The sequence below is a fragment of the Danio rerio genome, chromosome 10 (assembly GCF_052040795.2).
Source record: "Danio rerio strain M-AB ecotype USA chromosome 10, GRCz13ab, whole genome shotgun sequence".
Lineage (NCBI taxonomy): Eukaryota > Metazoa > Chordata > Actinopteri > Cypriniformes > Danionidae > Danio > Danio rerio.
This window is the reverse complement of record NC_141030.1, coordinates 29,261,392-29,405,570: the sequence shown is the minus strand read 5'-3', so window position 1 is coordinate 29,405,570 and position 144,179 is coordinate 29,261,392. Positions and strand designations below refer to the sequence as shown.

The 144,179-nt window shown below is 35.7% G+C and overlaps 3 protein-coding genes across 8 annotated transcripts; all 3 read left to right on the top strand.

The window, feature by feature from the left end:
* The first annotated feature begins 1,368 nt into the window (after positions 1-1,368).
* scaf4a (SR-related CTD-associated factor 4a) lies at positions 1,369-17,337 on the top strand. Of its 2 annotated transcripts, none has more exons than XM_087270582.1 (20): positions 1,369-1,513; positions 5,091-5,174; positions 5,330-5,374; positions 5,453-5,614; positions 5,709-5,838; positions 6,882-7,024; positions 7,142-7,318; positions 8,382-8,470; positions 8,562-8,655; positions 8,770-8,916; positions 9,004-9,080; positions 9,807-9,997; positions 11,738-11,838; positions 11,931-12,044; positions 13,147-13,303; positions 13,772-13,872; positions 13,957-14,110; positions 14,190-14,270; positions 14,394-14,480; positions 15,748-17,337. In XM_087270582.1, exons 1-20 carry the CDS (start codon positions 1,484-1,486, stop codon positions 16,800-16,802), a joined length of 3,219 nt encoding a protein of 1,072 aa, XP_087126708.1. In that variant the 5' UTR covers positions 1,369-1,483; the 3' UTR covers positions 16,803-17,337. The 2 variants fall into 2 exon arrangements, with proteins under 2 accessions (XP_087126708.1, XP_087126709.1); XM_087270583.1 differs by having other exon boundaries at positions 1,369-3,130.
* Positions 17,338-18,719: 1,382 nt separating this feature from the next.
* Positions 18,720-23,250, top strand: sod1 (superoxide dismutase 1, soluble). The gene is given in 5 exon segments (NM_131294.1): positions 18,720-18,859; positions 20,423-20,519; positions 21,056-21,125; positions 22,721-22,838; positions 22,928-23,250. Coding segments are annotated over 5 exon segments (465 nt in total). The 5' UTR covers positions 18,720-18,787; the 3' UTR covers positions 23,036-23,250.
* Positions 23,251-30,574: 7,324 nt separating this feature from the next.
* Positions 30,575-142,687, top strand: tiam1a (TIAM Rac1 associated GEF 1a). 5 transcript variants are annotated; one of them, XM_087270574.1, is made up of 29 exons: positions 30,575-30,795; positions 30,912-31,001; positions 33,673-33,720; positions 87,920-88,012; positions 90,664-91,603; positions 92,401-92,875; positions 94,822-94,994; positions 95,431-95,655; positions 97,816-98,001; positions 100,905-101,051; positions 101,212-101,286; positions 102,433-102,606; positions 106,829-106,933; positions 107,600-107,681; positions 107,771-107,857; positions 113,103-113,315; positions 114,206-114,333; positions 129,584-129,811; positions 131,917-131,985; positions 132,135-132,260; positions 132,401-132,509; positions 132,987-133,166; positions 134,682-134,800; positions 134,896-135,004; positions 135,382-135,440; positions 137,943-138,039; positions 138,367-138,454; positions 140,277-140,449; positions 140,744-142,687. In XM_087270574.1, the coding sequence occupies exons 5-29, from the start codon at positions 90,674-90,676 to the stop codon at positions 141,250-141,252; spliced, it is 4,866 nt and encodes a 1,621-aa protein (XP_087126700.1). In that variant the 5' UTR covers positions 30,575-30,795; positions 30,912-31,001; positions 33,673-33,720; positions 87,920-88,012; positions 90,664-90,673; the 3' UTR covers positions 141,253-142,687. The 5 variants fall into 5 exon arrangements, with proteins under 5 accessions (XP_087126700.1, XP_087126699.1, XP_087126698.1 ...); XM_087270573.1 differs by having other exon boundaries at positions 30,881-31,001; XM_087270572.1 differs by having other exon boundaries at positions 30,871-31,001.
* Positions 142,688-144,179: the final 1,492 nt, after the last annotated feature.

The window sequence follows — 144,179 nt, the reverse complement described above, 5'->3', positions numbered from 1 at the left end:
CCAAATATATTTCCATCTATATATATATATATATATATATATATATATATATATATATATATATATATATATATATATATATATATATATATATATAGGCTATTTATATATTACAATAATTTAAAATATATTTCCATAAGAAGAAGAGAGGGGAAATGATACGAGATTGTCATCTCAAATTTAATGTAACTTTTTGTTTTATTGTTAAAAACTAGCTGAAATTAAATGTGTTAGTTAAATGGTGTAAATTAATCAGATTTTGTTCCAATGTACATACTGTCACCCGACAATGCAGAGACTTTGGTGAGCAGATCAAGGCAAAGGCAGATTCTGCTTGACAAGTGTATTCAGCGTTGAACTCCACTGTGTTATAAATGTTTCTTTTTTTGCAATAAATTATCATTTTAAAAGTTATACTGTGTTAGTTAATACGATTTAAAGCATTTTTTTTCTATTTTGAAATTTTATAAAAACAAATTACAAATTGACTGATGGTAACTTTAATGCAATATAATTTAGCATATTTATCTTCAGCCCACTGCTCTCAATGATATTTGGTTTTTGGCCCTTCATATGAAAAACTTTGGGCACCCCTGACTTAAAGAAAATACATTAGCATACTTTTTCAAATATATTTTCCTCCATATTATTTTGTAAGGTTGAAAATACATTTTCTTGACCCTGCAACAGTGGCGCCCACAAAAAGTTTTCTTACGGGTGGCCAAGTAAGGCCACACCAAATCTTGGGGTGGCAAACAAAAGAATTATGAATTGTGTATATATTGTGAATAATGATGTTATATTTTTGTTTCTGGTAAATTAAATAATGAAGTTTTAATTAATTCTATTAAGTACTCTTGAAATGTTGCAATTTATATAATATAATAATAATTTAGTGGCTGCATTTTATTTATTAATTCATTTATTAAAATATTGTGAATTTACGTAAGTACATTTAAATTAATAATATCAACAACTAAATCATATTGGGGTGGCCACAGTTTACACAAGGGTGGCCGTATCCCACCCCTTGGGGGCGCCCCTGCCCTGCAATTCATTTTAAATATCATTTGGTACATGAAGGTAAAAATGATATGTATTTTAAAATTTTGCAGGCAATCCCACACCCCATAACAACATATATTTAGCATATATTTAAAATACATTTTAACCAGATCAACATATATGTTTACCGTATAAATTTGCGCGCGTAAATTTGCAAATATCTATATATTTTTATCACAAAAGGAATTTGATTTCGTTCTCGACTTTTCCTGCGTGCTCTCAGCGCCATCTAGTGCTCGTGCTTCGCCAAAGCAGCGTTTCAATCCCATCCTGCACCGCGAGCACCGCGCCGACTCCGAGTCCGAGCTGTCTGTCTGCTGCCAGGGGCGGACATGTTGGGGCGGCCTGCTGGAGGACAGTACCACACATATTTCTGAATTTACCCGAGAAAGCGACCGCGGAGCAGAGACGGGACGCCATGGACGCCGTCAACGCGTTTAATCACGAGGTGTGTGCGTGTTCGGGCAGATAAAACGGCTGCAAAATGGCGGTTTGGTGAACACAATCGTTCAATGTGTTGCAAAGGGCCAGAGCAGATGAAGGCCTCAGTGTTTAAATTGCGTAGCTGCATGCTGTGAGCTTGGGTATAGCTGACCACAACACCCCGTCCTTTTATAAATATTAGCCTGAATCATTAGATCTGTGTATTACGATAGGTTTGACGCCATAACAGCAGGCCTGGTTATCATAATAGAGAGCGTGATCTGCTGCTGGACATTTTGCATGATAGTTTCTGCTTTCGTACGTCTGATCTAGCATGTATGAATCACTCATGTGCTGAAGATGTAACGTTATGATCAGACACGGATTAGTTCTCATGTTGTTTACAGTCACCGAATGCTATCTGTGCAGCCACGAGTTTGCAGCTTTTAGTGCATTTGAGGAAACAGCCGTAATCTGTCACAGTTCATTCCTTCAGTAACTTCGTATTGTTCGTTTATGGTCGAGATAAACAATAATGGGCTCAAACGGCTAACGTTAATTATACAAAAATGTGTCCGCCGACGATAGAGATATCAAAATTGTTTCTTAGTTAGACTTGTTTGTCAAGTCCCATGGGGAATTTGCATAAAAATGCCGTCAAATTTAGTTTTGAGTATCTATTTTTGAGAGGATGTTTTTTACTGTATCTTTAAGAAATGCAAATGAGTTCTATTCTTTCTGCCTACTGGAGTTCAACGTTATCAAAGAAAGTAAACATTGAGTTTATGTTGATATGAACTGTTATTTGGTAAAGTTTTTACTTGTTATAAAAGGCATAATTCACCCTGAAATGAAAATTTACTCACCCTCAATAGGTTTTAAACTCTTATGAGTTTCTTTCTTTTCTTCTTCTGTTGAACACAAATGATATTTAGGAAAGACAAATAGTATGAATATTGATTGTTTTCAGCTTTCTTTAAAATACTGTCTTTTGTGTCCAACAGTAGAATGAAATGCAAACAGGTTTGAAACAAGTGAAGGTAGCGTAAATGATGACATTCAGTTTTGGGTGAACTGTCTCTTTTAGCAGATATCCCCCTATTAGTCAGCTAAATAATCAGTCATGGCCTCAACACAAACTCAATCACTGTGCTGTTATGTTAAAAACTTTTTACTGCAGCTCCTGGCCCTGAGCTGTAGTCTTCTATTGTTTTAGTTGACATATGTACAGTCTATACTGTAGCGTCTAGACTGAACATGTAAAATAAAGAGCCACAACATAATAATTTGCCTTTGCCTGTTTTTTTTTTTTATATGTACACCAATATTGATCTAAGCTGATCTAAGATCAAATCTGAGCTAAACATGACTTGATTCTTTAAAGGGTTTATTTGTTTACCCAAATATGAATATTCTATCAGTGCTTACTCTTCTTCCATTTGTCACAAACCTGTTTGAGTTTGTGTTTTTCTGTTGAACACAAAAGAAAAATGTTGGAAACTATTAGCCATTGACTTCCATAGTATTTGTTTTTCCTACCGTGGATGTCAGTGGGAATCGGTTTCCAACATTCTTCGAAATAACTTCTTGATTTGTGATCAACAGAAAAAAGAATTTCCTAAAGGTCTGGCATCACTTGAGGGTGAGTAAATGGTGAATACAATTTTATTTTGGGGTGAACTATCTTAAAAGTTTTGCTCTTTAATGTGAACAGACACATACTTATCAGAAAACATGAACTTTGAAGCGCTTGCATGTATTATACAAAATGTACATTTATATTAAGGTGCAAAATAAGAACGCTTGAGGGGGTGTATGTTTCTGAACACGATGTTTAAATGAATTCATTAAATGAAAACTCTCATTATAAATCCCTATGAGAAACTTTACGGGGAATAGAGCAAATTATTCTTTTAGGTTTTGACAGCGTACTTGCAAACCGATTTTTGTTTATGTGGTTGTCTTTGTCCACAAAAAATAGTTTTTTGTAGTTTATGCAGGGATGATATTGTAAAGTTTTCCAAAAAAATGCATTTTTAAATCGAGCTTCAAAAATCTGCATTTTCAGGTCCCTGTTTAGGTGCACCATTGTTAATAATAAGAATAATCATTCTTTACATTTATATAGCGCTTTTCTGGACACTCTAAGCGCTTTACACATTTTTGGAGGGAATTTCCTCATCCACCACCAGTGTGCAGCATCCACCTGGATGACTTGACGGCATTAATATTGCACCACACCGCACACCTGCTGATTGGTGGAGAGGAGACGGTGTGATGACGCCCATTGTGATATGGGGATGGTTATGAGGCCATGATGGACAGAGGCCAGGATGCCAGTGGTAAACCCCTACTCTCCTCTAGTTTTAGCGACATCTTATCCAAAAGACAGCTCTCTCTGAGCAGTATAGAGTCCGCGTCAATGTACTGGGGCATTAGGACCCGAACAGACCTCAGGTTGAGCACCCCCTGCTGGTCACACTAACACCACCTCTGTCAGCAACCTAGCTTTCCCATGTGGTCTCCCATCCGGGTGCAGACTGTGCACAGCCCTGCTTAGCTCTAGTGGGCGACCATGTGAGTTGCAGACAGCCAAAACTCTTTCAGTGTTTTTGTTGAAAACAAACTAAACACACGTTTGTTCAGCAACCATGTTTGAAAAGGTATTTCTTCCAAATGGATTTTAATGGAAGTTAATGTTGAAGATATATGCAACGTGAGGAAAGTCACAACATTACAGTCTTTGTTTTAAGAAAAAGGAAGTTTTTTTTACAGGGTTGTTCAGTTTGCTTCTCTGATTTGCAGATTTTCTTTCCTGGCAAAACCATGAATATTTTTCTCATTAGGAATTTTGCATTTCAACAGTTATTAAACTATGATGTAGTAATGCCGATTATTAACTTGATCAAAAAGCAAATAACACAGATTAACCACCCCATTGCTCACAGTAGATCTGTCTTTAATGCTGTTATCATTATAAGTTTTGTTTCTGTGAAGAAAATGATTGAATTTGACCTTGAGGGAACCAGACTGTTGCATTTCATTAACAAAACAAATCACAATGTTTATGTTTCCAGGAAAATCATCAGCATATGATAAACGGTTATTACAGTGGTCTCTGCATATTGAAGTAGAAAACGAGAAAGCATTTTAACAACAAGCTTTAGAATACCTCCTTTCTACTAGAAATCCAATAAAATCAACTTCAAGTGTGAATGTGGCATTCAATTTCGATCCAGCATGCTATGGTGCATCTGTATTTGTAAACAGTGCTATAAATTATGAAAGGCCTTCTGTTATTTTATAAAGTGTTTCTGTAAGCTAGATTTCACAGAATATGCCTTACAAAATCATAAATTCATTGGAAATAAAATGCTGCTTTAATGTGTACTGCTATATCTTTTGATATATTTGTAGCACAGAATAAGTATAATACTTTAGTATCTATAAAACAAAACACATCATCCTTTTGGTGTAAAATATTTTGAAGGCAGTGTTAAGTGTGATTATTCAGTAATGATGTTTGTATGCTTCCTGTAGGACCTCAAACCTCATTAGCACCTTATGCATTAACACTACTGTACATCTGGTTTTCATTGCAGTTGTTTTCCTTGATGGACACCAAGCCCCCCATCTCGAGGGCCAAGATGATCTCTATCACCAAATCTGCCATAAAAGCTATCAAAGTAAGTCTGTCTTGTTGTTGATTGCACGCATCTTCACATTGGATACTTAATATGGTTAGTTAGAATATGATTTAAATCTGTTTACTTGTCACCCATGAGGCTTGTAGTCAAAGACACTTGAACGCAGTGACATTTGAAAACATTTTGTCTTTCAGTTATACAAGCATGTTGTCCAGATAGTGGAAAAGTTCATAAAGAAGGTAGGTGCCTGTCGGAACTTGATTAAAGTTGAATGATTGTTGGCTGTATTTAGTTACTGAATGTTATTCCGTACACAGTGCAAACCGGAGTACAAAGTTCCCGGTCTCTATGTGGTGGATTCCATTGTGAGACAGTCACGGCATCAGTTTGGAGCAGATAAAGATGTGTTTGGACCCAGGTTTACTAAAAACATCACTGGGACATTTGAGAATCTATGCTTGTGTCCCACTGAAGATCGGGTGAGAGTATTTAAATATAAAGACTATAAAAGATTTATTTAGATGTGTCATTGTATGACTAATGATTTGAATATTTATGTGTTTTTTTTTTCAGAGTAAGATAGTACGAGTGCTCAACCTGTGGCAGAAGAATGGAGTGTTTAAGATCGAGGTCATTCAGCCTCTGTTGGACATGGCTGCTGGGTCCAGCAGCTCCTCAGGCTTGGACAATGGCCCAGATGCAGGTAAGATACAGTTTTCTTTCATTTGAGATTGGTAATACAATCTACTATCATTTTTTTGTGCGAGAAATGTGAAAATATGTCTTACATTTATGAAAAATGTGTTTTTTGCAAATAATTTATCAAGGAAACTTTAAATTGACTAAAAGCAACTTTAGAAACATTGCTAAAGTAGAAAAATATAATACAATTCTAGTATTGTATTTTGTAATATAGCCCAGTATGTTGTTCAAATTAATGCTGCCTTGAGTATGAAATGCTTTTTAAAACATTTAAATAGTTATTGACCTAAAGTGTAGGTGTATTAAAGCAATAGTTCACTGCAGTATGATTTTACCTCACAAATAATCATCATCATGTCTTTGTAAACTCTCAAGAATTTCATTCATCGTCTGAAGTTCTGAACACAAATGAAGATATTTTTAACCAAGTTTGAGAGATTTCATCTCTCCATTGAAGGTATATTTATGATAAACGTTTGAAGCTACAAATCATGTATAACAAGATTAAGAATAAATCAATTTAGTTTATTTCAAGTATACTGAATAAACTAAATCACTGTATGGGATGAAATAATATAATTTTGGTGGGCTTTTATTAAAAATATAGCACATTAATACATTCAGCCTGTTTTAACATGTTTTATTTTTTGATAAAGCCAACCAGAATTGTGACTTCAATTCAAGTTTCTTGTTGATCAACCAAACATCCTTAAGCTTCAGTGGCCGAATTTGATTTAGATATGAATAGGTGCATAATTAGATAATATTTAGATATGAATAAGAGCATCATTTTTTAAGTCAATTTTATGTTTTTTTCTGATTGAAGCTCTGGTTATTTAAAGTTTATTTGTGTGAATTAGCTAAAACTGTCCATTTCATTGAATCAAATCAGATTTGTGATTCTGTAATTTGTGCATCAATAATCAAAACTGTTTCCAGACTACCCTGCCGAAAGTTTTCCTATAATAAAATGTTTTAGCTTGTTACATGCAATTTAAAATATCTATTAAAATATACAAGCTTATTGTCAATGTGCTTCTGCAGCTTCTCCACAGTCTCCCGTGAGGGAACAGGAGGCTCATCCTGTGGTGACGACAAACTCAATTGTAGCAGCTGTGCCTCAGCTTCAGAACTCGGATGCCTTTGCTGCAGTTGCTCAGCTAATTCAGTCTTCTCAAGGACAGCAGGTTAGTCGGATTATTAGCATTGCACTGCATTTTCTGCAGAACTCTTTGCAAACATGTACCATACACCAAAAAAATAAAATCTGTTGAGATAGTCATAGTTACTCGTGCTTTCTGAAGCTTCAGCAGATGCTGCAGAACTTTCAGCCACCAGGGAAACCTCAGTCTCCGGTGGTGGACAATAACAGGAGTCATCTCCATCTACAAGCCCAGGCTATAGCACCCCCATCCACCATCCCACATCAGCACATCCATCACGCACCGCAGCCTGTGGAAAAGAAAGCCACCTTCGACAAGGTGATATATCAGATCAAATGTTTTTCAACTTACTTTGGTATTTAGAAGCACACAAGAACTGCTCATCTGAAAGCCATTGCAGGAATTAGTCAAATCAAATCACTTTTATTGTCACATCATCCGCAGCACGTGTGCTGTGATGAGTGAAAAGCTTAGATATAGAAACAGACAGTGCAAAAAACAGACAACATACAACAGCATACTCCCAAAAAACAGGACTATGTAAAATTGGCAGTGTTGACAGCGATGTGTACAATGAATTGGTGTACATATAGTTGTAGTCACTTTTGTTTTAAGTGTGGATTGGTTAAAGAGCAGTGCATGCTACATATTGATGGTGTGCAGTGAGGGTATGGAAGAGTTTGTGTGGAATGTGGTCAGTAGTCAAATACCATTCCTAAGTGTTTTTTTATTTTTATTCTTTAAGTTTAATTGCATATGACCCATTTCAGAATGACCAAAAGAGACAAAAATCTCTAACTTATGTATTTGGTTGTTTGTGGTTTTTAAATGTATATTTAATAAGGAAATGATTTTGCCATAGCCGTTATTGCTGGCATGGCATTAAGTAAAAATAGATGATGATGATCAAAATAGACATAAAATTGATTTAAAGTTACATACATGTTCATTACATACATGATTAAAATGATGCAGTCCAATCCTGTACCACTTTTTCCACAAAAATTATATGCAGAACATTGGTTTTTGAAATTTAAAATGACTAGATATCAGCATGTATGCATTATTTCTGAAGGATTGTGTGAAATTGAAAGATTGATGATTCTAAAAAATTCTGATTAGTTGGCGTAGAAATGTAATGTAATATTTCTATTGATGTTTATAAAATGACACAACAGTACTACTAATAATACCAATGTAGTATTATTTAGTATATTTTTAAATTTACATGCTCTTTCAAAAGTTTTTAAAAAATCTTAAGCGCTTAAACTTTTGAACAATATTTTCAATTGTTTGTAATTGTATTAGTTTATTAAAATCTTTATTAAAGATAATGGGAGTATGTTCTTTTGTGTCTTTCCTCCTCTTTTTTTTTTTTTAGACAATTCTTGACCGCTTTGACTATGACGATGAGCCAGATGCTGGAGAGGATGCCAAGAAGGAGGAAGCGCAGTCTGTCCAACCTGCTATGTATACAGCATCTCCTTTACTAAATGTTGAAGTGCACAACATGCTTACTTTTGAGCAAGTTTTATAATTTGGTTAATCTTTGTCTCCACAGGGGTTTTCCTGAGCAAACTGTCCCAGGATTTCCTCCAGCCAATCAGATGCAGCACTTTCAACAGCATATGATGGCTGTATCACAGCGCCAACAGGTAGATTATCACAGCCTCCTTTTTTGGAAGGCATTTTTTGCCTAATATTTAATCAGATGACATTTATCTGTGATTTATTATTCCCTAGTCATGTTTTGGTTTTGATGTGCTCAGGTTGTTCTACCTTCAAATGGACAGGTCCAAGGCTTTGGTCTCATGACCTCTCAGCCCTATCCAGGCATGATGCCTCCAATGGGGCAGCCGAACGCAGCTTTCCCTCCTCAAAATGAGGCCTTCAATCAACTTATGTCTGGACATGCGGTAAAAGGATTGTGAAAATTGACTGATATATAACAGGGAAAAACTGCCATTAAATCTTACACTAATCATTATTCGATTCTGTCACAGGAAAGTCTGATGAATTCAGATGCATCTGCGAGGTCTGCCCATGAAGACAAGAGGTCAAGATCACGCTCGGGGTCGAGGTGTGTACACAAAAATCCTTATGAACAACGATAACCATTCATCTAAAGCTCACAGTTTTTATTTTGAGTCCTTGCGGCAAGGTTAGAGGGTCATAAACCAGTACAATAACATTTTAGACTTTTATTTCACTTCGCCTGCCTTAAAGAGATAATTCACCCCAAAAGATAAATTCTTTCATAATTTAATCACCTTTTACTTGTTCAAATATACAGAATTTTTTTCCTACTATGGAGATCGATGGGTCCCAGCAATACTTTCTTTTGTGTTCCAACAGTAGAAAGAAACTCATAAAGGTTTAAAACCACATGAAAGAGAGTAAATGATAACATAAGTTTTCTTTTAGGTGAACTCTCTCTTTAAAAGCATGTTGGTTTCCTGCAAATATATGCTGCAATTGACCATTAAACACAACAAAACGTACTTCTATTCCACACACCTTCGTAAGCTCCCTGTATTTTACACAACACACATGCTCCTTGTCTGCTATGTTTAATTAACAAATAAATGCACACTTGTGTGTATTTTAACTCTGCATGAAAAAAAATAGTCTTTTTTTGCAAGGATAAACCAGAAGAATGGCTCATCAAGATGATATGAAATATTTAAATTTCTTCTGCAATTGTAAATCATTGTAATTGTATATCATTGGATTCTGTGATATGTTACAAAAACATGAAATCCTAGAAAAATATAGTAAATTGTAAATGGGGATGTTGTTTTTTCAGGTCTCCTAAAAGAAGAAGGTCTCGATCCAATTCCCGGTCTAGACGAATGAGGCATCGACGATCTCGGTCTCGGTCTCGAGAACGGCGGCGTCAGTCACCTCGCTCGCGCTCTCAGGAAAGGAGAGACAGAGAAAAGGAAAGAGAACGAAGACAGAAAGGCCTCCCTCCTGTTAAAAATAACACACTCAGTGGTAAGAAGGCCACTTTCACTTCTAAGTATTCATAACACAGTACTGAACCTTAGGTGTGGGTGATTCATCGAAATAAAATTGCAAACACATTTATGCAAAGCTGCGATTGTCATGCACATCCGGGAAGTATGGTTCTGTGAAATCTCAGATGATGGATAGAGGGCGCTCTTGTGTGGAAACTCCAAAAAAACAGCAAAGAAGAGACTAGGGTTTGGATGATTGATGCTGCTCTTCATTCAGAAGGGCTCATCCCTATGCTCTAATCACTTCAAAGTGTTAACCCTTTAAAGTGACTGCTTCAAAGGGATGAAGGGTGCAGTGGTCAAAAAATAATTTTTTGGAACGCACTTCTGCGTTGTCATAACGAGACAATCGAGGAGGTGTTTTTGTCGCACTTTTTGTCTGCTGGTTGACACCCACAAAACTGTAATATTATGAAATCTGGAAATATGAGTAGATTGTGCAGGCTGCGCCTTGTTTATTTATTTTTCATTATTTATGCATGTATGTTTTAACGTATATATCATTGTAATAGAATTTATTATCATTTTATTTATAACTTTATTTATAAATATCACAGTATTTGCCAAAAGTCAAACAGCTATCTGTCTGTGTGACATCTAACAATGAATACGTCATGGGTGCCTGAGGTGTCCATCAATTGTACCCTTCAAATCCTTCATTCCAAAAGGCCCTTCAAACAAGCCAGTTTTGCGCACTTTGGTTTGGAACAACACTTCAGTATGGCGGTCATGTTTCTTTTCATTTCAAAGTGCCCTTTGGAGGGCGATACATGTTGTTATTCATGGATCGATGCCTAGATTTTAGGGGTGCATAATGGTTATATCTTGAGTCAAACAACAAATGGGGCTCTAGGCTAGTTTTTAATCATATGCTTTTAGTGAGCAAGTGCTTTCGATCATTTACTGTAAGTCAGGGGTGTCCAAACTCGGTCCTGGAGGGCCGGTGTCCTGCAGATTTTAGCTCCAACTTGCTTCAACACACCTGCATAGATGTTTCTATACTGCCTAGTAAGAGCTTGATTAGCTGGGTCAGCTGTGTCTGATTGGGGTTGGAACTAAACTTTGCAGGACACCGGCCCTCCAGGACCAAGTCTGGACATCCCTGCTGTAAGTGGTCAATTGAACTTAATTTTCATTGAATCATTCTCTTTATTAATGATTCTTTTACATTCAAGTGGAATGTGTAGGGATTAGCAAAGTGTTGCTGTTTATAAAGCATACAGCGCCTCTGGTGTTAAAAACTGAACTCCAAATTGATTCAAGAGAATATCAGGAGACATTCAGAAAATCATTTCTCAATTTGCAACCGATTAAAAACCCTGCTGTAGGAAAAACCCAGGAAATCACCATAGTAATTTCCTAATAAGCTGAAGATTTCACTGCTTTCACTGATTTAATCGAGCGTGCTTAGAGTAAAAACATGTTGATGTGTTATTTTCACACGTTTTCAGATGGAGCAGCATTTACTACACAGAGCTGTTGTAAATTCAGACATTTGTCATTATCACAGAATGATCTTCATTTTATTATCAACCAGTTAGGGTGACTGACTTTGAATTTGCATAGCTTGTCAGTATACTACAAACCTGTGTAGTAAATGCTGCTCCATCTGAAAGCACATGCTGGAGATTTACTTGACAAAATGTGCATAGAAATCACCTTTGACCCTATTGAACCTTCTTCCTGTTTTCAATGAATAGTTGTTCCTCTCTTTCAGTGTGCAGCACAACTCTATGGGTGGGTCAGCTGGATAAGAGGACACAGCAGCAGGACGTGGCCTCTATACTAGAGGAGTTTGGCCAGATAGATTCAATTAATGTATGTACTGGATTATTATTGTACGTTCTGTTTAATGTGTAGCTCATAGCTTTCTAACCTAATGCCATGTGTTGTTTATTTGATTTTGATAGATGATTCCTCCACGAGGTTGTGCCTACATTGTCATGATTCATCGTCAAGATGCCTATCGAGCCCTGCAAAAACTAAGCAGAGGTCCATACAAAGTCAACCAGAAAGCCATTAAGGTATAAGATGATAACAGAAAACGGATCAATTAAAGTAAATAAAGTGAATGATAATTGTCAAATGCACATTTTTTCTTTGCTTTCCACTTTAAATTCCATTATTAAATAAAGTAGAAATTAAAATAGGAAATATAAATAGAACAAACATGTAAGATACAAGTAGTGCCAGAAATGTATTAGTGCATTTCATACACTGATCAAATAAAAGACTAAAATGCAGAAACACTAATAAATAATAATAATAAAAGTATTTTAAACGGGATTTTTTTATTTTATTTTTGTTTTAGCAAAGATGCAATACATTTATACAGGGTTTCCGCGGGGTCTTAAATCTCAAAAGCTAATTGTAGGCCTTAAAAAGTGTTAAATCTACTGAAATGTTGTGTTGTAGGTCTTTACATCTTATTAACAAGTCTTCATTTTTCTAAAACTTTCCTTGCAGTAACTTTTGCTTAAAAGTTCTTCATTTATTTACTGCTGAGGATACTGACCTGATCTAAATTTTTTTATTATTAAATTATTGTTATTGTAGACTGAAGTAATTTACAGCTATGTTTTGGTCTATTCTTGGTAAGGGTTATAAGGTTTGTGAATGGATATATTTGAAAATTATTTTTAAATATTTCAAACTAAATTATTAATATTGTTGTATTATTAAATGTATTACATTTGAATAGTTTTTTGATAGGGCAAGTAAAAATAGCATTTAGCTCTTTATGAGTCTAAAATTTTATTCATAATGGTTCTAAAATGTCTTAAAGGCTTAACTTTAACTTGGTGAAACCTGCAGAAACTCTGTTATAGCATTGATAGTTTTTATATGGAACTTTCAATTTATGAAAGAATCATTTAAGCTTATAACGGTTTGTATAAAATATTGAGCGTCATAAAATCAGCAAATTATAACAATTTCTGAAGGATCATAGACTGAAATGATGATACTGAAAATTCACTGTTTCATCACAGTAATAAATTATATTTTAGAACATTGAAATAATACAGAGAGTATATACAAGTTTTAATTATATTTCATATTATTATTTATTTGTAATATATTTTACATTTTATTCACAGTCATATATTCATCACTGTATTTCTCCAGATTGCCTGGGCTCTAAATAAGGGCATTAAGGCTGAATTCAAGCAGTATTGGGATGTGGAATTGGGTGTTACCTATGTTCCATGGTCCAAGGTAAAGATGGAGGACTTGGACGTATTCAGAGAAGGAGGGATGCTGGATTCTGACACTCTTGCGCCAGGTATTCAACTATTTGTCCAACCTGGGCTCTAGTTCCTGTCAGAAGCAAATACATTTTGTCTGGTTTTACAAAAATTGTTAAACACCAAAGCTTGCCTGGTAGCCTAATACCATTGTTTACTGCAATTTGAGTAGGTTTGATTTGAAAGAAATGCTTTAAAGCAGGGGTGTCCAAACTCGGTCTTGGAGAACCAGTGTCCTGCTGAGTTTAGCTCCAACTTGCTTCAACAAACCAGCCAGGAAGTTTATAGTTTATCTAGTAAGAGCTTGATTAACTTGTTCATGTGTGTTTGATTAGGGTTGGAGCTAAACTCTTTAGGACACCGGCCCTCTAGGACTGAGTTTGAACACCCCTGCTTTAAAGCATTGTTTTTTATTTGATACTCTTCTTCTGAAGACATAGAATATTAGTCTGCTTGATCTGTCAGCTTTGAGGACACACAGTGATATGTGATTTATCCTTATACAGAATGGCGAAACTCTCAGATTGAACAGAAGACTGATGAGTCTCAGAACGGCCGGCCAGAGGTGGGAAAAGTGGAAGAGACCCAAACTGTCATACCTATGCAGGTAAAGCAACATTGCCTGATTCATATGCATTCAAGTTTGGGTTTGTACTATTTATTTATTCTTTTTTTAATTATTCATCTTCAGGTTCCTCCTGTCCAGCCAATAGGAGCAGTTGGTGTCCCACCTCCGGGATTCCCAGCACACATGAACATCCCACCACCCTCATTCCCACCTGGTGTTCCTCCACCTCCAGGTCCCTTCATGCGGCCAGCCTTTAACCCCATGCAGATGCCACCAGGTATAGAAATAATACTCACACAGCATTAATTATAGATGTTTGTGTCCATTTTCCAACACGTATAGTTTTTTTCTTTCAGGATTTCTCCCACCGGGTGCCATGCCCCATATGGGTGCTGCTGGCCCTCCTCCACCTACAGCAGGCATCGGGATGCCTCCAGGTGGGCAGTCTTCAATTTATACACTTTAGCTTTAATTTAGTGGTATGGATTTCAGCAGTAATTCTTCCTGTGTAATATTGAGACAGTCATACTAATCTCATTTTGCCTTTTTAATCGCTGTAGTTGGCAGCTCTGTTGAAAACCTGTCGAATGATTCAGCAGGTCTGGGCCCAAAAATCAGCACTGATGGAGCAGATGTGTTCAACTCAGGTGGGTCTATGTATAGATTTATTTAACACTAGATATTTCTTTAAACTGTACATAATTTTTCCCCCCAAAATATTTGTTTTTTTAATACAAAATTCTATAGAATTAGCTTTAAAGGTTCAAGAGACCCTGCAGTACTTGTTTTGCTATTTTAACAGATTTGTGTGTGTTGAACATCAGTTAAGAGAACTTTAGCACCTGTTAGTTTAATTGTGGGAAAAACTGGATACTTTTGAGTTTTCGTCAGCTAATTTCATCTTCAGGGTTTAAAATAATTTTTGGGGCGGGATCAAAATTGATGACGTAGTGCCAATCTGCTAGTGGAGTAATGATGCGTCAGTTTCGCTTTATTATTCACAGCTGAGTTTTCTTATCGAAGTCCATCTTTCTTATTGGAGAATGTGGACTGTCTTTTATCAGTTGAGTTTGTTACCATTCAGACACATTGTCTATCTGTGCTGCTGTGTTCGCACATGTTTAAAATTCTCTAGATTAGCCGACAGGGCTATTGGTTGGAATATATATATATATATATATATATATATATATATATATATATATATATATATATATATATATATATATATATATATATATATATATATATTGGTTTATAGTGTTTATATGATTATCTTTATAATGATAGAACAAATTGTGGTTATGCGTTATGAAATAACAAATAACATATTTAGCAGGGCATTAAATTTCCGTTTATTTCTTTGCATTTTAACTTTGTAAATTATGAAATCATGGGTCTCCTCACGATTGGTCTCATTTTGTGAGCCAACTGACTACAGTTGTTTGCTACCTTCTTTCTCCCCTGCCACCAGTCAAGCCCACTCTTCCCGGTGCTCGCAGCGCTCCACATTCATCATGAAGCATTTTTTGAAAAAGAAATTCTGAGGTAGACTTGAACCGAAAGAGGGGGGTTTCATGACCCTTTAAAATATTTGAAAGGAATCATCAACAATTATGACCTTGTATCAAAAGAAACGACTCATTTTGTTTTCTGAAATCCATTTATTCATTCTTTTCTCAGATGTGCATTCATGTAAAACCAGAAACTCTTATGTCTAAATAAAATGTCTATGTCTAAATTTTACAATTACATCTGCATCATTGAAATCTCTCTCAGAAGTCTCTCTTAAAATGTCCACCACATAGAAACATCTTTGGCTTTAGCTTAATGTGAACAGGCAGAATTCATATTTTCTGAATAAACTGTAAGAATGATTTTCATTTAAGTAATTTGTCTTCATTAATGCTGCAGGAAACCAGGTGCCTCCTGGAGCTCCACCAGGGATGGGCATGCAGTCTCCTCCTGGTCTTCTTGGCACAAGGCCAGGTATGATGCCTCTTCAGCGGCCCCCGGGGATGCCACCTCCGCACATGCAGCGATTCCCCATTCCCCCACCTCGGGCAGGCATGCCACCCATGCCACCACAGATGATGCCACCCAGGGGTCCACCTCAGATGATGCACCGCGAACCTCCACCGGGTGGTTTCAGCATGCCTCCTCCACCTCATGGCATCCGGGGACCGTTCCCACCTCCCGGACCTCACTTTATGAGGCCGAGCTTACCAAGGCCTGAGGGGCCAAATGATCATGAGGCTCGACCTTTTAGAGGAGAACGTCCCGGATTAGGAAGAGGCCGAGAGCAGGACTGGTTTGGAGGACGACGGCCTTTTGGTGAGGGACGTGGTGGGGAAAGACCAGATGGACGTGAGCGGTTTGGAGGATGGCACGAGGAGCCAGAGAAACCAGGTGGGTGGGAAAGAGAACGCAGGGAGGAACGCTGGAGGAGAAGTCCAGATGGAGAACGAGGACGTGATGGTGGAGAGAGGGAACGAGGACGCGATGGTGGAGAGAGGGAAAGAGGACGCGATGGTGGAGAGAGGGAACGAGGACGTGATGGTGGAGAGAGGGAACGAGGACGCGATGGTGGAGAGCGGGAACGAGGACGCGATGGTGGAGAGCGGGAACGAGGACGCGAAGGTGGAGAGAGGGAACGAGGACGCGATACTGGAGAGCGGGAACGTGGCCGCGATGGTGAAGAACGGACCAAGCGGCCCGCAGGGAGCAGAGAGAGGAGCACACGCTGGGACCGCGACGATAGACTCGATCGATTGGGTCTGGCCGGTGAGGAACCCAATGAGAGACTCTCAGCAAATACCAACGAGCCCAGTGCAAACCCTACTAAAGAACTTGCTGAAGCCAAGCCAGATGTTCCAGCACCTTCTGCTGCAGCTACAGCAGACTCGGAAGCTTCAGAACCCATAGCAGAGAACAAATCTGAAGAACAAACACAAAAAGAGGAGTCGTAGAGGCTTCTTTACTCATTAAGACCACATGAGCTTCTTCTGTGTCAGTGCTAATCTTGAATACTGCTGGCTAAAAAGCAAAGTCCAACTGTTGTGGGACGCTTTATGCATATGAGGATTGCTTCGTCATCACAAACCAAGTTTTTCAAATTTGTGTTTTGGCAAACGTGGAGCGTTGCCTTGTGAATTTATTGTCCCACCTCAATGAAGCTTGAATGTTGTATTAAAACTGAAGATAAGGAAAAGAAACGATTAATTGTTTGCTGTACATATGCTAACATTACTCCAATAATGTTTGTAGATTTTGACTGGCTTTTTTTTTTTTTCAATGATATCCCTGTTGAGTTTAATATTTGGAAACGCTGACTAAAATATGATATTAAGACCCTTTTGCTGTAATGTTTTTAACTTAATGTTTACAACATTCAAAAAAAAAAAAAAACGACGTTTTTATCATTTTTAAGTTTTTGGAGATAGGAACTCCAAATATTTCAGCGACAGGAGGTGGTTTTAATAAAATATTTTCATACCAAATGAATGAACTGGTTTATGCAACTTGTTTTTAACATTTATTCTAGTCGTGCATTTAAAACTAATCATGAATAAAAAAACTGAGCTTTTTCTGAGCTTTTAACTATATTTAACCAGTTTTATTATGATTTGTGGTAGTTATCATGTGACACTGTACCAAAACCATTTGTAATGGTTTGAATAGGATGTCTACAGTATATGTATATGAATAGGGCATGACTGTAGAATTAGAGGATGCATGTGACCAAATGCCAAGGTCAAAGTGACAAACATGGTTTTGATATATTTCTTTTTTTAAAGAATAATACTATAGGACTGTGTAATTTGAGCCAAATAACTATATGTACTAACTATTCACTCAACTTCAAGTTGTTCAATCAATGTGTGAGCTTTTTGTCTGATGTAAAGCACATGAGTATAGATATTTTAAAGAATACTGGAAACTGGTAGCCTTATATATCCATAGTAGGGACCAATTACATAAAATTCAATGCCCACCGGTTTCTAACATTCTTCGAAGATCGTTAAACAGAAGAAATTCAAACAGGTTTGCAACAGGTGGAAGGTAAGTAAATGACAGAATCTTCATATTTGGGTGAACTGTACCTTTGAATGTACCACATAGGTAGCCAAAATAATACATGTGATGTACATTCTTATTGAAACCACTTTATGATCAGAAATATTTATACTGTAACAAATAATAAGAAAGATATTGTTATAACTTCTTTTATTGTCTGAACATCTAAGTTTAACTGGTTTAACTTTTACTCTTACTTTTTTTTTCAAAGTGACTTACATTGAGCAAGAAAAGGATGTTATTCAGAAACTCCATTCATTCATTTTTCTTCGGGGTAGTCCCTTTATTCATCAGGGGTGGCCACAATGGAACGAGACAGAAACTTATTCAGCATATTTTATTACTAAGCGGATGCTGTTTCAGTACTGGGAAACAACCAAACACACTCATTCACACATACACTATGGCCAATTTAGTTAATACAATTTACCTATAGTGCATGTCTTTGTCATGTAGGGGAAACCGAAGCAACCGGAGGAAAGCCACGCCAACACATGGAGTACATGCAAACTCTACATAGAAATGCCAACTAAGCTAGCTGTAACTCGAACCAGCAATCTTCATGCTGTGAGGCGACAGTGTTAACCATTAAGCCGCCGTGTCGTAATTGTAATTAAAATGGCAAGAAAAGTGACAAGAGTTTACTTTCAGTGTCAGTTTATATAACTAATAAAATAACTAAAGTAACTGGTTCCACAAGTTCATTCAAAACGATACCTTATGTCACCGTGACACGCCAGACTTTGAACCAATCAGCATCCACCGCTCTTTTCTGCCTCCTCATTGGTCGATTCCGCTCACGTGCCTCCTCTTATCAAACACAGTCGGTTTCTTTCACTCTCTCACAACTTCTCAGTTTGCCTAATCTACAGTCAGCATGGTGAACAAGGCCGTTTGTGTGCTTAAAGGCACCGGTGAAGTGACCGGCACCGTCTATTTCAATCAAGAGGTAAAAAATGTCTGTTTTGATCCATATTTGAAATGACGTTCATGTAGCAGGAGAGCAGCGCGCGCGTCGAGCTAGCATGAAACTACTACGCACTCCATGATCGAGATTGAAGACGTCTGTTGTCATATTTTTACGTATGCATGATGATAGAGTAGCATGCAATTGCACGGAATTTGCTGTGCGAATGCAATGCAAATATAAATGACCGAACATGTTTAAAAACACAATGTTGAGTTGTACATCCTATTACTAATATTTTGTGCAATGTCGCATCCCATAATAAACCGCTGAAAGCAGCTCAGAAATGACCTTTGATAAGATGGCAGGTCTACGCCCCCCATGCACGCGCAAACTAATTAACGCATATACTTCCTCAATAGCAGACGTTACATGCAAACCTTGAACCGCCATGCGTTTGAGTTTGATATTGAGACTTTGTAGCGTAGGTTGCCTGTAGGTTCTTGAGGTATTTACTTTATCGAAAGGCTTAAGAATTTACTACAAGGGGAAAGGTTTGCTGACTCATGCTCCTCTATCTCTGTTTGCAGTCATAATTTTGCCAAATAGGACAGAGATCACAGCACGCTTTAAATGCTGATAGAGCTTATTACTGTATTGGTGTGGCATCTGAATACACATTTACTTGCTGTTTAGCGCTATTTACTGTTTGTGTTGGTCCCAAATCTCGTTATATTATTTTAATTTGTCTTTAGCCTTCCCTATGATAATTTAATGTTTAAATTGTGAAGTTCTTCTGTATTTTATTCAGCAGTGCTTCAAGTATCTGTTGAGGTAAAGTTAGTTGTATATTTGCATATTCAGTCTTTCTCCTTAATAATATAATTTCACCAAAGAAAATCAATTCAAATTCTAAATAGTAAATCATATAATCACTTTCAAAGTACAACATTGTTCACAATCAAACTATTTGTGCTAATGTTGTTTTAAAGTTAAACTTGCGTTCATACCAAATATTGAAAGTAAAAAATATATAAAAATATAGGGGGCATTTCATAAGTTGTCACTGAATGAATGTGCGGATGTAAAACCAACTTTACCTCAATCAAGTATTCAATATGTCATTGAGGCATGTTTTGATTTTTTTGATTTATTTATTTTTATTCCCCTCAAATCTATTAAAACACGATTTGACGACCTTTTCTTCCATATTTGTATATTCCATAATGTATATCTGAGTAAAATGTCTGTAACGAGGACAAAGGTTGAAGAGTTATTTTTTTTTTTCCATGAATTGATTTGAATGTTGTGGTTTTTCTATTAGTTGAGCTTGGGTGATTTATGGCTTGTATTGATAAACCTCTCATAAAATAAGTGACATTGCAAAAAAGCAAAATAAGGATATTGTCACTTTTGATTCCGTGTTGAGATAAACATGCAGTGCATTCCAGGTGTACATTTGGAAACAAATTGTCTGTATGATGTGTTTTGCAGCCAAGCATAACTTGGTTAACTGCGCTTTTGTTTTGTGAAATGATATGAAACCTTGTTTTCTGAAGTGATGTGAAACCGTTGTTAACCACACAAGGGATCTGTATGTTTTAGGGTGAAAAGAAGCCAGTGAAGGTGACTGGTGAAATTACTGGCCTTACTCCAGGAAAACATGGTTTCCACGTCCATGCTTTTGGTGACAACACAAACGGTAAGGAGTGGTCAAACTGAACATTTAGCGATTATTATGGCCCACATGATGATTTATATCGCTTCATTTCTCCCCCCATTTTGTGCATTCACCACCCTATTAAATGAGATCCCAGGTGTAAACAACCTCCTTGTGAGCAAAATGCATCATAATTTCAGGTGTAAACGGGGTGTCAGGGTATGCCACTCCATTCATTAAAGCAGTGTTTTTCAACCACGTTCCAGGAGGATCATTAGTTCTGCATATTTTCCATGTCTCCTTAACCAAACACACCTGATTCAGATCATCAGCTCCAGGAACATGGTTGAGAAACACTGCATTAAAGTACAAGTTCATCCCATCAGGACCAATAACCTTGACCTAAAACCATTAGACATTTTTACCTGGTTCTGAATCCAAAGTGAAGGAGTAAACAGCTCTGAAAAGTTTTTAAATTCTCCACTTACATACTTTCATAGTGTAAGCACTTAATGTGTTTAAAGGGCCACAAATCACACTTGTGCTATTTTTATTTATTTTTTTGCTCTTGATCACAGGCTGCATCAGTGCAGGTCCGCACTTCAACCCTCATGACAAAACTCATGGTGGGCCAACCGATAGTGTGAGGTGAGTTTATCGGTGTGCTCTGATACATCTGTTTTGCATGATTTACAGTATCTATATATAGTAAAATGCTAATATTTATTGTCTGTACGGATTGTCACTGAAAGCAGAAACTATTCTTGCCCTTAAAGTTGTCCCATTTACTTAAATCCTGTTTGTTTAAAAGTTGATCTGCATTTGTCGCATGGGCCTGTATCTCAATTTAGGCATGTGTGGTGTCAGAAGACAGAACATCGAATACAGAGTTTCCGCAGGGTCTTAAAGTCTCAAACTTAAAAATCGAAATTTTAGGCCTTAAAAAAATCTTTAATTTGCTGTTCTAGGTCTTAAATATTTTTGCACCGGTCTTATTTTTCCCATGTCCATGTAACACTACATCTAATGCTCATTTAAAGTATTTTTTGTTGTTGCTTGGTTTTTGTGGTGTTGTAGTTGTTTATTTCAATAGTCCAAATGTGGTATAAAATGCGGTATAAAAACTACAAATGAGACCAACATGCAACAGCCATGAGCTCAATTATTATTGAACTCAATAACGAACTGTTATCACGCAGCGAATGTGATGTCATGGCATGCGTCATGCGTGCGACGTGATTTCAGCTGGTGGAGCCCACAGGATTATTTGAGACTCGGGTGAACAGTTCACACAGCATTTGATTTGAGTTGAATAAGAATCACTTTGTAGAGATTTTGTCTGAAACGAGTATACGACTGTACAGACACCATTATGATCTGTCCATGCGTGATAGTGGAGAACCAGATGACAAATAATTCTTAGCCAGTTTGCAACAGCTGTGGGAAAAGATGAAAGCTTTTGTTAAAGTTTGAAAAAAACATGAGGGATAAGTTTAAGCCAAAAGTGGTCATGGCAAAAGTGAACCAGGTACACAATTACAGAATATGTTTTTTGTAAGTGTACTTTTTTTTGCTTTTATACATTAATTGGCAGAACTGTTCGAGACATGAACAAAAGCAAGTGATGCATCAAAGTTTGATTTAAAAAATCTTGAATGGTTATAAAAATCTTTATAATCATTTTAATAAATCATAAAAAATAAGTTTAAAAATCTTGAATGATATTAATGATATGACGTAGTTCCTGAAACTTCCTATTTCTCTGTTTATGCGTCTGACTTTACGGTGGCTTTCTTTTCATTGCCCCTGTCGTTTTAAAGAGCCTCGTCCATTTGAGGTGCCCTCGCAGTCAGCGAAGGTGCGTGATGCAGCACCAGGCGACAGCATAAGATGTTTGTTTGTTTTTTTTTCCTATAGTTCAATGATACATCTAACCTGTCTTCAGTACTGTTCAATTTGAATACATTTGTTTTACCACTAATTTTGCGTTTTCTCTTTATGCGTATGCATGTTTTTGGTATTGTGATATAGGTCTTAAATGTAATACTTAATGGCCTTAAAGTCTTTAAAAGTCTTGAATTTGACACTATGATATCTGCAAAAATCCTGCAATAGCATTTTAAATAATGAAGTAATGAAAGATTTGTTGTTTTATTGCATGCACATTAGGAATACAGTATGTGTTCAGTGTGATGTCTTGGTTTAGTAGATGTTTTATTACTGTAATGTACTGTCTCTCTTAGACACGTCGGAGACCTGGGTAATGTGACCGCTGATGTCAGTGGTGTTGCAAAAATTGAAATCGAGGATGCAATGCTGACTTTGTCAGGCCAACATTCTATTATTGGGAGGACCATGGTGGTAAGGAAGACATCATTTATAAAAAGCGGCACATCAAATGGCAATAACTGTGCAATAACAGCCGACCTCTTGTGTATTTCCTGCTGTAGATTCATGAGAAGGAGGATGACTTGGGGAAGGGTGGCAATGAGGAAAGTCTTAAAACTGGCAACGCTGGTGGTCGTCTGGCCTGTGGAGTGATCGGCATCACTCAGTGAATCTGCTCTAATGGAAGAGCCGGTTGAAATATTGGTGACCAATGTGGATGCCTCTGAAAGCACTTAGCCCGCTGACAATTACATCTCTATTTTTGTTAGGTAACGTTGAAAGAATTGTACTTTAGCCTTGTTAAGCTGTTTTTCTGTGCATTTCTATGTGGGCAACCTTTTATTTGTTATCTGCTTAATTCATTAAACATTGAGCAGACTGGAAATGTGGATGTGTGTGTCTTTTATGAACTACATTTAATAAAATTGTGCAAGTCCATTATTAGAATGAATGCTATTCAGTGTTTATTTGTAATCTAAAATTACAATTTTATTGCTAAAATTACTAAAATTGTAGCATAAAAATATATAATAGCATAAAATAATATTAAAATAGCTTTTTTTTTCTGGGATAATTGATTAATTTGCAATCCAGCCACTTTATTAGGTAAACCTTGCTAGTACTAGACTTAATGACCTTTGGCGTTTGAAACTAGTACCTGACAGGGATATTCACCCAAAACTGAAAATTGTCATCATTTACTCGCTTTTAACAAGTTCCAAATCTGTCTTTTTTTCTGTTGACCACAAAAGAAGATATTTTGAAGAAAGCTGGAAACATTGACTTCCACAGTATTCAGGTTTTCCTTCATTCAAAATAACCTCTTTAGTGTTCAGCAGAAGAAAGACTCTTAAACATCTGTAACCACTTGAGGGGGAGTAAATGATTGCGTGAACTATCCCTTAATTCTTTGAGGCAGAGGTTTAACATGATGTTAGAAACATTCATTCAGGATTTTGGTCCATGTTGACATGATGGCATCATGTAGTTGGTATATATTTGTCAGCTGCACTTCCATGATGCAATCACCCATTCCACTGCATCCCAAAGGTGCTCTGGATTGAGATCTGTTTACTGCAGTGGCTAATTTGACTATATGAATTCACTGTCAAGAAACTTTAATTGTTTGATTTAAGCTTTTTGACATGCCTCGTTCACCTGCTAGAAGTCGCATCGCTAGGTACACTGTGCAAGGACAGCCAGAAAAAAGGCGCCAAAAACTATTCATCATATCTTTACAGCACCATCATGCAGCAGCCCAGTCTTCAATTACAAAGCAGGATTGATCTTTACGTGCATGTTTACACTAATTTCCATTCACATCCTGCAGCAGAAATGAAGACTCGTCAGACCAGGCAACCATTTCCCAATCTTCAACTGCTCGTTTAGTGAAGGCATGTGAACTGTAGCCTCAGTTTACTGTTTTTATGACAAGGTGTAAAGTTATTGTTTCTTTTTTTATTTTCTTTCTGTTGAACAAAATATATTTTGAAGAATGTTGGAAACCGGTAACCATTGACTTCTTTCTTACTATCAGGGCCGTTTATATCGAAGTTCATATTTAGCTCCACCATGTTGGTGTTTCATAACATCAAATTTTTACAAAGTCGGTTGTTAGCTCAATGCTCAATCCCCGACCCGGAAGATCAGGACACACCCAGCAAGCATTTTTTGTTTATAAAAGATGCCTAATAGATGTCTAAACATGGTAGTCTTGGCTAAAACAAGGCTTAATTTGGGCTATCAGTAAAAAATCTAATAGACGTCTAAAGAATAGGTCAAAACCAAATAAATCAAACAAACAGAAATGAATGACTACCCATATTAAATCTGTCGATTTGATTTTGAAATTTACCCTTGTTTTAGCCAGGCTGTCTACGTTTAGATGTCATTAAGACGTCTATTAAACACAAAATTGTTTGCTGGGTACACACATACACTATGACAATTTAGATTCCCCAATTCACCCATAGCGCATGTCTTTTGACTGGTGGGGGAAACTGGAGCAACCATTGACTTCTATAATAGGAAAAACAAATACTATTGAAGTAGATTCCAATATTTTCTTAACTTGTGTTCAACAGGGGAAAAAAGAATCTCAAATAGGTTTGTGAAGGGTGAGTAAACGATGGCAGAATTTCATTTTTGGGTGAACTTTCAATGTATTTAAGTAGCAACCTTGTTATTGGCTGACACACATGCTGTAACGAGAATTCCAAGTAAAGCAGCCATTTACGGTATTTTTGTGTCCCAAACACGTCCTAAAACATATATATATATATATATATATATATATATATATATATATATATATATATATATATATATATATATATATATATATATATATATATTTATGTAATAATAATAATACATAAATATATATATATATATATATATATATATATATATATATATATATATATATATATTTATGTAATAATAATAATACATAAATATATATATATATATATATATATATATATATATATATATATATATATATATTTATTTATTTATTTATTTATGTATTATTATTATTGTTATTATTTTTTTTTTTACAAATGTTTAATACTGTATAAACACGATTCAAAAAAGCTTGAAAGCTCCTTAAGTTGTTGAAACAATATCTGTTTTTGTTGTCATATTTAGTAAGGCGTGTTCACCATTTTTTTTATAAGACATGTTTAACTGGTTTAACTGGTCTGAAGCCGAGCGAGATGTCATTGCTAAAAACCCACCACTAGATGGCATACTTATTTTGCGTTTCATCAGACCACATTGTGCCCTTAAATTAACGTGTTTTTAAATACATAATGAGTGTGTATTTAATTATGAAGTTGCTTGAGCTGAACTGGTAATTGAAATTCAGATGCCACATCAGCTGGAAATAATCATTAACCATCTAAGACCACCCAACCTCAGTTTTTTTTTTTTTCATTTTACAGAAATAGATCAGTATAATCTCTTAGGTTTGAGACACTTGAGATTGAAGTCATTGTTATTCTATGAATATGATTTTAAAATGGGTGGTCGCTGTGCCATTGACATCTGACTCTATATTTGACACTGCTATTAAACAGCTGCGCCCAGTGCAGGCCAGCTTTCGCAGATGGCCAGCGGATTGCTGCTGAAATTACATGCTCTAAAACCTCTTTCTCTTTTAATGGGTGCAGCCTCCCATGTGAAGAAACTTGGCATTTCCACTTTCCTCTCCAGAGGCAATGAGATTCCCAAAAATCCCCAGAGACATGAAACCTGCAAACCGCAGATCAGTTTCACAGCTCAAATACCAAATTTACACTTAAAATACATCAAGTGTTACTTACACCAGAAATGTAACATTTTGACCTTTTCCTTTCTTTATTGTGGTTATTTTGTTGACTGCACTATAAAGGCCTTGAAGGGTTTTTGTTTTATAAAGATTTCTGTGCATTAAACATTCTTTTTTCTTCTTCTTCTTTCCCGTGGCAGCAACTCAATGCCTGTAGATATGGTCAAGACGATCTTCTGCAATTCAAATTGAGCATCAGAATGAGGAAGAAAGGTGATCTATTTGACTGAACATGGCATGGTTCTTTGTCCCTGACGTGCTGGTCTGAGTATTTCAGAAACTGCTGATCTACTGGGATTTTCACGCTTGACCATCTTTAGGGTTTACAGAGAATTGTCCAAAAAAGAGAAAATTTCCAGTGAGGGGCAGTTCTGTGGGCACAAATGCCTTGGTGATGCCAGAGGTCAGAGGAGAATGGCCAGACTGGTTTAAGCTAAAAGAAAGGTAACAGTTACTCAAATAAGCACTCGTTACAACCGAGGTATGCAGAAGATCATCACTGAACTGGGCATGTGCCGGTATAAGACTCTGACGGTATGATAACCTTGGACATAAATATCACGGTTTCAATGTATTATGGTATTGAAATTGCTGATCTAAAATATATTCTTTTTATCTGGGTAAAAACAAAACTTTTTTCCCCTTTGTACAAAATATATTTTAATTTGGGAAACATTTAAAATATTTTAGAGCAGTAAACATATCAGGCTAAATAATTAAAATAAATTATTGACCTCTGCTGTCCTCGTAGGTTTCAAAAACACAGATTTGTTTTACAATTTAAAATGGCATCTTTGGATATTTTTTTCTGCTGGAGAAAATGTTGTCCTTAAAAGCTAAACAAAAAATGTAAATAAATAGTCTTACTCATACTTTAGGAACGGAATCGCAGAAATTTTTGACTGTGTTAAAACCTTGACTCTTCCAAACCGCGGTATACCTTGAACACAGTTATCATCCCATGCCTACTCTGAACACACAACACGTCCAACTTTGAGGTGGATGGGCTACAGCAGCAGAAGAACACGCTGTGTACAGTATAAGTCCTGTCAGCTAAAAACTAGAAACTGAGGCTTCAATTCTCTCAGGCTCACCAAAATTGGACAATAGAAGATTTAATGAATGTTGCCAGGTCTGATGAGACTCGATTTCTGCTGTGACATTCGGATGATAGGGTCAGAATTTGGCATCACCAACATAAAAGCATGGATCCATCTTGCCTTGTATCATTGGTTCAGGCCAGTGGTGGTGGTGTAATAGTGGTGGGGATATTTTCTTGGCACACTTTGGGCCCATTAGTACCAATTAAGCATTGCGTCGACGCAGCAGCCTACCTGAGTATTGTTGCTGACCATGTCTATTCCTTTATGACCACAGTGTACCCATCTTCTGATGGCTACTTCCAGCAGGATAATGCATCATGTCATAAAGCGTGAATCATCACAGACTGGTTTCTGGAACATGAGAATGAGTTCACTGTACTCAAATGGCCTCCACAGTCACCAGGTCTCAATCCAATAGAGCACCTTTGGGATGTGATGGAACGGGAGATTTGCATCATGAATGTGCAGCCGACAAACATGCAGCAAATGCGTGATGCTATTATGTTAATTTGGACTAAAATCTCTGTGGAATATTTCCAGTACCTTGTTGAATCTACGCCACGAAGGATTAGGGCAGTTCTGAACGCAAAAGAGGGTCCAACATGGTACAAGTAAGGTGTACCTAATAAAGTGGCCGGTGAGTGTAGATGACCCACTAAAATGTTATAAAGTGTAACAATATTTGGAATTCCAAAAGAACCTTAGAATCATTGGTTGACACATTAAAATACTTTTCTATAGACTTAAAATAAAATTGCAGCTACCAAATACTAATTATTTGTCATTTTACTTCATACTTTACCACTATCTTTCAAATGGGTAGGTTTCACACATATAATTAATAACTTTTTATTGACAAATCAAACATAGAATTTTTTATTTTGTTAGTATCACTTATTCTTGTGTATTTTAAATTCATGTACAGGTCAGAATGTGCGTTGTTCAGTTTTTACATTAATATATTTGTTAGGGGTTAAGCTACATCATTATATCATTTCGATATTTAAGTTATTTAAAATATTAAAGTAGACGATTACATTTAACATTAATATAATATTAATTTATATAAAATATAAATTTGATGGTGTCTTTGACCTATGCACGTATAAATATTTTCATGGCGATGCATTCTTCCTAAACAGGGAATAGAGGAATTGCTGTGATAAATAATTTCTTCTATATTTTATTTCTGGTAATGAGTTTCTTCTGCCTTCTATTATTACACTTACAGCTGCACAAAGGCCTTAAAATGTATTTAGGAAGTACAATCATGGCCCTCACATGGACAAATTTCCAGAAGCAGACAGAATCACTGGAGCATGAGTCAAAACGCTGGTATAAATAGCATCAGCAAGGCGGATCATGAATAATGAAGAAACCGCTCGTCCCACCGGAGCAAAAAACGCACAAGTCATGGGCCTCACATAATGTCAACACACACTAACAAGGTCTTGTGTCTTATACAAAGCATTCACACTTCAATGGATGCTTTAAAAGCTTTCTTCATCTGAATAGTAAAGTTGGCCAGACTTTACAGATTGGCTTTGTATGTGAGACTTTACTCATGAATGGGTTGCTGTTTTTAGAGTATTGTGTATTTAAATGGGTGGTCACTGTACCATTGACATCTGATAAAGCTTGAAACATATTAGACGAACAATAAAAAAATAACTCTACTTTATAAAAGTGCAATTGCTTCAACAAAAATGCATAATATCCTACATAGCAAAATTTCTCTGACCCAGCTCTGGCCCAGACAATCAACTTTTTCTTGGCCCACATGCCACAGTAAATTCTGCTACATGACTGGACCAAGTCTGGCTTCCATATAAGAGCCAGACATGGACCATATCTGGGCCTAGTGTCAGCCAAGTTAATAACCCATAACTTGGAAATTTAATCTTCAAGAGATTAACTTTCCAATCAAGAAATTGATAAACCCATGAAGCATTGCGCTTCAGGTGTATCAGTAATGGCAATGGTTAGTAATGGTTAATTAATAATAATTTAATTTGTAAAATAATTACTTGGTTAATAAAATGTATGCAATGTAGGTTAAATTCAGTTATTTTGCAACATATATAGTTTAATAAATCTAATATATCTAATCTAATTGTTTCCTTAATTAAAATGAAGGCATTCGAAAATGCAAACAGAACAATAGAAATGACTTTGTGCATTAAAATATTTCTTTGCTCAAAATAATAAAATTATTGAAATGTATTTTAAATGTGGGGCAAGATAGGCCAAACTTAAATGGCCCACGTACCAGTTTTTAACATCTGGGTCAAATTCATTTGACATCTAGCCCATGTCTTGCATGCCACCTTAAAGATGGTGCCACCTCTGCCAAACCTGGGCCATAATTGACCCACATGCTGCATGTCAGTGCTGGATGAATGCCTGTGCCAGCTTTATGTCAAATATGGGCCAGAATTCTTTGCTACCTGGTCAAATACAAAAAAAAAGGGTCTTTCAAAAATCTAAACATTATAATGTAATACAACATAAATTTAGTTTCTTCAACCTCCTAGATTAGAAAGTGGTTACTAATTATTCTTTTAGATTTTTTTATCATAGGCTACATTTTGCTGATTTAGCATGCCCACTAAAATGCGATTCATGGTAGACTGACTATTTTTATTGACTGAATTGGATTGATTGAATCTGCCATATTAAGACAACATTTAAACAACTATGTTAAAATTGTCTTCAACAATAAAGATTTTGTTTATTGATGCTGTAATATCTGTGGGTTTTTAGTTGTCTGATCTTTAAATAGTTTTTAAACTAATTATGCTCACCTGAGCGGGTGTTCGGACCCCTGTTTCCTAGCAACGCATCCAGATGTCCTGCATCACCGCGGAGGCGAGTGTGAATCTGAGGGGAAGTTTCGGATTCAGTGTTATCTTCATAAGATCTTCTCTTGCTTTAAATAACTTTGGGTTATTTTACACACTTTTAAAATCTTGTTTTAACTTTACGTTTTTTCTTTTAACTTTTGAATGATCTTTTACTTGGCTTCTTCTCAGTTTGCAGGAGCAGAAAAGGAACACAATCGTTTCATTGTAAGTTACCTGCTGCTACTGTTATCCTGTCCATTTGCAAGCTTTTTTAATCCAATATCATATTCAATTTATTTCAAACGCGAAGGTAAACTGTTTTCGGCGCAAGTAATTTACGAGACGTTTCTTCAGTTCAATTTAGACGCTAACTATTACAAATAAGACGGTAAAATTATAGCTTAAATGTGTTCTCGCGATAACGGCAACATGTTACATGAAAGACGACGACAATTACCAGAGAAGGCAACAACACTAGCTGTATTTTCAGGTTTAAAAAAAAGTAAAAGGCAAATGACACCAAGACTCCAAAAATGACTAACGTTATAGACACGTCGTGCTATTTTAATCTCATAACGAAGGGTACAAGGTTTACATTTCGACAGGAAGTCAGAAGATTGTCAACAATTACTCGTCAAAAGATTTTAAAGGTAAGTTAGCCTTAGTTCATAAATGCTGGCATACAGTTTTCCAGTTCTACCAAATGTATCCTGTCCTTTTTACAGTATGCTTCAGTCTAAAGATATTTTTGGACCAATGCTAAAAGTCTATAGGTCAGATGCCATACATGGTCCCCATACTACAGGCCAGGGGTCTTTAGACTGCAGATACTCCTGACCAGACCTTTGCCCTCCAGGTATGTGTGTTATTCAGGCAGAACCTTGAAATAATCTGCGCCTGTGATGTCGGAGGATGAAGGACTGCTGTGTGGTCTGCTTTCACTGGCTTTCGGTCACTTTTTTAACTGCCTGGGAAAGTTTCTTCTCTGCTCAGCTATCAGGTTATGGCAGTAAAGTGGAGGACACATAAAACAGACTTCACCTCTGGGCTTTTATTGCTCCGCTTTGGAGTTCAATTAGTCTTTCAGGTCGCATTAATTTCATCCCACAAATCCACATGATCTTCTTTACTTTGACTCGTGAGTGTTTCTGAGCATCTGTGCCAGAGAGACTGTTTGAATGAACATGCTTTAAACCGTATATAAGTGTGTTTGACCTATTTGCTCCACAAATCAAGTGGAATTATGAACATCTGCTCTTAAGTTTATGACCTTGTTGGATCGATGTGCTTGAGTAATGGGAAATCTGAAACATGATACTAAAATGAATCCAAATGATTGAGGACTAAAGAAAATGTAAGAAAAACTGTATAATGAAACAGTGTGCATGTAAATAATTGTGTGTGTGTGTGTGTGTGTGTGTGTGTGTGTGTGTGTGTGTGTGTGTATGTATGCATGCATGTGTATATATGTACATATATAAAGCAGATCGTCTTTATATACTCACAGGCCACTTTATTAGGTACACCTGTCTAACTGCTCGTTACGCTAAATTTTAATCGGCCAATCATATGGCAGCAACTCAATGCATTTAGTCATGTAGATATGATCAAGATGATCTGGTGCAGTTCAAACTGAGCATCAGAATGAAAAAGAAAAATGATTTTAGTTATTTTAAACATGGCATGGTTCTTGGTGCCAGACGAGCTAGTCTGAGTATTTCAGAAACTGCTGATCTACTGGGATTTTCACGCACAACCCTGTTAAGGGTTTACAGAAAATATTTAGAAAAAGAGAAAATATCCAGTGAGCGGCAGTTCTGTGGGCACAAATGCCTTGTTGATGCCAGAAGTCAGAGGAGAATGGCCGGACCTGTTTGAGCTGATAGCAAGGCAACAGTAACTTAAATAACCACACGCTTCTACCAAGGTATGCAGAAGAGCATCTCCGATCAGACCACACGCCCAACCTTAAGGTGGTAAAGCAGTAGAAGACTACACTGTGTGCCACTTCTGTCGGGAAATTGTGGCAACAATTCGCACAGGCTCACCAAAGTTGGACAATAGAGGATTGAAAAAGCGTTGCCTGGTCTAATGAGTCTTGATTTCTGCTGCAACATTCGGATGGTGGGGTCAGAATTTGGCATCAACAACATGAAACCATGAATCCATCTTGCCTTGTATCATTGGTTCAGGCCGGTGGTGGTGGTGTAATGGTGTGGGGGATATTTTCTTGGCACACTTTGAGCCCATTAGTACCAACTGAGCATCGTGTCAACGCCACAGCCTAACTGAGTATTGTTGCTGACCATGTCCATCCCTTTATGACCACAGTGTATTCATCTTCTGATGGCTACTTCCAGCAGGACAATGCGTCATATCATAAAGCGTGAATCATCTCAGACTGGTTTCTTGAACATGAGAATGAGTTCACCGTACTCAAATGGCCTCCACATTCACCAGGTCTCAATCCAATAGAGCACATTTGGGATGTGATGGAATGGGAGATTTGCATCATGAATGTGCAGCCGACAAACATGCAGCAAATGCGTGATGCTATCATGTCAATATAGAGCAAAATCTCTGAGGAATATTTCCAGTACCTTGTTGAATCTATCCCACAAAAGATTAAGGCAGTTCTGAAGGCAAAAGGGGGTTCAACCTGGTACCAGTTAGGTGTACCTAATAAAGTGGCCATAAGTATATATATATATATATATATATATATATATATATATATATATATATATATATATATATATATATATATATATATATATAAACAGTTGCAGTAAGAATTATTAGCCCCCCCCCCCCCCCCTTTAAATTGAAGAATTATGTTTAACAGAGTAAGTATAGAAGTATCTTAAAAAATATCTAGTAAAATAATATGATATTCATGACTATCAAAACTTTAGTTTGTTTACTTTGGCACGCACTCAAAGCAGTACACTCATTTATGGCTCTGCTTATTATCTTATCAAGTTGCTTTAGGCCAGTTCATACAGCGGCAACAACAAAACCTGACCTTTGACCCTGTAGTCATGGGACAAATATGCAGACAGGAACTGATCCCTGATGTAAACTGACCTTAACCAATCAATCAATCAATACAATAGTCAAGACCGTCAATAGTCAAGTAAAGATCCTCAGGGTCTCAAATAACAGACTAAATAACTACAAAATACATTTTTTCCTCTCTGTGATAAAAACACACTCCGCTCTGCAGAGTCATAAACCGCAGCCACAATCCAAATGCCAAATTAGTATAACTGGAAGACTTTGGCTTTGTGGGACATTCCCAACATTTCATAAACAGAAAGAGGAATATAAAAAAGACCACTCTGAGTTTTAACTCAAGATTATAATAATAAGTTCAGAATGCACATGACCAAGCTTACGTACAAGTTACTTTCACTCTATTATTTGCTTTATTAGTGTCCTGTGGGCTTGTAGCATTAGCTCATTTAAATAGCAGTTATTAAAATGTCCAATTCAAAAGCTAACGTATATGCAAATGATCCTTACAGGTGTGTTTGCTGGAAGACAGAAGCATGCTTACACCAGGACGTGTCGAGGTGAGTTCAGCTCTTATTCTTTTTGTTTGACACTATTTAAGAGCATTATCAAATGATGTATGTAAAGATGTAGATCTGATTTGCTGTTTTATTTTGAAGTAAGATGTGGTATCCTGTGATGGGGTACATGTGTTTGTTTTTCCTGCTGTGCTGATGTGTGCGAGACCTAAATGTGAGATCTAAATTATTCAAATATGGAAATCAAATTTTTAAATGTAGGTATTGAAATTTTAATAAGTAAAATGTAGTACAACGGCACGTTTAGAAGTAAGAGCATCGCTTGGGATATCTGGTTTCGGCTGTTTAGATGTTAAATATCATACAATTTAATTTATCATACAATTTATATGATTCACAATAATATACTTATTATACATTATAATGCTTTTAATATGTTGTATGTTAATAATTTAAAACAGTTAATTTAATACATGTTTACTTTTTTTAATATAACTTTTTATACCAACATATTTACACACACACACACACACACATTTTAATGTTTGAACATTTATTTATATTGTCTGCACCATTTAAATTATTTATCACAATATATTTATATCACAAAAAGTCATCATAACATGTCAATGTGTTGTACTACATTTAATTAATATTAAAATTAATTTAGTAAAAATTCTAAAATACATCAATAACCACATAATCCACAAATTTTTACAATTATTTATTTATTTATTTGTTTATTTATTTAAATGTTTATCTACCTATTTATTTATCTATCTATTTATTTATTTATCTATTTATTTATCTAATTTATTTATTTTTATATTTATTTGTTCAACTACTTATTTATCTATTTATTTATTTATCTATTTATTTATTTATTTACTTATTTATTTATTTATCTATCTATCTATCTATCTATTTATTTATTTATTTATTTATTTATTTATCTATTTAATTGTTTATTCATCTATTTATTTATTATTTTATTTACTTACTTATTTATTTATTTAACTTTTATGTTTTCACTATAGTATGTGTATAACACCAAGAACTGAAATGAAATCTCATTTTTTCAATGTAATGCTAATGATAATGTGTTTATTTTTGGGGGAGGGGGAAATTATGTAAAGTGTTGCTGCACATGCATAATTTTTTGTTGTTGTTTTGTTTTGTTTTTTAGACCTTAATTGTTGACATGTTCTCGATAACCTGAGTTAGCTACATGAGCTCCTTGTCAGTATTGCTTAACCCAATCCATCACTGTCTTGTATCTTACCTCATGCAGTTGCTGTAGGCTTGCATGGTTTGTATGATCAGGTTGATGTTGTGAAGCGTCATGGTGGATGGCAGAGGCTTTATTCACTCCTGACCCCTGCTTCTGGGTTAAGGTTATTTCAGATTCAGTAAAAACACCAAAAACACTCCCTTTCTCTGAGCTCGTTAGACAAGGGATGCAATTAGAGGCATTAATTGGAATGGAGAGCGAACTGAGAAAGAAATGAACACCTGGAGGCAAATGCGATGGTGGGTGGGATTTATTTTGGAGAGTGTGTGTGTGTCTGTGTGTGTGTCTGCATCTGATAACTCTCAGAATCCTAATGAAGCCTGTAAATGCTGGTCGCTTTATGATGAGACACAGCAGGCACTGATTTTGGGGGTTTTGATTTGCTTTTTGGTCTGTGATTCAGTGTAAAGAAAACAATAAAAATACACTATTTAATGATTATTTTATTGCAGTTTATCAATTAGTGTATGTAGTGGATTCCAATTCCAACATTTTTTTAAAGATGCCATTTAATGCATTGATTCAATAAGTTAAATTGTTATCCAATGTCTACATAGTAAGTAAAAAATCTCCAGAAATGGTTTTATGTGTCAATGTATTACCCCATAAAATACCTCTATTATCAGAAAGTCCTTAATCACATTTGGAATGGTTATGGATATTAATAAGATCTGCTCTGATGTGCATCTCTCAGTGCTTGCTGTCTTTCTCACTTTCACACTCAGCATGATGTGTCAGGGAGTATGCTTTGTTAAATATATTTAACTTAAATGGTGGATGTTTATTTTACCTAACCTTCTAATATAAACCCCTCAAAGTAACCTGATTTGCTTCTGAGTTGTTTTGTCAATAAAATAAAACATATATTATGATTAAACTCAACAAAAGAGACAAATAGAGAGTATTTTAAAACTAATGAAAATACAGGGAAGAATTAATAAAAACCTCAAATAGGAATCCCAGGTGCTTTGTAAATTAAATATAAACTTACATAAACTTAAAAACAAGAAAGGAAATTGATCATAGTTGTTATCTCACTGGGAAACATTGTGGTCAATCAAATGCTGCCTGGGGTGTGCATATTAATAATCCCATGTGCAACACAATCAGTCTGTTTTGGTTGCCGAATCGAGTCATCACAAATCGAGTCTATGTATTTAATACTGATGAGGGTGGCACGGTGGCTCTGTGGTTAGCACTGTCGCCTCACAGCTAGAAGGTCGCTGGTTCATGTCTCGGCAGGGCCAGTTGCCATTTCTGTGTAGAGTTTGCTTGTTCTCCCTGTGTTACGTGAATTGGGTAAACAAAATTGGCCAAAGTATATGAATGCATGTGTGAATGTGAGAGTATATGGGTGCTTCCCATTAATGGGTTGTGGCTGGAGGGGCATCCGCTGTGTGAAACATTTGCCAGAATAGTTGGCAGTTCATTCTGTTGTGGCGACCCCTAATAAATAAAAGACTAAGCCAAAAGAAGATGAATGAATACACTGATCAATAACTACAGGCATGGTTTGTGGTCCATTGAATTGTGGAATCAAGCATTTCTCTTCCAAATTGTTGTTTTAGTTAGCCTACATGCTAGCGTAATGTACATTTACTAATTAGCATGCTAGGTTATCTTATACTTGTTTAAACTGGCGCTTCATGTAAGTACAGTACACAATGTACATAGTACATATAACTGTTAAATGTTTAGCTTTAAACAGTAAAGTACAGCTTTTAATCTGGCATTTACCTCAGGGTCCTAAGGAGACACAATTTGTCATCACATGTAGAACGTGACCTAGTCCATGCAAATGTTGAGAGTGTGCTAATTAATAATCCTGTGTGCAAAGCAACAGTTTGTATTGTGTTCTGATTGAGCTAGGTATACCTAGATTTTCTTTATAGACCATTTTTTTAAAAAATATTTTTGCTTCTGCACTGAGCCACACGTCTCCACTTCAGTAGGTCTTCAAACACCCAAAATTCACAGTTTTATTCATATATTCTGAAGGTTTTTACAGGGGGGTATGCTCATACATATTTTTCCTGAATATATAAAACCTTATATTCTACAAAGATATTTTTTCTGGCTGTTCACAGTATTTTATAAATTGTGAAATGATGAAAAGAGACTCTATAATACGTAAAAACCTTACCGTACCTAAGTGTTCAATGTTTTGTGCTAGAAATGTATCTTATTCATAGACTTTAAAAGATATGAATGCAGTATTCATGACATCACCCATAATTTTCTGAAGAGCGCAAATGTAGCTACAATTAGGTGTGACCAACCGTCACCGTTTTGTTCGCGTATCATCGCAGCCACAGGGCTTGACCAAATAAGGGCAAAGAGGCGGAGCGTAAGCGTGGACTGCTTAGACAGGCTTTTCTTTGGGAGAAACTCTTAATACTACATTACCTGCGACTCGTTTGTGTTCTGACCACATGTGCTTGGTTGTGTACTATAGCAATAAAGTGTTTATTCTTTTAAAAACACTAATGTAATACATTGAGCCACTGGGGTGCATTACAGGTCTAAAGAAAATTATACTTAATCTTACATAAAACAAATACATTTATAGAGATGGTATTTATAAGTATATCATTTCACTCACCTGGGAAATGGAGACAACTTGAATGGTTTGTGAGCCCAATTAAGTGCACGAAGCATGTCATATTATCTGATAATTGTGGGAAATAATTTCAAAATGCAATTGAATGTGTAAAGACACATAAAACAAAACAAAAATACGATGTATATGCTGAGTTTAGCGGCTAATCAGCCGGAATGACATGACGGCGACCAGCGAGACCTAGCTTTTATTCAGGTGGCCATGCACTTAATTACGCAGACTTAATAAAATTTAATAAAAACAAAACAAATGAGTTATAAAAAAAAAAAATCACCCCCTCACAGTTGTAATAAAGAGTATTATTAGCTATATGCACCAAAACCATCTTTTGTACCAGGCTGTAAACATATTTTTATCAGCTGTAAAATTGGGCAATTTAGCATAGCAGTCTGTGAACATCTGGAGTTTCTGGAGCCAGCCCCCAAAGGTGAGTCAATGAATTGCAGTTTCAGTTGTTTTCGTATTAGCTTCACGAGGGAGAGCAGGAGGTTGCAGCTCGATCCAAATAAACACATATTTATTTAAGTAATGCCTCATTTGCATATTTAAACTAAATTTTAGAAAACGTGTAATACAAAAAAAATTACATTCTTATTTTATTAGTGGGGGAAGTACAGTGTGAACTAGTTCAATTTTCCCCTCTCGTAACCTGCAGTGTCTTGCTTTAACTGTCTTTTTTTTTTTTGCTTTTTTTTTGGCTTTGTCCTCATGTGCCCTTGCGGACTGTCTGTTTGTGGATTTTGCACATGATTCGTGATCTTCTGCCGATTGTGAATTACTCAGGTCAGATCTCTGGAGGCACAGGTTGTTCTCCAGCATTTGTTTGCTGTATCACAAGGCCGTTTTTCGAAGCTATTCATGTCTCTGAAGTGCTCTCAGCTGACCTTTCAGCAATGTCTGATGTCTGAGGAGGGGAATTACTTCTTTTATAGCTCTGTGTGTGTGGGTGGGTGGGGGTGGAGGTAGTAGGGTGTTCTAGTGGTCAGGCTTTTGCTGTTTTTGAAGGACCAAATGTCCTCAAAAGGATAGCAGGAAATTAAATGATCAGATATGCTGTATGGAGATGATAGCTGAGTCGGGGCACTCTAACAAAAGAGCAAAATAACAAAACAAAATGAGTCAAAAAAAGATAAATGCTAATTAAAATAGTATACATTTAAATCAGTTAATATACAATTAAATTAAAAATGTATAAATCTAGCCTTTCTGCAACTCTCATGGTCGCCCACTGAAGCTAAGCTGGGCTGCGCTTGGTCAGTACCTGAATGGGAGACCACATGGAAAAAGCTAAGTTGCCGCCGGAAATGGTGCTGGTGAGACCAGCAGAGGTTGCTCAACCTGTGGTCTGTTTGAGTCCTAACGCCTCAGTATATTGATGAGGACTCTATACTGCTCAGTGAGTGCCATCTTTCGGATGAGACGTATAACTGGATTGACTATTTGTGGTCGTTAAAAATCCTTGGATGTCCTTCGAAAAGAGTAGGTGTTTAACCCCGACATCCTGGCCTAATTTGCCCACTGGCCTACTGATCATCATGGCCTCCTAACCATTCCCATATCATAATTGGCTTCATCACTCCTCTCCACTAATCAGCTGGTGTTTGCTGTGCAGTGTGGTGCAATATGCCTGCCATCATGTCATCCAGGTGGATGCTACACACTGGTGGTGGATGAGGAGATTCCCCCTAATAAATGTAAGGAATTATTATTATTATTATTATTAATAAAAACAAAACAAAAATAAAATTAATATAATTTAGTAGCTATTAATAGAAATGTGTTTATATATTTATACAAATATATTGTATACGTTTTAACCAAAATAGCACAAGCAAACAAATTAGACAATTACATAAAATAAAAAAGTTAATTATTTAAAATAAAGTTCAAGATGAAACAACAAACAATTAAATGCAAACAAAATAATAAAAGAAACAAAATAATAAAAGAAAATAAAAGAAGTTGATGTCAGATGCCCCCCTGAATTATTATCTCCCCTTTTTATTTTTTCCCTTACATATTTCTAAACATAATAGTTTTAATAACTTGTCTCTAATAACTGATTTTTTTTTTTTATCTTTGCCATGACGACAGTAAATAATATTTTCTAGATATTTTACAAGACTCTTCTATACAACTTAAAGTGACCTTTAAAGGCTTAATTAGGTTAACAGGTTAGGGTCATTATAGGCAAGTTATTGTATAAGGAATCTTTGTTCTGTAGACTATCAAAAAAATTAGCTTAAAGGGGCTAATAATTTTGACCTTAAAATGGTTTTTAAAAAATTAAAAACTGTTTTTATTCTAGCCGAAATTAATCAAATAAGACTTTCTCCAGAATAAAAAATATATAATCAGAAATACTGTGAAAATTCCCTTGCTCTGTTAAACATCATTTGGGAAATATTTAAAAAAGAAAGAAAAATCAAAGGGGTTTTAATAAGTCTGATTTCAACTGTACATGAGGAATTAAAACAAAATAAGATAAAATAAAGTAAAATAATTAAATTCACATCAAAAAGGGTAACAAAATAATACAAATTAAGATAGATCAGAATGTGTTTAACACAAACAAACATAAAACAATCAAACAAGATAACAATAAATAAATCAAGGTTTAAAAAATGCTCAATCAAACAAGGCTTAAAAAGAGATAAAATACAATAAATGAAAATGTAACAAATATTGTATGCAAATTAAAATAATGTAAAAAAATGAATGTAACTGAAAGCTAGATTAAATTAAATAAATACAAAAATGTAAACGATGTAACAAAAAAATTAAAGAGAGAAAATCAAGATATCACAAAATAAACTAAAAGGATTAATAATATATCTTGAATAAAACAAGAGCCATAAAAAATGCTAAATAAACAACAAAAAATAAATGCTAAATAAATTTCAAACAAATAAAAAAAAAACAGTAAGTTAAAAGGATATAAAAATAAACCTAAGTGTTGGTAAATTCCAATCTCAGTATAATGCGCTGCATGGCCTACCAAAAACTGTCATTCTGGCTGTATTTATTGAAGGCTGAGCCTGGATCAGCACCTTTGGGTTTCTTTTGGACAAGCAAACTGGTAAGAGCGGATACATTTGCCTACTCAGCGACTGTGTGTGTGTGTGTGTGTGTGTGTGTGTGTGTGTGTGTGTGTGTGTGTGTGTGTACGTGTGTGCATATGTGTGTGTCTTTCTCTGTGGGTGGTAAAAGTGCAGGCTGTCCATTTAAGGAAAGGATTATTCCCTTTTTTCCTTCTTTGAGACAGGACATCAGTCTGGGAGGAATTTTTACCTTCTGATGTTTTAATCCCCTGTTTCTCTCTATCTCTGCCTCCTCGTGCCACTCTTTTTTGCTGTCCTCATCAAAATGATGCTCAAGCATCTCTTCGGCTCTAAGAACTCTTGATAGGATTTCAGCCGTCTTCTATTATGTGGGTTTGGTGCCTCCAAGACTGTTTGTTTTTCATAGATAAAGCGTACCAAACTTAATTCACAGCTTTATATTAAATGAGAGTAGTTTATGCTTTTTTTCCTTTAATCAGCTGAATTAGAATACTTATTTAAATAATTTGGAAAATGAATGAATGAATGAATGAATGAATGAATGAATGAATGAATTAATGAATGAATGAATGAATGAATGAAAAAAATTCTAGCAGTATACTTTAACCAATTAAAATGTATCTTTCATTTCAGTTTCAGTAATATTATTTGTTTTATTTTTTAAGTAATACATTTTAAGTACAAAGCATAGTTAAATATAAATGTTTTGATTAAGAGCTCAACTAAGTAATATTTGTTTTGACCAATGTAAAGATTTAAGGTTACTCACACAGTAAAGACCTGGACCACATCACTATAGCCAGGTGCATCATGAGAAATGTTTTAGAGTTTGTTTATGTGTTATATCAGTAAATATGGGTTGTTTTGTTATAAACTTTATATGTGTGTTTATGTTTGAGTTGGCTTCTGTGATTTAAGCTCAATATTTCATTTATTTATAAAATATTGACCATCACCATCCATGAGAGTAGTGTGTTGTGTAAAGGAAGCATGCAGGTGGTATGGTCTAGTTAAGGTCTGTTTGTTCTCTGAGCTCAGAAAAAAAGGTTAACTGACAATGCTGCCTCCTACCTGTTTACCAGATTGCTGACAACAGAGACACTAGTTATGTGGTGTGTGGGGCACAAGTGTTCTCCTAGCTCCAGTTGCCCTTGTAAAGCAATCATTTTGAAATGCTCAGTACTTTCAAAATATTGTTTAAGGCAAATTATTTATTTTTCATTGGCTCAAATGAATCCAATACCCTATTTTTATTTTTTGATTAAAGTTATATCTTCTTGTTTAGAACACAGAATTCTGCAGATTTACACAGATTTTTGGCCCTTCATTAATTCTGTTAATTTACTTGAGTAAATGTGTGTAAATGAATATTCATTCAGTTTTTAAATTAATTACAGTAATATAATTGACTAATATGAAAATGTTCACCTGATTTATGTACAATGAAGTTTGTAAAGTAATATTTTCTGTCTTTTAGTAGATGTATTATATGAGGACTTGCTTTGTTTACCAAATAATGTGAATCTAATTGGATTTGCATTTTAAACATTAAATAAAAGGATATTATTTTCCACTTCACATATTAGGATTTTGGTTATAATACTCCCAAAATAATTCAGCAGAAATCCGCAGATTTTTACCAAGAAATAGCAAAACATCTTTGCAGATTCCGTCTGGCCCTAATTTAGGCAAGTTATTTTATAACGATGGTTTGTTCTGTAGGCTATCAAAAAATAGCTTAAATGGGTTAATCATTTCGACCTTAAAATGGTTTTTAAAAAATTAAAACTCTTTATTCTAGCTGAAATAAAACAAATAAGACTTTCTTCAGGTGAAAAATATTATCAAACATTCTGTGAAAATTTTCTTGCTCTGTTAAACATAATTTAGGAAATATTTTAAAAGAAGAAAAAAATCAAAGGGCGTTTAATAATTCTGATTTCATCTGTATATATGTACAATTTAAAAAATGAATTAATCACACATGAAATATGCAATGCAATTCTGCTGTCCTTAAACTTAAATGACAAAAATAAAATAACAAAATAACATTTGAAATAAAAAATTAAATGCAAACAAAATAAAGTAACATAAAAAATATATTATTAAAATAAAATGTATTACAGTATAAATATTAATAAAATAAAAAATACAAATATAGTAATGGAATATACAGTACAACTAGAATACAATACATCACAAAAATTCCACAAATAATATCCACGAAAATTCAGTATACGGCCTGATCACTCAAATCAACAATCACAATTAAAATGTATATTTACCTTATACTATTCATTTAAAGTCATTCATAATTTAATTCTGAATTTATAGTCCTGCACAGCCCTCAGAAGTATGTGTGTGTGTGTTCATATGTGCTTGGCTGAGAATTTAACACACATTTCATTTCCAGTTAGCTGATACACACAGACAAGCAGAAATATGAGAGGAGTTAGAGACAGATCACATCCTTTCTGCCTGACCTGGAAATAAGGGATTCAACATTATGAAGAGAAAGGGACAGTGGAGAAAGGAAAGTGAGAGAGACGCCGGCGGGGAACTGATCCAGTGCTGCTGCATCACTTTTGATTTGCATGCTCTATATCTCTGAGCGCTTGTGTTTGTGTTTTGAGTTGAACAGGCATGAAACTAGAGCAGAGCTATTGTGCTCTTTTTCCTGTAACAATGATGAAAGACCAGGAGAAAGATGCTTGGATAAACGTACAAGCTTTTGTAGGCTTTTAGAATTTTTGTTCAGCTCAACATTTGGAGTTAATTTATTCACTCTCAGGTCATCCATGATGTTGGTGGCTTTTTGTCTTTTGCAGAGGATTACAGATTTTAGCTGAAATTGTCAAATTGAGCTCATTGGAAACTACTTAAATATACATTTGACTGCAATTTCTAGGTAAAATGAACACTACGGGGCAGTATGATGCCAACAACTTTTGTTCCTTTTCACATAATGATTTTTTTACTGGGACATAGATGGTTAAATGATTATTTTTGAGCATTTCTAAATGAATACCACAACAATCCCCAAGTGTGTATGATTGGGAATCATATACATTTGCCTCACATATCTCCAAACAGACAACTTTTCTGACATGGTCAGTTTGCTCAGTAGCTCACTTTGTATGGTGTTGTTTGTTTGTGATGCAGAATGATGGGGTATGAAGTATGGTTCCACAAAAAGGACAAAAGCAAGGTAAAACTACATGATCACAGTGCACTTATCAAGTATGTTTACTTTTGAAAACACTAGTTGGGTTTAGGTTAGTGGTTTGCTAGCTAATTTATAGCAAAAGCCCTGCCTTCTCATGTCTGCAATGTATAACAAAACATACCCTAAGTACTCAATTCAATTCATCTTTATTTCTAGAGTGCTTTTTACAATGTAGATTGTGTCACAGCAGCTTATTTATATAAGTAATGTATTTCAGATTCGCAAACATTAAGACAGTGCCCTCTAGTGGGTTTTTTTTCTAGTGGATGATGTACAACGAAATGTACCCAGAGCAACATATTTTACGCTTTGCAAAAAATGTAGACTAAGACATATATCTAATGTGTTTTTAATATTTTTTATTGTGGTCATTGGTAATTCATAAAGTGTCTTAGTTTCGCCACCAGGGCTGTTTTTAAACATTAATCAGATCAAATCCACATTATGAAAACTTACAGAGCAAACAATTATTGTGTATTTGGGTACAATATGTGTTTTGTATGCAAGTTTAGATACTAGCTATTTTGCAGATAATATTGCTCACAAATTATTTGGTCACACTTTACAATAAGGTTCATTAGTTAATGTTAATAATGCATTTACTAACATGAACAAACAATGAACAATACATCTACTACTGTATTTGTTCATGTTAGTTAACGTTAGTTAATGAAAATACAGTAGTTCATTGTTAGTTCATGTTAACTCATGGTGCATTGACTAATGTTAACAAGCATGGACTTGGATGTTAATAATGCATTAGTAAATGTTCATTTATGATTAATAAATGCTGTACATGTGTTGTTCATGATAAGTTCATGTTAGTAAATGCATTAATTAATAAACCTTATTGTAAAGTGTTACCAATTATTTAGAATTATAAAATGGTTTCTGCCACATTAAGGCCTTTATTTAGTTCTTAAAACATGACTAGTTCCAATTATGTTTTTTAATATACTTATTATGTTAGTAACAATATTTAACAGTTTAATTCATTTATTTATTTAAACGTGGAAAACTTGTTTCAGGACAGGAGTGAAGCTGCATTCTTTTTGGACTGGAAGTTCAGATATGTGACTATTATTACTATAAGCGCTGATCTGAGAAACTTATTGATTCATTTGTATGTTGCCAGCCTTATAGACATTTGGAGATATTCTGATACTTCCAAGAAACATATGCTGTCTAGAAGATTTTTACATCTATTGTCTTAATTCAGACTTTATGACTCAATTTGTAAGATATGTGGTCTTTGTGTAAGAATGTTGATGTGAGATTAAATAGCATTGTGAATTTTATCTTACTCTATTTATTATATTTTATTTATTATTTTATATTGCTGTTCACATGTTTTAAAAGCCTAATGTTTTTATGCTAACCAAGGCTGCAATCATTTAATAAAAAAACAGCTATATTGTAAAATATTAATATGAATTAAAGTAACTGTTCTTTTTTTAATGTTTTTAAATATAATTTAATGATGTGATGGCAAATCTGATTTGTTTCACTAATCTTTAATATGACATAATTCTTACAAAAACAGTCAATACATTTTTATTATTATTATTATTATTATTATGTGAAAACATTTTACGTAGCATTGTAAGTCATTACTTTTTATTATTTCTGAATAAAACAAATCTCTTATAGACCCCAAAATTTTACAATATTGTTTTTGTTTATTCCAGTTTTCTCAGTTGTGTTGTTGCTTAGTGTATTCTGTATTTTTCATGACAGTAACATGTTTGTACATTTTCATACATACAGTCATACATTTAAATCATGCAGGGTTGACAACACAACCTTAGCATATACAAGTATGTCTCATCACCAGGCCCGTGCACAGACCCTCACAGTGCCACCCCCCTATGCACGGCCCTGCTCATCATATAAAACTAAATCATAAGACATAAAGCAGTTAAATTATAGTGATCTTAACACTTTGGCATATGTGACATTGACCACACAATGAGCACAGAAACATGAACATGTTGAAAAGACAGGAGAGGATATAAGTGCTGATTGGTGTAATATACAATTCAGCAAGTCTATTTACACTAATATGTCTTTGATGACATTTTAGAACGAAAATGATTCATGTCCACACTGGCGATTCATCTAGCATTCTGAAAAGATCTATCACTATACCGCTGAAAATGCACATCACGTGACCACACACACACGCTCTGGCATGCGCTGCAGCATATGCGCACGTCTGAGCTGCAGGCAGTCAGCAGGTGCTTTGAGCACAAAACCCCAGAAAGCAGTGCATGTCGGACAGTTTATCAAGGATGTACCGCTGGATCGTGTCTCACTATAGTTGGTAACGTGATGTTTAAATAATCTTGTCTCTATCTAATGACTCTTTGGTCTTCTTGAATTTATCAGGTAACGTGTCACAGCGTCAGTACACTGCTTCAATATTTCGTGTTCAAACGTGTACTTAGTCATTTTAGCGAAAACCTCAGATACTGTTGGTTGGTTACTGTTGGTTGTGCACCTGTTTTTTACCAACCAAGTTTGTCAATGCCGTTATAATGACACATCACTGCTTATTCATGCCAGAGTCCCACGAAAAAAAGTAATTGACAGGTGGTAATTTGAGTCTAACTTATCTTTATTTATTTATGATTTGGTTATGGGTAAAACAAAGACCATGTGGATCAGGTAGTTGAAATGGTAGGCTACAAATAATTAATTCGTTATGAACTAAATAATTATTCATAAATAATTAATTCACCGACGATGATGTTATTGTCCATTGCGATGTTTCACATTAGACATTGTATGATGCCAAATTGGTTGACATTACCCAACCCTAGTTACATCCATACTGTGAAAATCATAGGGTGGTACATAAATATTTGCATAACCCCAAAAAATACATATACAGTGACCAATAGGGATGACTTATTGAAAAAAAAAATACAAATTACAAAATATAGAGACACAAGGTTTCTGCTTACCAGCCACCATATAAAATTCCACATTCTGTCAGACCATAAGCTATCAGTTTTGAAATGACAAGACTTGTACATCAAGCAGATAGTAAACACACACACACACACACACACACACACACACACACACACACACACACACACACACACACACACATTATCCCACAGATTAACACACATCACATCGAAGACCTCAATCAAAGTCAACCCAGCCTCAGCTCTTTCACTCATATTCGTTTTCATTAGATTTGCATATTTCAATCTTAGAAGGGAAATTGCTCCGTAATGTTGTTTGGTCAAGTCCCAAAAGCCCGTATTGGCATGTATGCGTGTGTGTTCTCCTGAATTATTTTTTTCTCAACCCCAGTTGGCCAGACCTTTCTTTTTCTGCATCACTTGAACGTTTGACTCGATCCGGTGCTTGGTCTTGAGTCCCAGGGGCTTTCATGTAAATTGGAGGGAATCTCAGCACTTGGACAGTCCGTCTGGGCATCCAGCCTAATGAGTGTTTCGCGGGTCACCTCCGCACCTCACTCTCTTTTTTTTGTCCGTCTGCCCTTCCTGCCCTTCTTCACTATTATCCTCCTCTCTGTCCCTTCTGTCCCTGAATTTCATTTATCATCCTCCACACTCTTCTGTTTTGTCTTCTTCCACATCTAAACACACTCCATCCATCCTTTTGTTGGTTGTCATGCTCATCCCATTCATAATGCATCTCCCCTAGTAGAAAAACCAGTGGTTTCCTGCCCTCGATAGACTTGGCCCACATTTTAAGCTTACTGTCAGATGTAATAATGTAGCAGTGTTCTTGCATTAGCATGTCTGGTTAGAAGATGCCCATCAGCCTTACTGAGCTTAACTGGGGCTTGTGTAATTCATGAGCAACCAATCTGTGTAGAAAGCTGTATCTAATGTGCTGTGATGTGAGGGAAGAGCTGTTTGTTGCCGTTTTGAAATATTGTGCTTATATATGCACAACCCAAAATGTGCTTATATTTCTGATGTATTGTTATTTTAATCATTTCACTCTAGAAAATTCAGTTTTGTTCACTGTTGGAGAATATTGATAGAATTAACCTGAATTTGTGTTGACTGTGATTTGTCATGTATATGTCATTTATTCATTCATTCACCTTTGGTCTTTGATTTATCAGGAATCGCCACAGCGGAGTGAACCAACAACTACTTTGGCCATGTGTTTTACGCAGAGGATGCCCTTCCAGCCACATAATGCGAAACACTCATACATCACATATAGTGTAATATAAAATGTAAAATGAAATATTCCTGTTTTTTATATACAGTATATTCAGAGATGGATGGATGGATAGATAGATTCTGCCATTATCTACCCACCCTTTTCTTACTTATGGGTATCATCAGCAAAAGAATGAAAACCAATTCCAAGTATCTAACTCATACAGTGCTCAACTTATATAAGTACACCCTCACAAATCTTTTTTAAATAAATATTTTTAATAGAAAGCTTTACAATATTATATTTGTGCATATACATTAGATTAGTCAGTACTGAAGCCAAATCTGGAGCTTATCTAACAAAATAGCTTACGTTAACAGTCCAAAAACTAGCTTACGTACACCTACATCTATATGATGTTGAAAAATATTAAATACAAAAAAATAAATAAATAAATCAAGAGAAGCAAAGATGTTTTAAAAATGTAGTTGAAATTTTATAGGTTGTAATTGTTTTTTGTTTTTGTTTTATTTTGCAATATTTAGCTTGAATTTAATTGTATTATCTTTCAATTATATTATATTATTTCTAAATATGTTCAGTGACTAAAATATTATTTAAATAAATATATATTTTTAATAAATCTGTCTTGTTTAAATGCACTAAATATATATTACCTATATTTACTGATTAAAATTAATTAAAATGATCATTTTCAAAATGGGGAGTACTCATTTGTGCTGAGCCCTGTATTTTGAACCTTGCGTTACTCCGTAATGAAATTTGGTATTAATCCTTAAAATTCTGCTTCATTTACTGTTACAAATCAAATTGATAACGGTCTCACCGCATTCGCGTGGGTTTCCTCCGTGTGCTCCGGTTTCCTCCACACTCCAAAGACATGCGGTACAGGTGAATTGTGTAGGCTAAATTGTCTGTATAGTGTATGTGTGTGAATGAGTGTGTGTGGATGTTTCCCAGAGATAGGTTACAGCTGGAAGGGCATCCGCTGCGTAAAACATATGCTGGATAAGTTGACGGTTTATTCCGCTTTGGCAACCCCAGATTAATTAAGGGACTATAAGCCGAAAAGAAAATGAATGAATGAAATTGATAAAGGTCACATTAGTTTAATTTGAACCATGCCAATGCAATCTGTGTAACCATTGACTTCAATAGTATTTGTTTTTCCTACTAGGGATGTCAGTGGTTACTTGGTGGTTACATTTTTTAACATTATTCAAAATATCTCCTTTTTGTATTAAACAAAGTTTGGAACATGTCAAGAGAGAGCAAATGATGGCAGAATTTTCATTTTTGGGTGAACTATCCCTTTAAATCTTTCTATTAGGATTTTAAACCTAACAAAATGTCCATGTGTATATGTCACTGAGTATCTGCGTCATTTATAGGCACGATAACTAGACTTTATTCTTCTCGTTCTGTTCTTATATCATAGATTATTTGTCTAAATGTTCTGAGGGCTTCATAACACAAACATCTGCTAGATTAAATTTTATCTGTTGATAAGTCACATCCTCTGACGTTACACACTGCCTTTTATCAGAAACCTCCAGTTGCGTTTGTGTATATTTTTCTTCTCATCCTTACTATCTAGCAGGCAGTTGAAATTTACATTCTTTTTTCACTGGCCACTGAAAATAAAACCATCACAGTCCAGTGTTATGTAACACAAGAGCATCATACCAAAATGCCAAATGGCACATCTTCCTGTCAAGTTTCATATTGTCTGTGATGATAAACTCATTTTAATATGTTGTTTCTGTTTTTAGCAGTCATGCTGTGATTCAGACTCCCTGTAGCCTCTCTATGGCTGTGGTCACAGGTGTTCTTGAGGTGATTTATTCACTTGTTTATCCAGGTGGCCTCTGTAGCCTCAAGCTGACCGTGCCAACCTTGCTGCGGGCAGAGAAGGGGATGGAGTTTATCGCACAAATGACAGCGTGATCTGCCTTTGTGTGTGGTCCGTGGGATAGTAAAAAGCACACTGACAGGTTTGGAGGATCCGCAGGCAATTTAATCGAGAGGCTTAACCAGAAATAGCAGACTCCATTGGTCACCTGCGGCCATTGTGTGCAGATTTGTTGGCTTGTATTTGTATTTCTGTTTGTGTGAACTGGAGTTGGGCTGTGCTGTGGTGCTTGTTAAAGTATATGTACTATATTTAAGTGTGACCTTACTTTCACACTGTGAAGTCGGTTAGAGATAAGAGAGCTGATAATGTCAGCAGGTGTGTTTAGCTTGCTTGAATAAGTGAAAGAGGAACTAGATATACAGTTGAAGTCAAATTTATCAGCCCTCCTGAATTATTAGCCCCCCTGTATATTTTCCCCTAACTTCTGTGTAATGGAAAGAAGATTATTTCTAAACATAATAGTTTTGACAACTATATAATATTTGACAGTATGATGACAGTATATAATATTTCACTAGACATTTTTCAAGACACTAGTATTCAGCTTAAAGTGATATTTAATGGCTTAAGGTTATTTAGGCAAGTTAGAATAATTAGGCAAGTCACTGTATTACGACTGATTGTTCTGTAGACAGTAGGAAGAAAACGGCCCTGCTAACATAATTTGTGAAATATTTGAAAAAGAATAAAATAAAACAAATTACAGAAGGGCTTATTATTTTAACTATAAATCTAGGATTTTGTTTTGTGTAAATGTCTGTGCATTAATAAGACATGAAATTTTATATTTAATTTTACCCTATTTAATCTTAATTTAAATATATACACTTTCAGAAATAAAAGTGTGAAAGCTGTCATTGGGGTGGTACCTTTTCAAAAGTTACACATTTGTACTTAGTGTCCATATTGGTCCCTCAAAGGAGTATAATAGTACCTGAAATGTTCAAAAGGTTCGTATTTGTAATTTTTAGGCACTAATATGTACCCTCGAGGTATTAATAAGGACCCTTTAGTTACAAACTTGTACCTTTTAAAAAGGTGCTACCCCAGTGACAACTCTTGTTCCTTTATTTCTACTAGATTTTTAAATTATATGATTATTTATGATAAGTATTGTATTTACAAAACTATACAATAAGAAAGAAACCCAATGAATGAATGAATTTATATTTTTATTGATATACAATTGCAATCAGAATTATTAGCCCCCCTGTTTATTTATTCCCTAATTTCTGTTTAACAGAGATTTCTTTTCAATACATTTCTAAACATAATAGTTTTAATGACTAATTTCTTTAATTTTTTTTAAAACTGATTTCTTTTATATTTGCCAAGATGACAGCACATAATATTTGACTAGATACATTTCATGACACTTCTATACAGCTCAAAGTGACATTTAAAGGCTTATCTTGGTTAATTGGGTTAAATAGGCAGGTTAGGATTATTATTTATGTAGACTATCAAAAAATACATAGCTTAAAGGGGCTAATTACTTTGACCTTAAAATGTTTTTTAAAAGCTTAAAAACTGCTTTTATTCTAGCCGAAATGAAACAAATAAGACTTTCTCTTGAAGAAAAAATATCAGACATACTGTGAAAATTTCCTTGTTCTGTTAAACATTTGGGAAATGTTTAAAAAAGAAAACAAAAATCAAAGGGGGTTTAATAATTCTGATTGCAGCTGTATATAAAATATTTCTGCGCATCCACACTATAGGTATACATCAGATGCATATATAACAATAATCCACACCAACCAAAGTGCTTATTCTGTAAAAGATGAAAAAGGGACAGAGATGGGTATGTTCATTTTTTCATTCCCACTTCCCTTTTACCATTTTCTCTTTGACTCTCAATCTCCTCCCTTCATCTTAAACTGTTTGGTATTGTAGTTTTTATATCCCCTCAGCCAGATGCTCCCCCTCTCAGTCTCTTGCACCTCTTATCAGAGTCTCAGTCAGGGAAGATCAGAGAATGACAGTCGTACCTGCTCTATTGTGTGTGAGGCTCTTCCTATAGTAGACTCTTTTTATTCCGGTTGTGAATTCTGATTAAAACCATCTGACTAGAAGATGTCTGAGAATGTCTGAGAAAACAAAATTAGCTGTGTTATCAGGAAATGTGGAGTGCAATCAGTAGACTAGTCACAACACACGCCATTTTTAATGTGACAAGAACAAAAATTTGACTATGGGACCTGTACTGTAGTGTGTGCAGAATTTGTTGTTTGGATTTTAATCTTTTTTCTGATTTGAGTATCGTCAGCATAAAAATGAAAACTAATTCAAATTTTCTAAATCATATCTCTTAGGGATAGGATGTACTATATGAAAAATAATGGTCAGAGTACTGAACATTTCATAATGAAATTCAGTATTAATCGGCAAAGGGTTGAAGGGGGTTGCTAGGCAACCATCAACAGTTTTCTTAGAGGATGACAAGCTGACAAAACATTGCTGCAGCTCGTTACAAGTATTATTTATGGAGAGCACTGCAGTGTTTGAGTGTTTTGTGTTTGTCTGAGGTAATTAGTCTATCGAATATTCCATAAAAAGTATGAAGCTGATTTGTCAGTTGTTCTCACGTGACTCACGGTGCGCTCACAGCATTCTGAAAAGCTGGGATGTTTTCAACTGTGTGCACCTGGAAAATGCTAATACATTGCTTCCAATATGCTCTTGAAAGTGACGAGCCTCCGCTGAAATAAGTAACTTGTGCTTGGAAAAGATGCAATGTGTGAACAAGGCCACCGTCATTTGCAATCTTCAGCAGTTAATCCTTTTCTTGCACAGACATGCTGAATTCACCTGATTTGTTGACAAATTGTTTGCGGATTCATTCCTTGGCAGTTTGTGGGTCCTTCTTACTCATTTTGCTTACATGTAAGTAATTTTTTTGCATTCAAGTTACCAAAATGTAACAGGCTTTTTATAAATGTAATTCTGTAGATATGATGGGAGTAATCCCAGTATAGATTTGTAAACAATGATATGCCAATGCTTGAGCCTATATAAATGGACAATGCAGACCAACCTATCCTACTATACAGCACACAATCATGAGTAAGGGGTTTAAAATTAGGTGTAAATCTTAGTGCACCATGGTAAAAAGTATCTAATGCATGCAGACTCTAAGACGAAGCATGCATATAGATAACATAAATGTTGCATCAACCAGCTTCTTTTAGCATTAAAAGAAATGCAGTTCCTTATTCTAAAATAGAAGCCTAAAATAACACTTTTCACCAATTGCTGAATGTGAGAACTAAAATTAAGTGTATCATCAATTAAAATTCCAGGATATTTGTACTGGACTGGCGTCAATCTCTGCGCTATGAATAGTAGTAATAGAACCTAGCTTTTGCTTAGTTTGTTTTGAATTTGAAAATAACAAAAGTTAAATTTTTTTAGCATTTTAAAACTAGTTTTAACTCAGATAAATTATGTTGAAGTATGGGGTAATTTTTCAAGATTTTTAAAAATAAAAGATTGTTCAGACTCTTAATAAATTAATGATTTCTTGTGCGCCCTGGTATCAATTGATTTTGCGGGGGTTAGGGACCACTAATTTAGGGCACATATCCACCAAAGAAATTCCTGAGAGAATAATTTTTTCTGTTGTTTTAACAGAAGCACCATATTTTAAAAATGATGGCAATGAGAATAAGCATGTGTTTTACGCTCAGTGCTGAGCACTTGCCATATTTTAACACTCCAAAATTTAGCTGCTATTTTCAGCACTTTTGTGTACACTTGCCCCTGATTTCACAAACTGATAAGTCACACTGGTATAATTGGCCTATACAATCCGGGTAATGACTACATCATTTTTAAATCGATTGGTCGATTGCACTATATGCAGTAGCATAGTCCAAATGCAATGTGCAGCCCAAATTTCATACTTATGCACTATTTACGCTATTTTGTAGTATAAATAGTTTAAGTAGGGCATTCACACTGAAATTCTAAAAAGAATAAGTGCACTTTAAATAAATGATGGACATGCACTCAACATCCGGTGCTTTGCTCACATAGTACAAGGGGTGAAGCTTTCGGACACTGATGTTGGATTACTTTACTTATTTTGGATTGTGAAAGCAAAATTCTCCATATACGAGACTTATTTTACCGCCTTCCGATGGTGAATGCGATTATACTCATGGCAGGTATTATTTGGTAGTTTAGTCATTTATTTTGCTAATTTGGCAACCGACAAACTTCATTTAGCAAACTGGATTTCCGCTTAGTAAAAAAAACTTGTTAGTGTTCCATTTGGGACGACACTACATTCATATACTATAATGCTGTGTGTGTGCAAGTGTTTAAGTGCATAAGTGCCTAGTGTGGCATTTGGGACACAGCTACAGCGTGAAGCTTATTGCATATTAGCTCATATGCAATAACATTCGAATGCGGTTAACTCTAGCACATCAGCATTTTCTTGATCAAGAAGAATTTTTGTACTGAAAGTTACAATGACAATTTTGTATATGTATTTGCAAGATTAGAATAAAACACGTGTCATGAATGACAATGTGCTAGACACAGGAGAACAGCATACAGGTGGAGCATTTCACACCTTGACTCGTTATTCTTTGTGCTTGTCTAAACACGTTCACGGCAGCTTTATTCCAGTCATTCTAGGGTGGCAGTCGGCCAGTCAGCAGTGAGTGATGTTCAGAACACTGCACAAAATAGATCTGCGCCTTCTTACAGTAGGGAAGAACTTGTGCATGTAGGTAAATCCCATTCACGTCTTATGTGTCATGTACAAACGTCATTGTGACTTCTTAGAGCCTGTTTGTTGTGTGAATGTCACCAACACCCGAAGGAGTAAAGGTGTGTCGGCTTTGTTCTGGGGGGGGAAGTTTACTTTAGCAGTGTGGGACATCATCTGGTTCTCCACACCCTTCTCCTTGCTTAGACATGTTCGGCTCTCACGGTCGGTGAAGTTTGTACGATGCATTTTAGAAGAAGCCACTTATTATTTGTCCTGTCTACCAGGCATTATGCAATGGTGCATGTGCCTTCAAAGTATCCTAATTACTAAATATAATAGTATAATGCCAATTATTCTGCACTAGTTGCTCTTTTACATGCATTTTCAATGAATGATGACTGAAAGGTTCAAGCTTTAAAAAGGATACAAAAGCATCATTAAAGTATAATTATAGTGGACCAAATAATTTATGCACCTTCTAAGTCTTCTGAAGTCATGCAAGATGACATTGTCTATTGAACAGACAGATCTACAGGCGTTATATGCATTTCCACTTTATTGAGATGTTAAAGGATTAGGTCACCCAGAAATTAAAATGTTGTTATTAATTACTCACCCTCATCTAGTTCCTATTCCCTTAGATCTTTGTTCATCTTCAGAACCCACTTTAAGATATTTGAAATTTGAGAACTCCCCGGCCCTCCATACACAGCAATGAGGTCCAGAAAAGGACCCAAACACATTATAAAAACATTGACCTCAATGGTTCAGCTATAATCAGACAAAAACTCCATGAACACTTTTGTTTGCCTTGGATTCTCTTCCGTAACAGGTCATAGTGCATGTTTTTTGGCAATACAACGCATTTAATATGTCGTATGCAAGTGTTGATTTCTGCAAAGTAAATGCACACCCTAATTTGATGTGGAAGAGTATTTACAGTATTTGGGTGCACAGAAGTGTTCTTGAAGCTTTATATGTTACATTTGAATCACTGAAGTTGCATGGAATGTTTTGACAATATTTTTGGAACGACATGAGGGTGGGTAATTAATAACATTCATTCATTCATTCATTCATTTTCTTGTCGGCTTAATCTTTTTATTGATCTAGGGTCGCCACAGCGGAATGAATCGCCAACTTATCCAGCACATGTTTACGCAGCAGATGCCCTTCCAGCCGCAACCCATCTCTGGAAAACATCCACACACACACAGACACTCATACACTACGGGCAATTTAGTTTTCCCAATTTACCTGTACCGCATGTCTGGACTGTGGGGGGAAACCAGAGCACCCGGAGGAAACCCACAAAAACGCAAGGAGAACATGCAAACTCCACACAGAAACGCTAACTGAGCCGAGGTACGAACCAGCGACCCAGCGACCTTCTTGCTGTGAGGCGACAGCACTACCTACTGCGCCACTGCGTCGCCTAATTAATAACATATTTAAAATTTTTGGGTAGACTAACCTTCCCTGCAGGCACAATACATCAACATGCCATCAGGTTGACATTGTACCCCAATATCAGGGGACGTTGCATTTTCTTTGGAGATGAAAATCGGGTTGACGTCAAAACCCAACTTCAGCACGACATCAGTGTCCAACCTAAAATCAACCAAATATCAATGTCTAACAATGTTACAGCTTGATTTTGTGTGGACGTTACCAATATGACATCTATCAGATGTTGGATTTTGGTTACCTGATGATTAAATGGCAGTATTTGACATCAATATATTGGTTTAAGATGTTGGTTCGGCATTGGATTTTGGTGACTTTCCAACACAACCTAAAATTTACCAAATATCAATGTTGTTAGACATAATTATTGGACGTTATTGTCTTTAGATGTTGCCTAGACATTGAATTTTGGTCACCTGACATCGACCTAAATCTATGTCTTATGTGCCTGCTGGGCTTTAACTGTTCTCACTAGAACATTGAGGGTTTGTTTACACCAGGTATTAAGATGCATTTCATCAATTCAATAAAAAAATAGACAGCACTAAATACAGATGTAAAAAGAGTCTACAATGTTTTGACAGCTCAAATTTGACCAGTTTTATTGGTAGTAACAAACATTTCCCTGGATTTTTTTCATTATGTAGATGCTAATGTGGTTTAATACGTTCAAACAGGCACAACAATGAATACATGCCAACTCTGAGGTAAATGTAATTACTGTTATTCAATATAGGGGTGGGATGGTGGCTCAGTGATTAGCACTGTCGCCTCACGGCAAGAAGGTCGCTGGTTTGAGTCCCGGCTGGGCCTGTTGTCATTTTTGTGTGGAGTTTGTATGTTCTCCTAGTGTTTGCTTGGGTTTCTTCCAGGTGCTGTGGATTCCCCCACAGTCCAAAAACTTGTGCTATAAGTGCATAAAACATATGCTGGAATAGTTGACGTTGCATTCCGCTGTGACGAACCCTGATAGATAAGGTACTAAGCCGAAGGAAAATAAATACATTTTTAATATATAAGCTTTTTAACAAAATTTGTTGTATTGTAATGTGAAATGTAAATAAAGCCCATGTGAGACCATAATGCAAAACTTTAATGTGTCACAAACAGTATTTTCCTGTCAACTAACAGCAGCAACTTTGTTTAGTTGTCTAGTACACGGCATGCACCCTTTTCTTACTGTCTTTTTTCTCCACCCATTCATCCAGCACATCACTATAGATACAGGTTTTGTTGTACTCACTGATCTGTGTGAAATGCTCTAAATCTGTCCCTCCTAATCATCAGAATCGTGACCCACACAACCAACTCCATCTTAAGCCTGATCCTGAGCCACTTTACCAGAGTGACAACAGCCTGATGCATCTGTGTTTACTTGTCTGTTAGCATCCATATCTTTTTATGTACGCTGATTATTATGGAAGGGTTTGTGTTAATCTACTGTAAACGTATTTTTAGCCCAAGCAGAGGCTGTAAAACTTTCCTTTTCCCTGATTATTTAATCTGATAAGTAGTAACTTAATCTTAACTTCACTCTCCATTGTAACACAACAGCCTAAAGGGGGTAGTTCTGTGGCAGCCTATAAAAGAAAACACTCAAGGAATGCACGTGCATACATATGTCTACGGTTTCCATTCATCAGGTTTGTAAACACTAGTTACTTATTGACCAGCAGTTACAGTGGGGTCTCTGAAATAATAATACTAGATTCTTTGTGCTGTGGTGGCTCCCAGCAGTTTGCTGTGGGTTAAATCCCTGGTCTCCACAACCAGGATCAGTGTGGAGTTTCCCACGGCCCCCTCTCCCACTGATAGACTAGCCAGAGGCGGATATGACCCGCAGCATTGCACAATATCTCTGTTTTCAACCATAAATCCAGAGGAAAACAAGGAAGTTTCTCTCTATAGGCCTACTAACAGGCCTGATCTAGCGTATGTCATGAACTTTGGTCAGACTACATGCAAATGAAAGTCAAGTTAAGAGGGAGAAGTGCAGCTGGTTTGCCCTCATGGAAAGAACCTGTATAAGCATATGTTTTAATATAGGTTTCGATATAGGTTTTTAATTTAAGTGACAAATATAAAATTGGCCATTTTCCAATTGCTCATATACAGTTAAAGTCAGAGTTATTGGCCCCCCTGTTTATCCCCCCCCCCCAATTTCTGTTTAACGAAAAGAGAGAAAAAAATTAAACACATTTCTAAACATTATAGTTTTAATAACTCATTCTACAAATTATTTTTTTTTATCTTTGCCATGATGACAGCACATAATATTTGACTAGATATTTTTCAAGACTTCTATACAGCTTAAAGTGACATTTAAAGGTTTAACTAGGTTAATTAGGTTAACTAGGCAGGTTAGGGTAATGATGGTTTGTTCTGTAGACTATCGAAAAAAATATGTAACTTAAAGGGGCTAATAATTTTGACCTTAAAATGTTAAAATTAAGAACTGCTTATATTCTAGTCAAAATAATGCAGATAAGACTTTCTCTAGAAGAAAAAATATTATCAGACATATTGTAAAAATGTCCTTGTTCTGTTAAGTATCATTTAGGAAATATAAAAAAAAAAAAACCTATAACATTTAACCTATAAAGGTACATATATGCATATGTACAAATGTGCATATATGTTCACCCATATGTTTACCTATATATTAGTAAAATTATAAAAATCCATAACTGCTAGACAACATAAATAAAAGCCCATGTATAAATGTACATTTTTGTTTACTTAAGAACAATCTAATAATACAAGAAAAATAAATAGTACAAGAATAAAAATAAGACAAAAAAATGAATAGAACAAAAACAAAATAAAAAAGACTACAAACCATTTTGTTATACACATTTCCTTCTATTCCTCTATCTTCATATAAGAAAGAATTAACCTTGTAAATGTCTCAGCAAAATGTGTAGAAATCATAGCTTTTCATTTCCTCTGATTTATTTGCCATAGTAAATTCCATAACATGTCAATTACATTTGATACTAATTTCAAGTGTTTGCACACATATGTGTTTTGCATTTTTTTTAGTTCTTGTATGGACATATAGGGCTTATATGTGGATGTAATGAAGCAAGTAAATAGGAGACCTACATGACCTGTATGCACATATATGCACCTCAATTTTGCCTGTATGTGGCATACATATATGCAGCGTATATATTATCATGTATGTGCATATGTAATGCATATAGGTTTCATTTATGCGTATATATTCTCATATAGGTTCTTTTATGTGAGTGTTGCCAAAAGCTTTGTTACACATACATAAAAACGTTCACTTTTCATTTAAGTTTTTTATTTAATTTGACTTAATTCAAGATTTCTACAGCATGTCCATTTATTTAGTTTTTTCGTATAATACAACAAATGTGCATTATAGTTTAATAATAAAAAATAAAAATACGCAATAAAATAAGATAATATGCATTATTTAATTTTATTGTTTATTCAAATAATACCACAACATAATATATGCAGTCAAAGATCAGTATTTTTCTATAATGTTTGTATAAACATTTAAATGAGTAATAATATCATACTTCAAATAAAATAATTATGTTAAAGGATTTATTCTTGATAGTGAAATTAATAAAATATATAATTTTTATGCATTATATTTGGATAATATGTGCATATGTACATATGTTTGTCTTGTGTATGCAAGTGTGTTATCTAAGGGGCTCACTGGCAAGCAATTTAAAAGGAAACAGGGTGTCTTAAGGCTTAGGGGTAAAGACCCAGGCTGCGTGCTGGCAGATACTGTTGATCCAGAGGAGTTGAAATGAGAAAGAGAGACGGAGGGGGGAGGTGGAGGGAGAGGGGGGAGGAGAACCAAATGGAGGAACAGGGAGGGTTGAGCAAATGTGAGAAAGAGAGAGAGAGAGAGCGTGCGCACACACCCCTTTCTGCTCTCTCAGCGGACAGACTCATCCTCACATGGTTGGAGTGAGTGTGTTGTGGAGTTCTGACAGACGAGAAACACAGAGACTCACAGGATTACAGCCAGCACTTGGAGGAGACATTACCTGTAGGACCTGAGCTAGGAGACATCCAAAGTGCTGATGTTAGGATACTTTACTGAAGAAACAATACTGGACCTAAGATCTACCCTATAGGTATGTCACTCTGCAAATTGTATTTTCATGCTGCTTTCCTGCCTTTCAGGGATGCCTTTGCAGTTGCACATTGGTGTCTTGTCTGTTGAGTCCCCTTTGCCTGTGCTTTAGTGGACGGTTGACAGTGATGAATGCCACAATACTAGGTTAATAAGGTTTACTTGCCATAGAGCATGTCTCATGCTGGACAATCAATATTCAGTGTTGTTTGTGGGGTTTGTTTTGGGACAAATGGTTCTGTGGTTTTAAAGCCCCCTATCCAGACAGAATTGTTTGCAAGCCAAGGAGGAGGATCCGTCAGTATATATTCTCTCTCACACATGCCGTCTTTGTGTGTGCGTGTGAATTTTCTCACCGGACAGAGTAAAACGCTTTCTATTTTTGCTCTTGTGCCACAAATTGTCTAGTATTTTGAATGAAACCTGAGTGTCTCTGTGCTTAAATTCTGAGTTTAAGCATGTAAAAATGCTTTACTGCCTTGTTAACTTCCACTGTGCTACCTCATGAATAATGTGCCTCATTTAAAAGTTTTACAGAGCAGCTCCAGGATCGTTCAGTGTGTATTTCTGTGTAGGAGTGTGTGGTCTACAGTTCTGTGGAATGTGATTCATTGTGATGAGAAGACTAAAAAAGCAACTGAACTCAGATTCTAAGGAAAGATACCAGTCAAAAGAGACAACAAAGTGAAAGAAAAACAAGAGAAGAGATAACGTGTGGACACCTAAACTAGAGGCTATCAGACTATACAGAGATCATCAGACTAGGATGCAGTGCACTTTTAACATTTTTACCAGTCTGTCTGGGTTCAGAGGGTCAGTATTGTAGGTCTCAGCTGTTCACAGTCAGACAGAGATGGCACACGGGGTGCAAGATTCCTCAGTCGCCTGAGGTCTCTCCACAGTCTAGTGTCTTTATGAATGAATTACCGAAGAGTGCGCTGTGGAGGAACTCAGACGGGCCAAACAAAGACTTCACTCTAGGAGCAAACAGTGCAAACAATAAACCACACTCTTCCCACACTGACTTCCCTCCAAGACGCGTTGGACAGAGACTACCTGTCTCCTTTAAGAGCTCATATCTGGACTTTATCTTCTTGCTCCTGTCATATACTGTTTAATCTAGGGTTTAGACTTAATAAACACACTTCTTCCTTTAAACCGAGCTGTTATCACAAAGTCAGATTGATTTCCGAGCGTAGTGATTTGGTGGTGTAGATCAATGAGCAGCTTTATTAACACACAAAATACGGGAGATTCTTTGGGAAAACTACCTTGCGGTAGTTGCTGGTTATTCAAGTGAAATGGGGCATGTGTGTTCAGGCATGAATGCGTGTTGTTGTATTTTAAACACTTTATTGGTTTGATAAGATACTGCATGTGTAGTCTGTTTTTGTGTGTATATATGAAGGCTTAGGAAGCCAATCATGTTGTTTTGCTTTGCTCTGTAAGTGTGTTAAGTGGAACTAAGCAACAGAATGGCTTCTCGGACCCTCCGGGCATTTCTTCCTTCTTCTGCCCCACTGGAGTAGAGGGCATCAGGGTGAAACGTGGGGGGTAGAGAAGCTATATGCGGGGGGTAGGAAATACAGCTTAAATGGGTCACAGCATGCTTAAAGTATACATTAACAAAGCTAATGACAGAGATTGGGCAGATAAAGAGAGGAAGCCAAGGTTTTGTGAGCATTAAAAGTGTTTGGATGAAAAAGTATATCATTCCATTTACAAAATTATTTCCTGAATGCATTAAATTGATTCAATTTCACAGTTTTCGTTGTTCTTTTAAGCAATGTATTCCTGAAATAAACCTGAAAGAAACAGCACAAAGTTTCAGTCAATCAATTAGAATAATTTGATAGAACTTCAAACTTCCAGAAAGATATAAACAAACTCTAAAGCTGCATTCTTGTACATACAGTAAATTAATTAGGTATAGAGATTATGGCTGTGTTCTTTAGCACTTCTATGTCTTTCAGAGAGATTCTTTCTAATGTATTTATCTTTAAACTTGTTACAGATGCTCTAAAGTAGTTTCGTACTGTGTGATCAAACACACGCACTCATTGTTCTCACCGATAGCTTATACATTGTTATAACCTAGAAACCAGAACGGCTCAAACAAGAAAATAATATAACCATTATAGATTATCTGTGACATTTGTGTCCTCTTTAATCCCATCAGGAACAGCATGTCTTGTATGAGGTATTATAATCCTCATGTTTGATGTGCATGTGCGAGACCTGACAGATATTCCCTATTGTCTCCTGCTAATGGGTGTCCCTTAATGCAGCGTGTCCGCCATTCATTCAGCGTGTCCTCCTCTTTCAATATTAGCACTTGACTGTGGTTGTTTAAGCGTAGACCTCCAGGAGGAGATGATGAGGGGGTAGTGAAATACAATGAATCGGAAACATACATTTGTGGCATTGTTCCACAAATTTTGTTCTCTCTTTGTGTCAGGGGAGCTTTTACTATCTGTGTGGGGTTGAAATTTCTAAAAAAGTCACAGAGAAATGGCAAAACCTTGCCAAACATTTATGGTGTTACCATTTTTCCTCTTAGGTCACGATGTCTGAACTTTCACCTTTAACTTCTATTAAAAGCAGGAGAATAATGGGATGTTATAGAATGAATTTAACTGTAATTTGTTGCAAGAACAGGCCTACGGTAAGGGTGTGTTAATGTATCTTTCTGACGTTCGTACATGTCATCTCTTCCTTAAATCCTGTTGAACCAGAAAAATGACATTTTTAACCCCAATGCAGGAAGACAGATTCACATGTGCACTGTTTTAGAAGTTATTTACCACGAGGAAGCGATTCCTGCTAAGTCAAAAGACAAACAATGCGCCGGTGCATGTGTGGATACAGGAAGCAAGTGTGTCTAGAAAGGTGATTTGTGGGTGCACACAGTTGTGAATAGACTGTTAACATCTAGATCAAGCATCTCCCTGCTAAATTTATCAGACAAAATCAGAAGTCGTTTTAGCGTTTAAATTTACCTGTCACAACAAAGGCCTTGATCTTACACATTTTGGATCACTTTAATCTTCGAAGATCTTCCGACCACAAGCCTGTTTAGACGGGCCTCACAGCTGCAGGCAAACCACAGATTACTTGCTCATTCACCTAACGACTTCAGTCAGACGATTGACAAGAAGTTTTGAAGAAATAGAGCCAGATAGAATAAGCAAGGAAAGTGAAGGGGGTTGCTAGAGAATTAACCCTGTGAACCTTTCACAGTTATTAAACCAAAAAAGAACTTGTTTATTTCTATAGAACATTTAAACATGTCAAATGATTTCAAGCAATGCTGTATAAAGTAAAATAATAGGCTGTGATTCGTTATTTCATCTAGGGATACCACAAGGTTCTGTTTTGGCACCTTTTTTGTTTTCTTCTTTGTGCTGCTTTTATACAACATAGGCTCATTCTGAAAACGTAGCCCTATATGCGTTTCTGGAGATCGCAAATTATGTAGCCAGAAATACTTATGGCTGCTGTTCATCTTTTAAACAAATGCTACGAGGCGGTATGATGCTGTTCCTTTTCGTGCTTACCAGCTGGCTGTTTACCTCCATATGGACAGCTATCCCGCTGTCACCAGTTTGTCTGGTAGCTCCGTAAACACGTCGGCGGACTTAGGACGCAGAGCGGAGTTGACCGTGATAATGGGGTTTGAGTCTGGTGAACAATGGTTTGAGAAAAAAAAGATATAAAGCTAAAAAATGATATAAAGAAGTAAATAACAGTGTGAGAATGTGGTAAAATCTGAAAATGTGGTAAAAATCAATAGGCTTTTCTTTTTCTGCATTGCTTTTTAAAACAGTGGTCATCAACTACCGGGCCGCTGACTGGTACCGGTTCATGGATCAGTTGATATTGGGCCACACAAGAATTCATTAATTATTTCTATTTTATTTATTATCTAAGTCTGAACGATCTTTTATTTTGAAAAGTCATTTATTTAAAAAAATAACCATATTCTCTCGCCTACATCTGGGGTCACTTGAACAACCAAATTTAAAACACAAGCCGCAAAATAAGTAAGAAACACACATCTTTGGAAAGTTTTTTTGCTGAGAAAAAAAGGCCAAGTGAAGGACCTGCGAACTTTCCAGGGATGAATCCACAACCCATTTGTCAACAAATCAGGTGAATCCAGTATGTCTGTGCAAGATGATCAACTGCTGGAGATTGCAAATGTCGGTGGCCTTTTAGGAGCCATTCGCATATTGCGTCTTTTCTAGAGTTTGTGCAAAAATGTAGCTCCTGGCTACATTTTGCTCACTCCAGAAATGTATAGAGGGGTACATAATCATAATGAGCCTGGGTTGCTTATATAGGACCTGTGATTTAGAATCTGATTTTTAATAGTTTTTTTAATTTATAACAGGGCTTTAATGAGTATTATTATTATTATTTGTTTATTTTAAAAAATGTCACCCTAAAATTTACTATGGTTTTACTTTTATACCATTTAGATTTTTCTTATCATTTTAGAGATTGGCAGCTGAAGTCTTCATTAACTTTTATTTTACTAAAAATAGTGGCTGGGATTGTCTTCAGAAGTTCACCTTTGTGTTGCATTTGCATTTTTAGGTGAGTTATTTCTTTAATGCGACTTAATCCAACTTGCTCCTGCCTCTGTGACTAACCTCCTTTCAGGCAAAGTACAAAAGAGACTCCTCTGCCGCACGGGTCAAAGAGGGAGAAAAGATTGGCTCTCTCAGTATCCTCTACTGACCTGGAAGAGATCTGATCTCAGTCTGAAAGGATCGACTGCCACTGCATGCTGGTCTATTTTACTTTCTAAATTAGTTCTCTTATAAGTAGAGACTCGAGTGTCTTCATTCTTGCCTTGTGGCATGCGGGTGCAGGTTTTGTTGAGCCTCTTCCGCTTGTTTGGCACAGAGGAGAGGTTGTGTGTATGGATAAAAGCAGCTTCTTGCTTTCAGCTAAAGCTTTTTTGGTGATTCCAGCACTATGCGGCACAAATGCACAGGCTGTGAAGCTTCACTGTTTCTTTTACATACAGCAGGGTCAGAGGATTACAATAATATAAAGACATACAAACTTGCTGCCTGGGGGCACCGTGGTCCCGTTCAAGACAGATTAGACTCTTGAACATTCTCTAGGCAGTTTAACATTAAAATATCACAAGTGTTATAGTATTATATTTAAATACTATCGTAAAATACTTCTAAAAGTAGCCATATGCTGTTGTAAAACTAAACTTGTTTTTCCCCTTTAGGGTCCACTAATCTTATGGGTTATTAAACCAATAATAAAATCACAGCTTTTTTGTGTGTATATAGCACATCTAATGTTTGGTACATTGCTGTAAAACATAAACAGCTGATTGTAACTCTATATATACAGCTTACCACAAGGCTCTGTTTTGGGACCCTTTTTGTTTTCTACATACATGCTCCTTTAGTAGCATCTGTTGTTTAGCATTGTAGTCTATTGCTATGCAAAAAAAAAAAAAAAATATGCCAGAAATAAGGTGACAATACTGCTTTATGATCTTTTAGTGTAAATAAAATACACCACTTATATACACAGAGTTTCCGCTGGGTTTTAAAAAGTCTCAAAAAAAAGTAATTAAGTATTTAAAAAAGTAATTTTAACTAATTTAAAATATATTATTATTACTATTATTAAGTAGGATATATATATATATATATATATATATATATATATATATATATATATATATATATATATATATATATATATATATATATATTTTTTTTTTTTTTTTTTAAGGTCTACTTTTACAACTTGATACTTTCAAACCACTGCAGAAATGTTCTAACCAACAGGCCTATGTCATATACAGTACAGATACTTAATAAATAGCCTACTATAAATTAAAAGCATTAACGTATGCTACATATTTTTGTTTTCACAAACTTTGGAAATGTAAATTCCGCATTAAAATTATCGGTCACCTATAGCTTTTGTCATGCATTCGTCACGTCTGCATTCAAAAATGGATTTCAAAGTGCACTACGAATGCAACGCAATTGTTAACATGAAGATCACTAAACCTGAAACTGTAAAAGTATTTTGAAAGCAAATTACACCTAAGGGAGATGATTTTAAAAAAATCATTCTGAGTTTAAATGTTGGAATGTTCTGAATGAATAGGCCATAGGGGGGATAACTGGGAATAGAACACAACCAACTATGCTTCTAACCACAGTTCTAGAGGTTTAGTTGGAAACATACAAGTTTGCGATGCAGTTTGCGGATGTTCACAATGGATTTGGAAAACGCTAAATCAACAATGTTTTTAACGATGGAACTTGTGACCTTGTTTAACTAACAATGGTTTTCGGAAACACACCCCCGGACAGATTGTTGCGCATATATTTAGTTTATTATTGTTTTTATATCTTTTAAAACATTTGTACATTTTATGTTTTGTTTTAAAGAAAGTTTATGTTGGAAAAAAGTGTATGGATACAAGTAAACCTTGCTTGCTTAACACAATATTTAAAATATTTTGCTAAGAAATATTTAAAATATTTAAAATTTTTATTATTATTATTATTATTCATAATAGTCTTAAAAATTTCTTAAATTTAACTTGGCAAAACCTTCAGAAACCCTGATACACTTACTTTTGACGTTTTTGAAATGATACGATCCTATCAATACAGCCCACTCTAATAAACTGCAGGATTTTGGCAGGATAAGCAGCCTTCTCATTAGCAGTCTGGTAAAGTGTGTTAACTGCTGACGCACTTTGATGAGACACCTTCTGTGGGACATGACAGCTTGCTGAGGGGGAGAAGGTGAGAGCTACAGAGTATATGGTTGGTTATGTGAGTGTGTGGTTTTTGGCCATGTATTAGTGTTGTGTGTGTGTGTGTGTGTGTGTGTGTGTGTGTGTGTGTGTGTGTGTGTGTGTGTGTGTGTGTGTGTGTGTGTGTGTGTGTGTGTGTGTGTGTGTGTGTGTGTGTGTGTGTGTGTGTGTGTGTGTGTGTGTGTGTGTGTGTTTGTGTGTGTGAGAGATAGAGGTGGTTTTTAAAGGGCAGATTGGTCAGCAGTAAGTCTTGCTCTGAATTGAGCCTAAATAGTGTCTGGCACTGATGTGGTAATGGGGTATTGATTGGTAGTGGTTTGGACCATGGCGCTGGTGTGTGCGCCTCAGAAACAACTATATTGTGTTTGCGGTAAAAGGTTGAGTGTCACTATCATGAGCAAACACACACAAAATACTATGATGATAAGATAAGATTGACTGCCTTCCTCTCTAATATCCCAGCAATGAGATACATTAAGTGTTTATTTTATTTTATTTTATTTTATTTTCATAACAACACTACTGATGTTTATCAGTTACTAGTAGTATTTAACTTTATGAATAAACAACCTTTATTTTATTTTATTTTATTTTATTTTTCTATGTCGTTTTGTAACCAAATTACTGATAGACAGAAATGGCTATATTGTGTTTGTGGTAAAAGGTTGAGTGTCACTATCATAAGCAAACACACACACACACACACACACACACACACACACACACACACACACACAATACAATGATGAAGAGATAAGATTCACCGCCTTCCCCTCTAAAATCCCAGCAATGGTATAAATTTAGTGTTGCTTCACCCATTAGCTCATGCCATAGTTTCAAGGAAGGCACAAACGTTTCTTGTAAAATTACTTCTACTTCCACTTCTTGAAAAGTTTGAGTAAGCGAATATTGCAAAACAAACCTTGCGATGAACACTTTCTTTACTATTGTTTAATTTTTATATTTTAGTTATATTATTAAGTAATTTTTTTTATTAGGTTGTGGTCAACCTATATTTATTTTATGTCACTTTATATAGCTCACTGATTTTTATAATAAAATTACTTGCATTAAGGCCCCATTTACACTAATACATTTTAGTTTTAAAACGAAGTTCACATCCACAGTGGAGTTCCACCTAGCATTTCTGAAGTGCTCTCCATCCACACTACACTGCTTAAAATACACATCACGTGACCACACACATAGTCTGGCATGCGCTGCAGTGTATGTGCGTGTCTGAGCTCCAGGCAGTCATACGTTGGACGATTCATCAAGAATCTACCGCTATGGATATTAAACGTGATATTTAATTCATCCTGTCAAGAAGGCAGTATTTTTATAGGCTCTGTTTTGTTATAAGTATGCATACAGTGAAGATGATGATCATATAAATATGTAGCTACACAATACCTCAACATTTTTGGAGTCTGTTAAGTTGTTAATATCAAAATGAACAGGCAATTCCTCATATCATGTTTAATTTGATTGTTGAGAAAGTGAAACAACGTAGCCAGGGTGATGTGAATGACTATCTAAAGTCCACTGTTCTCCTTTGAAGAGTTACCCGATGTGTCCTCGGGAGTTTTCTAAATCAAACTTGGATGCAGGACTGAACTTTGTGTAGGCTACTTAATATTGAGGAAAAAGCCCCAATCAGATAGACGAATGTCTGCAGCCACACCTCTGTTTTCAGATGTCTCTGTTTGACCCCGTCCACAATAACTCGAAGCAGCAGCATTTTAAAATGAAAACGGCTTCTTCAGCATTTTCAAAAAAGCTCAGTTTTCTGCGCTCGAAAACTCTGGCGTAGTGTTGACGGAAGGTGTAACCGCAGCAAAACTTATGCGTTTTAAAACGAAAACATTAGTTTAAACGGGGTATAAAAACAAAGAAACAATTGAAAAGTAAGCCGGCTGTTCTTCTCAAAAGCTTCCTGTCTATTTTTGCTTTTGTAGTTTGTCGTGTGTCTCTTCTGTTTGCACGAGACATTCCTCTCCTTTCAGGACCCAAAGGCTTAAGCTTTTCAACTCCCTGCCCTTTTTCACCTCTCCTTCAGTTTCCTAAAGAAGCACTTTGTTTGTGAGCTTCTGCTTGTTGACGCAGGTGCAAAAAAAGAAATGAAGAGACTTAGAGAGTGTAAGAATGAGAGAATGAAGGAATCCCAGCCTCCCTCCTCCTCAAATGAAGTCTCTTGAGGCCCTTAAAAATGGCTTTAGGCCCTATGAACACACTGATTTCCTCACTATCCAGACCTGTCAGGGCTTGTAGGCTTTTTTTCTCCTCAGTTTCTGTCTGTTGGTCTCAGGTGTGCTGAGAAAGGGCTTTAGCACCATTGTGGCTTTCAGGGCTCCTCTTTTTTTCCACTGGGTCTTCCTGCCAGATGAGGAGAGCCATGGGCTTCAAGCCAAAGCCTGATTTTATCTCTCATACTCTGTCAGCAGCAGGAATCCCAGAGCTCTGGGTGCATGTGTGTGCTCATTCTGGATTTGTCATCTGCTCGTGTTAACGGTCATTATTTCACATAACACTTGACACAATCTGCCCGTGTGAGTGATGATAGTCTGAAACAAGAAACTTTGAAATGTGACTTTGGGTGTCTTGGCTTTTGCGGTCAGTGCAAAATGTTGGTATTTGATGCTGTGGGGGTAATATGGAGGTTCAAATACTGTACATCTTATTTAATATAAAAGTATCAAATGATTAAAAAAAATGTAAAGAAAATTTAGATTTTTTTCGTGGAGTAACTCACATAATTGTTGTTCCTTAAGATGTGGAAGCAATTTTGATTATAATTAGCTTTTAATTGCAATTTATAAATGCAAATATTACTAATAAAATTTTAATATTGTATTTCACATTGCTAAATCCTCATTCATTCATTTTATTTCGGCTTAGTCCCTTTATTCATAAGGGGTCGCCACAGTGGATGAACCGCCAACTTATCCAGCATATGTTTTACACAGAGGATATCCTTCTAGCTGCAACCCAATACTAGGAAACACCCATACACTCACATTCACACACATACACTACAGGAAATTTGGTTTATTCAATTCACCTATACAACATGTCTTTGGACTGTGGGGAAACCAGAGCACCTGCAGGAAACCCACATGAACACAGGGAAAAGATACAAATTCCACACAGAAATGTCAACTGACCCAGCTGGGACTTGAACCAGCAGCGTTCTTGTTGTGAGGTGACAGTGCTAACCACTGAGCCACCCATTACTAAATCAAATCTTATTTTCTGAAATCATTTTAGATAAAAACATAAGTCTGCAAAACAAAAACAGTAGAATATGCCTTCATTCATTCATTCATTCATTGTTTAGTCAAATTGACTGTATAATTATCAAAGTATAATGTAAAAACATTATGATTCGACTTTAGTTCTGTGAAATTATTCTACATAAGTGTGCAAGGCAGGCTGAATAAAAATGCACTTTTACTCTCTGTCTGTAGGTGGCTCTTACAGAACAATGGGGGAAAAAACAATGTGTTTTATTGGTTATTTCCAGTGACTGGCAAAATCTGCAGACCTTTTTTTGCCATTTTTGCAAAAACTTTTGTAACAAAAAACAAACAAACAAACAAACAAAAAAAACTGCAGTTTTATGTCGAATAAATACATTAAAAAAGAAAAAAAAACTTTAGTTTTAAGCTTTACAATGTAAATCCAATTAGAACTATTTGTTTGGTAAACAAAGCAGCATTCTCTAAAGTCTTTCAAATAATATATTGAATAAAAGAAAGAAAGCATTACAAACTGTACTGGCCATTACAAAATTTATTTTTTTTGTATTGCATTAAATTCTATATTTACAGGTTAGATGTATACTATGCTATTAATTTAAAATGCATACATTTTAGGTTTAAATCTAGTTTTTGTTGTATTTATTTTATATGCTTAATTTTATTAAACATTAATATTTTGTTTTATTTTAAAACGTTTTGCTTAATTTAACCGTTCCCTTTAACCGGTATTTTTTTCTTCCATAATTTGTTAAAGTACTTCAGTCTGAATAATCAAGGTTTTTTTCCACTAGTCAGAAGATGACGTGTATGTAAAATAACACACAAGTGTCTACAGCTGTGTCTGAACCCTCTTTCCCCATATAATGAATAACAATGTGAAATTTAGCTTTTGAAACACTAACACATATACATTCATGTACACAACATATAATATGCATGTATATCTTGATTAATTTTAATACACAGATGAGATCTGAAGCACAAAGTGGAAATTATTTGTCTACTATTTTCATCATGAACTCACTACGAGTTTTAAAGAAGTCTCTTTCTCTTTTATTCATTTGTTTTATTATTTTCATATAAGAAAAGAGCACACAGCAGTATCCAGACGTACTCAATTCGCGTTCATCCTTTTGTTTCTTTCCCTCCCCGTTTCTCTCTCTCTCGGTTTCCCCCAGACTGGCACTCTTTGTTCAAGCGTGTCATTGGAAGTGTGTAAATCGCGAGCCCCTCAGCCAAACATTTTTCCCCTCTGATCAGTGAGAGACCCATCTGCAGCCCTCCTTCTCTTCCTGCATGTCATCACTCCATTTTCCCCAGACAGAGGACACAAATTAGCCCCATTTACACTCCATTTCCCCCAACTGCTCTGCCTCTAACCTGATAATGACTGGTGCTTCTCTATGAATTAGGATGATGGCGATGAATTGGGTGCAGGTTTTTACCACACAAGTCTTGATTTTTCATGATATTCATTCATTCATTTATTTTGTCAGTTTGATTGTATCATTTTCAAAATATAAAGTAAAAACAATATGATTCGACTTGTTCTGTTAAATTATTTTACATAAAACATAAAACATGTGCAAGACAGGCTGAATTAAAATGCAGTTTTGCTCTCTGCTTGTAGTTGGTACTTAAAGAACAATGAGGAAAAGCAATGTTTTTTGGTTATTTCCAGAAAACAAAAAAATAAAACAGAAAAGACAGCAGTTTTATGTTGAATAAATAATCATAATAAAAATAATGATAAAATTTGTTTTAAGATTTTCAGTGCAAATCCAATTAGAACCTCTTGTTTGATAAACAAAGCTTCATTCTCTGAAGTTTTTCATATAATATTTACATAATATTTATATAATATTTAGAGTTGGGCAGTAGCGTCGCTGCTAGCTTAACTACATTTCTCAGTAGCGTGGCGGTAGTGTCGCTACTTTATAAATCAAATATCATTTCTATAGCAAAGCTATTTTTTTTAGTCAGGTAGTGCAGTAGTGTCTACACACATGTTTAAGATCACAGATCACTAAGTGACGGCACCGACATTCACTGTGAGGCCGGTGTCTAGCCGATAAAAGTAAATCCATATGATGGTGAGAATGGCAATTTCTTCTTCATGTATATGTATATATATATATATATATATATATATATATATATATATATATATATATATATATATATATATATATATATAGTTTACTGTAGAAAAGGCTAAAGTGTTGACCTTATTCTTCAATGCAAAAGTGCGCTTATTTTTGCGATTGTTTTAGAACTTCCGATTCAGTTGTCTATGGGAGAAATGACTAGGAATAATAAACAGCCGAAAACGGTCAAACGTGCTTTACAAACAAGTGTTTACATGACTATACAGAAAAAATATAATATAATAAGAAAATATCATTTTGCAACATGAAGCAGTAAAACGAGCTGTTTTTAACGTCTAAAACACATTATGAATGAATAAAAGTGAAAGAGACCGGAAGTCTCCAGCCAAAAAGTTTCAAATGGCTGTGCTTTACTATTACTATTAGTTCATGATAGTTATTAATGATACTACATTGTGTAGTGTAATTCATTAATGAAGAGTTTTGTGTATATATACACACACACACACACACACACACACACACACACACACACACACACACACACACACAAAATAATGCTTATTCCTACATGTTTCCCTTTACTATACATTATTACTATAGTACTTTAAATGTATAACAGCTGGTTTTATTGGATTTTTTGTTTTTGCTGTTATATGCTAATGTGTTTCTGTTTAGTACAGCATATTATATTGCAGTAGATAATTGCAATTGTACTAAATAATTATGCCTCAATATTTTATTGACAGTTTTATTGATCACTGAGATTGACTTGGATTTAAGTTGCTTCGAATTTAAAAATGAAAATTGTAAAAATAGCTTAGACATTTACTAAAAGACAGAAAATATTACTTTATAAACTGTACTGTACATAAATAATGGGAACATTTGCATATGATTCAATAATATTACAGATTATTAATAAAAAAACTGAATGAAGATATATTTAAATACATTTACATAAGTAAATAAATAGACTGAATGATGGGCTTCAATATGTAAGATGTGAAGATAAATAAAATATAATACAACAAATTAGAATAGAGTACAATAGAATAGAAAGCAATACAAAAATGGCAGCAATAAATAAAGATTTTTAGAAGTATAAGAAGAACAAAATAAAATTGTTTTTCATGATTCGCTCAGCAATTTTGCATGATAATGAACACAAAAATTGAGCACGAGATAAATTAATTTGCATTTAAAATAAGATACTGGAATAGAATGACTTCCATAAATGGCAACACATTTGCTTAAAAGCTTTGCATGAGTTTAACAAAGCAGTAGTCTTAACATTACCTGTTTGTAACATTACTTATAACAATAGAATTAAAAAACAGAATAGAGCACATTTAAAATAGCACATTTTTAGAGGTGTTTTGTATGCCACTATTAACCAAATCATAGCTTATAGAATCAGATAGGTAAATTCATGAAAGCAATTTGGTCACCTGAGAGTACAGTTAGTTTTACCCTTTGCCATTATGGCCGAGCAGACTCTCTCTCCCCCTCTGATAGGTTTAAATTGGCTGAAAGAGATAGACTGAGCTCTATGCTGGAGATGTGAAGTGCTTGAGGAGCGTACAGTATGACCACTGAACTCCACAGAGCGGCTCATTTGAGGCCTGTTAGGATCTCAGCAGGAATATCCTGATCCAACTTCATCCTCAGGTCTGCAGGCTTCTGAAAGACAGAGATTAGAAAGGTGCCCGCAAGGATTTTCAGAAAAAATCTACTATTATTTGATGTCGACCCAAGGTTTACATTTGTAGATTACAGTGTGCATGGTGTTGGATGAGATGGGGACTTTGTACTTTGTTCAAATGATACATAAACCCGTTCCAGATACCTTCGTTATTTTATTCTATTTTCATTTTTTATTATATTTTATATTTTATTTAATTTGACATCTTTTCATAACAAAGCTACTGATATTTACCAGTTAACAGTATCTAATTTTATTTTTGGGCAACCCTTTTTTTTATTTTATTTTATTTTATTTTATTTTATTTTATTTTATTTTATTTTATTTTATTTTATTTGACATATTTTCATAACAAAACTACTAATATTTACCAGTTACCAGTATCTAATTTTATTATTGGGCAACCTTTATTTTATTTTATTTTATTTTATTTTATTTTATTTTATTTTATTTTATTTTATTTTATTTTATTTTATTTTCATAACAAAACTACTGATATTTACAAGTTACCAGTATTGAATTTTATTATTGGGCAATTTTTATTTAATTTTATTTTAATAGTTAATTTATTTTGTTGCGGAGAGCCTACATTATATTAATATTTTTATTTTAGTCTACCTTTGCACTTTTTATGTTTGTTTCAGCACTAATTGGTGAAGCAGCTGTAGAATGAAATTATCCATCATTCTTAGTTTATCAAACCCGATCATCATAGTATGTCACCCTGGTGAATTATCAATCTTTCCTCTGTGTCTGTTTGTCATCACCCCATCACCAACAAGTCTGAAAGACTAAGATAACATGACATTCCAGGTCACGGTGTGTTTCTGAACAAAAAGAGAGGAAACCCGTCCGGTGGTCACACAGGAAGTCACACCATCGTCCACTATAACCGGTGCCAAAATGACTACCTGTGAAGTCCAGAACACATGAACAAACTGAGTTAGTTACAGTATAGTATTTTTTAGCACTAGCACAATACTCCCTGCTGGATGTTCAGTGTGAAAGCACTTCACATGAGAAAGCAAGATAGGCTGTTTTGGATTGATGGGGGCCTAAAACAAGACTATATACAAAAATATATACACTGTAAAAAATGCAAAATTGCAAAAAGTCAAGGCAACATATATTTTTTTGTTGATTTATTTTAATAGGTTTATCAGGTTTCAACTTAATCTTTTAAATTATACAAAGTTTAACTTAATATTGTTAGCTTGTTTGATTGTTATAAGTTGAGATGTCTATACAAGTTAATTTGATTCAACTAAATATTTAAGTCAGCAAGAATTTACAGTGTTTTTAAAGTGTATACATGAGCAATATCACACAAGTAGCAGTGGGATGTGGCTGTATATCAGTACTGGTGGGAGGTGTGCGTTAGTGTCTCACCAGTGACGATATACAGCCATATCGCACTGCTACAAGAGTGATATTGCTTTTTTACAACAGTTTGATGGCATAGCAAAAAAACAAAAACGAAAATCAAACACGAGAGTCTCAGAATCCTTTTTTAAGAGAAAGTACATTCTTCCGTCATTCATTCACATCTGCTGCTGACGTCAGAACAGCAGAAACCATTGCTACTTCACCAACGTACCTTTAGAGCTAGTATTTGAATGATTGTCTAGTGTAATGTCTAAAGTGATGACAAAACGGCTGATTTAGCTCACATTTTAAGATTATAAAGCTGAACAGCATGAAACGCCATCAGTTTACAGAGATTTTCCAGTATTTCTCTGTTGCAATTGGGAGATCACAATATTACTATGGTATAAATACAGCTCTACAACATAAAAGAGAGAGAGAGAGATCGACTCAGAAAGTCACTTACCTGTTTAATAATGATTCGATCAGCTGTAGTTTGAAACTATGCTGTTTTTTTTAGGGCTTATTATTCGGGCTCTGTTGCCATCTTGTGGATGAACATCGCCAGCCGTCTTTGCTCAAAGACAGGCTAATTGCTGCCGATACACTGTCTTAGAAATTAAAATATTTTAAAATAGGCACTATCCTTATAAATAAACTGCCTAGTTGCAATCTAAACAACTACATTCTTAACTTAGTACATTATGTTGCCCAACAGCAGCAATTTTTGTCAAACTGTAGAGTGTCCTCTGCTTGTTGCTGTATGTGGGCGGAGTAATACAGAAGGGTGAAGGGTTAAGAGGCTGTACCAGTGCTGTTACTGGCAGAATATCGCATGAACATCAGCCAATCAGATTCAAGAACCAGAAAGAATGATTGTATAAATATTAATAACACGCTTTACACTTATGAGATTTTTGGCTTTTTGGCTTTTCATTATTTTTAGTCTAATGGAAAGAAACATCCTAAATACACTGCACAGTGTTTCTTTTATTACCCTTATTAAAATAGTGTCTGTAAATTATAATAAAAATTATGTTGTATTCTAAAAATGTGTTTTTTTCTCCCTCAATAAACCATAAATTGTCACTTTAGCAGGACTTACATAGACCAAACTTCACTCTTTTGGTCTTCTGAGGGCTTTTACAGTGGTTTATACATAATTTGCCTGATTGTTTGCAACCAAAAAATTTTTTCAGGCAGTTTAATCCAAAGAAAGATCTCTTTATATCTAATAAAGCAAAATAAATAAATAAATAAATGAAGGAAAAATATTGAACCTGATTCATGCAATGTTTAGATTTTTATGATAGAAGTGTTCAGGCTAGTGGATATTTCATTAAAAAAATTCTTTTTTGCATTTTTAAGCAAATCATTTAAAAAAAAAAATTTGTAAAAAAAAAAAAAAAATGTAATGCTGAATGCAACCGATCAAATGTGGCTGTATGGTGACTATAAGTTATATTTTCACCCTCTTCACCTGCAGTGTCTTGCGTTTAAAGCGTCAGTCAGTCACTCATTACGGCTCATTGAGCTCTGTCCAGCACAGACACGCTCAGGAGCCTGAAGACATGAGGGACGAGTCCTGTCGCTTCATTTGGATTAATGGACAGTTAATGTCTCCGGCCCTTTGAAGAGCTTCAGTAACGGTCACCCGTGCTTCATGCTCAAGGGGATTTGATGGGACTTCATCTTGTCTTTGAGAACTGAGGCTTTGTATTTTGAGCTGTCGGTTTTGGACTGTTAAATATAAGATAGCTCTTTTAAGAAACATCTCAGCACTTTAGCATGAAAATAAAATAAATAAATACAAATAACATAACATTTGTTTTGATGAGAATATTTCTGGATGCTTGTTTTTTCTCTCTCCTTTCTCGCAAAAAGGAGATGTTAATCTTTCCATCCTGGTGTTTCTAACATTTCCATGGAGTGATCTGTGACAGAAATAATGAAAGCAACTGAACACTTCAGTACCTGTGGTGATAAGCTTCTTATGAACTGATGATGACTCTTTAACCTCTCTCATGTTTTCCGTCACTCCCTCTTCTTCTCATTCATTCCCAAAGCTGATTTGTCACAGCTTTCAAGTCCTTCTCATCTGAAGTTGGTCATTACCTGTTGGAAATCTGTGGCGGAATGCTTAAAATGGGAAAAGTGGCCCATGGGCAGGGTGGGCTCTATTGAGTTTAATGTGTTGGTTAAAGAGACACAGCAGTCAATGAGAAATAGACTGTCTGCTTGTCAAGTCTGGCATCACAAGTTTCTGGGTCCAAACACAAATGAAAATAAGATGAAATAAGTTTCATGTAAAAAGAAGTAATAAGTAAAAGAAGAAATAAGTTGAAGTGATACATGATGCAGCAATGGGGTGGGGAAAATTAATATTGTGCTTCATCCCACTTCATTTCAACCTGGCTAAATTAGTTGGCTATTTTATGTGTACATGATAAGAAGCGTTCAACGCTAAGCGAAATAAGCGAAAGTGTGCACATTAATTTTGACACCCACAGACATTGTCACCAAATACAATACAGAGATAAAATCACCTTATTTCAGTTGTCAAGCTTTGTAAAAAATCTATCTATTAAATTAGTCAGTCTATTTAAAAAAAAAAAAAAAAAAACGTTGGCTAAAAATATGCATTATAGGTTTAAATTATAGAGAGAAATAACAGATGAACTGAGACTGCAGTCTGATCATGAAGCAGATCATTATTAGAAGATTAAAATAGGGATAAATGATTAGATGGTAATTTCGTCCAATTTTCCTTATGGATTAACAGCACCTCGTTAATATTTCAGCTTGCTTTCATTTTCGACATGAAATGCACATTTACTGGTAGGAATGACTCATACTCATAAGTCTCTCTTCATATAGCCATAAATATATGGCTATTACACAACCATAATACACTGTGATATAGCCTGGTTCGCTAGTTTATTAGATCATATTGATTTCTCACTATAATTGATCCCACCATACTTCATTTCATTCAGGTGATCTTGAACCGACTGATTTGGCGTGCATCCGAGCGCAATTGCGGTATTCACATGTGCCAATAGAACCGTGCTAACTGGGCAAACGAGACAGGTTCCAAAACAAATGTCTAGGTGTAAAAGCACCATAAGACTGTATTTACATGCAATTGACAAACAGTTGAAGCCACATTAAACTTAAGTGACAAGACAGCACTGGCCTGATCGAGCCAGTAACGATCCTGTCTACTGTCCCGAGCGTTTTGTATGATATGCTGTTTGAAATAAAAAAATCAAATGGAATCATATCAAATGCTAAAATACGCACCAATTGGTATTAATCTAGGCTACTGTATTCTATATGCTGTAATTCTGCTATATGCTATTAATCACTGTTTTGATTTTGATATCCATGCCCAATATCTGATTTTCAGACAGGGATTAATGCTGTATAATATAGACAATTTCTATGTGGTGATGTTATTGACCCATGAACATTTCCTGTTTGTTGTCAAACTATTTTGTAACTGTAACAAGATGCAATTTAATGGCATCTTAACATTAAAACAGCTGTCATAACATCATATATCAATATGTGGATATTTTTAGATCTTAAAAGCTTTGGAAATTAAAAATGTAATGCATGAAATAGATTAGAACTGTTGTTGATTTCATCCCTCAAATGGATTATTAATAATTTAAAATATTGGGGTCTGGGATGCAGCAAGTTTAGAGACTCTATAGTCAACACTAAAGAGTCATTTTAATGTGTGATATGACTAAACAGTGGTTAGCGAGTGATCATTAATATCTACGGAGATTGAGTTTTCTCAATTCAAATGACTTGGACCCAAAAACAATATTCTGTACGTCACCTAACTTAACAAGTGGATTTGAAGGATCTTAAATTGGTTTTCTAGCCACAAACAGAAAGGTCAACACTATTACAGTGCGAGTAGATTTATGGACACACTCGATGGGATTTTTTTTTTTTTTTTTTTTACCATCAGCACTGTTTGGAAAATGACCTGCTGTGTTTTCATCTCAAGTTCAGTTCAGCACTTTTGGAGTAAAATAGTTCTTAGGTGTGTCGACTAAGCAGAATTATACTTGTTATGAACAGAAAACAGAGCAAAGGGGAAGAAAAAGAAAGAAAGAGAATGTTCCCCCTTGTTCAAATAAGCTGGTTGAAGAGCAAAATGGAGAAAATAAAAGAAGTCAAACCTATAGATCAACAATCGAACAAAAGATTTGAGGAAGCCATTATTATCTGATACCCGAGAACTTCTGTTTTTTATGTGTGTGTGTGTGTTTGTATGTGTGTGTATCTGGGTGGGGACTGTGTTAAAAGTGTAAAATATTTGGTGGCCGTTGTGAGAGGAACAAACAAGTTGTTGTTTTTTGCAGTTAGTCTGATGAGACTATGAGAATGCAGACATAAACAGAACTATTCTATACTGTTATTCTGTTGTTTCTACTCACGATTACATGGCATGTTTACACAGAAACTGTCCACAAAATTCTGCTTTAACATGTTCAAAGTTCTGTGGAATTCAGATTCCTAGTTCCATAATGATGTCATCATTGTCTGTTATTTGCATGGTGTTGGTATAGCGATATGTTTCAGCTGGGCGAAGAAGGATATGTTGGTCTGTAAGAATATGCAGGAAAAAATGTAAAATAGCTAGTTTGTTTAAACTAAAAATTGGATATAACATGCACCAACTGAATGCTTGTTGACTTAAATTTGGGTCAAAATAACTTAGCATTCATAAAGTTTGTGTGAACCAAAGTTGCTGAGGCGTTTTTTTCAGTATGATGATGTACTTTCAACTGAAACTAATTTCAAACAGACTTTAAAGTACATTAATATTATGAAATATTCTTTGTGTATATATTTTTTTCAGAATGCCAAATCTGTGGTGTTTCGTTTAACAATGAATCTGTTTCTGCACAAATAATTTAATTAAATGTTTATTAGCTAGTCCCTTGTAAGGACGTTGACTTGCTTATTTTCAAAATGAATCCGCTGTTTTAATCGAATCATTTAAATGAATTACTCAGTAAATCACTCGTTATGACAGGGTGTTGTCACCACCTTCTGGCTGTTTTAGTGTCATATTTGTTAATCCAGGACATGCGAGAAATAGCCAAGGTGCCTTTATAGCTTAATTAAAAAAATACATTAGGGTGTCCGCGGGGTCTTAAAAAGTCTTAAAATGTCTGAAACTTCAAATTCTAGATATTAAAAAATCTTAAATTAAATGAAATTTTGTCTTGTGGGTCTTAAATAATTAAATAATTATATCTTAAATAATTGTAAACAGGTCTTTATTTTTCTTTGTCCATAAAAGGCACCCAATCAGGCCAACACATACTGTATCCAATCCCCAACAATCCATCTCAATAGAACTTTTAACAAAACTCTATTTATAACCCCATTTACCAATATGGTTTAATTATCGTCCTTACAATGTTTGTTTAAAAGTTCTCTGTGAATTTATTTAGTTTATATAATCCACATATGGCGAGGACACCAATCTGAACAGACTCTTGTGCGTACATTTAGTTTATTATAGTTTATTTTAAGATATGTATGTGATGCGTGAATGCATTCAACTTTTGACAATTTATTTCAAACTTGTGGCTGAGAAGTAACTTCATATATTATAATTTCAAATATAATAAAAAAGGCTAAAATGTAAATAATAAAGGTCTTAAAAAGTCTAAATTTTGACTTTGTAAAGCCAGCAAAAACCATGTGCATTAAAACAAGTATTAAAAATGCCTGAGTGCTCGTCATATACACCGTGAGCAAAAACACAGTTGCCACTTTTAGATTTGATCACACTCAGATTTGGAAAATGATGATTAAATAACATGTTAAAGCAAATTAAAATAACTTATTTAAAAAAAAAATCTGTCCCTTTTGTGGTTATATTAAAATGATACTGAACATAGTGTAAATGTTTGATAATGTCTTTTCCAAGCTGTATCTGTGTGGTACTCAGTCAGCAGTCAGTGTGGGCAGTCATTATTCTTGTGTCTTTGTCTGCGCTCTCCATTATACTAACAAGAGTAGATTTTGCACATGCAAAATTATAGATTCCATCTGAAGAAACAATGGAGCATTTCGAATCCAGTCTCTCCTGCTGTCTGTCTGTCTGTCTGTCTGTCTGTGCATTTAAAAAAGCCCTGTGGTCTTCCTCAAGTCGGCGCAGCAGTGCTGGGCTTTGGGGAGATTTTAAACCTTGCTCTTTGCCCCAGGCCTTAAAGACAAGCAACAGAAGCAAAAAAAAAAAAAAAAAAAAAAAAAAAAAGACTAAGGATTGGACTGATGGGAGCAGGTTTAGGGAAGGAGAATAATGCATTTGTGTTTGCTTCCCCCTCACTTTTAGCAGTCATCACTCACTGCTTTTCTTTGTTTACTGAATATTCTTTCATATCTTCTCCTCCATCATAATATGAGGCTCCAAGTGCTTTTTTAAATATATTTCTTTTATATTATCAGACTGAATTAAGTTTGCTGAGTTATCAGAGTTTATTCTAGGGTGCAGGAGTTCTTCTCAAGTGGGCCTGTCTGTGTTTTAATAATTTATAATGTGATAAATGGAGACATTTGGGATGATTATACTTCAGTAATGATATATTTGTGACTCGTCGCTTTAGAATTATTCATTTCACACCCACTTTTGCCTTCCTACCATCTGCTCGCTCAGTTTTGAGAGAGATGGAGAAGGTAAAGTTACTGTAGATTGCAGAACTATACCTCTAGTCGCCATATATATATATATATATATATATATATATATATATATATATATATATATATATATATATATATATATATATATATATATATTTTTTTTTTTTTTTTTTTTTTTTTTTTTTTAATAAAGGAAGGATTGAGAGTGTTTCATGTCACCTGTTGTGTGTACTAACTGGAGGAAGTAAAAGAAACCAAAGCTGTGATTATTTCTTTTTTTTTTTTTTTTACATTTGACTCGTGCTGGTGATCTATTCTGTAGTAGCTCTTTCTTCTCGAACAAAAGGGATTCTGAGGGTGGGAGAGGGACGTTCGGTAGAGTCAGTCCGTTTCATTATTTCATTACAATGCACAGCCTCCGCACGGCCAAACATTAGCTTTACGCTGCAGATGGGACGGGGGGAGAAAAACATTCATCAGAGAGGGGGACGGGAGTGAAAGGAGGAGGATGACAGAAAGACGAAATGTGACATGTGAAAAGAGGAAAGACGCAATATGATGATAAAGACAGACTGAAAATGATCATAAATGAATGACAAGTTTAATCTGATGGGGAAAAAATAGAAAATGAGAAAGAAAGAAAGAAAGAAAGAAAGAAAGAAAGAAAGAAAGAAAGAAAGAAAGAAAGAAAGAAAGAAAGAAAGAAAGAAAGAAAGAAAGAAAGAAATAATGAAAGAATGAAAAAGAAAAAGTGAGAAAGAAGAAAAATAATAGAAATAAAGAATGTGAAAAAGAAAATTATAGAAGAAAGATAGAATATGAAAAACAAAGGAAGAATGAAAGGAAGTAAAAATATGAAAAAGAAGGGAAGAAAGAATTTGAAAAAGAAAGAATGAGAGAAATATAAATAGAAGTAAGAAAGAATATAAAATAAGAGAGAAAAAACAAGGAAATAAAGAAACAATATGAAAAAATAGAAGGAAGAAAGAAAAAAAGAAAAAGAAACAGTTGATAAAAAACAGATAGATAGATAGATAGATAGATAGATAGATAGATAGATAGATAGATGGATAGATATATAGATAGATAGATAGATAGATAGATAGATAGATAGATAGATGGATAGATGGATAGATAGATAGATAGATAGATAGATAGATAGATAGATAGATAGATAGATAGATAGATAGATAGATAGATAGATAGATAGATAGATAGATAGATAAAAGAAGAAAAAGAAAGGAAGAAAGAAAGAGTGGGGGAAAAGAAACAGAAGAAAGAAAGAATATGAAAAAGAAAAGAAGAAAGAATATGAAAAAGAAAAGAAGAAAGAATATGAAAAAGGAAGAAAGAGAGAAAAAAGAAACAGAGAAGAAAGACAATAAAAAATAAAAGAAAGGAAGAAAAAATATGAAAAACATAAAGAATGAATATGAAGAAGAAAGAAAGACATAATACGAATAAAAAATATGAAAAAGAAAGAAAAAATACAAGAAAGTAAGAATAATATGAAAAACAAAGAAAGGAAGAAAGAAAGTGAAGAAATATTATGAAACAATGAAAGAATATGAAAAAGAAAGAAAGAATACAAAAAAGGAAGAAGAATATAAAAAGAAAGAAAGAAAGAATACAAGAAAGGAAGAAAAATATAAAAAGAAAAAATACAAGAAAGGAAGAAGAATATAAAAAGAAAGAAAGAAAGAATACAAAAAAAGAAAGAAGAATATAAAAAGGAAGAAAGGAAGACAGAATACGAAGAAAGAAAGAAAGAAATACAAAATTAAATACAAAAAGATAGATAGATGGATGGATGAATGTTCTGTATGGTCTTTTGGAGCAGTGTTCATATCAGTATATACACCACTGTGAGATCAGTGTGTGAGGTTTAATAACGGAGCTCCGGCTTGCACATTTTTCACAGTGGAGGAGGAGGTGGTGTCCTCTAAGTGCCTGTGATTAAAGTTTCACAGTGAGACTCTACAAGGCCCAGCAGGCTGTTCCACCATAACACTCCCTTCCTCCATCCACTCCACCTGCCTCTGCCCTGCAGGAGATGTCCGGCTTCCAGATCACAAAACATCTACTGCGTTCACAAACAACAAAAGCTACATACGAGCATCTCAACACACTGTGGCCATCGCGTTTTGTTTACGGTAGTATGGGGTCTACTGTCATCATGCTGAGATTTCTCACACATTATTATTGCTGGATCTCAGTAGCATGGAGGTGAGGAATAGGATGAAGGGAGGGAGTGAGCGAAAAGAGTGGGCAGCAGGTCATTGGGTTCATCCGCTGACTCATGTTTGCCACTCTGCTCATCGGGATCACAGTTTCTCTCATCGATTTTCGCTAACCTTTTGGTTATGACTGCAGTGACATTTTAACTGTAGATCCCCGCTGAGATATTCCATCTGGAGTATGTTTTCCAAGCTGAAGATTTGATATTTAATAGAATCAGATCAGATGGTAATAGATCTGTGTTTGATTAATGCACATATGCTTGTGTACCACATTAATAGAGAGAGCAGACTGTAGAAATTCTGTTTAAGACAAGTTGGCGAACGTATTGGGCAACATTTTTCAGGCATTTAAATATGGTTTATTTCTTCCTGAAAGATTGCTATCTATGACAGATTTAGCTAGTGATGTGTTCTTGTTGGAAATATTGTATTCATGAGTTGTTTCCAGACTTCGAGACCAAAGATTTTAAATAGAAGTTATATCACTAAACAGACATTTTCAATTAACCCATTTAAGCCCACAAGTAACTGTAGTTGTCAAAGTTCATAGTAGCCATTTTCCTTTTCTAAGTAATTTTCTACATGTTATCCATGGTCAAATTCTCAATGAAATGCAAGCAAACAACCAAATAGAAGATTTAAAGAAAGAAAAAAATGAATATATTTAATTTCCTTTACGTAAAGCTTTCAGCTTCCCCTAATTTCAGGATTAAAAATGGATACAAACCCTTCCAAATAAAGTCAATTTTTATGTTACAAAATTTTTATTTCCTTCACAAATGTATATCAACATAATCATGAAGGTCTCTAGATTCATCCAAACAGAACAAATCCTTCAAAAGATCTATAGTTTTTTTGTATACTTCAAGTAGCAACTATAGTTTTGAATTAGGGAATAATGTGTTAATAAGTTAATAAATCAAGGTTGTTGGTTTTGTTTAATGTTTTTTTTTTTTTTTTGATACAGCAAAATCCTCAGAGTAAAATTAACTTCTACCACTGGGAAATAACACTTAAAATAACACTGGAGCAGAGTTAAAGTGCTGATTGAACAGAGAATAATTAAATCCCGCTGAAAACTACGACTGAATTCAGTCATAATTTGTCTAAATTGCCAACACAATTTCACGGCAATTCGTAACTTTTTGATTTAGTGGCTAATTCATATGAATTCCTACAATCTAATTCGTACAATTTTGTACGATTTGCTCATCACCCAATGACGGTTGGGGTTAGGGGTGGGATTGGGTACCATGCCTTCTTTTTAAAATCTTACATTTTTGTACGACTGAACTCAAACGAATTCATACGAATTAGCCACTCAACTGACAAAATATAAAATGCTTAGTTTCCTCGTGAGATCAGGCTGAAATTGTAGCTTTTTCTACAAAAAATGCAGTATCAGGTCACTGAAACATTTTTTTTTATTAAACTTTTGTCGGGTTGATAATTTTCAAAGCAATAGGGTCTTTGTTTTTTAGAAAATTGAGAAAAAAAGTTTTTGTTTACAAAAATAACTACACGTGTGGACATGGCCTTAGAAACTCTAATAAAAACTCTATTCACGGAAATGACTTTAATTGATCTGTTGAAAGCAGTTGTTTTGAGTTAGAATGCTAAATGTTCTCCTCCTATTCAAATTTATACATATATTGTCCATTATAAATGTATTTGTCCACCGGCAACTATAGTTGCTGCATATTCAAACACAATTTTCAGGCCAAAAATAAATAAATAAATAAATAACCTGAAGAAAATAAATGCAAAACATGTTCATATAGGACACTATTAACAAGACTACATGCATGAAACCATTTTTAAATTAATTGGGCACAAATGGGTTAAAAGCCAAGCATTTTAGGGCTTGAAAATGCAAATGTTGTGAAAAGTGAAATTTGTTGTTAGAAAAGTATATATTATTGCTTCCATTTAAATCATGAAAACTTATTTTTTTTTTGAAAATGGTGATATCCAATGATATATGTACAGTATTATATGTTAAGTCTAAAGAAAAGTGCAGGTTCCTGGCAAACAAAACAAATAATGGCAGATTTAATTCCAATTGAGTATGGACAATGGGTATAGTTGGTAAATTTGTATCAAACTGCTGCTTGTAACAATAAAGCTAGCTAACTTCCATGCATTAAAAAGCCATCGACTGTTGTCAGATTTGGAATATGATTATTTTCATGACTGAGACTGAGAATATTATGACATAGGAACTCAAGTAGCTACTGTGAAAATGGCTAATCTGCAACGGAATAAGCTTTAATACTAAAGATGTTTTTTCCCAGTAGAGTTAGGATCTCTTTTCCAACCCCCAGTAAACCTTACTTTTGAATTGCTGATATAAAAGCTTAAATATCACGTGGAACATGAATCTAATAGTGTTGAGAAGGGGACAAGAACAGAAAGGAAGAGCTAAAATGTAGAGAGCTGTGAAAACAAGTAAAGTACAGCAAAAAATGGGGTCAACCCTAGTTTATGTAACTCCACGGCAAGGTTGAGTAGACTTACTGCAGTGCAGGATTTTTCAGTCACTGTGCTCATATACAAACAAACACGGTTGTTGTCTTGAGGATAGAGATCATCAAATGGGTCTCCATTGCTCATTTTATTAGACTTAAGGTCTTGTTGACCCTCACAGCATGTTGACCCCTTCTGTTACACACACTGTTTGAATTATTAACCCTCTGGCAGTGAGAAAGAGCACATAAGCGAACAAGAACAACATTACAATGACCAGTTACAATACCCATAAGAAAAGTTTTAATATCAATAGAACCAAATAAAAGTTATTTTAGTGATATTCTAATTTCTATGTATGTCTTGGTTTTATTCTGCTATATAGGTTTAAATTGATCCGATGTGTTTTAACCACTATGAGTATATTCTCTCTCTTCTTTTTCATAATATTTGTAACTCCTGGTTTCTGGAGCAGTGACCGTTTCATTCTGAGGCTAATCCATAAAATGCACTAAGAGCGCATAGTCTGAACAGAATCTTATAATTGTACCTGCTGAAATATGGAGATGAGACTTTCTCTCTACTCTTCTCTCTGGATTAGAAGAAATTAGGTCAGAATGGCATTGAAGAATATATAACTGGGTTCAGCTTTAAGACTACTGCTGGGAAGCCTTGATCTTCTGCCATAATTGCTGTATTGTCGGCTTCTTATGGAACTGAGACGAATCTCAACAAATTCTTCTTTTCATTCAGCAGGGGAGGGTGTGTGAAGCATTGTTATATAAATGTTATGCATTTCTGTGACCGCACCTTGGAACAGGTGTGCTGTCATGTTCTTATATGTGACTTGAAATCCACCCATTGCCTACTTAGAAACCCCAAACCTCCTGCATGTCTCATTTGTCTGTAGCTATCTAAACTATTCTTGTGTATAGACTTAATCTTTCCCTGTTCTTTTGTTTAAAATGTGTTGTGCTTCTTTTTTTTCAGGGAAAACTGCTGCAGGGCTGATCATGACCATGAGGTCAACAATTAGGAACATGGCCGTCTGGAAGTGCATCTAATCCACTGCTTCGGCCTCAGGTACTGCTGCTGATCATATAGACATGATGTCATGATGTGCAAACACAATAGAGATGTGGTTTTGAGGCAGCTTAAAACCTTGTAGCACAATATCAGAAGTTCAGCCATTTAGAAGGTTGCTGAGCTTAAGACACACAAACAACCCAGGCTCATTCTGAAAATGTATGTCTATATACATTTCTGAAGTGCACCCAATACATCCCAGTAGAGCTGCACGATTCTGGCTAAAATGAGAATCGCGATTTATTTTGCTTAAAATAAAGATCACGATTATCTCACGATTCTGTAGATGTAAAATAAAGGTATGATAAAGACAAATTTATGGCAAAACATCAATATTAATATTATGTTTAAGTCTACTGGTTTCTATAAATAATTCTATTCTACTTATAATAATTCTGATGTTGAATTATTATGTTTGAGATTGCAATCTGTCATTGACAACATTATTGGACAATTTTATTCACTGGTAAAATCAGACATTTGTCATTATTAGATTATATTCAACAATATATAGGCTCGAGTAGGTATACTGACACTGTAAACATATATTTTCATGCACCACTCTGTATACTATTAAAGAAAACACATATCAAATGCTTGTCGTAATCATAACTCTTAAATGCAATATGATAATTTAAATGAAGTGCACGCTTTCGCTTTTATTTTGACTGCTAAGTGCTTGTTCATACTTCACGCGCAGCTCCCAAACGATCAATCTGTGCCACAAACTGAATATTATTTACAACTGTAATACCTGTTACAGCATATGCAGGTTCTGTTCACTAAAGTAGGCGCACACTCCCTCCCTCTCTGTGATTACATCTCACGGTCAGCAGCTCACGTCACGTGTGATTTCCCGGCCGCGAAAACATCATTATATGAAGACAAAAATTATTTTCAGGTGAATTATACCTTATGAATACAGTATGTGACTCATTCAACATCATTTGGAGGTGTCCATGTCACTGAGCAAATGTGTGTGAAACAATGAAAAGACTCGTGCAGCCACCTTTTCTTCTCTCCTGAACTTGGAAATATGATTGAAAGAATCGTAGTAATGCTGGTTTAAGATCGTCTACGGTGTCGAATCGAGATCGCAATGTTTTTTCGATTAATTGTGTAGCTCTACGTCCCAGGAGCTTTTTTTTTGCAGTATTGTTTTCATGAATCCACTAGAGGCTGCTGTGCATGCTTTTTGATATCTCAAATTTTTCTTGCGAGTGCCATTCGTGCCTGATGTTCTCACGTAAATCCACCAGAGGCCGCTGTCGACTGATTGAATGACTGACTGACTAACTGACTGATTGACTGACCCACCCTCCTCCTTCCCTAAACCCAACCAATAGTATATTCAAAAGCACTGATTGACCTGCCCAGCCATTACCCTAAACCCAACCAACAGATTCCCTAAACAGATTTTACCACATTCTCACCCTGTTATTTACTTAATTTTTAATTTTTTGGCTTCTGTTTTTGTTTTACCCACTTTCTAGAACTGTTCTTTACTGGACTTTAACCTGTCAATGTGGTAAACTCCTTTCTGTGTCTCAAGTCCACCATAGTACATGGTGAGCTAACTGGGCAAACTGGTAACAGTGGGAAATCCGTTCATACGGAGGTTAGTGGTCAGCTGGTAGCGTTCATTTTAAAAACGAAATGCAGCCATACATACTTCTGGCTACATAATTTGCGATCTCCAGAAACGTATATAGGGATACGATTTCAGAATGAGCCTATGTTGCACAAAAATCTTGCACAGTATGACATGACATGAATTTTAGAATTTCTCTTGCCTAGCACTTCATCTTGAATATTTTTTCACAATGAGAATTGGATGGAAATATTATTGGATTGGCTGTAATTGCTTGTGCAAACTATGTATCATAACCAATTATGAGCAGGCATGATTACCTTTACTTTTGGGACATACTTCATGCTGAGAATGTGTCTATGATGGCCTAAAATGAACTGAGCAAATCTCTCTCATGGCTATTCCTCTGCAAATATTTTCCACATGCCAAATTCATTTTATGAGAATTATTCCATAAATGATACACAGTGGATTTCTGTAATTAATTCCTGTTTCATTCTAAGGACTAATTTATTAGAATTTTACTCTAATTGAAACATTCATTTCAGGAGGTTATTGCTGAGATACGGTGAACTCTCTAATGGAGGTCATTGTAAAATCCACTGATCTTCCCACCACAGGGGGTTGAGAGGTTTCTCATCCCACTCCTTTACTCACACTCTCGTTTTGTGTCCTTGTATGCATCAGAGATATTTTTGGTGTTGTGTGCTCTGATCACATGCTATTCAGTTCTTACTTTTAGCAAGGATTCAATTTCTCTTTTGTAGGTACTTCTTCTTTTATTCTGTTGCTTTCTCTTTTTGCACTCTACCCCCTTACATAAGACATGGACTTGCAGGTATGCTATGGTGACTGATTTATGGTCTTTAGATAGAATATGAAGAGAATGTGGCATTTGCTGATCAAGCAGGTTTGAAAGCCCTAAACACATACAGTACAAATCAGTCACTGAAATGTCACACAGGCATTCATAGACAGCTAGTGATTGGTTAGACTTAACTTCATCTATATAGGTAATGATATGTCCCATATTTACCTCAAGTTGTGTTTTCTGCAGACGGTTAACCATGGGAAACGTGGAGAGCCAAAATGGAGATCTTGCGTACTACAGTCAGGGACATGGCCACATCTCACGAAAGCACATGACCCGATCACTTCGCATATCTAACAAACAGTCTCGACGATCACGCCATGCCTCGACTAGCAAGGTTGAACACCGCAACTCTGAGTCCAGCACAAAGTCTAGCAGCACTCCTTCCATCCCACAATCCCTAAGTGAAAATGGCCTAGAACCGTTTAGCGAGAAAAATGCTTTGGAGAGCTATGGGGGAACCATTTGGGTGGACCGAATGGCAATGAACTTGCGGCCAATGTCCTTCCATGATAACATTGGTGATCCCACCATTACGCCAGGTTCAGAAGATGGAGTGGAGATGGACACAGTGGTGCCAGATGGTTGTGATGATGATGGACTTTTCACAGGTGAGGACACGTACCTGCAGAGGACCAGAGATGGTCCTCGGGAAGGTGGCAGCTTCAAGAAGAAGCGCTCCAAATCTGCTGACATGTGGAGAGATGATTCCATGGAGTTCTCGTTGTCAGACCTTAGCCAAGAACATCTGACAAGCACAGAGGAAATTATAGGGACAAATGAGGATGAAGACAAAGGCTTTGCAAACTGTGGAGGACGCCGCCGTACCTCCAGCCCAAGGACACTGGAGTCTCATTCAGGAGAGAGAGCCAACTCTTTAGATGAACTTTGCACACAGAGGCTACCTCCTCTTCGTGGCTCGCACCATCTTTATAATGGACACAATACAGAGAGGACAGAAGGTATAATGAATGGCGAGATCTTGTCTCCTGCTGAGGAGGAAGGGAATGGATATGGAGCGTACACTCTTCCCTGTCGTCGCTCTCACTGCCTGTCAGAAGGGTTGTCCAATCACCAGACTACCATCTGCTCACGTATGCAGGGACGACGAGCACAAACAACACATGTGAGTTATTCTTCCAACACATGGTTTTTTACATCCTCAAAAAATATAGACAATCAATGATTTATGACAGTTATGAATCATGTGCTTGTCCACTTTGTCCATTTTAAAGGTTCTAAAATAGTGTCATCTATTCATTGTTTAACTTCGTTGCTAAAAGTGCCTGATCCCCCGGAACTGGTTAAAAAGAGGAATCCCTAATGGGATTCTCTGAGGAAACACTTTTAACTCTCCATCTACTTTTAGGTCTAGTAAAATTCAAAAGATAAAAGCACTTCAGGACCTTTAATACTAAATTCTAATAGGCTTTTGAATTTCATGTTTGTGCATATATAATGTGATTTAATTGGTCTTTTCTAGTCAAAGTGTTTCCGATTTTGAAAGGTCTTGATGAAACTTCAAACAATATTTTCCCTCAGTCATATTCACAACTCTGACAGCTACTGTGGAGACCAGTGTTTTTGAAACATGATACTTCCTATGATCAACCTATGAGGAACTTTAGTGTCAGCACAGGGAACCTTCACCTTCTCTTTAGCATGCCTTCCTCTTTCTGTTGCTTTTTTACACACAGGTAAACAACTACAATATAAGTCACTTCCTTTGTTTATGTCAAAAGAGAAAAGAAAGAGGAACCTTTTAGAGTACAATGGAAGTTAACTTCCATTATTGTTTTTATGAAAGGTCAAGCAGTTATTATTGTTTTGGTTGACATTCTAAGAAGAGATATGTTTTGGACAATGTCCCATATAAAGTTCTGTCACATTCAATCTTCATTAACTCATTTTCTTTGTGTGAAGGATATTACGGCTGGTGAGGGCAGTGAATATGGAGACAGCGGTATTGATGGTGGTGCTGCTGAAGTTGAACATTCCTCCCGCCGTTGTAAGGCCATGTCTGCATCCTTCTCCGTGTACTCCACCGCTAGTGAAAGCATCTTCGCGGGAAGTGACAGTGGCAGTAGCAGCGGAGGTGGAGGAGACCGTCAGCAAGGTGGAGATCAAGGCGTTTATGAGAACTTCCGTCAGGAGCTGGACATGAACTCCCGACAAACAAGGGAATGCCTTGAGGAGGCCAGTTCAGCTGCCAGCGATGAAAGAAGCAGTGGAACTCTGAGCTCCATTTACCCCTCTGACATTCTGCTCACCGCAGTGCAGGGCACTGTACGAAAGGCTGGCATGCTGGCTGTGAAGAACTTTTTGGTGCACAAAAAGAATAAGAGGGTGGAACCAGCAGCAAAAAGGAAGTGGAAGCAGTACTGGGTGTCACTCAAAGGTAAGCTATGTTTGGAAAAGCATGTTGCTTATACTATTTATGCAGTATATAGTATAAGTATGGTCCATAAAAATACCAGGATGAGATATTCAGAGGGTATTCTGTTCAAATCAATTGCTCTGTACACTTGCAAAATTATACACTTTGTCACTGACAAGACTTTGGAGTTCACCATACATGCTTTTATCCAATCATGTCTTGATTACTGCAACTCTTTTTGCTCTGGCCTCTCCAAAACTCAAATTTAACCTCATCAATTTGCGCAGAATGCTACGTTTCTTTTTAAAAATGAGAAATCAAATCACTCTACTCCTAAAGGCATTTCACTGACTGCCTGTTTAAATTTAGAACACATTTTAATATCTTTGTATTTGTTTTCTTGTATTTGTTATCTCTGCACTGTCAAGCACCCAACTATATCTGAACTATACCCCCTCGAGAAGTCTAAGATCTTCCAACCAGTACCTTCTTTTAATTCTGCACTTCAGTCTGAAGTGCAGAGGAGATTGGGCCTTACCTTTGGAATGACTTGGCAGTTGAGATCAGAATGGTTCCTTGCCATTTAAGTGCCCACTATTAAATGGGCACTTATTTTTAAGGGTGCTTTCACACTTGGTTCAATTGCCTGGACTGAAGTTCGATTGCCCCCCCCCCCCCTCCCTTGCCACCTTCTGGCCTGTTTTGTGTTTACACAGTCTTTTTTCCGTCTGAACCCCAGTATGCTTGCGTCATCAAGCTGCTGTTTTGTGTACAGCTGTTGCTAGGTGACGGCCAAGAAAGCAAAGCACCAAAATGGAGATGCCCGCAAATCACGGTCATTCTGCTTTTATTGAACCTTTTTGTGTTGTTACTAAAACCAAAGTACCGAGAGCCACTTGCATCTATCTGCTGCAAAAAAATATTAAAAACATTTTGAACATCACGCAATGTCTGCACACGTTGGATTTGGTGGAGATAAGCAGACATTATCACTGTTTGAACTGGGTCAGTCCCGTTTGTCGCCAAGTTAGGTGATACACAGACATACACACACACACAAATAAACATTATAAAAATTATAGTTTGTTGCACAGTTGGTGGTTCACTTCCATTATTTGGTACGATTACATTAACATCAAAAGTGGACCGTACTAGAGTTCATACAAACTGTACCCCAGACCACCTGGAAACTCGAGTACGGTTTACGGGTGCGCATCCGAGTTTAAAAGACATGTTCATATTTAAATGACGTCAAACGAACCCGTGTGTGGACTAATAGTGCTAGCACCCTAGGTAAATATCAAAAGCCCACTTGTTTTCATTGGCCGATTAATAATTTTATTTAGCCTGTTTCATGACTTATTTGTTTTTCTATCTTCATCTTTTTTCTTTCTCTCATTTTGTATTTTTAGTTTTATCATGTTGTAAACCACTTTGGTTAGTCTAGTTGCTGTTTAAAACGTGCTATATAAAACTAAATAAAGTAAACATGAAACTCTGTTTTACAATGCAATGCATTTAATTGATCTTTTGTTTTTAGACTCTTTCATCCCCCTTCAATTAGCAATATGCCATTTACCCCTGCTATTTGACGTCAGGGAAATCACACCAAGTACTTTGGATTTTTATTAAAGCTTTTGATTCAGGCTGTTTGATGTTAGTACACTTGCCATGACTGGTATCCATTCATCCTTTTTTATGTTCAGGGACTTCAGTAATAGCTATTGAAAAAGAACACAAAATAGCATCAAAGGCATCACAGGTCATCCTTTGTGTCAGAAACATAATGAGGTTTTCTGAAGGTTTTTAACAAACCTTGTGCCATCTATTAAAACTAATATGATTTTTACCAACATTGTCAACACCCATCATTAAAATATCCATGTGTTTATTATGATAGATATTTTGAATCCTAAAACTTTACTATTACATTTCCAGTGACTATTCTTTCTCGCCTTTTGTCCCAGGATGCACTCTGTTTTTTTATGAAACGGATGGACGTTCAGGAATTGACCATAACAGCATTCACAAACATGCAGTCTGGGTGGAGAACAGCATTGTCCAAGCTGTCCCAGAACACCCTAAGAAAGACTTTGTGTTTTGTTTAAGCAATGCACTGGGAGACGCCTTTCTCTTCCAGGTAAGACAGTCTCAGAAGATCAAAATTAATGTGATTGATTCCATTTTAAGCACATGAAGATCAGTGTAGTGCAGAAATGTCCCATATCAATCCTCATGGTTCTCTGTTTCATTCAAAACTGCTGAATGGTATTTCTGAATTTCTATTAGTCTCCGTGACATTTTGTTCTGTGACAGCCAGTTGACAACATCCTGGTTACAATGTGACATTTTTAAAGGTTAACTAGTCAAGCCTTACAGTCAGATCTGGGTGACTGTCATTGTGTTTTTGCACTGACAGATTCTTGGTGTTTTCTTTGTGATAAAATAGTTTTATGTATTGATGTTTAACCCTATATGTCTGAAGTGCCAATTTTAGATACCAAGCATCAAGGTTTGCCCTATTTTCACCAAAATATCTTTAGTGATCATAAATAATGTTGTGATTTACTTTTTAGACATCAGGTCAGACTGAGCTGGAAAACTGGATAACTGCTATCCACTCAGCCTGTGCGGCAGCCGTCGCCCGCCAGCACCACCGCGAGGACACGGTACGATTGCTGCGCTCTGAAATCAAGAAGCTTGAACAGAAGATTGACATGGATGAGAAAATGAAGAAGATGGGCGAAATGCAGCTTTCTGCAGTCACTGATGGGAAGAAGAGGAAGACTATCCTTGATCAGGTATGCACAGGCCGTGTTCTGTATGTGTTCCCACTTTTCTGACACTCTGAATCATGCCCGATAAAGTCAAAGGAATCCTGTATATTATAAGGTTAAGGCACTGTTAAGTCTCAGTTGCCATTGGATTAATATAAGGTATTTATCCCCAAGAGTTGAGAAAACTATGTTAACTAGGTGTCATTAGATTATTAGTAGTTTGACCTTTGATATTATCGTTTGATAGTGATTTACTTGGTTAAAGGTTCTGTATGTAAGTTTTTGACTCTTCTAAAGAATAAAAATGGCATAATAGGTTTACAGATACTTCAGAAACATGCTAAGTGATTATTATTGTTTATCTGAAAAACAATGCGGAAGTCAGATATTCTGCTTTGATAACGTGTTTTCTGTGCTGGAATGCTGTCTTTGTTTTTGGTTTTTTTATCAACCGACTGCCAGTTTAGCTAATTATATTTCAGCACCCCAGGTTGCCTTGTTGGAAAACAACATATTTCATTCATTCATTCATTGAAAATGGCTCTCAAAGCATGGGCCTGTGACTGAAATGCTGACTCATAGCAGACTCAGAAATGAGATGCAAATTCAGAGTTCCACATGAGGTTATTAATTAGCAAATAATATAAATATTACGAGTGTAAACATCAGGTGAGCAGGTTACATTGTAACCCTGTGTCCTAACAACACCCTACGTGACGAGTTTTGCAGTGAGAAAGCAATTTGGCTGTTTGCACAAGATGAAACGCTATAGACATTTAAATACAGCCATTCAGAAGCACAAAATACACACTTCCTCACGAAATGGTAAGGTTTAAATCTGATTAATAAATATTAAATCTCTTTAACATTATTAAATGTACATGTTGAATCACTATGTGTAGGTTTTGAGTCACAGTTCCAATGCCCAATTTCAAACGTTTGATTTTATTTTCAAGATCTGAGGTATGCTGCTGCTTTCAGTAGTACAGCAATAAATATAATGCAAAATGGCATTCAAATTCATATTATTAGCTTTTAGCACTTAAAAAAGCACATGAGGTGTACCTGAGGTAAACAGCACTGTCAGTTTGCTGCAAGAATTAGAAGCCACTTTTAATATATCAATTTGAGATGTTGGTTAGAACAAAAACTCCTTTTAATATGAAAAATATTCCCTTTATTGCATGCCTTTGCTTTAACTTAGAACATGACTTAAATCAGCCTGTAGGCTCGATTGTCAGACTCGGCCCTCGATCTGCCAACCTGCGCTTGCGTTTGTTTTGATCCAGGAACGTAATACCTAGTTCAACCACTGGGTGTCAAACTTACATACTGCACTTTTAAATAGGATGTATTTATTATCCAGTATATCTATAAAAATGTTTCGCTGTGCAAATTTACTTATGATCCATCGCATGTAAAATAAAACTTTGTTTTTACATAATACATGTGTATGTCATAAATATGCCTTTATTATTTGAATGTAATGCGCACATACATAAATACAAAACTATAAAAGTTTATATTTAATTTGTAATTATACGAAAAACAAATACATTTGTATTTTAAATTTAAATATAATATTATCTCAAATTGTTATCTCAAAAATATGCATGCATGTGTATAATAATATTGTAATATTGATAATTATGTAGTAATAATAATGTAAATAAATATAACATTTTATTTTGAATGCAGTTTATTGTTTTTTATTTTAATAATTATTCCCAGATTTGGTGATTTTGACATTTAAAAACTTAAAAGGTTTTAGACGAGTGTATAATTGTTTTGCAGAGGTTTGTACATGTTTTAAATGTGCCTTTCTGAACTAATTTCTGACTAACATGTGAATTGATTGTTCTTACATAAAAGAGGAGTGTGTAAATGCGTGTTTGCTTATTTGTGTGTGTGATGTACTTGTCTGTTTGTGTGGAGGTGGGGATACTCCTCCGTGGTCTCGGAATAGACTCAGGTCATGCTGGCTTGAAGGAGGCCTGCTGACTAATGATTTATCCCGGCATCCTCCCCCAGTAAACAAAACCGTATTAAAAACACTGCCCACTCTCTAATAGTCAGCAGCTTAAGGGCTCTCATCATTGTGTGGACAGAGAAAACAAAAAGTGTTAATGCTCAAGTATTGGCAAAGTGGGATAAGAAGTGAATTCTTTCTTTCTTTGTGTTCAGATATTCCTCTGGGAGCAGAATTTGGAGCAGTTTCACATGGACTTGTTTCGGTATCGCTGTTACCTGTCCAGCCTGCAGGGTGGCGAACTTCCAAATCCAAAACGCCTACTTGCTGTTGCTTCCCGTCCCACCAAACTGTCCATGGGTCGTCTTGGCATTTTTTCAGTGTCATCCTTTCACGCCCTGGTATGAAATACGCACATATACTTCAGAGTACACTCAGTACTCCCTCTTTCTTTCTGTTTCGCACTCATCCTCATCTCATTTACACTCTCGAGCACGTTTTGTTAACATCCACTTCGTTTTAATCCACCCCACAAGAGCCCGGTGAGCTCTGAGCTGCCTGCCAGCTGGTTCTTGGCCTGAGTCCTAACAGAAACTAAATAACAAAACATGCTGTCATCATTGTGTTTTTTTATTTCTGTGGCTCGACAGAGAGTGTACGGAATGGAGTAAAATTAAGTCAGAGAACCACAACTCTCACCTCAAGTCACATCAATGCATAGAAAACCAACTTTTATTTTATTAAATAATTTGTCAATTTCCTTCAAAACCAAACCAAGTTTGACAGAAAATCATTGGCACTTTAAAGGCCTGTCTCAGCAGGGTGTTCACAACTCTAGTTTGAAAAAAAAAAGCAGGAAAGTCCAGCTTTGTTTAGGTGGGAGTGTGGGTGGGAAAGAGAGAAGGGTTTGCATAAAATAGGGAGCTTCAGTTTGGGCACACGCTGATTTTCACTGAGGCAAAACAACCACACAGACACAGAGGAGAATATATGACTGTCAACATCTCATAAAATATGTTTTGGTGTTTCTTGACCCTTTAAACAGTAAAAAAAAAAAGCATTTGTTGTCAATGGCACTCAAGTGATTGATCAATAACTGTCTTTTCACACAATCCTGTTAGTTTTGTTACAGTTTAATTGTTTTTTTTTTCTTAAAGCATCATCACCGGCTACTATCTAAGCTGTCTTTTTAATTGTTCATTGTTATTACTTATTGCTTCTAAAAACTAAAACAAGTCACTAAGGCTATGTCTTCAGATGCTGTACTGTACTGTAGATTTCAACCACTGTGGTTTTATGTTTATGGAAACATTACTGAGGAAATCCTTTATGACTTCTGGGGAGCTAACATTTATTACCCCAGAAACGTCAGTGTGGTTTAGTGGTGGGGTGTGTGAACGGGACATCTTCACACTATAGCAGTTTATGTGTGTACTACTTCTAAAATGAGTCATGTCAGATTTTTTTCCCCATCACTGATCTTTATTTGAAGCCTAAAGGCAAAGGGATAATTTTTTTCACCCGCTCTCTTTATTTCACATTGACACTTAGGCCATTTGTAATCAGTGAAGGTTAAAACTAATAAGTGGAGTTAAGGCCAACAAATTCAGAAAAAAATCTAAATGTTAACACTTTAAATGCTGCTCTACTCGAACTGATGTCTAATATTGTCACCAAAACAGTTCACTTAGATTCATTTACACAAAAGTAAAGATTTTGAACAATGTTTATGCTGCACATTTACATGCAACTATCTTTTTTTTTAATTATCACTATAAAGGGATACAAATGAAAGTTTTGTCTGATTTCTCACCCTCTTGTCATTTCAAACCCCTAACACCTTCATTATGTTGGCTTGAGAAAGCCAACATACTGCTTTATTACTGTTATACTATGTACTCAAAATCAAATGTCCTCCTAGGCTGTTCATGCTACGAGGGCCAAATTTGGTCAAAATTTGCCTTCTGCATTAGAGATTGTTGCTATATCTCATGCCAATCAGACTTATCATTTTTTAATAATTTTTTTGAAAAAATATTACATTTTAATAATCCGGGCATATAAAAAAATTATACAAGCCCAAAATTTCCATAAAGTGCAGTTTTTTTACTGATATAACAAGCTATTTTTGCATATAGCACTTTCACACTTATTAAGCATTATATTGTCAACAAAATATGGAAAGCCATTTTTACATAATCTTCAAGTCTAGTTTTCGACTGTAAAAAAGACTGTCATCGAGACATCAGGGTTGATTTATATCACTCGTATTGGCAAGAAGCTTTGATGTATCATCACTAAGCTGTTAAATGTCCCCATAGCAACAAAACAGGCTTACCTATAAACCATTTAAAAACAGTAATATCTATACACCAGAAAATCATAGGGACCTGAGTATTGGCTCGTTTGACTCATGTTAGCAAATTGGGACCTACTGTGTACTATGCATGTTTACAATGATTAGCCAAATGGTAATAACATTGTTATTATGCTATTAATGATTAACTAAGTGCAATAACATATGCTAGAAATGCGTACTTGGTATTACAATTTGCTCAAACATGTACGTGAGGGTTGCCATTTCGCAACCCACTTTACATTAGCAACTGCCTAGCAACCACCTAGCAATGCCATAAACATTTTAGCACCTAACTAACAACCACTTAGCAAATGGTATATGCCCTGCCAACTGCCATTCCAAATCTTAGCACAGTCACAATGGCTTTCTCAAGCCAACATCAAAATTTGTCAACAAACTTTAGGTTTTAGTTCATGTTTAAAACACAAATTAAGATATTTTGGATTAATTCTGTGAGCTGCTTCATCCTCCATAGACATTGTTCCAGAAAAATACTGAAAAACATCATCAAAACAATCCATGTGTCTTCTGAATATTGTGAAGCAACAAAAATACTTTTTCTGAGAAGTCATTCATTTTGTTTTTGTGTGAGCTCAAAGTGTTCTTGTGTCTAATATTCCGTTAGAATCACTGAAGGTATATGGTCTGTTTTGAGGATGTTTTTAGCTATTTTTCTGGACATTAAACAACCCAGGACCATTGCTGTAGGATGAAGGAGCTCTCAGATCTTATCTAAAATATCCTAATTTGTGTTCCAAAGATGAACGAAGGTCTTGGGAGTTTGGAACGACATGAGGGCGAGTAATTAATTAGAGAATTTCCATTTTTGAATGAACTTACCCTTCCTCCAAAGTGACAAATGCTAAATAGCTGTCAAACTGCACATGTGCTTGACACTCTCTTAAACGTTTATTGACTTTCTGCGTGTGTGTTGATGTTGCACAGGTGGCTGCGAGGACGGACGGGGGGATTCGTAGACGCACCCAAGCCTTGTCTCGCTCCTCCAGCAAACGAAAAAGCCGTTTCTCCTCGCTGTGGGGCCTGGACACTACCTCAAAAAAGAAAACCAAAGGCAGACCCAGCATCAACCAGGTTCACATCTGCTAGACATCTGCTGCAGTCTGTTTATGACACATTTAACTGTTTATTCGGCGCAGTTGTTAGTCTGCATGCGTTGTAGTAAGTGCATTAAAACAACTGCATGATATTTACTCCAGATTTGTCTCATTAAGTTATTCTGTTTTATCCTCAGGTGTTTGTAGACGGTGAACAGCCGGTTAAGAGGAATCTGGAGCACATGTTTGAGGACACTGGGAAGAATACGCTGGTGAGGAGGACTCTAACACTTCACAGCATGCTTTACATAATTAAAACTGTCAAAGAAAATGCTGTCAGATGCAGAAAGGGTAAGAGCTCAGGCGTTAGGGCTGTGCGGAGCTCTCAAAGGGTTAGACAGAGTTAAGACACCCAAGCTGGGCTGTTGGGCCTCGGGGAGAAGCACCGGGCTCCTCTCCCACCCGGCCCGTCCATTAACAGCCTGGAGATGAAGCAGATGGCGGGTGTTTTGGAAGGGTAGCATGTGTGTGTGTGCGCGCGAGTCGTATGAGTGACAGAATGTTGGAGTGTTTAATGTATTGTCTGCATGTGTTTGCCAGTGTGTGAGTGTGTTTAAGTCCCTCTGACCCATTTCCCGCTTTCCTTCACCATGTGTGGGCTTGCTGTCTCTCTATGATGGCGGACCACCATCACAGCTACTCTGCGGGCAGATTGTTGAGGGGAAGGGGAGGGTGCTAGGCTGTCACCCGATAGTGTGGGATAAGCTATCTGAGCCAGGCAGCATGCCGTCACTGACAACAGGCCAGACCCGCTGACAGACCCAAGAGCCCCCGAAAGACCCCACAATGCACATCCCAGCCGCTACACGTCAGCCCATCGATCACCCGCCAGACCTCTAACTGCGCTGTTGTCAGACAGAGGCGCTGAGTATTGCGCTGGGGTTTGCACATTGCTGCGCTTGGATGCCAAGTTAATTAGAGTCAGATTAGATATCATCACATTGTCTGCTGCATCGATCCAGACAGCTCTGCTTAAGTGTGATAAGGCCGATTTGTGCAAATACAACCAGAAAAGTGACACCTTGATGAATCTACGCTTTTGTAGTTTTTGTGATGTCTTTTTGAGGTTGTCGAATTTTCCTTATGCATTTTAGCTTTCGTTGATGGCAACTTGAAACTGACCCTATTTTTGTTTTGTTGATGCACATTCCAAGTTTTATTGCACATTATGAGTAAAACTAAGAGAAACAAACATTATTTTCATCCTTCCCTTCCAAGTAATTTTATATAAGCTCTATAGATAATAGGTTAATGTTGACCATTAACCTATTATTTCTGTATCGTACATTGTTTGAAAAATCTCCACGTTACATCAGCCTCATTCCTAAATTGTTTATTTCTTTTTTCATTTGCTTTAGCACAAAGACAAAGAGAGTTCATTGAAAAGCCTGCCTCAACACAAGACAGACAATGAAGTTTGGGTTCCCGACTACCTCACGCCATCCTGGGTCTCTTTACCTGACGATCGTCCAGTGTTGGCTATCATACAACCTGGAGAGACGGCCATGGAGGCCCTGGAGGCCCTGTGCAAGGTAAATGTCAGATATACTCACAAACAGAACTGTTCAAATCAAATAGATTACCATGTGACTGCTTGAATCCTGTCAAAATGAAATTCCAAGAGAGAAGAAACAAGATCTAGGTTACTGTTCAGTCCTCATATTGCATACATAAAGTTTGACACAATAGGGTATATGCGGACCTAGCGTTTCTTCCCATACTTATAAACTTCCGATGAACGGTTAATGTGACTTTTTTCCATTTTATATGGTTCCTTCTACATCATCGATGTTGTAATGTAATTAAAATACAATCAGTTAAATAGTCTTTGGCATTCATTTAGTTGTTCAAGCATAAAACGAGGCGAAAAGCCATCAGGATCGGCAGGCTAGTGCAGAAGCTCAATTGTATATACTGGGGTAAATTAAATGTTCATGTTTTGAACACATGGTGGGTAAAAATGTAATTTAATACAGTGCTTCTTGTACAATTTGAGACCCATCGCTGCTATTTAAAGAAAACCGACCTCAAACGCGACGATTTTGTAATAGCATACCGTTTACAAGAAGCGCTTAACCCAGGCTAGTGGCAAATTAAAAGTCCTTCCGCATATACCCTATATTATGGTACGTCATTATGGTGTCAGAATAGAAATGCCTTTTAGAAGTTCCTTTCAGAATCTTTCCTGACAAAAAAGCATATTATTGATGAAAATTTAGTTCACATATAAGTGTTTTAATATTAAAATAGAAATCTAAAATAGCTATAGCATTACCTCATGTTAGCTACAGTTATGTCAACTGTACAATGCGCTTCTTTTGCAAACAAGATATCACAATTCCATCATCTTGTAGACCATCAACTACAAAGAAGAGGAAATCTGACCCCTAAACACTTCAGTATCATCAAAGCAGAGTAATATTATGATTCCGGCTAACATCTCACTTGTCTCATTTCCTGAAAACATGAACCTCCCATTCTTTAAAGTTTTTTTAGGAGAACCCAAAACTTATCGTACTATTTCCTAAGGCAAACTGCTAACGTGTCAGTGAATGATTTCTTCTTGCGGTTATCTTCCTGTTATCATTCTGCTCTAGTAGCTCTCGCTTCTCAGCTGCTAGCACTGCAGAGTGTTCTAGAAAGCTCTTATCCACAGTTTCTCGTAAATATGTCCTGAAGCATTTGTGTAGCGAGAACACACACACGTCCCATTCACACTCGAATGCCAATGGAGCAGCACATCTAGCATCTACATTTATGAGTTATGTACATGCATCTCTGTAGATACAGCGTAACATGAAACATAGAGAATTCTTAATAAATCATACTGCCACGGAGGAAAATGGACGATCTAAATCCTAAAAATGGTTATTTGTCAAGTCCTGAAATTAAATATTAGCCAATTTACATTGGCAAACATAAAGCTCTCATCTTCTGTAATGGCCTTTTTTTATTATTAATTTTAAAATAGACGTAAATAACACCACAGATTAAATGCTGATGTTTATATGACTGAATGTAAATAGCTTCTCAATGGTTATTTAGAATTTCTCTTTTGATCAGCTGATTGGACTCTCTGGAATTTTTCATTCTGATTGGTCAATTTCAGCATTTTGTAGACAAATATGTTTAAATAAAATCAATAAGCTGATATCTTATTGAGGGATGTAAGCTTTATGGCTTCTATCAATCTATAGTCTCATTATTCTTAAAATAATAGCTTAATGTTATTTAGATCAATATTTCATAACCTTTTAAAATCTATACTAAATAAATAACAAAACATGTCTTGAAATATTGATTTGAAGGGAAATATACCATATAGTAAGCAGTATAATATAATATAATATAATATAATATAATATAATATAATATAATATAATATAATATAATATAATATAATATAATATAATATAATATAATATAATATAATATAATATAATATAATATAATAGAGTTCTCACCACACTTTCTATCATAAACTGATAAACAGCTGTAGATTCATGTCCTTTCTGGACCGCTGGGAGAAAGAGAACATTTTTGAAGAGGTTATTGAGTGCAGTACTTCTAGATGAAGGGCAAGGGGTCAGAGTGAGGCTCATAACCTCAGATGTCTCTTGAGGGCTTCAGACATTAGCCATCCCCCATCATTTCTGCTTAGTGATCACACAGACATCCTAGCAATGGCGCCGTATATAATATCACAATCCATGCGTACAGTACTCCGTAAACATAATGAGCTCTATTTTAACAATCAAGGTGCAAAGTCCAAAGCGCAGGGCACAAAAGCATTAAGGGCGTGTCTGAATCAACTTTTGCTATTTTAAGAAGGGGTACGCTCTGCACCTCGACCATGGTCTAACAAGGTTGAGGTTATTCTCTTAATGAGTTATGGGTGTGTTTTGAGAATAACCCAATCAGAGTCTCATCGCCCATTCCCTTTAAGAGTCAGTTGCATCGTGCCATGGCACATTTGCTATTTACAGACTTTTTAAGTGGAAAAACTAAACACTTCAATAGTGAGAAAACAGTTAAATAGCATCTGCAGCGTGAGGATAAATAATGAGCCTCCTCCAATCGGCCTTTACTTTCACTTTCTCTCTTTTGTGGTAAAGAAAATGTGTTGTACACACAGACATCCATTAGCAATGTGTAAGCGAGGCACACAAATAACGTGCTCTGCGCTGGACTTTAGACCTGCTTTCAGCTGGTCTATTGCAAAGTCTATTTTAGATCCCCAAAATATTAACGCGCCAACAATGCGCCTTAATACACCGCTTTTCTAGACCGGAACACAAAGTGTCCACAAAGTGGCGCAAATGGATTTGCTATTTAAACATTGTGGCGGAAAACGAAAAAATTTAGATTGCATTGATCTGAAAATAACAACACGTTGGGGAATCATGTCGTGCGACTTTATTGAGCCAGGTGTATGATAGGGCCCAAGGTATAATTTCTGACAGGCTGACAACTAAGCCTAGAAAAGTTTTTTTTTTTTGTAAAATGTTTAGAAGCTTGTATCTAACTCTGAATAACATGTTGCTATTCTGATTATAATGATCTTTTTAAAATTGTGAGTTAATATCTGTTGTTGCAGTGTATTGTTATCCATGTTTTCATCAAACAATTTTAACTTCTTTGTTCTGTATTCTGTTTTGTTTACATGACAGCTAAAACAGTGATAAACTACTGAAGTTTTTTTTTCTTTGTGTTTCTGACAATACAGATGATAGACAACAATGTTGTCCAAAAAATCCCTGTTAACACAGATCTGTTAAAACAACAAAAATGTATTTATCATGCATTCCAGAACAGTAGATGGCAATTCAACATTGTAAAGAAAACTATAAGCCTGTGCAAATGTGTCCTGTAGAACAACACTGCTGTATTATTTCCCGCACATGCCTACAGATTAAATAAGTAATACAGTATGCATGCACATAAATCCATCTTTGTGTTTTTTTTTTTTGTATTGCCATAACAGCTTTTATCTCACAGTTGCATTTTACAAGCAGTAAACTTGAGTTTATACAATTTACAATTTGGACTTACTCCTCTTAATTTGAAGTGTATATCTCATAATTCTGAAAGTTAAGTGTTTATTTTATGCTGTTCTGACTTTTCCAGTTTAATTAACAAGGATTAATGCTAGTGCTCAACTAAACGGCTTATTAGAACTGAAAAAAAAAACTTGCAGTGACATGTCTTAAAATGTGTTGGTGCAATTGTTTTGTATCAATATGCTCCACAGTAATGTTTTGTTTTGTTTCGTTTAGCATATTTTGAAAAGCTTTTTAAATTTTAAAGGCTTTTTACCCTCATTTATTTAGCTACACTATAAAAAAGCTGGGTTTCACACAATGTTGCCCAAAAGCATCTCCGTTTAGTTAACATTATTACAAATTTCAGTGGAGTAACCATAAAACAATTAAGTTGTCCTCCCAAAAAAAATAAATAAATCTAAAATAATTGTGTTGTTTAATCTTAGATAAATAGTTTGAAGAAGCAGCAAAAATCATTTTATGAGTGTAAGAAATTACTTTTTTTTACAAGCGCTGTTTCTGAAACTAGGCTTTTGGGTCTTACAATTGAAAGCTACGTGAAAAAAGTAGTCAGATCTAGGAAATAAAACAGTTTGTTGATGTGTCTTAAAGTTTTTATTATTCTAAATTCAGAAAAAGGCTTCTATATTTTAGTGTAAAACAAGACACAAACACTTATAACAAAGTGATAATATGTTGTTTGATCCCACAGGTTCACAAACTGGAACTCTCCAAACACTACATACGGCTGAAGTTTCTCATCGACAATCAAGTGCAATTGTACGTCCCCAGACCAGAAGAGGACCTCTGTGACCTGGTGAGTCCAAAGAAAAGAGCCTGTCAGCGGCCACACCGTGTCCTGGACAGCTAAGAGCACTTAGCGGTCACAGACACAGCGTGGGGTGAATTTATTAGACTGTGACGGCTCTGCAAAAAGTTTTACGTTCTGACTGCAATCTAGGTTAAAGCAAGTTTAAACTCTCCGACAGCGTTGAGGAGAGGCTGCTGCATATGTTATGAATTATGTAGAAGATGCATGTACTGCATAATGCACTCTGAATAGTTCTTCTATCCCTGTAGCTGTGTGTTTGCGGAGTCAAGGGAAAACCACCTCTGAAACTACTATGCAACCTCAAAAGCTAATTTACTTTGCTCTTTTTTTTCATGGCCGTTCTTCTAAGATGACAGAGCGTCTTTGTGTTTTTTCCGTGTCTCCTCTCATCTTTTCTCTTTCCCTCTGTAGAGACTTGACTCTCTCGTACTTTTATTCTCCCAGAAATGATCAAAGCTTCAGTTTTGTCTCCCGCTCTCTTGAGAATGTGCTGATTTTTATTTAGCGTATATAGCCATGCCATGAATTTCAGCAGACTAAGACATTTTTCTGTGATGTATGTAAGCCCTTTCTGAAGTCATACAGCAAATGAACTGTACATCCTAAGAGTGCAATCAATCTCTGCCTCTCTCTCTGTTTTCCTGTGTTCAGCTCTACAAAGAAATCGAAATTTGTGCCAAGACAACCAAAGTCATCCAGTTTGACAGAGATGAGTCCTGTGCCATAGGCTATGGTAATAATGCTTTTTAGTTTATTTCTGCTGTTATTTCGTATCTTAGTTCCTTTATTAAGTCATTGACTTATGTTTTCTCTCGTCTCCAGGTTTCTCTGTGGCAGTGGTAGAGGAGGATGGAGGCCAGCAGCTTCATATCACTGATGTGAAAGCAGGAGGTCTGGCATTTGCCAAAGGTGTGTGATAGTACTCAGCTGACAGTTCTTATTACAGCTGAACCATGTACAGTGTTGGGAGGATACTTTGAAACTGTAACATTAAGAATAATATATAATTGCCTATACCAGTGGTTCTCAAACTTTTTTCCCCAAGTACTAACCAACTCAGAAAAAAAATTGCCTCTCCAAGTACCACCATTATGACCGGTATTAAATTACAGTAACGTAACCGGCCTAATTTAGCAGCTGCAGCTCTGTTAAATATTCTTATATTTATGAATATTCATTATTGTCAGCCATTTTAACCATTATAAATAGTTTAAACATTAACACAGAACTGTGCTTACAGAAAAAAATAAAATAAAACGTCAATGTTTGAATTAAAATGTGCTTTTAAAAGTTAAATAAAAATGGCACTGCAATTGTTTTGAAAAAAAATATATATAGCTAATATAAAATATAAGTTCAAATATTCAGAGAGAGAAAAAAAAAAAAAATATATATATATATATATACATATATATATATTTATTTATTTATTTTTTATTTTTTTGACAAATAAGTTCTTTTCATTGCCTTTAAAGTGAAATAACTAAACATAAATATAGGAGTATATATATATATATATATATATATATATATATATATATATATATATATATATATATAGTCTGATATAAATGCTCATTTTTGAGGATCTATCTATCTATCTATCTATCTATCTATCTATCTATCTATCTATCTATCTATCTATCAGACAGACAGACAGACAGACAGACAGACAGACAGACAGACAGACAGACAGACAGACAGACAGATAGATAGATAGATAGATAGATAGATAGATAGATAGATAGATAGATACCAAAAAATGAGCATTTATATCAGACTCCTATATTTATATTTAGTTATTTCACTTTAAAGGCAATGAAAAGAACTTATTTGTCACTATAAAAGTAAAATTATAAAAATATATTTGACCACCCCTATAAAGGTTCAAACCATTGTGAATGCATAATCCCACCTATCAGTCTATTCTAGAAAAAAGTCTGAAATTGGAAGATCTAGAGCACTGATACATTTTGTTTTCTCGTAAAACAGTTGTTTGTATCTACATTTATCCTGAAAGTAAAGTCAAATCAGATGCATAATGTAAAATCTGAAATAGCTAATCAGAGAATTCTGTAGGTCAGACTACACAAAATATCCTTCAAAACGCTGTAAACTTAAATATGTTGTATTAATAAACTAGATGTAATTAAAAATAAATACACAATTGACTGAAGCATGTATTACACTAACTAACCAAGATTGTCAATGTATAATTCGCACAGTGGTAACAGCCTCACCTGCGGTAGTTTCAGGAAAAACTGCTGAGAAATTAGCAGGGGAATAGAGAAGAGCCTGAACTGCGCTGACTGACCCAAATCTCCACTGGACTGGAGGAAAATCATTTAAAAAGCTTTCACATGAGCACAGGATTACCAAGAGAAGCAAATTAAAACCATTACACACTGCCAGTGATATCTGTGCCAAGCGAATGCGTTCATTAAGAGCAGTCTTCAGAACAGTTTCAGACACTCTCTGTTCCAGTATGTCCCAGTATTGAGTGTCAGAGTATTTTAATTAGTGGTGCTTGCTAAAAGTTTCTTTTATTGTTACTGCTTATACTAAAAGTTGGGGATTTGTGCTAAACCACAAAGTATTATGTTTGAATGTGTCTGAATGTACAGTATAGAAAAGACTTGGTCTTGTTAGCCAATTAAACCAGACTATTGTTGGTCTTTTCTGGTTTAAGCTGATTTTCCAGCCATGTTTAGCCTACAGCAGTGGTTCTCAAACTGTGGTACGTGTACCACTAGTGGTACGCAGGCTTCCTTTAGTGGTACGCGGAGGAATGAAATATGTCATGTACAGGCTACACACATTTAAAAATGTATAAAAAATGATGGATATAATATGCCATATATGACACATAGCCTATATTTTTTAGGTAATTTCCACATTTTTTTTAACTGTGCAGAGTTGTAGCTGCTTTATTGGGCCTACTACACTACTGTTTTTCAATACTGCTCATTTTGGTGGTACTTGGAGAGACTATTTTTTTCTGAGGTGGTACTTGATGAAAAATGTTTGAGAACCACTGGCCTACAGCATACAACTTTCCAGCCTGGGTAGCCAAAATAAAGTGTTCAAACGCTCCCTTAAACTTGCCTTCAGACAACTAAGAAAAGCAAACCAAGCTTTTGTTTCAGTGTTGTTAGTATTTCTACCCAGAAGGACTTGCAAAAGTGGCAGGATAGTAGAAAAGGTTTGTCTGGATGAATAAGTCAGGTGGATACAAATGAAAGTGGACAGTGTCTATTTTATTTATTTGTTTATTTTGCTTTGTTTGCTTGTTAAAGAATATTCTGCACAAACCATTATCTCATTCAGACCATGTGCTGTCCATATTGAATGAAGCGAGTGTGTGCGAAATACACACGGACAAATTGGCTGGAGGTAATACTCAAATCCAGGACACAGTTTGGACGCACAACACTGGGGGCGCTTGTTGATGACATCACCTCAACATTCATCATCACCCCGTTGCCCTGGGCAAAGCTGAGCCATCCAATAAAAAAGCCTTTATTACAGCTGACATTTTGCTTCGTGTAAAAACTGGGTCACACTTCAGGCAGTGAGTGTATGCATGCATGTGTGTAAAACCATACAGCATTCAGAAAAGCTCAGCAAAGGAGGGGGGGATTTACATCCTGCATGATTTTAGGGGCTGGACCCTAGTGTCGATAATCAATTAAAATGGCAATCCTGCCTAACAAGCATTATCTTTGCTATTGGAGGCTAATTGAGCAGCTGATGTGTTGTTAATTGATAATTTAGTAAGGGGAGGAGCAGAACACATCCTTTCTTTGTTCTCTTTCTGCAACAGTACATTTACAAATCTGCTTTGAATCTGTTTAAGTCTGACGTCACATTGCAGTTTCTGGGTCTGAATACTTATCAGAAAGCAATAAATGATAGTATTATATGCAGACAGAGTTCTATAATACAATTTAAAATCATGGTTGTAATTTTTATATCCATGCTCAGACAGACAGTGATTTCTGTTTTATAAATAGTTAAAAGTCCCCAATAAACTGCTATGAAATGTGCATTTTTTGTTGGATGTGTGATGTAATCTCAATAGGCTATATGTACAGTGTTTTTCAGCCAATGATGAACCTCCAGTGAAAGTTTTATGTGACTATTTTAACTTCATAAGGTTTACAGCATCGACGTTGTAATGTAATTCAAATATTTAATTCATTCATTTTGTTGTTAAAGCATAAAAAGAGGCGAAAGACGGTTTAAACGCAGGTGCCGTCATTAGTGGCAGGCTAGCGCTGAAATTCCATTGAAAATACTGGAGTAAAAATAATTTCCATATTTTAAAGGCATGGCGCAAAAAAATATTATTTAATGCAGTGCTTCTTGTTTGGTCTGATACCCACTTTATATCGTATCTCGGCCAGGCAGTGAAGATTGCTGTTTTTTAAAGAAACCAGACCTTAAACGCAGCGATTTTTTATTGGAAGACAATTAACCGTAAGCTCTGGGGCTGGCTGACTGAATTTAAAAGTCTGTGTGCATATATCTCTTTGTAACATGAAAAGAGGGTGGGACTGGGACATATACAAGTGGTGCTCGCTGCAGAGCCATTTGAGGAGAGCTGAGCTCCAGCGAGGGGGAGCTTAAGCTTGAGCTCCACCTTTTTTGCACTTCTTCTACGAGTGATGTCACTGGGGGTAGGGTTAGGGGTGGGGTTGGTGTACACATTAAAACAGCTTACAGGAGGAGGAGCGACAGCTAATGCTCCCCCTCGCTGGAGCTCAGCTCTCCTCAAATGGCTCTGCAGCGAGCACCCTCTCGACATATAGGAGCTCCTCCTCTTTTTAAAAACAGCAAACAGCATTTCGTTTTTTTATCACGGCTCTGCCAGTGAATGTGATTGAGCTCAAGCGCATCAAATGAAATGCAAATGAGGAGCCTCTCTATAGGGGGGCAAGACATGTCAGATATTGGAGAGCATTTGATTGGTCAGAAGATTTGATGAGAAACTGAAAAATGAAGTAACAATAAAAAGTATATAAGTGGAGGTGATATTTTCTAAATGCAAGTTTTGTCACTGTTTTGAAGCACACTAGCTATTCTACAGGTATCTACATGTCTAAAAGATATTATTAAGACTAGCATGCTGATATTAACATCTAAAAAGATGTATTTTGATTCCACGGGGACTTTAAATATTGATGTCTGGGATGCAGAGACTGTAATGAACACCATGATATCGTAAAAGATTCAATATTAAGTTCAATATAAAGTTTTCCAAGCATCACAATATCACAGTTAAATTAAAGGGCACCTATGGTAAAAAATCTACTTTTCAAGCTGTTTGGACAGATCTGTGTGTTGGTATAGTGTATAGACCGTCATACTAGGGTGATATGAACACACCCAGTCCTTTTTTTTTCTATTTAACTACAAAAAAAGGGTCGGCCAATTGGAGCTGTTTTCAAATCGATCGCACCATTACGTAGGTGTGCGATCCCCCCACCCACCGAATTGATTGACAGCTGCGCGCATTAACATGTTCCGGTAGTTACGTGTATATGTCAACAAGACCAGGCAGACATATGCAAAGCAACCGGGAATAAAAGCTCTGTTCTGTTCGCTAGGATCAGCAATCTTCATCAAATGTGATTAAGAGTAAGTTTCACATGTTTAAAGTGTTTTAAAACAGAGTATGTGTGTAATTAATTACAACGTTTTACTTCATCTTTACTTTATCAGCACAGCCGCGTGTCAGAACAATTATAAAAGAAGACGCTTCAATCCCGGTTTGTGGAAGTTAAATCAGGTTTATTTTGTAAATTAGCATAACAGATATCCACACAGTACTTGAGGTTAGCCTTAACTAAGCTAAGGGCGCTCTGTCTGTCTGTCTGTTTAACTTATTTTAATAAATGAATCAGGTTTCAGCTACATTTTTGAAGTTATGCAAAGTTTAACCTAATATTTTTTAGTCAGTTTGATTGATGTAAGTTGAGATGACTAGAAAAGTTCATTGGATTCAGCAAAAAAAATTAATGCAGCAAGAATGTTTCTACAGTGTAGCCTCTGACATGTTTTAAGATAATTTTTTAAATAATTTAGAAAATTTTGTGCGATGCCCAGTACATTTGCTAAATTTGCTTACCAACTTGTGATTGTGTGTGTTCAGGTCTGCGAGCCGGCGATGAGATCCTGAAGTTGAACAGTAAACCTGCGAGTGTATTGGAGTTGGCAGACATGCAGGCTGCGTTTGCTCTGCCCTCTCTCACCCTGACTGTCAGCACGCTGCCCGCTGCCGATCCGCACCAGCTGTGCCAGCTTCCTCCTCGCAGATCAGACGGAGCGCAAGACCTCTGCACTGACATCTTCTCCCAGAGTCAAGGTAAACTTCTTCTCCGCTGTCTTCCGATATTCATATATTTGCATATTTTATAGTCATTATCAGCATATTTTGGTGACACAAGAGAGAGTGACTTACAGACTCATTCATTCAACCAATCACAAATATATTTTTAAACTGTAATATTCTCACACTTTCTAATATATTTTTAAAAGCTATTTTAATATCAACTTTTGGATACTTAATTTTTTTTAGGAATTAATTCATTCATTCATTCATTCATTCATTTTCCTTCAGCTTAGTCCCTTATTTATCAGGGGTTGCCACAGAGGAATGAACCACCAACAATTCAAGCATATGTTTTATGCAGCGGATACCCTTCCAGTCACATCCCATTACTGGGAAACAGGAGTTAATTAATAAAACTAAAACTTTAAAATAGCGTTGTTGCTTGACATTCAAATTAAAGGTAATAAAACACATATTATTTTAAAAACATATGCATTTAAAAAAAAAAAAATTATTTCACCTAGCTTTCACAACAATTTATTTATATCTCATAAAATATTTTTTTATCTCAACAATTTATTTATCTCATTTATTAATTCATCTCATTTACTATAGCATTACTTGGTCTTCTAAAACTACAGACATATCAAAAAATTATTAAAAATAGCAAATAATAAAATTATAAAAACTTTACCAGAATTTAAAAAAAAATCTAACTTGTGATTAAAACCTATTGTGTAGTTTTATAGTGATACTAAGCATTCATTTAAAAAATATCTGTAACATTTTAAGTGTTAATTTTTACTAATGATCAGTTTAAGGCATCTTAGCTGACTAAATTTGAAAAAATGTTTCAGATAAAATGTCTCTGGTACAGTCATGTTCTTCACCCACTGCCTGTCTGTCTTTATTGCTCCCTCTAGAGGACATCCTGGATGAAGGTCTTGGCCTTGTGCTGCATAGCCCCGATGACACAGGCGACGACAGGGTAAACCTGATGGCTGAGAGCCCCGCTGACAGCCTGGAGGATGAAATCGACTCGGCACACAAGGTTAGAGACCACCTGCCATCAAGATTCATCATAAACACCACTCTCTGCTCGAACCACCAACCGTCTGTCTGTCTGTTTGTCTTTCTGAAATGTACTTGACTGAGTGTCTAGTTCTGAATTACACAGAGCACATCATCTTTTTATTTTATTTCTTTTTAGTTTTATTTATTTATTTTTTTTCATCAAGGTCCTTTGTTTATTATTTTTGGAGGTTTTTGATGTTATTTGCGGTGAATAACATAGACTAAATTTTTTTTAAACGATTTTAAAAGAAGCTTATTTTGTCATCAAGGCAGCATTTATTTGAAATAAAAAATACAGTAAAAAATTTTTAAATGATAAAGTATTATTACAATTGGAATTAATAAAAATAATAATTATTATTGTTATTATTATTATTATTGTTATTATTGTTATTATTATTATTATTATTGTTGTTATTATTATTATTATTATTATTATTATTATTCATTCATTGTCTTCTCGGCTTAGTCCCTTTATTAATCTGGGGTCGCCACAGCGGAATGAACAGCCATTATTATTATTATTATTATTATAACAGTTAGGCTGCTTCATATTTTTGTTGAAATATTGATATAGTACCATAAAAAATGTGTTTACTTTAATTAATCAAGGAGACAATCAACAGAAGTGAAATTAAAGACATTTATAATAAAAAAAAAAAATTTAAATTCTAATAAATGGTGTTATCGTTTCATAAAAAAACAATGAAACATCAACAATCTTGGTTTCCATAAAACTATGAAGCTGGAAAAAATTGAATATTTATAATTATAATAATAATTATTAATGATTGATTACCAAGAATAACAGAACAGTTAATCAGTTTATTATAATTCTTGATAAAGGATCATGTGGCTGAAAACTGGGGTATTGGTGTTAAAAATGCAGCTTTCAACCACAGGAATAAATAAAAGTTCAATTTGATAAGAAATCGGTTACTTTAAATGGTAATAATAAATTACAATTTTACTAATAAATGCAGCCTAGGTGTGCAGAAAAGTCTTCTTATAAAAACATTTAAAATGCCAAACTTTTGACCATGAGTCTATTTTCTGAAACGGAGGGTGTCTGCAATCAGATGGCTGGTTAAGAGCTTTGTGTCATGTGATCTAAGTGACCTTTGCTTTTAAGGCTGCGTTCAGAGACGGCAGCAGATGGGAAGACAGGTTTTCTTGCCTGGCGGTTCTTCGCACATTCACACACTCATACTCTCACACAGAGTGATAGTGATGACACCGTCTGCCTGATAGAGGTCAAGATCACAGGCGACTGTCTAACGCACACAAAGATGGAGGAAATCTGTCAGCACTCACTCATACCTAAAAGTATGAGACCTCCAGTTAACATGTGCCTACAGACCCTCTTTACTGACTCTGATTACAGTTATTAACATCAGCATTCTAGCAATGCTTGTTTTTTTTTTATAATTTTATATACATTTACAGAGATTGTGCTTCAGTACTGCCATGAAATCATAGAAAACTGGTGAAAAACGTGTTTCGAATACAACAAATGAGATTTTTCTCTCTTTTCTGATTAACATTGTAAATGTCTTTATTTATTTTTTCTTTATAACATATTGAATCAATTTATGAATTTAACTTAAATATTTGTGACCCGGGACCATAAAACAAATCAAATGTGCAGACATATTTGAAAATCTACAAACCGAGGGTTTAGAAAAAGTTGAATATTGAGAAAATTGCCTTCAAAACTTTAGATACATTTACGTTATTAAAAATGTCTTCTTGGAACTTAATCTTTACCTAATATTCTAACGATTTTTGTCGAAAACAATCAATAATTTTGACCTGAATGTTCTGATCGATCAGCTGGAGATTGGTATCAGTCGATAATCACATTTCATGATTTGATAAGCACTCGCTGATCTGTCTGATCTCATGAACCGATCGCAAGTGTTTGTTTATAACCCAGATTATACATCCACAGTGTTACAACAGGTGAGCAATGTTTCCAAATCGCATTGTCAGTAAATTGTTTTATCTTTTTTTTTTTTTTTGCAAAGCTGCTTCTTACCATTACTTGTGTGCAACATCCTTAATTCATTCCATTAGGTAAGGCGAGATCCCATACTGTACATAGAGGGAAAATAAGCTTATGAAATGACTTAGTTTTATAAAGCTAAAATGTCAGAATTGGTACTTGGTATCGACTGATCACAATGACAAGAAATCGATACTCAATTTTGGCTACAACAATACTGATTGGAGCATCTCTACTTACAATGTAGTTTTGCCAATGCTATTGGCAAAAATATGCCCATGAAACAGATACTGTGGTCCAGGGGCACATACAGTTGCAGTCAGAATTATAAACCCCCCTGTTTATTTTTTTTCCTTAATTTCTGTTTAAAGGAGAGAATACCTTTTCAACACATTTCTAATAGTTTTAATAACTCATTTCTAATAACTGATTTACTTATCTTTGCCATGATGAGAATAAATATATTTTGCTAGATATTTTTCAAGACACTTCTATACAGCTAAAGGCTTAACTAGGTTAATTAGTTTAACTAAGCAGGTTAGGGTAATTAGTTATTGTATAACGATGGTTTGCTTTGTAGACAATGGAAAAAATATAGCTTAAAGGGGCTAATAATTTTGACTTTAAAATGGTTCTTAAAAAAGTTCTTAAAAACTGCTTTTATTCTAGCCAAAATAAATCAAATAGGACTTTCCCCAGAATAAAAATATTGTCAGACATACTGTGAACATTTCCTTGCTCTGTTAAACATCATTTGGGAAATATTTAAAAAAAAATAATTATTAATTCAAAGGGGGGCTAATAATTCTGACTTCAGCTGTGTATAAACAAAGTGATTGCGGTTAGATAAGAAATTGGATGTTAGTTAAACAATAATAGTTGTATAATTTATATGCTGTAATTGCAGTGAAATTTGCAATTTTAAATTTACACTTCAGCTTGTGAATTAAGGCCAAGTTGTGCTTGAAGAGTTTTGACCAAAACGTGTGATGCTATTTCAAACAAAACAAGTTGATTTCAAGAATTTAAAATGACTTTGCAAAGAGAACTTTCTCAAAAACTGCCCAAACTACAAAAGACTGCATTGGTCATGTTTGTAGTTTAACATAATACATTCGATGAATAAATATTGGTCCATGTTTAATTATATACATAATGCTGAATTTCATAGTATCACTTAAGTTGCATGAAAATTTACAAATTATTTCATTTTTACGACTGAATTCCTACAAACCTACTGTATGAGTGAGATCTGTCGATCATTTGGTGTGATTTTTAAAATACTGTATTGCTTGTCCTTCAGTTAATCAGCATCTGACCATTTGTATATGTTAATTGTAAATAGCAATCTAAATCATCCCGAATGTTAAACATCGCTTTATCATACTCCATGACATTTCTTTTGCTGTCATTTAAGGTTAAGTTTGATTTTTGAGTCTCAGATTTTCATTAAGATCTCAGATGTTTAAACTCTCATACAAACACACACACTATGTAACTTCCACTTCAATTGTTTTCTGTATAAATGGTATAGCATTGATCGTCTCTCTCGTGAGAGTCCACACTTTCATCCTTACTCTTCAATAGCCTCAATAGTCTTACTCTCAGTAGGTCAGTGGGATTGTTTTTCTGTTTACTGACCTGATATCTGGCCTCTTTTTTGTTTTTCTTTCTTTATGTCCATGTCCTTGTCTGTCACACAGACACTGGCAGCCGGACACAGTCTCTCTGGCCTGTTCTTCGGCACACCATCTGTTGCAGAAACACATTTAGCCCAAATAATTCACCCACAACAACACCGTATTTTGTGTCAGAGTGTGTGTGTGTGGGTTTGTCTTGTCCAAATGCCCTCTGTCCTATCCACGATGCTGAATGAGTTGGTAGCATGTGTGTTTTGTGCTGGTAATTGACATTATGACACATGACCACACAATATAGATGGACTGCGTCATGGCTGCTGTTTTCGGACATCGTCAAACTGGGACAGAGAGACTCTAATTCTGGGTCACTGCTTCTAGTTCAGTTCACAGACCCAAAATACTCCATATCCCCAGTCAAAATTTCCACTTGGTGTCACTAGGAGTCAGTTTTTTTTTCACTGATGTACTGTAATGTAGAACAAAACTTTACAATTTTGACAGAACTTCTCATGACTCCAACTGTGACTGGGGTGAGGAATCTTGAATATAAGGATTACAAGTTGTTCACATTCTTCCACATATGTGTATATTCTTACACCAATATGAGGAAAGGATACACCTGCAAGTGCAGATTTAATAGTTTCATTCCCAATGACTGGCTCTTATGAGCTGATTCAGTAAAAGTGAATCAAACACGTACAGTGCAGCTGGTATACGTTGACCACCAAATGAACGACTCATATGGGCTAATTGTATAAAAGTGAATCAAACACGTACAGTGCAACTGATATAGTTTGATTCACAGTGAACTACTCTAATAAGCTAAATCTGTAAAAGTGAATCAAACAAATACAGTGCAACTGGTATAGTTTGAATCCCAAATGAACGACTCTTATGAGCTGATTCTGTAAAAGTGAATCAAACGCATACAGTGCAACTGGTCTACTTTGTCTCCCAAATGAACGACTCATAAGGGCTGATTCTATAAAAGTGAATCAAATAAGTACAGTGCAAGTGATATGGGCTGCGTCCGAAACCGCATACTTCCATATAGTATGCTAAAATCAGTATGCGAGCCGAGTAGAATGTCCGAATTCATAGAATTCGAAAAACAGTATGCGAGAAGTACCCGGATGACTTACTACTTCCGGCGAGATTCTGGAGTGCCCATTCCATTCATGCTGCGCTATCCCATGATGCCCCGCAAGCGAATTCATGAATGGGAGTAAAGCGACGCAACTGACGCAAGTACATCACGTGACCATGACAGAATGGCGGATGCAGTGCGTCCGAATTCCATTAATACTTTTCTCAGTCATACTGTATAGAACGTACTTTTCTAGCGGCCGAGTAGTATGTATAAATTCAAATGCAGTACCTACTTAGTAGTAGGCAGCCATAGTTTGACTCATAGTGAATGACTCCTATAAGCTGATTCAGTAAAAGTAAATCAAAGTGCACTGTTCAGTAAGCGCTCTCACTTAGCACAGTGCAGATTTCTTCAGTTATATTGTTGAAGTCGTTAGATGTGCAGTGACTTGCAGTTATTTCGCCAAACAGATCACCCACTTTTGACACTCAAGAACAATCATAAAGTCCTCGTGCTGCAGGAATTAGGAGGTTTGCTGAAGGTACAGCTGTCATGCAGTGAGGGGTTTGCGTCTTTATTAAACTATGACAGTTTGCATTCATTGAACAGTAAGATTGATTAATAAATCCATATCAAACAGTCCCTTAAAGGTCACGTCTTGCCTTCAGTTTCGGGCTCAGGCACGTTTTGCACTCACACAAAAGCGTACCGCTCCAAAGCCCAAGTGAACCCTGCCTGAGCCCAACTCAGGGCATTCACACTTCTCAAACAATCTGGGAAACGGGCCTGGGCACGGTTCGGATAGCATAGTGGGAGTGGTATAGATTGACTCCCAATGAACAACTCTTATGGGCTGATTCTGTACAGGTTAATCAAACACGTTTAGTGCAACTTGTGTAGTTTGACTTCCGATGAAATACTCTAATGAGCTGATTCTATATAAGTAAATCAGATACATCAACAAGCAGTTGGTATAGTTTGACTCCTAAACAAACTCCTAATCGAAACCTGTTATGTAGCACAATAATAATTATTATTTGAAAAGATTTTGATCTGAAGTCAAAATCATTTGTCGCAGAAGTCTAGTTCAGCTCCATAAGGAATTCAGCAAATCAAACGCATAAATATGACAGCAAATTGTGACTTAAAGGTATAGTTCACCCAAAACTGTTATGTTGAAGTCATACTGGATTTTATGAAGAATGCTATGAAACCTTTAACCATTGATCTCCATGTTTGTTTTTCCTACAACGGAAGTCAATGTTTACCCGTTTCCATCTTTCTTCACAATATCCTTCCTTTAGGTTCAGTCAAAAAAAAAGAAACTCAGAAAGGTTTGAAACCATTTGAGGAAGAGTAAATATTGAGTAAAGTAAATTTTTGGGGTAAATTATCCCTTTAAATCAGATTAGTTTTAATTGACCTACGTTATGTTTTAAAAAAGCTACGTTGTATAAAAATATAATGCATCAATCATCAAATATATAAAATTTATCTCATATTCTGGCAATGCAATAACTTTCAATAAAAACACTAACATACCTTAAAACAAAAGGATAACCAACCCAGCAAGGAAAAGGTGCCTTATTTTTGTAATCTCCTCAATTTTTGAGCACACCTGAAAGCTTTCTCTTGTACTGTACTACCTATTGTTCTGTGTTTGTTGCTGATTTTGACAGAATGACAGCCAAAGGCAAGCTGATTCAGCTGGGCATAATTTATGGGATTCATTTTCCCCTCATTCTCTCTCTTCCCATATTAATCACACGCCTGGTTATCGTTATTATCTCACGTCACTTATGTTTTCTTTTCCTCGCCTTGAGACGAGAAGGGGGAAAGAGAGGAGGACATCTCCTTTAATTAGCCCTGCATTCTAATTGCTTGATTATGCACATCGATTTGAATCGCTTAACTCTGATAAATTATGGAGAAACCCGCCCGAGGAAACAGACAACCTAGAAGACAAAGGACAGGAGGACTTCATTATTTTTCCAGGCTTGATAATGACTGCATGTATCTCACAGAGGCTAGTGGAACATCCTGCTAAAAACGTCTCTAGACTTATTTACAATGTCGGTTCAGCCAGCCGAGCAGTTCTACCCTCCAGTTATCACTCCGGAGAAAATACCAATGCAATGGTTATGGGTTTAGGCTGTTAACTGTCTAAATATTGACTTTTCACATCAGCCTGGATTTGCTCTCTGTATGAGTGTGTGTGTAGAAAAGAGAGGAGGTTTCCTCTACTGGATTCTTTTAATCGTGATTGGTTTAAGGATGCACATGATGTGGAGCTTCATGCTTGTTGCAACCTGCATCGCATGAAATCTCAAGAGAAATTTATGGATTTGCATGTTTTTTTCTAGCTGTGAACGCTCAGGGGTGCTGCAAATCCGTTAAGCTTGTGTGTGAAGTGAGTTGTGAGATAAAGACGGACAAATTGGATAAGAAGAGTAGTTTGTGTGCACCTAAGGCAGAGCTGAACTTTCATATTGGATCCAGTGAGCTTTAGTTGCTTGCATGCTGAATGTTAAAAGTATTAGAATTTTTAAATGCAGTAATGTTTAGATAACGTTGGATAGACATATTCGAAAGTAAAGGCTCCATCAAGAAACTGAGCTTGGTTTAATGTATGCCTTAGTAAAGTCTGTTTCAAAGGATAAGGGCTTTTCTCAGCTCTCCAGGGAAGGAAACACTCCCCATCCTGTCCTCTACGAGTCTGTGCATTGATAAGATGAGTTAACAAAGCAATAAAGGCTCCTGTCAAGTGTGTGACTGTGAGTTTGCTAACTTTCTCTCTGTATTTTTGCTGAATGACATTAGATCCGCTAATAGTGTGAGCAAGTAAGGACTCGTGACTGAATGCATTGGCTGAATGGGTAAAGGTTTGACTGTCTTTTTAGCAGTATTCATTCCACAGGAAAATACTGTGGAAATTGTTTATTTTTGTTTTTTTATTTAATTAAAAAGGAATTTTTATTGTATGTAAAAAAAAAAAAAACTTTAAAAGCTTTGAAAATGTTTCCAAGGTTACTAAAGGTTTACATATATACTGTGCTCAGCATTGAGTACACTCCATTTTGAAAATGAATATTTTTATCCATTTCTTTGTGAATATGGGTAATGTATTTTGGTGCATTTAAAATAAACAGATTATTAAACAGATATATTTATTAAAATAATATTTTAGTCACAGATCATCTTTAGAAATGGAAAAATAATGAATTTAAATTTATGCAAAATATTGCAAAAAAAAAAACATTTCTGGGGGGATACTCATATATGCTGAGCAATTTATTTTATTTTATAAAGATTAATAATGATTATTATTAGTATATTAAATATAATATAATATAATATAATATAATATAATATAATATAATATAATATAATATAATATAATATAATACCAAAAGTAAAAATAATAGTTTATTTAATTGAAATAAACCTAATAAAATAAAATATTAATTATAAATAAATAAATTTTAAATCAAATATTTGTAAAAAATTAACATTGGTGTAAAAATTGGATTATATATATAGTTTATGTGCCTGTGTGTAGATATTTTTTGTGTATATAAAAATGGTAACACTTTACAATAAGTTTCTATTCGTTAATGTTTTATGCATAATATATTTACTAACATGATCAAACAATGAACAATACACTTATTACAGTATTTGCTCATATTTGTTCACATTAGTTAGTAAATAGTTAATAAAGTTGTTCATTGTTTGTTCATGTTAACACAGTGCATTAACTGATGTTAAGAAACATGAATTAGGATTTTAATAAAGCATTAGTAGATGTTGATTAAAAAATGCTGTATTAAATTATTATTATTACATTATTAGTTAAATGTAATAACTAATGAAACCCTATTGTAAAGTGTGTCAATAAAACAGTCTGATAGTAATTGGAGTGTATAAGTAACATACAGGAATTTACAAAGAAAAACTGAGGACAATTTTTTTTAAGGTACACTGCAAGCCAGATCACCTGTAGCAACTGTATGAGCACCTGAGCTTAACACATTCCAAACCTGTGCATTATACGCAGCAACACAGCCCCGGCAAACCTCTCTGTGTCTAAGGTCATTCCTACACTTCCATCTTAACAAAGACAAACACTGCGCCACACCTGTTGTCTTTGTTCTCCTCATGTTGGCGTTTTCACCTGCAAGAGCTGTGCGTTACCCAGCTGTGTTATGATGTCCCAGCATCCCCTTTCCATCTGTCCTCCTCATCCTGTTGCCCATGAGATTATTATTATTATTATCTCTCTCTACCCTCCTCTCTCTTTCCCTCTCTTTTTTTTATTCTCCCTCTCTCCCTCTCTCTGAGTGTTTACTGTACCGCCACAGCTGTCAGATCCCCATTCCATCCATCCGGCGAAAAACCAGCTCAGACAAGCAGAGGCGTATGGAGAAATTGTAGGGAAGGAGGGAGGAGGCTGTGTGGATTGGGAATCTATAGTGGATTTGGGAGTTTGTAGTAGAGAAGACTAAATCGGCGTATCTGTTTCTGCTCGGAGTAGCTTCGTTCTTGCTCTCACAGTGACACGTTTTGGGTAAAGATAAGCTGGAGGTGGAGGTTCTTCCTGTGTTTTTATTACGGTTGCCCCGGCGTGACTTCTTCTGTGACCTTTGGGAAGCACAATGTCTGTGCTGTGGAGACACAGAAGCTCCAAACGCTCCTCAGAGTCCATCTATGACATGCTGCAATTGGTGAGCTTGAGTGTGTTTTTGTTTTTGTGTGTGATACTTATCCAGTGTTACGTAACAGGTCATGGGCTCAGTTTATAATACTATAGGGATAATATGTCACATTTGGCAGCTTAGTCGGTTGTGTGTGGATGTATAGGGTTGCACATGACAGTTTTTAAGTGTTGTTCTGGGTTCGATGCAACTTAAGTTGTGTAACGCATCCATTTACCACTTAAATTTATTTTAAAAGATAAAAAAAAAAGAATACATGATTACTTACGCTATTAATGTGATGTTGAGGTTGTTGTTGTTTTTATTAAAGCAAACAAATTTGTGCCGTTATATTTTATGTTTCAAATCAGGTCTATATTAACTAACTGTAATAAAAGTATATATATACACATATCAAAAAAAAAATTGTATTTTTTTTTTTTTACCTGGGCTCTTTTTCTAGTAGGACATGATGCAACTATCTAGAAAGTACTGTTTGCAAGGCAGATTCCATTGATGGGAGTTTTGTTGGCAGCACAAAAATTTACCCCCTGGGAATGTATTCTCTATTCAGAATAGCAGTATAGATTTAGTTTGTTTAGCACCTAGAGTAGTTGCACTATAATTCATAACTACCAGTGTAAAATTATTCAGGCTTTCTCTCATTTACTCTTAATTGCTTTATTTAAATGGGTGAAATCAAGTTATTCTATTAAAAATTTTACTACCTAGTAGTTCTGCGTGATGGTAATTGATGTTCAGATGAAGTTGTAAAATGCCATAGATTTAGCTGAGCAGTAATTACACTATGTAAGGTTTTACCTCAAAATTGCCTTTTTTGATGAAGCTAAAACGCTAAATGTAAACTTAAGCTGCATGTGTATACTGTTTACATCTATAGTACTTGGTATTGGTCTCTATCTGAAAAAGGAATGCTTGTAGTCTGCCAGTTGGCTACTTTTACTTGTTTTTTTAAAGAGACATATCTTTACCTTGGAATTATAAGGTTCTATCTGCGTTCTGAATGATTTTGAGCTATTGAGCTTCAAAGTTTTGCATTCCATAGCAAACAGTATGTGTGTAACATTTGTTTTTTAAATAAATAATATAATAATGAGTCAATAACTCAATTTTGACAAAAATGTCAGATAGGACCAAAGGTGACGATGTATCTAAATCTTACATAAAGACGATTCTATTAGGGAATTCTGGGCTAAAATAAAAATTCTGGATGCTAAAATCGAAAATGCTTTGCAATAAATGTTTATTATTTAAAGAAAAATTTGTCTTGTGATTCCTGTCCAATCACAGAGAAGGTAAATCACATCATAATGAACTATTGGCGATTTATAATTGCAGCCAACAGTTTGGAAGCATTAAAAGTGTCCAAGATGTCTAAAATCTTTGCACGCATTGACCCAGAGACTGTTTAGATGCTGTTTAGAAATGTCCTTAAACATCCAGCAGGCACAGGATGTCAACATGACATCAGATTGACAATGTACCCCAATGTCATGGGGATGTTGCATTTTGTTTCGAAATGAAAAACGGGTTGACATCAGAACCCAATGTCAGGCCAAAAGCAATGTAAAATGTCCAACCGAAAATCAACCGAAAATGTAACAATGTTACAGCTTGACGCTGTGTGTACTTTATCACTAAGATATCTATCAGATGTTGGATTTTGGTTGCAATACATGACAAATAAATGTCAATATTTGTCATCAATATGACGTTGGTTTAAGATGTTGGTTTCAAGTTAGATTTGGGTCACTTTCCAGCACAACCAACACAATCTCACGGCAATTCGTAACTTTTTCATTTAGTGGCTAATTCGTATGAATTCGTACGATCTAATTCGTACAATTTAGTACGATTTGCTTATCCCCCAATGACGGTTGGGGTTAGAGGTGGGGTCAGGTGCCACGCCTCCTTTTTAAAATCGTACCATTTCGTACGACTGAACTCTTACGAATTCGTACGAATTAGCCACTAAACTGGCAAAACGTAAAATACTTACGTTTTCTCGTGAGATCAGGCTGGCACAACCTGAAATCAACCAAATATCAATGTCATTTGACGTTGTTATTGGACATCAAAATAAAGTTGTCCTTAGATGCTGGCTAGACATTTTGTCACCTGGTCACCTGATGCCACGACCTAAATCTAACCTAATATTAACGTCTTATGATGTTGTGTGCCTGCTGGGCAATAATTAAATGCACTACAAAATGTTACGTTTACACACTTCCACAAATTACATGCAAATCATCCTTACATTTACATTACATTTGTAGCCTAAAAACAAATGACAAAAAAGGCATCACATAAGCAAACATTGATCTGCCTAGAAGATAGTCCCTCCGCAAAAGATGTACTTGGTGTACTTGAAACAGGTGAGATGTAGTTTCAATAGAAATCCACCTAATCAAAAATTTGTGTGAAGATGAAAAATTTTTCCACACAAATTTCACAGACGGTTCCAATTGGTTTAGCAAATTGTGTGAATTTTATGCAAGGTGTACTTCAGTATGCTTCAGTGTTCAACAGACAATAGACCGTTTTGTACTTGTAAAATATCACAAAAAGGTTTTATAGCACATAATCAGAAATTCATCATCTTTGAAAGGTCTTTTCTCAGAAGGTTGATTTAGATCAGGTTTCAGGTCATGCATTTTTAAGATACACCTTACTTTCAAAACCAGCTGGAAAACTTGCCCTGTAGGCTTAAATTACAAGTGCAGTACTGTTTTTTTACAGTACAAGGAACAACAATAATTAATTGTCATTGGTGATCCACAACATGCCACCTCAAACGGAAATTGTAGCTAATATATTTAACCTACATGTACAGTACATCATTGTAATTATAATGGTTGGGAAAAAAAAACACATGCAAGTGGCAATTTTGGCAAACTTTTGGAATGACATATTTTATATGTAAAATCCAAACATGAATTTGTATGTTATATATGTCATTTGCATATAGTCATAATCAGATTTCTACATGGGACAGATGTTGTCTTTAACCTGGAAAAAAAAACACCAAAGCACTGCATTTCTACCTCCCTGCGTTGCTCCACCTCTCTACAGGCTGTCCAGGCCAGTTAAGGCATGTCATGGTGTGCAGGCTTTTTGTCAGTCCGTCACTGTGTGTTTATCAGAGGGGAATTCATGCTGCTAGAAGCCCCATCTGTCCTCTGCTCCTCCTGTCTGAGTGAATCTGTTCCACTTCCTCCTGAACATCACGCTGATGATCCCCAAAACTCTTGCTTTAAACCTTCAGATGTGGGCTTGAAGATCTTTGGATTGAAACCTGTTTGTTTTGGACAGGTTTGTGCCTTTTAGATGGATGCTAATTGTTTTTATTTAGGTATTCGGAAGCTAGATGATGCAAATGAATGTGTGTTGTGTAATCTGTCTTTTTATTACATTAATTTAGGAGGGCTGTGTTTAGGCATTTTTTGAAAGGGTGGGAAGGCAACATAAACTTGTCTTAGAGCAGAATGTTCTTTCTGAAAACTTGTTGACACATTTCTTGATGGAAAAATCCTCCTAGTGCCAGATTTCCCAAAGAGACGAACTGTTCCTTTCAGAGCTCAGATCTAGACCATCTTAAAGTTATTACCACAAAGACTCTTGTAATTACATGTCATCCAGCCATCCATAAAGCATGATGTGCCTTGTTTTTAGAGTTCAGCCAGAAACTCGCTGAATGCATGTGTTTGGAACTGGAAATGCTTCTCCTGAATTTTCAGAGTACCTGTGTTGGTGTGTGCCTACCTGCTGCTGGTGTTTTCATATGATCGAGACTTATTAAAGGTTGTAAAGGTTTCACTTTGTGAGTTTTGATTTTATTGGGTTTGTTCATTTATAATGTAAACTTTTAGTGCCCAAGACAACCTGGCAAAATATTTACCAGATCTGCCAGGGAGTTATCTAAAAATATAGTAATGCTTATTCCACTGTAATTCTACTGATATGTCACTTTCATGAATCTTTGGCAGTTTTAAAGGTTTAAAATTACATTTTGGGTTGGCACTATGATTCTCTTAATATAATAGCACATGTTTAACAGAATTTAATTATATACAGTATATGCTAAATAAAACAGGCAAGATTTTTGAATAATAAACTATTGTTGCACTGAATTACATTTTTAAGGGGGTTTTTAGTCGTCATGGTAAATGTATGTATATATATATATATATATATATATATATGTGTGTGTGTGTGTGTGTGTGTGTGTGTGTGTGTGTGTGTGTGTGTGTATACTGTATATATATATATATATATATATATATATATATATATATATATATATATATATATATATATATATATATATATATATATATATATATATGTATGTATGTATGTACGATTAGATTTTGTTAATTGTAAAGTGATATTTCCAGCTACTGCACTGTTATCCATAATACATTTTAGTCATTTTCACAGTTGTAATTTTACAATTAAAAACTTTATAGCCTGTGTGGGAAACTTATTTCATTTATTTATTTATTTGCACATTATTATTTATTCGTGTTGTCAAAAGGATAGTTTTATCCTGTCGGAAAATATCAATCACGGTGATTTGAGTCAATTTTAGAACAAATATTGTTTTCATTTTTAGTGCATCAGTGTTTCTGTTTGAGCTCATGTTTGGAATTACTTGAAAGTCTGCTGATATCTATCCAAAATTGACCGTGATACCCTCATTCATTAGTCCACTAATATAGTCCCTTTGAAAGATTGAATGAAAATTAGTGAGTGAATAGGAACACTCAGTTGTTGGGTGTACATGGGTTGTACAATCGTTTTTACAGTGCATTGTGGGATTGATTGAGTGAACTTTAGAACATCCACTTTGGTTTAGGACAGCACAATAAATGCCTGCTCCATCAAAGCATCTTGAAAAATCCAAACAAAATTAATTCTGTCAGAATTTTGTTGAAATATCTCAAACTTGAATTGTATTTTTTAATTATCTAGCAAATAGATGAAATTGTATGATATGTATACGTTTTCCACCTCATCTGAATTATATCACAGCATTACCTTGTTAAATAATAACCCAAATATTGATAGAACGCTACAATTTTATTACTTGCAAACTAAATTAGCAGGCACAGAAACAAAGCAGCGTTAACATATCAGAGTCATTAATTGCTTGACTCCCGTGCAATTTGTTGAACAGTGCGATGGGTCTGTGGCTTTTTGGCTCAGTACCATGACTTGGACAGTGGTGATATTTTCAACAGTATGAGCATGGACAACCACTCGCCACACGACATACTGATCAAGTGCAATCAATATTTGCCAGCAAGTAATCTAGTCCACCTTTTCTCCAGTTTTTAGTTCTTGTAAACCTTTGATCAAACTCTTATCTTCATTGGGAAACACCATTTTTATTTTAGCCTTTAAGCCTAGCTAAAAATAAATGCGCCATCATTATGCCATCCTTACATCATTGAAATGTACTGTAAATAAAAGCAATAGGCTAATGCACAGATTGTGCTGTTATTCCTGTACGAAATGTAGTCATTCTTATTCTTGTAGTACGATAACCAGTCTTACTTTTATTTTTGTATGATATATTATTGCTCGTTTTTTTGTTGTTGTTGTTGTTGTTTTTTTTGAGACACGGTGTAGTGCACTATTTAGAAGGTGATTTCAGATACAGCCCTTTTCTATAATGTTCACACATAAAAAAATGCGGAGAATGTTGAAGTCAGTTCTTTAAAATCTTGTCCTTTGTCCTAGAGTTAATTTGAACGATCTGTTTCCCTCCACAGAGTACAGAGCAGGTGACCGCCTTCTGCCGCAACCTTCATGATATGAATTCCAACGAGGGTCCCGTCTCCTGTTCCTCATCTTCCTCCACTTCTTCCTCATCTTCATCCTGCATGCCCAGCCCAATCTCTCCACTGCCTGGTCTCTTCACCCCTCGCCAGCTCTCTGACGCAGATAAACTCCGCAAGGTCATCAGTGAGCTGGTGGACACTGAGAGGACCTACGTTAAGGTTAGTGTCATCTGTTTTTTCAAAGCCTTGTGTTTCTGATTTACCATGTTATGTTTGAACTTTTTTGTCAGTCCATCAGGGCTGCATAATATATCAACATTACCACTGCAATATGCAACATCTCATGATTTATGATGTCGAGAAGGAATCATAATTAACGAGGCACCACATTTTAGAACACGTGACTTGTGGTAGCTGCAAACTTTAACCACAGCCGAATGAAAGTTTGTCATTTGCTCATTTTTTAAACATCCCAAGCCATTTTAAAGTTTTCAGGCTCATTAAATGGTCCTGTTTATAGCTTTAATGAAAATAATATGTATTTTACTTGTGCAGTGATTACTGTAAAATGTTATTTTACAGTTTAATATTCAATTTCTTTTGGAAATACTTCGCCCCAGAAAAACATAAAGCAAGGTTTATTGTGTATCTTTGTTCTATTGTATTTATCTGTACTCGTATTTTGTTTATTGTATTTCATGTACATGCACTACTCTACAAAATCATCCTAGTCATTGTAAAATAATGCATTCTTCCGAAGAAAAATATTCAACTTATTATATACTATATATTATATAACTTAAACTTATTTACTATAAAATAACTACAGTAGTGGAAAGAGTACTAAAAAAAATCATACTTAAGTAAAAGTACTATTGCCTAAAAATGTGGTACAAGTAGAGTAAAAGTATCTGTTGTAAATATTACTCAAAGTATGAGTAAAAAGTATTCCCTTCAAAAGTACTCAAGAGTAGTGAGCATTGCGTTGTAAAAAGCTGATGAATTTACTTTTTTTTTTTTTTTGTGGATGTGTGTAAACGTAACATTCTGTTGTGATTTCCCAGCAGGCACACAATGTCTAAAGAAGTTATTAGGTTAGATTTAGGTTGTGATGTCAGGTGACCAAAATTCAATGTCTAGCTAGTGTCTAAGTATTTAGGCTTTGATAGAAAGTGTCCAAAATCCAATGTGGAGCCAACATCTTAAACCAATGTCATCGTTGTCAAATACTGGCTTTTATTCATCAGGTATGGCAACCAAAATCCAACATCTGATAAACGTCATATTGGTAACGTCCACACAACCTTAAGCTGTAACATCATTAAACTTTGAAATTTTGGTTGATTTTAGGTTGGACGTTGAACATTAACATCGACCTGACCTTGGGTTCTGATGTCAACCCATTTTACATTTGGAAAAAAAGTGGTTAGGGTTAATTTGACGTCAATCTGACATTATGTTGACATCCTGTGCCTGCCGGGTGTTTATGGCCATTTCGGTCAATAAAAAATTAAACATCCGTTATTTACACATCAGTGACATGCATCTAAACCAGGGGTGCTCAATCCTGTTACTGGAGATCTACCCTCCTGCAGATTTCAGTTGCTACCCATATCAAACACACCTGAACCAATTAATTAGGACCTGAGCACCACGTGATAATTACAGGCAGGTGGGTTTGATATGGGTAGCAACTGAAATCTGCAGAAAGGTAGATCTCCAGGAACAGGATTGAGCTCCCCTGATCTAAACAGTCTCTGGGTCAATGAGTGTAAAGATTTTGGAAATCTTCTCGGACACTTTTAATTCTTCTAAACAATTTGCTCCAATTATAAATCACCCATGTCTTGATGTAGTCCATTAGGATGTGATTTACCTTCTATGTGCAATTTAATTGGACAGGAATCACAAGACACAATCCCCATAGACAAGAAAGAATAAAGTAGGGACTGCCTTTGAAGGAAAATAGTGGAGTAAAAGTAGCACTACTGCACTATAAATGCACTCAAAGAAAAGTAAAAGTACACATTTTTAAAACTACTTAGTAAATTACAATTTTTGAGAGAAACTACTTAATTACACTTTGATTATTTGTAATTTGTTACTTTACACCACTCAATAACTATACCTTACAATATACATATATAAATATTCAACTTAGTACTTTATATATCGCAGAAAAAATATTACAGTGTCAGTTTGTTTTCAGTATTGTGTAGTCCTGATTTCCATACACAACAATAATACTTTGCTACTAAAATTATAATAATACTAAAACTACTGGATAAAAAAAACTGTGCCTCTTTTCCACTGTCTCTTCACAGGACCTGAACATTTTAATAGAGCGCTACCTGAACCCACTGCAGAAGGAGAGCTTCCTCACCCAGGATGAGGTCAGACACAATATTTCTCTATACTTTTATTTTAGAATTTTTAATCAAGAAATAATCTAAATGTTTGTATTACATAGTTTTTCTTAAATAAATAGGTGCAGGTTTAATTCATAAAAATCCACTAAGATTATTTTTTTCTACACTCGTAGCTGGACGTGCTGTTCGGAAACTTGGCGGAGATGGTGGAATTCCAAGTGGAGTTTCTGAAAACTCTAGAGGATGGAACCAGATTAGTTCCAGATTTAGACAAACTGGAGAGAGTCGATCAGTTTAAGGTACGGTTTATTTTAGTCACTGAATTGCTAAATCTGTTTTGGTGCTGATCAATTTAAAAACTCATTTTTGTCTACTGATTTAGCACTTTTATAATACTTATCTTTCTGTGTTTTCTAATTCATTCTTATTAAACCTTCAGAAAGTTCTGTTTTCTCTTGGTGGATCTTTCCTCTACTATGCGGACCGTTTTAAGATCTACAGTGCATTTTGTGCCAGTCACACAAAAGTCCCCAAGGTCCTTACCAAAGGTAATGGAACTGCACTCTCTGAGACTGGTGTGCTATCATTAGCACTGCTAGGTTCCTTGAGGTATTTTAGTTGTGATTTCAGTGTTCAGTGACTGGAAAATTTACATTTTCTTTGTTCTATTTCTGAACCATTATCATCTGCCAAAAGCTAGTTTTCAGAGTTCATTTAAAGCTAGAGGGGGTGTTTTTACTCTCTGACAAAGAAATTATGCACCCTAAAGCCATTTACTGAAAGATGATGCTCATTTTTAAGGGTCTGCTAGAAAAAGAAAAAAAAAGTAATTTCCTAAGGCAACAAAGTGACTGACTGATATTTTTATGGTTAAGACTGTTCAACTATAAATCTTTCCCAAAATGAAAGGCTGTTGAGAAAGCTAAGAAGCTCTTGATCACCAGTATATTTAAGTGAAGAAAAGTATTAAACTGATTTGAAATTCCTGAGCCATCCCGTAATTTCTTTTTCACACTTTGATGCAGCTAAAACAGACCCAGAGTTTAAGGCATTTCTGGCTGAGAGGAACCCCAGACAGCAGCATTCCTCCACGCTGGAGTCCTACCTGATCAAACCCATTCAGAGAGTCCTAAAATACCCACTGCTCCTGAGGGAGCTTTACTCGCTCACCGACCCCGACAGCGAGGAGCACTACCACCTGGATGGTAAATATGAAGATTCACATACATTGACAGTAGGCTGTAGGTGGATCTATTCAGATCTCTACTATTCTGAGCAAGATTAGCAGGTTTTAAAAAGACTGTGTCATGAAAAACTGGATTTCGCTTGCTTCTTTGAAATATGTCTATTTCCAGTTTACTCAGACCATTTAGTGTAAACTACAGTATAGTTTGTTTTGCACTATTAATATAACTGGGTCATTAGTAGGGTTGCCCAACTTATAAAAAACAAATTTTATATATGATAAAGACTACAGTTATTTCTTTTATTTGTATGTTGTGTTTTTTTTTATTATTATTGAAACACTGTGTTCATTTACACATGATCATTTGCATGTGGGTTTTCAGTTAAGGCTACTATAAATAATAGTATAGAATTTTTGCAGTAAACTGTTTTTGTTTTAGCTGTTGTTGTTGTTTTCAAACATTATATTTATTGATTTGGATACAGTGTCTGCTTAACAAATATATGTAAAGGCAAATTAAATAATAATATTGTAATAATAATAATACTTATAGGCGCCTTTCAAAGCACTCAAGGACACCTTACAGTAAAGCGCAAGCAGATAATAAAAAACAAGCAGTGAAACTAACAACCAACAAAATATTAAACCAGCAAATCATTAAAAGCTATCCTAAACAAAAAAAGTTTTTATCTGAGATTATAAATTAGAAAAAAAAGTCCACCTGGTAAATGTGAAAAGGCAGGGAGTTCCATAACTTCCTTTGTAAAATTTGAGTGATTTGTTATTAAATTACATCTATTGCTTTGAATAAAAGTGTCTGCTTAATAAATTCATATTAAGTAAACTAAAACTGTTCTTTTTAATTTATCAAAAAAAATATTACAATTGTAATGATATAAATATAATTTAAAATGATTTAATAATGTAATTATTCATCATTGATCACTAATAATAATTTAATAATGATGATAATTTCCCCCCTTTGTCATAAAGGTTTACTTTACCCAAAAATTTGAATTTACTCAGCATCTACTTTAACATTCTTGATGATTTCAAGTATGTTGGAAACTGGTAGCCATTGGCTTCCATATTATTATATTTATAGTTCTTTAAATCAGTCCATAATGATCTTCTGACTGTGTGTGTAATCAGTAAGAATCAGGAACTGGTGTGTGCAAGTTGCGTGCTGGGAGTTGTAGTTCATTAACGTAGCGTGTGTGAAATTCTCCAGCAATCCTCAATGCAAAACTCATAATAAAATAAAACATTAAAACAAGTGTGTCAATCTTACTTACTGGAGAGCCGCAGCCCTGTGCAATTTAAGTCCAACCCTTCGTGGGAAAAAAAAAAAAAAAAAATATATATATATATATATATATATATACAGTTTCTTCAGTAGCAAAAAACTGCTTGTGCAATATCTAAAGGAAACAATTGAGAAAATTAGCCCATTCCCATCTGGGCTTTGCAGCTTTGGACTTTGATATGTAATTGTCTTTAATTGCAGATCATTAAGTCTTTTGTCTTTTTATAGTGGCGATGAAAGCCATGAACAAAGTGGCCAGTCACATAAACGAGATGCAGAAGATTCACGAGGAATACGGAGCCGTGTTTGACCAACTCATCAGTGAACAGAGCTCAGAAAAGAAAGAGGTATGATGACGCTAGTCTCAAATTCACAATCTTTAAACTATATTGCTTGATGCTTTTGAATTAACACTGACATTGACTGTTTACTTTGACGGCAGGTTGCTGATCTGTCAATGGGCGACCTCTTGTTGTATGACACAGTGGTCTGGATTAACCCACCGTCCTCTTTGATGAAGGGGAAGAGAGACCCAGAGCTGGCTGCCTTTGGTGCGTACACAAGAAGCGTTTCTTCCCGAAATAGAATGGCGTTCTCTTATTCAGTAGCCTGTTCCCTGCAGTAATGGTTTTCTACATCAGTAAAGGCCAGCTGTGTCTTTGGGCACAATGGCATTAGAGGAACCACCTTGTCTCATGGCTCTTAAGGCATTAAAGTTGCATTTATATGCGTTCAAAGTAATTTTTTTCCTTTGGCTGAGACATTTTATAGCAAAAAATGGGTCAGTTTGCCATTCAAGTTAGTTGTATTTCACCAGGTCACGTTTTAAACTAAAAAAAGCCCTAAGCAAGCATCTGTATTGTGAATGTTTAGACTTGTGTGGTTTTGTGTGTTGCTTGAATGTTTTTTTTTTTTCTCTCTTCTTCAGTTTTCAGAACAGCGGTTGTTTTTGTGTGTAAGGACTGCTCCAAGCAAAAGAAAAAAATCGTAAGTGCCTTTCCCCCTTTTCTTCATTATTCATTAATAGAGATGTGACACACAAGCTTAAAGTGCTTGCAGACTAGCGCTTTTAAGAGGTGTAGTTCTACTTTTTTATTGAAGGCTCCATTTTCGAGTGTAAAAAAGGGATGCCCTTCTCTTGTACTTGATTTGTTTCTGCTGTCTCATCGGCTTAGTTCGGATGGCCAACAAAACTCTGTGACCTTTCAGTTGTCTGTGATGTTGCCTCTCACAATTTAGTGTTTATACTGCATATAAAACGCCTGCCTATAAATCTATAATAAGGGTCTCTGACCTTACTTCCCTTTTCCAGTGCCCATCATTAAACATTTTAACCTTTGATGCACAACACAGACCTTAAGTGACCCGTCTGAGTTCTTAGTGCTTTGCAAGATACAGATTACTAATTCATTATTCCATTTTTTGCTTTGTCTTTGATATTCGTCATCTATATTGATGTATAAATACAAAGACAAGGATTTATCAATGTAATAATGATATGTGTAAATTAAAAACAATATTTTTAACAAATAATTAATTGGAAAATACATTTTTTCACACATTTTACAAAGTATCATTCATCCATTAGTAAAATAACATAAGGAATTAACATTGGACATTTAAGACACCATATTGTGGTTTAGAGAGGTTTTGGATAGCTTGTGCATCAAAGGGTTATTGAAAATTACTCACTCCCAGGCTATCCAAGATGTAGATGATTTTTTTGTGCAGTAGAAAATTACAGAAGTTTTTAGATCAAACCATGGTCATGGTTGATTGAAAACAATTCAAGTTAGCAGCACTTTTAGGGCTTGTACACACCAACCAACAACCAAACAACTAACACAGACGAAACCCAACTGTGATGTGAGCTTGCATCGGCTCATGTCTCAAACATACCAAGTTGGGGAAACTAATTTCCAGAGGAGACAGAGATGATTTGCGAGAGATTGTGGGAGAGGGATGGGGGATTGTGCATGACGTATCTAAATAGCTAGGAGGGATGCGGTGGAGAGGGGTGCGTGACGTATAAACAAGCTAACAATAGGGAAATACATAGAAAATCCCTGATGCCCGCAAGCAAATGATAATATTCTGGAAATCACGAGAATTGGGGTGTCTGATGTCTGGTTCCATCTTTCTGCACCACGAGAGGCAGGAGTCTGATTTTTTGTTTCCAATGACACGTTCCATTCCATTCAGGGACAGCTTTTTGATCCAGATAGAACAAAATCAGAGCCAAAGCAAGGTGACAGCGCAGTTGGGTTTAGAGGTGCTAGTTGTTTGCCATTGGCTTACGACTGATTAATACTTCTGCGTCAAGCGGTCGCATAGCCCTCGCCTTGGCTGGCCCCGACGTGCACCTCTTAAAAAATGTAACTACACGTCACAATGTGACAACATTTTTTTTGTTATGACTGTATATGGTTTTTGACTCTCAAAGTAAGTGCCTATAGTCATAATTAGCATGTTGAATGACCTGAGGGTGTGTAAATTACCAGCAAATTTAGATTTTGGCTGAAATATTCCTATACAACCCCTATGTTCACCCCCAAAAAACTATAACTATAGAACCGGTGATGAGCATGGGCGGTGCTGAGAGCCGTGAGTCAGATGAAGCGAGTGTTTACTGTGTTGAGTGCCATGAAGCAACTCCAGATGGAAACTTCTGTTTCGGGTTTACCTTATAAATAAAGTTGTTGCACGTACGCCAGTTCCTGCCTCTAAATGAGCTAGTTTTAGCTACTTGTAGCGTTCAGAAAAAACAAAATACCCACGAAGAAACTCAACACAAAGGAACATGAAAACCTACTGCCAGCTAGCGTTTCAGAAGTATTATTGCAGAGCAACACAAACAGCGCACAGAAGTATAAATGCACGGCTATGCGCAAGGCTTGCGCCGTGGGTCACGCCGGTCACTCGACGCAGAAGTATAAACCAGTCTTTAGGGTGTACCAGACCATAGAGTCAAAAAATCTTATTCAAGAAATCTAAATAAATACCTTTGCCTCCTGTTGATACACGAATTCTTGTATAGCCTAAAGATGCTGCTGATTTGATGTAATAATAGCTTTAGAAACTTCAGTGTATTGTCAGGAACCACTGTATTAATTTAGTTTTACCTGTATATGTTTTTTTTGTCTCTCAAAGAAGTACCTATAGTCATCGTTGCATGTTGAATGGCCTGAGGGTGTGTACATTAACAGCAAAGATTTATATTTTGGATGAAATATTCCTATGCAGCCCCTATGTTCACCCCCAAAAAACTATAACTCTAGGTCATTCCACACCAACACTACAAGTACTCACTACAATATTTCTCATCTGCCATTTTAAAGTATTCTGATTAGCTGATAAAATATTTACCATCTATCCGTTTGAAAAAGACAGCAAAATCATTCCTAAAGTGATTCCAACAATGCTACTGTATTAGAATGTTAATGCCATTTATTTCTTACAAACCCATTTGTTGGTGTTATTTTGTCTCAGGGTGGACCTCACAGAGTGTCAACCCTTGATGAGAGAGACCCATTTCGTTTTAGACACATGATCTCTACAGATGCCCTCCAAGTTCGCAACCTCCCTAGTAAGTATTGGTGTACTGTTCTAATTCTTTTCCTACAGCTCTATTCATGCTTTAAGAAAGAGCATAATGTATTTAACATCATAAAAGCCCTGATGACACTCGATAAGACTGCTTTTGGCTGTTAAATGTGCTCTTGCCAGAATGTTGCTATTCCCTATTGATGGAGGGGGGTCGAAAGTTGTCCTACAGGATCTTGGGGTCTGCACTCTGGTTCACTGTCCCAGGGTTTGTCTTCCCTGAGGTTCATTAGCTCTGCACTGATCCTGAAAATGCTTTCCCACAGTTCTTTTGTTAGCTGACAGTTAACCTGACTTTGTTTGGTTTTAGATTCCGAGGGCTCTGCAATGTGTGAGATCGTTCACGTGAGGTCAGAATTTGAAGGGAGACCTGAGAGGACTTTCCACATCTGTTGCAGGTGAGATGCGCTTGTAAATGACACATGCATTAACTTATCTGTGAGTTTTGCAGACCTGACATAAGGAAAGCGATGAAATTAAATTTGTCAAATGCTCATTCACATGTGAGTTCATTCAATTATATTAAGGAAAGCTGAAAGTCCATTTACCTCATATTTTGATGCTTCAAAAAGTTCATAAACTAAGAGAAATCTTCTTATGGTTTATTCACATCTAAATAATGCATGCATACACAGAGGGTAATGTTGTAGCTTTATGTTGTGCACTACAAAAACACTTCTTTTTCAAGTTTTGGGTGAATGGATTTTCAAAGCAGAAACAGGAATCCCTCAGGTTTCAGACCTACTTTCATGCATTTCATTATTGTTTTTATATGCCTTTGATATGAAGATTAAGAAATATAACTAGAATATCAGCAAAACTGTATTTGGACATTCTGACAACATTAGTTTGAAATGAATAAATAAGTTTAGTGAAAAATAATATTTTATATAAATAAGTATAAAATAAGCAAATATTTTATGATAAACTTTAAGTATAAAAAGAAACAAACCAATAAATAAAAAATAAATAATATTGTAATAGTTTGAAAAAAATACAGAAATTGGTATACACAAATTCAAATTTAATTTAATTAAGTTTAATTAAAATAATGAGGCGACACAGTGGCTCAGTGGGTCGCACTGTCGTCTCACAGCAAAAAGGTCGCTGGTTCAAGTCCCAGCTGGGTCAGTTGGCATATCTGTTTGGAGTTTGCATGTTCTCCCTGTGTTTGCATGGGTTTCCTCTGGTTGCTTCAGCTTCCCCCACAAGTCCAAAGACATGCGCTATAAGTGAATTGGGTAAGCTAAATTGTCTGTAGTGTATGTGTGTATGGGTGTTTCCCAGTGATGGGTTGCAGCTGGAAGGGCATCTGCTGTGTACAACATATGCTGGACAGGTTGGCGATTCATTCAGCTGTGGCGACCCCAGATAAATGAAGGGACTAAGCTGAAAAGAAAATGAACGAATTTACAGACAAACAAAATAAACAAAAAAAGTGAAACACACTGTCGGCTGCATTGTAAATAAAACTATCAAATTACATTGAAATTATTAATAAAACATTAAATGAAACATATATAGTAAGTGTCTAAAAATTAATAAGTAATACAATACTATAATAAGTGGTGTCAAATATAATGTAACTTAGAAACTAAAACAGAAACTTATTGGTTTCCAAATGAAAGTTTACACAAAAAATGCATCTTTATACTGTATAAGAACTAGTATATGCATAGCTTGTACATTTCAGGATGGGGGTTCCTCACATTAGGGGGGTTAAACAACAAATAAAATAACCAAGTAGCACCTAATAATAAAGGCTGCTGGAACTTTTCTTAACTTAAATGTCACTTTTGTGAAATGTTTGAAAAGTGTGCTTGTGCCATCATTTCTTATATAATATTCATTCATTCATTTTTTTTCGGCTTAGTCCCTTTAATAATCAGGGGTTGCCACAGCGGAATGAACCGCCAATTTATCCACCATACGTTTTACGCAGCGGATGCCCTTCCAGCCACAACTCAACACCGGGAAACACCCATACACTCTCACATTCACACATATGGCCAATTTAGCTAATTCAATTCACCTATAGTGCATGTGTTTGGACTTGTGGGGGAAACCGGAGCACCCAGAGGAAACCCACACCAACACAAGGATCTTATATAATACACACATTTATTGCTTAAGGGTCCAAATACTTTTTTGAGGCCATTACTTGGGTATATTCCATTCTCTTCTAGAGCAAAAATTTTAAACATGCTTTTTTTTTTTTAGCTCTCCAGAGAGTAAAAAAGACTTCTTAAAGACTGTTCATTCCATCCTGAGGGACAAACAACGGCGCCAGCTTATGAAGACCGAAAGTTTACCTCCAAATCAGCAGTATATTCCCTTTGGAGGGAAGCGGCTTTGTGCGCTAAAGGGTTCACGACCCACCATGAACAGAGCTGGTAAGTTTGCGACGTCTCATGCAAACTGTAGGATTACTTTTCTCTTTAATACTTCCCTTTATTCCTCAAACTATCTCATCGTTTGGCTCTTCGCCTTTCAGTCTCTAACATGATTAATTGCGCAGTTTTTATCTCAGTCTTTAGGCTGAGCTGATTATTATGTAACCCCCCCAACCAACCAAAAAAAAAAAAATCCTAGTGTCCATCAGATATTGCTGCTTTCTTTCCTAAAGGACAAAACTGTCTACCGAATTGTAGTTAGCATTCACATCAGTTCTTTCTACTCATCCACAGTTTCAGCACCATCTCGAACCCTGGGTCAAAGGAAGCTGATTCGTAATCGTATCACCATAGACACAGGTGTTATTTTTGATGACGACTCATCCCAGGATCTATCACCAATCACCCCCACAGAACCCCCATTCCATAAACCCCAGCAGCCCATCCGGGACACCGACCGCTGGGTGGAGGATCAGTTTGACCTTCAGATCTACGAGAACCAGGACGACGTTAAAGAGACGGACATCCTCAGTGATGACGATGAGTACTGCCAGTCCGTCCGGGCCCCATCCTCTGACCCAAGCCTGGAGGAGTCCTTCGAGGCTCTTTCAGTGGAAGGAGATGAAGACAAGGGTCTCAACGGGCTCTCCGAGGACAAATCGAAGAAATCCCACGCCCCCTTGAAACTGACCCTTCTGAGAAAGCAATGCGCAGTGGAGGGTGTTTCTTCGGAGAGGGACTGTGAGGTTATTTGGGTTCGAAGAGACGATTTTAAAAACAGCTGCAACAGTGACATCTTCTGAGCGGAGAGGGAATATGCAAGCTGTGATGCTGTTATTTTTAGACTTGTGCCAGAATAAGGCAGACGCTTACTGAGTCCGAGCTTTCACGGACGTGATGCACTGACAATCCTACTGAAAGAAAGCTAGAACTGAAGAGCTTCTTGATGTTTCAAGCCACTTGAAATATCAATGCAAGATCAAGCTGAGGGACATTCGAAGATGCCAACTGTACAGCTCATGTATTTATAGAGGCTTCATACTGACAGACATCAGGCAGCTACGTGTTCATTTAGCTGATGTTTTTGGTTGGAACACAAAATGGTGGTCAGTTTGTTTGCTCGTGCTTCATATCTTCCTTTTTATTCAGGGATTTGTGACTTAATGCCTCGTATATTGTTCTTCGTAATGGCTACAACCTGGAGGGCACCCATGCCAAAATTGCAAATCCATTTGATGTCAATCCACTACCTTGATGTCAAATTGAGATCTAATATTGGTGTCAAAAAACACATCCGGTATTACAGTCCTGTAATCGATTTTTGATGTGTTTTTTAATGCTTAAACGTTGTCGTTTGAACATCAAGGTAGCTTACATGCAATGTAGAAAAACAGAATCATACATTTGTAGTTGAAGCCTTCAAATGAGTAACATATTTCATATAGTTTCATATTTTTTGTGTCGTTATTTTGGTGGTCGAAATTTCATCAATGTATTGACGTCAAGGTCTTGACATCAAATTGATTTGCATTTTGATGTGTTTTTTGGATCTTGCTTTACATCAAGGTGCCCGCCAGAAAGGGGGTGATTTTCGTGGAGCACGTCAACATTCCCTTGAAATGCCACGGCTAGTTTTGACCAGCTGTTTAATGCTGTTTCCTTTACATATTCAACCGTTCCCTGCTTGCTGTCTTCGTTCCCTTTTCTTCATAGGTCACCAGCAACCCAGTATTAAAGATCACTGTTCATCCAACACACAGAGAAATATTATTCTACTTGAATTGTGAAGAAAGAACTGCAATAATGTAACTCGTTATTTCGGAAAGGATATCAAACTAACCATGATCCTTTCTCTAGGGGCTTTGGTGTGCTTAGGCACATAAATAAGGCATTATAACTCAAAGCACCCCTGCTAAGTGATAAATGTAGCAGATTTTGTCTTGCTAAGAATGAGATTTGATTTTTATGGTATTTTGTACACTGGTAAAGATAAAGCTGGACATGTTACTCACTCCAAGTGTATTTTAAACACCAGAAACGCCCTTCCATGTGAAATACAATCACTGCACCTTCAGCCATGGTTTCCTTTTAGTGAAATTGACTGTATTTAAAAACGAAAACTGTAAAAATGCCATACTTTTATCCTCTGCCTTTTTGAAACTGTGTATGTTCATACTGTGGAAATACTTATTAACCTTAAATAAATCTTCCTAATTTATATTTGCAGTTTTATCCAAATAACTTTGTGTGTGGTCTGTTTTTTGTCTACACCTTTGCACTGTTTTAAATGAAGTTTGGTGTCATTTGTAAACACAGGAGCTCATCTTCTGAAAATAATGCAGGTTGGGGAGGTTGAGATATTATAGCAGTTTAACAAGCTGAAAAGACTTATAGTTTCACAATAAATGGGTCTTATTAAAATATTAATATATTGACTCCTTTGCTTCTGATTGGCACTTGCAGTTTGAAATCTCCTTCCTGATTGGTCCCTTTTTTAAAAAGTCCACTCTAATGGTCCTGACATTTTTTTTCATTCTACATTTGAGGCCAAAAAGTTATGGTAGCATGAATGATTTCAACTATTCCTCTCCAATAAGTTCCCAATTTACAATGAGTAAGTTCCTAGTTTCGAACTTTAAAAGACATGGCGCAACGCCTACTTGTCTAGTGTCCGAGTCTTTAGAATATATCTGAGAGTGATCATGGGTATTGATGTTTGCCATACCTGTCAAGCCTCCAGTTTTTCCCAGGATTCTCCCGTATTTTACAGTTCTATCCCGCTATCATCCTGTAAAGGTATTTCTTACGCATTTTCAATCTTTTTTTACGAAGGGTGGCAATAAACAAGAGCCAAACCTCCCTATATGCAACCCATAAGGAGCCAAAACAAACACCATAAAACAGTTAGGTTCAGTCTATTGTTACAAACTGCTTCAACGTATTCAACACAGCCTTCGTTTTAACTGGATTTTGTCTGAAATTATGTCATTTCAGTTCATTCTTCAATTTCATTTGAAGTATATCTGGGCCTTAATCTTGACAAGGAACCATATGCTACATTCCATACAGAGTAAATCCACCCATGAAGAGGACTTAAGCATGAAAACAATGGTCCAAACCGGGGTGTCCAGAATTGTACCTAGAGTGTCTCTGTTCTGCACTGTCTGGTCCCTAATTCAATACATCTAAGCATTATAACAACTTCCCTGTTTAAAGAAATGTGGCCCGAAGTGTAAATCAGTTTTATTTTTCAAAATCCTTTATTCCGAAGAGCCCTTCGAAGTGACCAGTTTTTAGCACTTCAGTTTGGAACAACGCTTCAATATGGCAGCCATGGTGACCTTCAGAGTGTGATATGGCCCTCCAAGACTGTCATTAGGGGGGAACTCTGCAAGGCAATGGCCCTCTAGAACAGTGGTTCTCAAAGTGGGGTTCGGGACCCCCTGGGGGGTCAAGTAACAATGACAAGGGGTCGCTTGGTGATCTCCAAAACTCAAATAAGTTTTATTGAACTATTTGAATGACCATATTTTACTCATAACCCACAGAGGTTAATAGTTGTGCTAAATAAACAACAACATACAAATAAATGAAACAAAATTATTATTATATTATTATCTATTATAAATAAATAAAAATCAGTCATCAGCCTTTACTTTTTATATCATAAATTAATAAATGAATATAAAAAATATATATGGTTATTAGACTGTTGCATGTATTTGTTGTC

Excerpts from the sequence above, each read along its gene's own strand:
- scaf4a (XM_087270582.1), top strand. The coding sequence starts at position 1,484 with ATGGACGCCGTCAACGCGTTTAATCACGAG. Across the intron at positions 13,304-13,771 it reads TTCTGACACTCTTGCGCCAG|AATGGCGAAACTCTCAGATT; the intron begins GTATTCAACTAT and ends ATCCTTATACAG. Across the intron at positions 14,111-14,189 it reads CCCCATGCAGATGCCACCAG|GATTTCTCCCACCGGGTGCC; the intron begins GTATAGAAATAA and ends TTTTTCTTTCAG.
- tiam1a (XM_087270571.1), top strand. The coding sequence starts at position 90,674 with ATGGGAAACGTGGAGAGCCAAAATGGAGATCTTGCGTACTACAGTCAG. Across the intron at positions 98,002-100,904 it reads TGTCATCCTTTCACGCCCTG|GTGGCTGCGAGGACGGACGG; the intron begins GTATGAAATACG and ends GATGTTGCACAG. Across the intron at positions 113,316-114,205 it reads CATCTTCTCCCAGAGTCAAG|AGGACATCCTGGATGAAGGT; the intron begins GTAAACTTCTTC and ends TGCTCCCTCTAG.